We start from the raw sequence: 144,179 nt of genomic DNA, 5'->3' as shown, positions 1-144,179 counted from the left end.
ATATATATATATATATATATATATATATATATATATACATACATATATATATATAATTGAATTATACTAATATACTAGAATAATTCAGTTTTCAGCACCACATATTAAAAACATAAATAAAATAAAAATGTTCATCTACAATTATAAAAAAGATTCTTAAAAAACTGACTTCACTTATTTTTTTGAAGTTTTAAAACTGTAGTTAGCAGAAAATTAAAGTTATATACATTTATCTCATATTTCTATTTGACAGTACTATTCTAGAGTTAACAAGATGAAAACTTTATCTAACTTATTTCTTTCTGACTTAGGTCCAGGCTGATGTTAGATAATAGCCTGTGTACAACTAATAAGTTGCAAGTAATTTCTAGGCATAACTAAAATGCAAACCAACAAGTTTCAATTGTATGGTTCTGTAGGGTATTATATACTTTTGTAGCTAAATTTGTAGATATTATTCATGTTTTAATTTCCTAACAATTTAACTAAATTATCTGATGGTTGTACTAAGCAGAATTTTGTTATATGTCAAAATTTTGATTACTTATTCTCTTCCAGTTTTCTAGCTTATACTGGAAAGAATAATTAGTTCTACCCCAAGCCTGGTGGCTCACACCTGTAATCCCAGCAATTTGGAAGACTGAGACAGGAGAATCACAAATTTGAGGCCATTCTCAGCAATTTAGTGAGGCTCTATCTCAAAACAAAATATAAAAAGTGCTGGGGATGTGGCTTAGTACAAAAAAAAATTAATCCTACTGATCAAATTATACAATTAATATAAACTGAAGTGTTACTCTGTGAACTATTTATGTGTGTATCTGGAAATAAGTTTCATTGAATTGTCTTGCCTTGCTTCCCTAAAATCACAGTTTCAGGAACTGAAAGTACTGATGATGAGTAAAAACTGTTTTCTTTTTACATTATCTGCTCATGTGTTTATGTTAATAAAGGCAAAGGAACTGTAATATTTTTTTAAATTCCATCCCTAAAGAAAACTTTGCAAAGGTCCTCATACCAGTGCTGACCCCAGACTTGCCTTACTGTGGACAATGTGATATATTGTTCTCTCTACCACATTGTCTAAGGAAGAGTCTTGCATGTTTTATTTGTGATATTTTATGAGCTAAAACAAACAAACAAACAAACAAACCTGAAGCCATTTCATAGATGTGTTACGATTTCCAGGTATGCAGAACTCCATATTTGTAGTCTTCTGGAACACTTGCTTTGCTAACTTTCCCTCCCTCTTTTGTACTATACTGGGGATTGAACCTAGGGACCCTCAATAACTAAGTTATATCCCCAGTTCTTTTAATTTTTACTGTGAAACAAGGTCTTGCCAAGTTGCTGAGGCTGGCCTGGCACTTGCAATTCTCCTGTCTCAGCCTCCTGATTTTGTATCTTTTATTAAAATCTAAATTCCATTTCAGCACACAACAATTTTGGCATAGTTGACAAATAGAACATAAAGTAAGTTCAGGCTGTGTGTGTGTGTGCGCGCACGTGCACGCACGCAAGCGCACATGTATGCAGACTGGGATTAAACCCAGGGGCACTCTACAACTGAACAAACCTTTTATTTTATAATGTGAGACAGGGACTTCTTAAGTCACAAAGGCTGAACTCAAACTTGTAGTCCTCCTGCCTCAGTCTCCTAAGTAACTGAATTTAATGCCATGTGCTTCCTGACCAGCTAGGCATCTTTTGTAGGGGTGGGTACTGTTCTTTTCATTTTTGTATTCACTTGTCTAGAGAAATATTTAAGTGAATATTTACTTCATGATACGTTTCCAATTATTCCAGTAATTATCTGAAGCATGGACTAGGCTCAATAGCAAATACTCTCATTTATTTAGAGGAAATGCATAATTCCAAAAATATTTTGGAGATATATTTAACAACAAACATATGTCCTCAAAAGGGACTTGCATACATTTAGCTGCTTCCCTGGGCTCAGCTGGCACCCCATGTCCCCACGGTAGCATCTCACACTCACCTACTAGCACTCGCTTGGGGCTGGTATAGGCCTCCTGGGCATGCATATGCATGGTCCATGGCTGTTACTCTATTTTGGGCCATTGAAGAAGGCAACACATTATGGCTTCTTAAATTTCAACACATTTGACATTGATAAATAAAAACACTATAAAATAGCAAAAAATTGAGATTTAAAATGGAAAATATCAGACCACCTTCTGCAGAATTTATGCAAGATACACAACATTCTCCTGATAGTAAGACTCAAAATGTTACTATAGGTATTTTCTGAGTAAAAGGATATGTGTTGCTAAACTCTTTGATCACCATGTTTTTTTTTCCTTGTGGATGATAGCACCCCAATGGATGCCATTGTAAAATGACTTCTGGGTATGTATGAAAATGTGGAAGGTGCCATTTCCATGCACTGTAAAGTCTGCTTTGATTTAATGTCCACTCAAATTGGCCACATCATAAAGCATTATGGGAGGAGAGCAGCTGAGACTATTTCCTGGGTCCAAATCTGTAGACCCAGCTCAGAGATCAGGCCTCAGCAGAAGGATTTGGTCATGAAACAAACCAGTGTCTGGCTGGATAGGGACCATATTCAGCAAAAGATAGGGAGGCAGAAGAATGGAGCACACTAAGCAGCATCAATCTTCACCAGACTTCTCTTAGGTGGTATTTCAACAAGCAGTGTGGAAAATCAAGACAATCAGAAACCTGAACAAGGTAGTGATGGTGACATAATAAATGGAGTTCCACAAGGTGATAGAATTGGGGCCTTGAAAACTGAATACCATCAAAATCTAACATTCTATCACCCATAGTAATTCTTCATTACACACTTCACAGTTTAAAATATTGAATGTAACTTTATTAAAACAACCAAGTAATCTGCTTTGAGGAAAAGCAGTTTTAGCAGTCCTTCTTTAACAAGGACTAATATTTTTGCATGAAATAAAAAGTTGGGATCAGAACTGAAGAAAGAATCTGGGAATAGAAAACTCTGAAAAGATTTAGAAAATTTTCTTTCAGAACTGCCGCAGTCTGGCTGGACAAGAATAACCGAGCAGCCACAAAGCCTTGTAGGTTCAAACAGCAACTACTTTATTTCAACTCTCACTGGCACTGCACTCACATTTTTTCTGCCAACGCCACCCACGCAGCCCTTCCAGAAACCCCCCACACCAGAAATCCTGCCTCCGGCACTTCCCCAACCAATGGGAACTCTCCTGGAATCCCCAGGAGAACTCCAAAGTAGCCGGTGCCCCAAGGCATCAAGAGCCGCCCCATTGCCCAATGGTAAAGGTCAAATATACAATACAATCAAGCCAGCATCACAGCAATTATATATAGCTTAACTCAAATCATCATCTAAATTGTTCCCTGGCATCACCTTTCAAACATTCCCTCAGGCAAATGCTAGGCGTCATTATGACTGACCTGGCTCTCAACACAGAACAAAACAAAATTTCAGATGCTTTAGTTGCTTTCCCCCTTAGAAATATATCTGAACGAGAAAAGATCCACTACAGTTTCAGTAACTCAGAGTCTGAGGTTTGAGCAGTGACATGAAGGGCCAGATTCACTTTTGTCTGAATTAAACTACAAAAACACTGTTATCAACTTACTTTCAGGTGAAAGTAGCACACATTTCACCATCCGGAGTGTTGCCCAGTCTGTGTGGTGCATTTTGTCCTTCTGCTGATAATTATATTCACTGATGGCCCTCAGAAGTGTATCTAATGAGAGATTTTGATGTTCTTATTTTTTATTTACACTGTGACCCCAGCACATGCTCCTGCCATGGATCTTTCCAAATGGGATACTATTCAATTTAACCATTCTGCCTTTTCTCTTTGAAATATTGTTGTGAATTTCACTATATGAAGTACTCAACTGATTTCCTTTCAAAAAAGCATGATTTACAAGACAGAACCTTTGAAAATGACATTTAAACACTGTTTCATATTGTAGCACCAAGTAGTACATTGCCAGGGAACTTTTATGGATACTTTAGAAAACTTAGGAGGCAGAACTGGTTTCTAAGTTGGAAGATGATTGCTACTGCTTACTCAGGGTTGTTTTCCACTTAGTTTTTGTGCATACTAGTCTCAGTGGCATTCCCAGTGTTCCCATGTAGCCCTATTGTCTGCTTTGGGGGCTTGATGCAGACATGCAGGCCACACAGACTATAAATTTTCTGGAAGCCTTGTGCCAAGGAACTTCCTTTTTGATATTACTTAGGGACCAAAGTATCAGAAGCCTATGCATTACTGGGTATCCCAGTCAGTAAAATTAATATTTTGTTTTCTTCCATGTATGAACAACACACACACACACACACACACACACACACACACACTCACACTTACACACTCACACATACACACTCACTGTTGGGCTTTGCCTCTGCAAAGAGCAATCCCACATTATGGTGGCTTTAAAAAGAAATAATATCAATAGTTTTCATGGTCTTCCTGTACCAATTTGGATTATTATTTCTGTGTAATCACACTGAAAACATTCCAGTGAAAGTCGTTAATTTTGAGCTACAGTTGTTGGCAGTGACAGCACTTAATTGTTGAGTGCCTTCTTCCTTAACCTTCCTGGAACACAGCCAGGTGTGTGATGCACAATTGTCAGAGAAATTATTCATATGCTGCTAAAAAATGGTTTTTGTAATTAAAGAATATTTTGCAACCACATTGGTTACTTCCCTAAGAAGTGAACACTATCCATCCATTGTAACCCTGCTGTCCTCTCCTAGTCTGAATCCTGGACAGAGGTCCTTTTGGAAGGCAACACCAGGCAATGCTTTTCTTTTAATTTTTATTTATTTATTTTTTTATTGTTGGTTGTTCAAAACATAAATAGTTCTTGATAAATCATATTTCACACTTTGATTCAAGTGGGATATGAACTCCCATTTTTACCCCATATACAGATTGCAGAATCACATCAGTTACACATCCATTGATTTACATATTGCCATACTAGTGTCTGTTGTATTCTGCTGCCTTTCCTATCATCTACTATCTAGGGGGTAGAGAGAGAAGAGGGGAGGGGAGGGGGGGAGGGGGGATAGCAGGCAATGCTTTTCTTCAAAGACAAGGTGAATGTGTGAGGAAGACTGAATGCACAGAGCTGCCTTTTTTCAAAGTTGTAGCAAGACAGGATAAATTGTCCTTGGATTGAAACATGACATAAATGGGAACTAAGGCACAAGTCAGATGGCCATATCTTTATGGGCAATTCTTTCTGCAGTAGACTCTGAGCGGGCAGGATCTTGCCAGTTTCTTAAACCTGGGGACTAGATCAAGGAAAGCAGTGTATTCTTGTCCCTGAGGCAAAAAAGGCTAAGAGCTGGGTGGAAGGAGGACCATTCCATGTGCTGTTTTATGCTGAGAAAATGCTAAACACTTGAGCTGTGCCCAGGACTTAACTGCTGTGACTCAGGGTGAAACTTGTAAAGGCCAAGTCCTCCATAACTAATCTCAGTGGATGCCAATCCATATGCCCATCTGCAGCAGATGGTTATGTCCTGCAGCAGAATGAGTAGATGTTCTTTACACCTTGGCTCATGCCATATTCTGGCCCCTCATAGTGCACAGCCATCTGGGGAGTTGGTCAAAATTTTTGGTAACCACAGTGCTTTTCTCTAAGTTGCATTTTTGGGTTGACTTCTCAACTTACCAGAAATGATTACCAAACTTCCACCCCCCCCCAAAAAAAAACAATTAATGAATAGTTCTTGTCAACTAAAATGTTCTAGTGAAGCTCACTGCTGCTCTTCCATTTCTTCTAAATTTGAATGAAAAATATCTCTACGTGCAATTACTATGGGGTGTGTTTAAAACATGGGACAATTTGCCCATACTCTGAAGGAAGTTACCTCCTTATCACATGGAAGAACTGTCATAGAAGAGTAATGCAGTATTATATTAATAATTTGCAGACTTTTATCTAATCTACAATTATGAACAGATTATTAGTTTTAAAAAATAAATGGTTAATCAGTCTTTGATCATTGTTTTGATCTTTTTTTTTGTTGCTGTTGTTTAAATGTTTCTTATCATACTTTTAAAGCTGACAGAACTGATTGAATGTTGATTATCTTGAAAGTATTTTGAAGATAGCTTTACAATGGCCTGTAAATTGTGCATATATATGTAGATTGATACATATTCTTGATTTGAAAATATGGTATATTATTACTGGTTTTATACAAAATACTGAATAGTAAAATTGTATAATTACTTAATTAAAAGTATTACGCCCCAAAATGGGAGTGGCATAAGTTGAGGAGTCTTCTGAAATGTTATTCAAAAACATAACCTGATTTTATTTTAAATAATAATCATTCATTTGTTATAATTATTAAGAAAATTTTTTACCTTTTGTCTCTGCAAAAAATTTCCATTCCTTCTTAAAAAGTAAATTTTCATTTTTATAGTTTTTATACCTTCCGTTATTATTGGGTAGTGATAAATAATTTATTCCCTGCTCCACTGAATATTCTAGGGTTTGATGAGAATACATTCTTGAAAGAAATGAAAATCTCAAGTTATTTCACTTACTACACTGTGATGAATATGCTCCACAAATATATGAAATTTTACCAAGCTGGGGAAAATAGCCATAAGCAGTATGAAACAATTTCTGATAAATTAGAAAAGTGAGGAGAAAAACATATCAAATGTTAGAACATTAATTAAAATAGTCAAGATAAACATTTATATTCAAAATTTTAAAATTCCTCAAGAAAAAAAATGGATATGACCAAGAAAAATAAATGAGTCATTTGTATAGATACTTCTATTTGGTTAAAAGTTAAATTCTTATCAGATGTTTTCCAGAAGAAAATTGGAGGCAAACACACATAATATCACCAAGACCCTGAAACTTGGTTCATCACCTATCAGCAAAATTCATTGTAGTCTAACATTTTTGGAATAGTTAAAGAAATTTACCTACAGTGAAAAATTTTCTAAAATGTAAAATTTGTTTAATGCAACTACAGACTTGTTATTCCCATGTCACTAGTGTTCTCTTTGATTCACGTGCTTACATTAACAAGAAAAAATGAAGTTTTAAAACTCATTTAAAACAGTATATTCTGTCTGGGTATGGTGGTGCATACCTGTAATCCCAACAGCTTGGGAGGCTGAGACAGGAGGATCACAAATTCAAAGCCAGCCTCAGCAAAAGCGAGGTGCTAAGAAACTCAGTGAGACCCTCTCTCTAAAAAAAATACAAAACCAATATATTCCATCTTACTCCATTTTTTTCTCATTATTGAGAAAGTGGATATAGCATTTTAATATAACTCAGGATATTTATGAAAATTACTAGATATTTTACTTGTGTTGTTTCACCCAGTACATTTGTGCAAACTGCAATTTAAGAATAAACATTGAGAGCTGGAGATGTGGCTCAAGCGGTAGCGCGCTTAAGCTTGTGGCCTGGGTTCGATCCTTAGCACCACATACAAATAAAGATGTTATGTCCGCTGAAAAATAAAAAATAAATATTAGAAAATTCTCTCTCTCTCTCTCTCTCTCTCTCTCTCTCTCTCTCTCTCTCTCTGTCTCTCTCTTTAAAAAAAAGAATAAACATTGATGTTCAATTTTCTAAAGCTATCTTAAAACAAAGAGTATTGTGCCGATAGAAGTATGAGAATTTTCTCAGGGTTCATGGAGAGACTTACTAGGCAAGATATATTAGCTTTCTGATCTCCAAAAGACCCCAGGATTCATCAAAATTAATTTCAGACAGCCACACTGGTTCCTGTCTGCAATTGCAATAACTCTGGGGTGAGGCATGACTATTGCAAGTTCAAAGCAATGTTCAGCAACTTATTGAGGCTCTGAGCAACTTAGAAAGACCGTGTATCCAAATAAAAATTAAAAAATGGGCTGAATATGTGGTTCAGTGCCTAAGTGCCCCTGGGTTCAATGCCTGTTACCAAAAAAAATCAGTTTAAAACTACACTTAAGACACAACTATCTTCATCATTTCATCATAATTAGTTTCTTAACAAATAAACCTAACAAGTGATAACTATTTTTATTGTCCCACAGGAAATACTTTGCAGGAATTCTTCGGGAAAGAAAGGTCCTTATAAATGTTGCAAGAAATCCTTTGATACAACATAGTTCCCCTCATAGAAGACAGGTAGAATTGTTTTATGTGTGACCAGAAAGCAATTGTTGAAGTGTTCCTTCCCACAATATACATTATAGAAAGAAAAAAATTTAAATGGTTAAAAACACCCTGTTGAAACTTTCTTTCTGTTATACAGTGCACTTAATGTTTTTCAAGCTTTAAATATGAATAGGAGAAATCTTCTTTTGTGTGTCCTGCATTTTATAAGAAATTCTTTTAATATGATAATTATCTTACTTTATGGAAGGTAAAAATGTAATTGAAGACATCAAACATATCTCTACTTCCTTCACTGAAGTGTATAAACAAAAAAAAAAATAGGGGGTGACAGATTCAATCTGATGTAAGGCATAGTTCACTATGCCTTGCATCTGGCACTTGTAAGTGTTTCTGTTTTACTATTATTGTAATTGTCTCTGGATATCTTTTTTTTATTGTCACCAAAATAAAACAAATAAATAAAAACAAAAGCCCATAATACACTCCCACATACACACACAAAGACAAAAAAAATTACCAAAAGTTCTAATAAATTTAGGAAAGAAGTTGGATAAGAATAAACCAAAAGGTGAATGAAAGGAGAAAACCATAAAATAAGCAGAAGACTGGGGGTAGGACGTGACAGGGTAACATTGGGAAAGAGACATAAATGTGCACTTAAGACACCTAAATGTCAATACCTGCTAAAACTGGGGTTCCAAATATGGGCTCTCTGTGCTTCTGAAAAAACCATGTATTGCTACTTGGTGAAGGAGCAGAGCCTAAAGTTCTCTGTAGAAACTACTCAGTCCTGATTGAGTGGTACAACAGCAGGCAGAAACAATACATGAAATAAGGAGCAGGACTTGTTCCAGAAGAAGTTCATTTCCAAACAGAGGCTTCATTTCCACACTGGCTGGACCTGCAAGCAGCAGCATGGCAACCCAATCCACATTTTTAGTAGTTCTATAATTGTTCACTCTAGAACTCCCTCAGCTTCTCTGTACATTTTAACATTTACATGATAAAAGTTGGAAAAATATGCCTTTGAATTATCCAACAATTTTAACTATTATGCAAAGTTCAAATACTAAAAGGTCATACATTGTAAAAGAAATTCATATTCTTGAATATGGTGAAGACAGATACCTACAGAGAACAGAAACCACGAAGCACTGGCCCATGGCTTCCCAAGTTTCTGAACTCTCTCACTTTCTGTACTCACTTGCCTGGGGATCAACAGTTCAACAGAGTGTGGGCAGTCCATGGACAGTGCTTTGAGCTGTGGTTATACTGTTTTTTTTCCTAATGTCTGTGATATTATGAGATTAATATTTTTTAGAGGATAAAATTATATTTGTAGTGTATGCTATATGTGTATGTCCAAGGCCCTGTGTTAAATCTCTGTCATCAAAAATGTAAAATAAAAACAGAAGAGAGATGGGCATCATGGCACACACCTGTCATACCAGCATCTAAGAGGCTGAGGCAGGAGGATCAGGAGTTCAAGGCCAGCCTCAGGAACTTATCGAGGCCCTAACCAATTCAGTGAGACCCTGTCCTGAGTAAAATATTAAAAATGGCTGTGGATGAATCCTGAAATCTAGAAGTCACAAAGTTAATCTGCAGAAATGCTAAACCCAGGGGCTAAATGTTTGTAGACTATGTAACTCAGGAGGTACCTGAGGACCCAAGGTAGATCTGATAGGGATCCATGCCAGGGCTTAGGACAGGGAGTAGGACACTGTGCTGCTTCCAAGGAGCTTTCAGTTAGTGCAGAGTGCTTCAGCCCTGGCACTATTGATATTCTGGGCTGTCCCAGCTGTAAGGCATGGCGTGTGCATTGCAGGAGGTTTAGCAGTGTCCCTGTTATCTACTCACTTGATGTTAGTAGCACCTCTGCATAATTGTGACAAGCAAAACATTGCCATGTGTCTCCCCACAGACAAATCAACTCTATCATGAATGACTGTCATAAGACAAAATATTGATAATCACTATTAACAAGAACTATAATATGCCAAGTAGTGAGGAACTTTAAAATTCTCATGGAAAGATAACATCCATGGAAATTTCTATATCCTGACAGGCACAGTGGTTTACACCTGTATTCCCAGCAGTTTGGGAGTCTGAGGGAGGAGGATTGAAAGTTTGAAGCCAGCCTCATCAACTTAGTGAGATCCTAAGCAATTTAGCAATACCCTGTCTCTAAATAAAATATATAAAAGGACTGGAGATGTGGATCAGTGGATAAATTGCCCCCTGGGTTCATTTCCTGGTACAAAAAAAATAACTTGTGTTTCTTGCTGGTCACAGTGGCACATACCTATAATCCTAGCATCTTGAGAGGCTGAGGCAATAGGGTGACACATTTCAGGCCAGCCTCAAAAACTTGGGAAGACCCTGTCTCAAAATAATAATAATAAGAAGAAGAAGGAGAATCAGAATAGGCTGGGGATGCATCTCAGTGGTAGAGCACTTGCCTAGCATATGCAAGGCCCTGGGTTCCATCCTCAATACTGAAAAAAAATTACATATCCTAGGTGATACTTATAATCAGAAGGAAAATGATAAGCGATATCTATACTGTTCCATGACTGTGAAACTGCTCCCAATTGTATTGGGATTCAAAGATGACCAAAATCTATCCAGCAAGATATTTTATTGAATGCTCACAATATTCTTCCAAATAGTTATTACAGTATGTACTGAGTGGAAAATAAACCAGAATACCCAGAAACATTATTCCTTTCAATATTAGGATGCTTAATGTCTCCAAGGCTCACGTCACCATCACAACCACCCACATCCACCAAAATAATACTATCTATGCAGGGGACACACATATGTATCAACTACCTACTGTTTTAAGGTCATCAAATTATTTAATGCTCATAAATCCCTATGATATCATTCCATTTTACAGAAGGATAAGAGAAATTGGAGATTTAGCCAAAGCTAAAGTGTTATAAATTGGTAGGTGAGGGATTTTTCACTGCATCACAAAATTGTTTCCTCTTTCCAGCTGCACACACAGGGAGAGAGACATTCAATCCTCATTATTAATAGTTTCTATCTGTGCAAATTTTCCTACACACAAGATTTAATTTGTAACCTCAAAAATCAATGCTCTTGACACTTTCATGGTTCTTTATGAATACACACAGAACCATGAAAACTTTTAGCCACCAAGTGTGCATGTACCCACCTATATCATGCCCCACCTTCTAATTATTTCATGGTCACTATCAACATCAAACAGCATTGATGGTGCAGGACTGAGTTATGCAAAAGACATAAGACAGGCTATAATTGGGGGCATGCGAGATGACCATCAATAGATAAAGCTGCCTGGGCATCACTGATGTGAGGCTAAAATACTGACATGACAGTCACGTTACCCAGAGTGAGAAAGATGTCAAACCCTTTCCAGCAGCTCTTTTTTTTTTTTTTTTTTTTTGAGGGACCAGGGTAACCCGGGATTGAACTCAGGGGCACTTTACCACTGAGTCACATCCTCAGCACTATTTTGTATTTTTTTAGAGACAGGGTCTCACTGGGATGCTTGGCACTTCACTAAGTTTCCAAGGTTGGCTTTGAACTTGTGATCCTCCTGCTTCAGCCTCCTGAGATGCTTGGATGACAGGCATGCACCACTGTGCCTGGTCTACCCTGTACACTTCAGGGTAAGAAACTGTCACAGGTGAATCTGTAGGCAGCTGTGCACCCTTCAGAGGTGCAATAGCTCTACCCTTTGCTCCAGGCCACTATAATGGTCCACCATTAGGTAGAGATAAGCCCTGGACACCACTGCCCTTTTCTTCCTGACCATGTCCATCCTCCATAGTGTATGCCAGATGGATAACACAACCCAGATTGATGTGGCAGAAATATCTACAATGATCCCACTGAGAGAACAAAATATCAACAAAGAATGTGTCCTACATTGCAGCGTCCTGATGGTTCACAGTGAGAAGAAATGCCATTTCTTTGCCTAGAATGACCAAAGGGAAAAATAATCTTCAAATTAAGACATTTTTATTTTAAAGGCACTGATCTACATTATTTGGTGACAAAAGGAGCACTCCTGTGAAGAAGAGGGCCCTAGGGGGTAGCTTGAAAAATAACTCAAAAGTGTACAGTTGGGGTGGAGTCTGAGTGTCTGAGTGATGGAGGGGGCTGGGAATGTGCTAGGGGGGGTGGTGCATACCTGTAATTCCAGCAGCTCAGGGGGCTGAGGGAGGAAGATGTCAACTTCAAGGCTAGTATCAGCAATATAGTGAGGCTTTAGGCAACTCAGCGAGTCCCTATCTCAAAATAAAATACAAGAAAAGGGCTGGGGATGTGGCTCAGTTGTTAAACACCATTGGGTTCAATCCCTGGTACAAGAATAAAATAAAATAAAATGGCTAGTATAGTGTAAACAATGTGATAAAGGCAAGTGTTTGGTTCCTCAGAAGTCCACAGTGGCTGATTCCAGGGAGAAAATTAGCCATAAGGTAACACTTAAATATACTTTTGGAGGCCCTTGTAGACTCCTGTATGAAGAGAGTGATGTATGCTTGGCACAGTCTGGGGAAAGAGGGATGCCTGTGGGAGAGAAGACACAGCCAGGAGGAGTATGTGGCTTTCAAGGGGTAATTCTGGACACTCAAAGGGAGTAAGGAACCTATTTCCTCGACCTACAGCTGCACCTGCTTGCAAATGGGACAGAGCAAGTCGATTTAGTCAAGTTTAGCTCTGATTTAGACTGTACTCTTGTGTGACTTTTTCTAACTTAAGGAAACTTCAGATTAGCAATGTTGAAATTTTGCTGAGAGGTGACAGTATAGTTTTGAGTCCACAGCATGAACCCTGAAGCCAGGCTGTGTGGGTCCCCATGGAAATTCTGTCACTAACAACTCATGTAACCTTGGGCTAGCTTCTTGAACTCTATGAACTTCAGTTTTCTCCTTTCAAAATAGGTTCTATGCCAGGCATGGTGACACACCAGTAATCCCAGCAACTCTGGAGGCTTAGGCAGGAAGACTGCAAGTTCAAACCAGCTCAGCAACTTAGCAAGGCCCTAAGCAACTTACTTATCAAGACCCTGTCTTTAAATAAAATATAAAAAAGAGCTGTGGATGTGGCTCTGGTTATAAAAAAAGAGCTGGGGATGTGGCTCTGTAGTTAAGTTCCCCAGGGTTCAATCCCTGGTACCAAAAAAAAGTTACAGTGATGTTTAAATGAACAAATATACCTAAACCACTTAGCACAGTACCCATCACACAAGGGTTATTAATTAGTTGTGTGAGTTTATAAGTTTGTACTGGCTCCAAAGAGTCATATGCTAACATGTCTACCCAATTCCAAACTGAGTGTTATCAGTCATTACAGCAATAATTTGTTATACGTTTATCAGCATATGGCACATCAAGAATTTTAATATGTAACTAACACAGACTATTTTATGTCAATTCTTTGCTTTTCTATAGATGACATAAACATTTAGAGGTTGTCCCCTAATCCTTAACCCACTAACCAATTCGTGCTCTTCAATCTACAATAAAAGGATGCCCACAGGAAGTTAAAAACATTGTATTAAAATGCATTCAATTCACTTAACCCACCAAATATCAAATCTCAGCCTAGCTTGCCTTAAACAAACTCCAGTGGTGTGAGTCTGCTGCAGAGCAAAATCACTGATGCCATACTTCTTTTTGTTGTGAGGGGGTACTGGGGATTGAACTCAGGGGTGCTCAACCACTGAGGCACATCTCATCCCTATTTTGTATTTTATTTAGAGACAGAGTTGTGCTGAGTTGCTTAGGGCCTCGCCAAATTGGTAAAGCTGAATTAGAACTTGTGATATTCTGGCTTCAGCCTCCCAAACTGCTGGGATTACAGGTGCAGGCCTGCACCCCTGTGGCCAGCACAGAGCTCAATTTATAACACAGTGTTGTAAGGCTCATGGAATTCACTGAATATTGAACTCAAAGTGAAAAAAAAAACAGAGTGGTTGCCAAGATCTGCTCTCACATCACTGTAAAGTTAAAATATTTTAACTCAACCCATCATTAGGTGGGGGCCATCTCTATTTATGGAGTGCTATCAATCTGTCTAGCACAGACTCGCTCATTATGGGGTACAGAAATATCCTGAAGGTCCAAATAACATTCTCCCTAACCTATTTCACAAAGATAAAGCCATGAGGAAGAATCAAACTCACGCCCACTCCCTGCCCATCAGCCTCTGCTCATCTCTTAGCTTAAAGGAAGAGCAAGCAGGAATCTGTCACCAGCTAGCTGGGGAGCATTGCTTTCTCTGGAATCATGCTTAGTACCATCAAACTTTATCAGCTACTGTTTGTTTCCTCCCCCCGGAACCTCAGGTCTTTTCCCAGATAATGTGGATAAATACAGCCTGGCCCTGAGGCTGTATCATCTGCTGTTCTACCTGTACTCCTACTATATACAAACCTAGCAAAACCATCATGGACCATAGGAGGGACACACAGAACCCCATTCACGATCTGAATAAGAATGTATCAGGACTCCAGAGTAAAAATGTATCAGGACTCCAGAATGTTTCAAATTGCTTTTTCTACCACTTTCTACCACTGGGGGATATTCATTTCACCCTTTTTAGCTGTATCTTATGATGTAAGCTACTAGAAATTGTGCATGATACATTAATCACAATATCTAAGTATTATAGAGAATATATTCTTCTAAGCACTTTTTCTAACTCCTCTTTGCAACCCTGTGAAGTATGTTGGTAATACTCCACTTGACAGGAGGAAAATCTGAGCTTTAATACATTAATTTGTGGGCTGGCATTGTGGCTCAGTGGTAGAGTGCTTGCCTAGCACAAGTGAGGCACTGGGGTTCAATCCTCAGCACCGCATAAAAATACATAAACCAGATAATGATATTGAGTTCATCTCTAACTTAAAAACTATTTTAAAAAATGTCTCTAGTAAGACTCTAACTCACACAAATATGCACATCAAATGTCTCTGTGACTTAAAACTGCTTCCTAGCTGGGCATGCCTGTAATCCCAGCAGCTCAGGAGGCTGAGGGAGGAAGTTGGCAAGTTCAAAGCCAGCCTCAATAACTTAGCAAGGCCCTAAGCAAGTCAGGGAAAACCTGTCTCTAAATAAAATTAAAAAGGGACGGGGCTGGGATGTGGCTCAGTAGTTGAGTGCCACTGAGTTCAATCCCAGGTACAAAAAAAAAAAAAAAAGAAAGAAAGAAAGAAAAAGGAAAAAAAAGAAAAAGAAAAAAGCTGTTTTCCAACTTCCTTCCTCTTATGTAGTGAAAAATTTCACATGTATTAGAGATAACTTTTTTTCCACTTGAAAAGTGGCTGCAGCATCCTTCAGAGCAAAAGTACTTCAACTCCCCAAAAATATGCAGGCATAAACTAGATTCACTAGGAATCTGTGCCTCAATGAAACCTGAGGGGGAAGGTGATCACACTTTCCAATTCACAAAATGTTTTTATGTCATCTGCACAGTCAAATGCAAAGAAAAAAACTGAGGATTATCCACACAATGAACAGCAGGCTTTAGTGTGAAAATCCCAGCTCCTATCCCTGCCCCTCCCCCAATAAAAATTTATGGCAAGAACTTACATCAGAAACTGCAAGATTCTTACTGAAACTGTATATGCTAACCATAGACAAACTGTGAAAAGTGATGACATGTCTAACCATTTGCTTAAAAAGTCACCAATCTTGTTTGTGTTTACCAGTGGCTAATCTGCAGGTTACATCAGTTGAGGTCACATTGACTTTATACACCCATGTGTAGAAGTGGAATTAAAAAGTTACATTTAGCTGGGTTCAGTGGTGCACCCCTGTAATCTCAGCAGCTCTGAAGGCTGAGGTAAGTGGATTGCAAGTTCAAAGCCAGCCTCAGCAACTTAGTGAGATCCTGTCTCTAAATAAAATAGAAAAAGGGATGGGGATATAGCTCAGTGGTTAACTGTCCTTGGGTTCAATTTCAGGTATAAAACAAAACAGAAAAAAACTTGTTTAAATATGTGGATTGATAAAATAAAAACAACAATCATTCTTCATCTTTGAAGAGGGGAGAATCCTTGTAAAAATGCTAAGCAGAGTGTTTGTGAGGGGTGAATAAGAGGGGATTTTCTGGCTTATCAGACCACAGTACAATTCTGCTCAGAAATTCATTTTACCAATTAATTAAGAGATGCTCAGATATTGTGAAAACAATTTCCTAGAAATGGATATCAGAGAAAACAAGTTTGTAGCTGTAACTCCACTCCACTTCTTTGAGGCACAAACTTCTGGTACATTTTCTCCAGGACAAGCACTACCTAGCATTCTAGCTTTTAACAAAATGATTCCAATTCTATTTATGACTATGGAATTATAGAAGAAGGGAATCAATAAATCTTAAGTAATATGCCAACAGGTCATGATCAAATATAATAAGTTCCTGTCTTCTATTTCAGTCTCAATTTATGTTAGGTTCTGAAAAAGTGTTTACAAATATTTGTTTCCAAGCCAAAGGGACATGACATAAGCCCCCCACCCCCAGCTCCATCTGTTTGTGGTAGACAGAGTCTTAGTTCTGTGGCAGGCTTGAAAGTTTCTTTCTTTATAGGATTTATGATATTCTGATTGATATATTTCATTCAGGGTACCCTCCCCTTGCATCCCTTCAACTCTCCCTCTGACCCCTTTGTCTATGCTACAGTTATGGTATATGCAGTTTCAAATATACCACAACAAAACCCACTATTCTATATAATTAGCATACTCAACCCCCCCCCCCTTTACAGGGGATTGAACCCAGGGACACTTAACCACTGACCCACATCCCCAGCCCTTTTTCATATTCATGAGGGTCTCACTGAGTTGCTTAGGACCTTGCTTTTGCTGAGGCTGGCTTTGAACTTGCAATCCTCCTGCCTCAGCCTTTAGAGCCACTAGGATTACAGGTATGCACAACCACGCCTGACTCGGAACTATAGTTTTTAGGAGAGGGGTCAAGGTACTAGAGTGCATGTTACAAGAGCAGCCCCTTGTTTTTCTTTTGCTGACATACTTCAGTGTGCTCTCATTTCTAGCAGCCCTTACTTCCATGGCTTTATGGAATCAGCCAGGGTTTGAAGAAGCCATTACCTAAAGTCACCACCAAAAGGGAAAGGAAAACAAATTCCAGTGTGCTCTTTGCATTCCCAGGATTATCCCTTGCTCTGTTCCATGTGTTCTCTGGCATAAAGGCTGCCCACAGAGCAACCTGCTTTATAATTCAGAGACTGGGGAGGCTTCAAGTTGCAAGTCACATATTAAGAAAGAGGATTCATCTCATCACTGCAGCCCAACAGATGCATACAAACTTCATACTTACTGCAGATGCTATAAGTGTGCTCCCAATTTGCTTTTTTGCTATTGGTGCCTAATGGAGAGTAGAAATAATGCCACTAATATTCTAGGGTCACACTACCTAAGGATTCAAGCAGGCTGCTGGGCTCCATCTCCAATGATAAAAGGATGGGAAATAAGGAGGAGAGGAACATTCTGAGCCTGTGCTGTCTGATCTCTGCCACAAAACTTCAACCCTGCCATCAGCTGTAAACACGTATGGGCACTGGAGATCCAGTGAGATACTGTGATATTCATTTACTTATGTGTGGGAAGGGTGGAAGAAAAGCTACACATATTTGGAGTTTCAACAATAATTTAAAAAGTGGCATGACATCCTTGGAAAAAGAACTCCTTGCCTCTAAACTTAAAAGACATGGGAAGACACTTGCTTAGAATAAATCAATTTGGATGGATACAGCCACTCTGGAAAGCAATATGGAGATTCCTCAGAAAGCTTGGAATGCAACCACCATTTGACCCAATTAAACCACATGGTATCTCATCAAATAGTGTGCCCCCAGGCCTTCCCAACCCCCATGAGGATCAGCAAGCTCTCTCTTCCCTTCTATGGCACTTACTGGATTATGCCATGATGAAGTACTATGGGACTCCCCCCAAACATACCCATGTACTTGAGCTTAAACACAGGGACACTCTATGAGCTGCATTCCCAGTCCCTTTTCAAACTTTATTTACATACAAGTTCTTACTACGTTGCAAGGGCTGGCCTTCAATTTGTAATACTTCTGCCTCAGCCTCCTGAGTGACTTGGAAGACAAGTGCCATGACTCCTTGCTGGTGGCTAGGTGCTTCTGTCCTCTACTGAAAGAAGCTTCCGGAGGATGAGGATCAAGATTTCCCACAGGGTATCATCCTTCTCTGCAGCTACTTATGACATTACCATATTCCTTGTCCACTAGATCTTCTGGGAGGCACCAACTGAGAAGAAGATCGAGTGTACTGAGAAAGGGAAGAGCAACCATGTGGATGCTCAGGCACTGCTGGCCTCCTGGGCCTCACAGGGCACTGTTCCCTGGAGTACTGTCATTTGAGGGCAGACCTCTCTTTAGCCTCGGCACTAGTGGCCCTCACCTAGGGGTCTCACTGACTGATCCCTTTATCCCCAAGATGGAGTGTTTCAACTGCATCTGCTTCCTGCAGCCTTACAACACCTCCCATCTGTATGTCTGTGGTACCTACACCTTTCAGCCCAAGTGCACCTACACTGTAAATGCTGCCCCACCCTGGCTGCCTGACACCCTGGCCTCCAGTATGGGGTCCTGCCTTCATGCTCATCCTCCTGACTGGCTCCCTCTGCCTCTAGAACATGCTCACCTTCACTTTGGAGCATGAAGATTTTGATGATGGGAAAGGGAATTGTCCCTATGACCCAGCTATGGGCCACATTGGCCTTCTTGTAGGTGAGTGGCTGTGCCTGTTTTGGGTGAGTTCCTTGGAACTTGACACACTCTGGGGTGTCTACACCTTGTTTATGGCCTGACTATCCTTCCATTTCCCACAGATGGTGAGTTGTACTCAGCCACCCTCAATAACTTCCTGGGCACCCAGCCTGTCATCCTCCAGAACATGGGGCCCTATCACCCCATGAAGGCAGAGTACGAGGCCTTATGGCTCAACAGTGAGCAAGGAGAAGGACTGGGGAAGCCCAGGGTGGGAAACCTGGGAGGTCCTTGTCACCTCATGACTGAACCTCCTTGCCTTGCAGCAGGGCCCCACTTCATTGCCTCTGCCTATGTCCCTGAGTGTGTGGGGAGCATCACAGGGGATGACGACAAGGTGTACTTCTTCAGTGAGAGGGTGGTGGAATACGACTGCTGTACCAAGCAGCTGCTAGCCCAAGTTGCCCGTGTCTGCAAGGTATTGAGCCCCCAGCATGAGCCCTGGGAACCCTGTGGGCTGGGCAGCGGCTGACCCACTGCATCCCCTTGATATCTGCCAGAGTGACATAGCTGGTGCATGCACACTGCAGAAGAAGTGGAGCACATTCCTGAAGTCATGACTGGGGTGCTCAGTGCCCAACCAGCAGCTCTATTTCAACCAGCTGCAGGCTGTGCACACCCTACATGGTGCCTCCTGGAACAAGACCACCTTCTTTGGTGTATTTCATATGTGATGGTGAGTTGGCCAGGAATGCTGGGGTGGGGATGAGCAGGTGTTCAGGTCAAGGGCAGTATGTGGGTGGGAGGGCCTGAACCATGTTGTCCTATAGGGACATCCAAGTGGTCAGTGTCTGGAACACTGAGTACTTGCCCATTTTAAAGGCCCCTGGGGAAAGAAGGCAAGGCCCTGCCTGGTGGCACCTTAGATCTGCCTGCTGGTATATTATTCTGCCCATGAGCATTTTCTGCTGATCCCTACATTCCTGCAATCTCTGGAGCTGGGGTGAGATGTTAAGGTGGGCATCGGACCTGACCCTTGAGATCCCTCTCTCATTGCAACAGGGGTAATGTGGACCTTTCCTCAGTCTGTGAGTACCAGTCGGAAGAGATCCAGTGGGTGTTCCAAGGTCCCTACAAGGAGGGGGACATGGTGGTGAATCAGCAGGTCAGGCCCAGAGCACCACTGGGGACTAGGCAGAAACCAACCCTGGGTTGTTTGAGGAAGTGCAGAAGTGGGGTCAATACACTGACCCAGTACCCAGCCCCCAGCCTGGTTCAGTGAGTCCTTTGGGCAGGAAGTGTTCCCTGTCAGTTCCAGTGGCCTCCCACCAGCTGATAGCTCCCCGGTCCATACCCCTACCCTCACAAGTGCATCAACAAATGGCACCATCACCATGGTCACACCAGTTCTCTGGAGCTGGCTGACAGAACCCTCATCTTCATCAAGAAGCACCCACTGATGGACGAGCAGGTAGAGCCTTCATCGGGCCAGCCCCTGCTCATGAAATCACCAACTTCACCCACCTGGTGGCTGACCAATTTACAAGATTTGACAAAGCCACCTATACACTGCTGTTCATTGGCACAGGTAGGTAAGCTCTTGGGTGTGTCAGGAGCTGGGAGACACCCAAGAGCCTCATTCCCTGTCATTGACACTCCCTTCTCCAGACTTTTCCAGGAGATGGCTGGCTGCTCAAGGCTGTGATCCTGAAGCCTGGGGTCCACCTGATTGAGGAACTGTGAGTGTTTGATAAGGAAACTGTGGAAAGCCTTGTGCTGTCACCAAGCAAGGTAGCTAATTAGACTCCATGCACTGCCATTGCACCCACTCCACTATCCCCAAATCAGGTTGGCATGGTTGGCCAGTTCAGCACACCTAAGTCAGCTCAGGGCAAGCCTGGGAAGTCATGGTGTGTGCTGACAGGATTGGCACTCTACAGGAGCATTATGTATACCCTGGTCCCTGCAGGGCTGCATTCCCAGAATTAGTCCTGGAGAAATCTCATGTTTTTTTTAGACACCTCTATGTGGGTCCAGGACTCTGCTTACAGCCTCCTCTCTGATCCTCTCCATACTCGCCAGACTTCCCCAGCTTTGGCATGTTTATGGTGCCCTCCCAGCATTGGTTTCTGCCTAGACCCCAGTGGTGCTCGGGGCCTGACCCGCTGATTCCCCACCATGTCCCCTGAAGTGTTGTCTTTTTCCTTAACCCTCATACACATTTGCAGCATCCTCTGGATGATGATTTGTTTGCCTTTTGCAGCTATTATCACTTAAAATTGTTCCCCAGCACATGGAGTAATGGCAGAAAGAATATGGGGTTGTGTAAACACTCAGATTGGCAGTTACCATTCAAACAGAGAACACCTTATGCTGTGCTGGTGCCATTGTGAGAGCCAAGAGCACTGGAGGAAAATGTTTCACGCCTTCTGTGTGTATAGCCTCCCTGTTTTCTTGAGACTTACACCTTCCTTTGCAGTGCTGTCTTCTGCCTCTTCTTCATGTGGGCACCTCTCATGCTTGTGCTCCTTGGAGTCTGAGCAGCCCTGGGATGCATGTGGCCCTACCAACCCTCTCACTCCTCTTCTCCCATAGAAGCTTCTCTTTGCTGGCTCCTGCTCTCAGTTGGTCCAGCTGCCCCTGGCAGACTCTGTGAAGTACCACATCTGTGCAGACTGTGTCCTTGCGCGGGACTCCTACTCTGCCTGGTGCATCAACACTAGTCACTGTTTGTCTGTGGCCAGCTACTCTGGGTGAGCTGGGTTCTGCAAGGGCTGGGACCAGGAAGGTGTGTGGATACGGTGGTTAGAACCATGCTTCTGATACCCCTTTCCTCTGCCAGATCTCTACTTGTTCAGAACATGGGGATCTCAGATACCATAGGCTTTTGTGATCTTCATGGTACTAAGAAAGGTGAGCTTTTTTTGTGTTCCCCTCCACTCCAGATGGGCTGTGGTCCTTAGGTGGATTTTCCACATCACACCTCCCTGGCCCTTGGTCTCTTGCACTGACTCTGCTACCTTCTCTCTCTGTTGCTACAGTCAGGTGAATGCTGAAAAACATCACAATGGTAGTGGGCACAGACTTGGTACTTCCCTGTTCCTCTCCTCCAAGTTGGCCTATGCCCGCTGGATCTTTGAGGGCCAGGACCTACCTGCAGATGAGCCAGGCTACATCCACTATGATGCCCATCTCCAAGCCCTGGTGGTGATGACTGCCCAATATCACCATTCTGGGGCCTACAACTGCTTTTCAGAGGAGTAGGGGACATGGCTGGCTGTTGAGGGGTATCTTGTGGCTGTGATAGTGGGCCCCTCAGTGACCTGGAGGTTCAGGCCCCCATGGAATACCCATGGCTTATGTGGCTGGCTGTGCTTGCCCTGGTGTTACTGGTACTTCTGGTTTGGTCGCTTTGCCAGCGGCTTCAGGAAAATCTGGAAAAAGATATCAAGGCAGCAGAGAGGACCCTGTTGTACCCGCTGGAGTTGCTCAAAGAACACATCAGTCCCCTTTCCAGCTCAGAAACAGAAGAGTAATTTTGAGATCCTGTTGGATACTAGTAATTGGAGGTCCCCTCTAGATTGTGCCTGGACATTCTGGGGCCAGATTGGAGGTGGGTCCCTATCTGCACCTCCTGGCATCCCAGGCCAGCCCCTGCCTTCTTGAACACCTCTTTCTAGGGCCCTCAGGATCGGGCCTAAGGGCCTGTGATTTTGTTTAGAGACACTTTTGGTTGTTAAAATGGCAGGTGTTGTCTACATCCTTTCATGCCCAGGTCAGCTCTCACCCTAAGGACTGTTCTGGCTCAGAAGTTCAGTTGTGCTGATGTTGAGAAAGAAAACTTGCCCTGTCCAAAGCAGGGCCCTTCCCCTCCAGGTTGCTCTGACACACCTCTCATCTTGCTGTCCTCAGAACACTGTTGTCACCTGACTCCATTTTGTTTCTTTGTTTATGTATTTTCTAATTCCACAATGATAAAGATCTTTTTCAATTCTATTGTGTGAATTATTCCTCCTTCAAATGATACCTTTTCTCTGGGGTCATTTTGCTTTATTCAGATGTATTATTTTTTGTACTGGGGACTGAATCCAGGGTTGCCACATCCCAAGATCTTTTTTTATATTTTACTTACAGACAGCATCTCCCTGAATTCCTTAAATCCTCACTAAGTTGCTGAGATTGTCCTTGAACTTGCAATCCTCTGCTATCAGCCTCCAGAGCTGCTTGGATTATTGGTGTGCACCAAAATATGTGGTTTAATTGTTTAATAACAGCTTAATAGTTTTTTTTTTCAGGGAGAAAGCTGTCCTTTCCTGCCCCTACTCTAGTTATAGTTTAACTAGTCATAAATATCTAGAATGATAGGTTGTTGTTGTTGTTGTTGTTTAGTCCTTTGGAAATCTCTTTTATCTGCTTGTGTCTGCAGCAGTTGTTAAATCTTCTTTTAATCTGATTATTGATCTTTGATGCATAATGTTCTTTTGGGTTTCTTTTAGATGTTCTCCTTTTTATTTATATTTTAATTATTGTTATTTTATTTTTGGATTTTGGTACTGGGGATTGAACCCAGGGACACTCTAACCCTGAGCTACATTTCCAGAATTTTTATTTTTTATATGGAGTCAGGTTCTCACTAGGTTGGTTAGGGCCTTATTAAGCTGCTGAAGCAGGCTTTGATCTGCAGATCTTCTTGCCTCACTCTGAGTCATTGGGATTACAGGCATTCACCACCACACTCAACTTAGATTATAACTTTTAAAAATTGGTATATTGTAAATATACATTATCATAGGATTCATTATGCCACATCTGTGCATGCCCATAATTTGGTCAATCTTGTATATAATATTCTTAACTTGGGATTTTTTTCTCCCTGGGTTTAATGTAGATTTCAGTCCTATAACTCCAAGTTGATAAGTCAGTGTGTCTTATTTTTTGAGGGAGTTTCTGCTTCTTTTATTGTCTTTGTACATCTATTCAAATGGTCCCTTTTCTCACTTTTATGTTTTGTTCATTTGTTACCTTATCAGGGAGGCCATCCCTGCCCACTGCATTATAGCCCTTCACTGACTTCAGAGCACCTAGCACCACCATAATATATACATACACACACACAGTTTATGCACACAGATATATTTCAGACTAAGCATATATTTATGTATAAGATACACACATATGCATTATTCTTACCTTTCCATAAACTCCATGTAAGCTCCATATAGTATCATGCTGGCCTGTAATCTCAGTGACTCCAGAGTCTCAGTGGGAAGATTGCATGCTCCAAGACAACTTGGACAATTTAGTGAGGCCCTGTCTCACAAAACAAAAAGGGCTGAGGAGTAGTTCAGTAGAAGCACACCCCTGAGTTCATTACATTAAACAAGTTTCTTTAACTTTTCAAATTATTATTTGCCCAAATCTACGAGTTGGAGGTAAATATTGATATTTAGTATTTTATACTCATTTGGGAAGATAATTCTTGACTCTTATTTTATAAGTCAGAAAAAAGAAACCAAGCTTAGCTTTTCAAAAATTGGTTACCCTGACAAAAATAAAATTCTAAACTTGCACTTGCTTCCATTCCCTGAATAATATAAAAGAATTGATTTTACAAGAACTACAAGAAACCTGAAATTCCTTGAAGCACCAGTTTAACAAATTTACCCCCACAATTATTCTGAAAATCTTAATTTAATTAAGGCAAATAATTGTGTCTTGTCAAATGGGAATATTGGACCTCTGTTTGTTTATTGTTTTATATTCCAAGGGGCTTCCCAGAAATGTACCAATTTAAAATCTTGTTAATTAGCCATTATTTAATGAGATTAACTATCATTATTTTGGAATACTAAGTATAGTGAAAATAATAGCTGAAGAATATAACTATGCTAAGCAATCAATAACTTGGTTTATTTATCCTAACAACAATGCAAATTTTATAAAGAGAGACAAGAATTAAAAAAAAAAAACAATGTTTGTCTGTTTGTTTTCCACAGATACATCACCATGTATCTATGAAACACAATGCTGGTTAGTGTTCAAAACATTTATTGAATGATTGACTGATGGATATAAAACCAATCTAATCATATGGAGGACCTATTTCCTCAACATTATTGTTAATTTCCTCCAGGTTCCATTGGGAACATAGGTGCTGCTCGTTATTCCTAAAGAAATTGAGATAGAGAACTGGTTAGAAGAAGATATTCATATCTTCTGAATTTACTGCAAAATAGTTTCACTGATTTACAATAGCTATATAGTGGATGAATAAAGGTATGGAAAGAAATGTTACTTGCTGAGAATGAATAACTCAAGGTGCCTTTCTTTGTTTGGGGCCAAGCTCCAGATAAGACATTTACTTTCCTCAACTAAAAGTACCATGAGGTTTTTTCCAAAAACATAATTTATGAAGTGAATAACTTAAAATTTATCAGAGTTCATATTTATCTTAAATATATATTCAAATTTACTTCAGTCCAATCAGTATGAAACAACTAAAACTTCCACTAATTATGTGCAGATAAAATAGCCAACTAGTTAATATTTTTAATCAATAAACTCCTTGGGGATAGTTACCTATTCTTTGTAAATTTTTATTTCAATGAAAAAATTATTATTTCAAATAATAATTTCAATAAAATAATTTACCAAAAAAGTACATACAGATCCGCAATCACTTATACTAAAAAAACATTGGAAACAAGATATACTCCATAACTTTGTGTCAAAACACAAGTGATACCAAATTGACCTGAAGCAATTTACAGTTCTTATATAACTCATTTTCAACCCCCAGCCCTATGTTGCAGCTCTGCCTACTGGAGTGTGTCTTCCCCACCACACTGGGCAGGAGCTAGTGCTGACAGTTAGGGCACCATCATATTTGCAGAATGCTTTATACCTGATCTGCCTCCACTCATGTGTTTCATGCCTTTTCCCTGTCCCCACAGAAACTTCAGGTCAAGGAAGAGTATAGAGCTACCTTCAGTGAGATCAGTAAATCAGGGTACTGGCTGCTGTCAGAGATGGAACTGCAGGTGTTACTCATCATTACCAAGTGCTTTGAGGACATGAAGGTGGCAGCTTAAACTGTGGATACCAAGAATGTGGGTGCCTGAGTAGGCCAATGAATGGGCACTGTGGGAATCTCCCAAACTAGGTAGGGCCTTGCCCCTGACTGCCCACCCACTGTTCCTTCCCCCAGGACACCCAGATTCTCATAGAGGTGCATAAGTCAGGTTATGCCCACCCTGGTGATGTGGAATTTGAGGACTTCAGCCAGCCTGTGATCTGTGCACACTCAGAAAATGGCCTGGACACCTGCTCAGATAGAGAGCCTAAGTTCCAGGGCCCTGGCCATAGTTGTGCCAAGCGCTGGCCTTTTGGCAAGAAGAGCAAGGTGGGGGCCCAGAATGTTATGTGAGAAGACACTGAGTGGGGACAACTGAGGCCCTAATGAGTTGAGCCCAGCCACAAGAATGCTGAGTCCTGGGCCATACTTTTCCTCTTTGTTACATTCCTGGGCTGGAGGGAAGGAAGGCAAGTCAGCAGCACATTGGCCTGGGAGTCCCCTGAGACTGAGGAGGGCAGGATGTTGTCCTGTGGCATCTGTCTGCTGATGCTCGGGATGCTGAGAGAAGATCTGCTGGTGGAATTCGTGCTGGACTGACAGTTTGTGTTCCTGTCTTTTAGGAGTGCCCCTAACCCCAGATCTCTATTCATCTGATGGATCCTTATGCTCTATAGTTTTGGTATTTTTTGTTTGTTTGTGTGTTTTCAGCATCAGACGTAAACCCTAACACCACCGGTTTATATCTTGGACAGCTCCTGACTCCCTAGTATGCCTTAGACACCTCCCACTGACACCAGCCATTCTGGTCTTTAGCCCTCTCCTCCTAAGCTGTAATCCCCTGACCTTTCCTGCCTTCCACAGCCCTCTATGAGTGGCATGCCACTTTGGCCTGTGTCTGAAGACTTTCTTCATGCAAATGCCTCCTGTACCTCCTTCTAAACTGAGTCCAGAAAGCCCAGTGGACTATAGCATCCCTGTTCCTGCCCCTAGACCTAATAGTCAAGGGATGTAGGAGATGGGGTAGAGAGAGGTGTGACCTCTTTCTCTGAGTCTAATGTCCTCCTTGTTACCTATCAGATTTTGTGTTGCCCTTACATGTATTTTCTGTGTGATTATGCATCTTGATTTGGGATATTATTACTATTTTTATTTCTTTTTTGCTTTTGCTTCTCTGCATCCATACTTATGTTCATCCTTCTGTCAATCTTCATTTTCTGCCCTTGCCTCCTCCTTGCCTGTCCCCTCCTGGACCCAGCTGGTAGTCACGCCCCCGCAACCCTCTTTTCCCTAGAGGGAGTCATGTCCTTGGCCTTGCCTAATGGGTTCCCTTACCAGCTATGTCTATGACCCCTTGGTCTTATTGAGTGAGATCAGTAAGTCAGTCAATCTGTGGCTATCATCCTTCCAGATCCTTCCAGAAGGCCATGGGGGTAAGTGAGGACTGTAGGAAGAGGGATGGCATTGGCCCTCCCATCAGAAAGGTGGTGGACTGTAGGCTTGCTTCCTGCAGCCAGCTGGGTTCCACTCCTTCTTCACTCTGTCTATGACCTTGCTCCCAAGATATTTGGAAGGGGAGGAAGGTGGACTTGAATCTTCAGGAGTGTGCAGCGCCTGGAAACTTCAGCTTCAGAATCCCAGACTCAACCCTCTCTTTCCTTTGCAGACTGTGGCTTCAGAGGATTTTAGCCACTTGCCCCAGGAGCAGCAGAGAAAGCGGCTCCAGTATCAGTTAGAAGAACACAACCAGGAGCTGAAGAAGAGGTAAATCAGAGGTAGGGCCTGGCAGAGGGGCCAGGCAGGGGACTGAAAAGTGCCATTGGGTCATATTTAAAAGAATGGTGTGCTCAGCAGTAGAGTGCTTGCCTAGCACAGACAAAAAGTAACCATAAAATATTTACACTCAAATGCACCCAAAAATGTCACAGAGACACCAGCAGGGAGGTTTTATAGGTGATTCTTCATACGCCTGGAAGAAACTGTTGCTTTCGCTCCCATGCAAGGATTTCTAGCAAACAGAGTGAAAGTTGACAGCTTATTTAGAAGGCTGGGAAACCTGGGTTCCCAAATCAGTGAGTAAGAATTCAAGTCAATGAAATTATGGTCTCATTTTTCCTCACTTCTGGTTTTAGATACAAAATCCTGACAAGAAAATTTAATGATGTACTTCAAAACAATACATGGCATGGTGGTGTTAGTTGGGTGCCACAGAAGTGTATGCTTCATAGTAATCACAAGAGGAAATTTTGTGTTATGTCTCCTTCACCAGAATAGGAAAAGGTTATTTTTTAAAGAAAAAAAATACATAATCAATTGGGCATTATCCCAACAATGCAAACATGGTTCAATATCAAGAAGCCTTACAGTCTAATCCATCACATTAGAGAGCTAAAAGGAAATAAAAGCATATGGCTAACTATTTAATAATTCAAACATTTAAATATTAAAAATAAAAATCTGCCAGGTTAAAAAGAAAATCTATTTTGGATATTGAAAAACTATCTATTTAGATAGAAAAACTATCTATTTTGGATATTGATTATATCAGTATAATTTCAAGGACTATAACACACACACACACTCATAACAAATATTAATATATTATTAGTGGCACAGAATGTTAACTTGAGGCAGCTCTGCTCATGTGGGGCAAGGAGTATATAAAAAGTCTCTGTAACTTCCCTCAATTTTTCTATAAATCTAATTTTTCTCTTAAAATTAAAAAAGAGAGATCCATATATCTCAGGACATAAAATAAATAGTATCTACATCTTGCTCAGAAAATCTTTAAATATATGAATACTCTAAATTTATGTATGCAAAATTAATACTTAAATGAACATTTAGATCATTGAATTATTCTGACTATAAATGAAGTTAAATGTAATATATCTTTTGTTCCAGTTATTTTACTCATAGATTTAAGTTTAGAGCAATTCTTGAAAAAGTTTGGAAAAAACACAGACATGATTGCTTTATTTTGGCATTGTTCACAGAAATGCCAGAATTAGAGATAATCAGGAGAAGTTGGAGACAATGTTAAGATAGTTATACTGGATTTGTACAATTTCAAATGTATAAAATTGAATTATAGCTATATGAATTAAGCACAGAAGACTTATTTAGTGAGACATATTTATATTTATCCAAGTACATACATAAAACTCATTAGAAATCTGCATAAACAGAGAAGTGGGCATTAGGGATGAAGGATAAGAAAAAGGTGAGTTTGGAGAATAGCATGAGACAAAATGCAGAAATTCATGAGATGACCCCTGTGCACCTGAGATGAACACAAAAGAGAAACAACTAAAAATTTATTTACCTAAACAAAAATCATTTCACCATTTATTAATCATTTTATCCTATTAGGAAAATAAAGTATATACATTTATTTGTTTATTATTATTGTTGTACTTAAGCTGGAGAAAGAAAAGAATGAAAAGACTCTTTCTCAAGGTAACTCAGAGAGTGGAAAAGCATAAATAAAGCAATGATCATGGATGACTTCTTGAGTAATGGTTCATCACCATTTTCTCTCATTAGAGTAAATACAAGAGGGAAAATGTTAGGAAATTAAGAAAAGTATAAAATCACCCCAGAGGAATAATACGCAGTGAAAATAATTCTTCTATTTATCTCTAGTGGCAAATGTCAAGGAATTATTTTACAAAAAAGCAAAAAGGAGGAGAAATATCTGAATTTTCTTTGACGGATTTCTTTTTCTATTTTAACTTGATTATGCAGCAGAAATGGATTTCTCATTTTGAAACCAACAAAGGGTGGCATTTTGGCCTTCTCACTCTGACCTTGTGTGGATTTTCTATTTGCATATTCCATCTCAAGTGCAGTATTTCTCAGTATCAAGGACTAGATACACAGCAGAGCTGTGCTGCTTAATGTATCATCTGTTCACAATGGTTTTTCATAATGGCTCTATGTTGCTTGGCGATGTGCACTTAATTGCAGCAATCCATACAATACTCTGTAATGCTCCACAACTTAATTAGCTCTTCCACATATTAAGGGGATGCAAAGAGAGGGAAAATTCATCTAGATGTTAAAGGAGAATTCACATAGTTTTTCCTCAACTGATATGTCATAAAAAATTAAATGACATTTCCTTTACTCTTAAGAACTTTTTGAAGAGTAAAGTATGAATAAATTCTACACATCTTTTGCCACAGTGGGAGGGGAATAGTTTATTTAAAACAAGGGCAAACTGAGGAAAAATTATCCTATCCTAATGTCAAATTTAATGCATGTGCTCTTTACCTTGGCTTTCAAAATCGAAAATTAGCATAGATATCTGGACATACTATCTTAATAAGAACATCATTAATTATAATATTCTTTAAATATCACTGTAGAGCCACAGTTGGTTTTAATTTCATATTTAGAAATATCAATTTTAGCTGTTTAATTTGATAAGGTAAAACATATAGAGAAAAAAACCTATGATGATAACACAGAAATTTTTATTAAAAATTTCAAATTTATTAAAATTTGTCTATGCTCAATCTTTGTCAGTGCTAGATATTTTTCTATTTTATAAAAATAAATTTTAAAACATATTTCTGATAGGATTTAAAATGCAAACAAGTAATATTAAAGATACACCAAGATATTATTGACATATAGTGTTAGCATCTCTTTGAGGCACTATATATTCTAAATAATTTTTTATTTTATCTAAGTCTCAAAACTTTATGATGTAAATATTTTTAAACAAAATTCATAGAAGGAATCTATGGCCTCAAAAAGGTTAAGAAACTTGATAGGGCATAAATACTAAATGGCACAAATACTAAATCTGGCACTGACAAAGACTGAGCAGAGATATTTAGTTTGATTCTGAGTACTGAAAGGAGAATAGCAATATGGATGGTCAGAATCGAGAAGGACATAGATAAGTTTATATAACTTCCTGTTTTAAACTAAAGTGCATACTTCAAGTGAACTTCTCAAGTACATTTAGTTTGAAATATATGTTAGAACTTCATACATGTCCATTGATAAATGAAATTTGCCGCAGTCCGGCTACAGCAGAATAACCGGGGGGTGACAAATAACTTGTGTATGTTGATGCAGCAGGAGTGGAAGCCATTTATTGTAGGATCTGAGCGATATTTATACATTTTACACAGCTTATTTAATTAGCATAAAATAGATACAGCAGTCAACCAATAAGGAATCTCCACACTTAATGGCTCGCTTTTGTTACTTCACAAACCACTCCCTCTGGCATTTGACCAGGCGCCATCCAGACTTGTTTACAGACTTTAACATTTCTCTGGCAAAATAACAGGTGCCAATCTGACTTGTTTACAGACCTTAACATTTCCTCCTTTTGTTTAATTTAAATAACGACCATAGTGTTTTTTACAGAAACACCATAAATAACCTGCTAGAAACAGAAAGGGAGGATACAAAATGCTACAATACCAAGCTAATTGATGGCTCCATGCAAGAAACTCTTGGAAAAATTATACCAGCAATGACACCATTAGCAAAGATATTGAGTTACAATTTGTTGTAGATTACAGTTTGTTATCTCAGTCCAGGTAAAGCAGTGTCTCAATAGATTAACTCACAGTCCAGGTAAGTTCTGCAGGCAGCTAGCTTAAGTTGTAGCAGCAGAAACAGCAACAACTCCGAAGTCTCATCCATTTCTCAGCCGAAGTTTCTTTCAGTTCTCAGCCGAAGTTTCCTCCAGTTCTCAGCAACACTGTAAATTTTTTCACCTTTGTTTTCACCCGCACTGGGACAAAGGCAGGAACTCCGGATGACTAAAGAAAATCCTGTAGCATTTCACTAAGAAAAGAACCTTCTGAACAATTTAGTACATTATCTCAAGGTTTTTTACATTTGAAATAAGCCTTAATAGTACTCATTACTCATCAGCCTCCAGGTGTGGGATACCCATTGTAGTTACTGGTCTTGGAAATGATCAAACTTCAGGGACACCAGTAGCATCTTCTGCCATCTGTAGCATCCCGGGCAGCCCCAGATGGCCCTGGGGAAGAGTTCCAGAATCAAACTGCTTCCAGGAAGAGGGAGCAAAAGCCTGCGAGACTGTGCCTCCAGGTCAGGTCTAGATTTGGACTTACAGTGATGATTTGCTCCCCCGGGCAGGCGGGGTGGGGCGGGGAAGAGCCCGCAACTGCAGCTTGGAAAATTCTTGCTGCGCCATGATCAGCTTGGGCAGGTGGCAGCCGCCTTGTCGTTTCACGCACCCTCCGGTATCGAAAAGTATTCAGTAATAGCTTTTTGCTGCAACTTTTTTCTTGATAATCCTTCTTCTTCTGATCTTTCTTTTTCTTTCTGACTAGGGTTTCTGGGCTTTTATCAACACATGCCCTAACTATTCTTGGTTTCACTGAGGTGCCTTTTTTCCCTTATCAATTTACTTCTCACCCCTTCCATATTTTCATCACAATGACAATACAACATTTCAAGACAAAACAAGACACAAACATACTGCATTAATCTTCTCCATTTTCTCGAAATGGCCATTTTTCCTCTTGCCCTATCTGCCTAGGGACGAGCAGATTGATCCCGTCCTATCTATGGATGGGCAGCTTTTTTCATCACTTACCCCCGAGTGTCCCGGGGCTCCTCATATGGGCCACCATCTGCTGCAGTCCGGCTGCAGCAGAATAATGGGGGGGGCTTCCACTCCTGCTGCATCAACATATACAAGTTATTCATCACCCCCCAGTTATTCTGCTGCAGCCGGACTGCGGCAGAAATTGATAACTGAATTATAACAGAATGAAAGGTTCAGAAAAAATGGAAAAAATAGCAGAAAAGAAGTATTCAGACCATTCTTTTAGTTATTTCCCTGACATCAAATTTCTTTGTATATCATGAAGTTATGATATGATTATGATAAAATTATGATATGATTCAATCTGTTATACTAACCAAGATATAATTGCATGGATTTTATGACCTATATAAAAAAGAATTAAACTTTAATCATTTATTTCATCATGATAACAATCTTTATTATAACTTATAAAAATAGAATAAATATACTTTTGGTTCATAAGTGTGATGATTATTGGGTGTTCATGTGGCTGGTGTGGGAGATGTGCCTTGCTCTACATCTTGTCTCTACATCTGCACATTACTTATCTGTTGTCAAAAAAAGGCTAAGGAAGGTATTTTATTAGGTAAATTTAAACTCCTTCCTTCTCTCTTGAGTTCTTATTTCTTTTTAATAAGTGATATAATTCCACCTTACTCTGATCTCTCCTCCTGGGGCCCATGAGCCACCCTAGAAATTCTCTAAAAAGAACAAAATTACCTTCCAATACATATCACATACTGTCCTGTTCAATTTTCAATTTAACATACTGTCTTGTTCAATTTTCAATTTTTTTATTTTTCATTTTTTTACAATTCTATACCAACTAAAGGATGAAGTCTAACTCTAAATAATGACAGATCTGAACTTTCTTGATCTCTTTACCCTCTTCACATAATTCCAGTATATTATATTTTCACTTCCCTGAACACAGTTGATTCAAAATATATTCAGGCCTCATCTCCTGGATGAAAATTTACAGAATAGCCCTGAAAAACTACCCTAAATTGTTTAATTATTGTATTTTGCACATAAAAGTGAACACAAATTTTTCATTATGTGGATTCCCCATTTTCAGAATGTTAATAGTATTTGTATGAATGTCAATGTTAATTTTTTCTTACAAGCATAAATTCAAAAGAAATTGATAAAAAATTCTTTAAAATTATTAAGGTACCAACTAATTATAACAAAACTAATGTCTCATTTACACTATTTTTATTAAACAGATGGAAGTCTGATGGCTTTGACAAATAGATAACATAGAAATCAAGATTCAGTGAGGGAAGGAGAGAAAGAGAGAAGCACACAGGCAACTTCACATAAAAAGTAGCTTTGAGGGCTGGGATTTGCTCTCCTAGTGTGGGTGGGATCTGGGTTCGATCCTCAGCACCACATAAAAATAAAGGCATTGTGTTCTGTCAATGTACACCTAAAAAGTATATATTAAAAAAAGAGTGGCTTTGAGTACTAAAAAGTTAATTTTTAACCAATAAATCTCTAAGACAACATGGATCTGAAAGTTTTTATAATTCTTCCACTTTTTTAAAAAATTCTAAGTCAAGAACTTTCACACACACAAAAAGAATTCTGAGCTAGAACAACCACAAAAAAAACTTTAAAAAAATGTTTAGGAAAACTGAGAGCTACCAAAGGTTTATATTGCACCAGAGCCACTACAAATGTGTTTAGGACAGCAAATATTTTAGTATATGAGAAGATAAATCTATACACAACATACAGAATGAACTTCAGTTTCACATAATTCACATATTGTTATTGTTTGTTGTGAAGCTTTTAAGAAATTCAAATATCTTAGAAGAAACAACTGAACCTTGCCAATATAGTAAGAATTCTTGCCAAAAATGAACATATGTAGTTCTAAATCTTTAAGTATATTCTTTGCCAAAAAGAAAAGATGTATACTAAATAAGATTTATTTAAGTTTTCTAAAGTTAAATAGCAATAATTCAATTGAATAAGTGATATTCTAAAATTGTTGGCTCTTGTAATATGCATCTTTTTTAACAAATTGAATTAGGAATGATGAGATTTTAGAAAAATCTTATCAATTTTAAGGAAGCTAGCTACTTTAATTTAAGTACCTTTTAACTCAAAACTTGGCAACTCAGAGATGTCACATGACTCAATTATATGCATGTTTAAGAACTGTATCAATTCAACACACACTCATTCAAATGCACATTTTACTGAGCACTATACCAATATCAATGGAGGTCATAAAAACATTAAAATACTGTTGCTATCATGGAGGATTTTATAGTCTAGTTGGAAATTCAAGACCCTAGAAATAACAGCAAACAAAAGGAAGTGCATAAAAATGTAGCTTAAAAGAGAGTCACAATATTGGTGGGTGCTTAAACAACATTTTTGGCTATGAATTAGCTTGAGTATGGCTTCATTATTGCATTAGCATTCTTCAAATATAATACCATGCATAAAAGAGCATAATTTCATTTGGAAAAACAACAACAATAACAAAATAATGGAAAATAACTTTATTCCCAGAGAGTGTTGTTAAAGTCAAAACACTGAATAAATGAATCTATACAAAGTATTCTTTCATGTAAATGCTAAAATTAATTAAAACAAAATAGTCATGTTTAGTATGGGGAAAGACACCAATAAGTTGTAAAAACATTAAAACTAACATGAATAGAGAAAATCATCAAAGAGCAGCATTTGTTTTCATAAAAAAACAGTTTCTCCAATTCATAATTATTTTGAGTTTTGGTGAGTGGGAAAAAGTTCCAAATATCAGAGCTAAGGAGGAACTTTTTGAAAGTGTCATCATTAGAGAGAAATAAGGAAATCACAATATGCTACTCTTTCATTAGAAAGGCCTGGGGACTCATCCAACCTGAAGGCAATGGAGGAGCCTCTGCCCTGCTAAATAAAACTCTCACAGCATTCAGATCTCACAGATCTTCTCTTTTCATTTTCATCCATTTTGCATCTTCTTTTTCTTTCTAATCTCATTTCTACTAGAATTTTAGCTTTTCCAATGAATTGTCTTACTCTTTCCATCTTACATATATGGTTTGGTTTCTTCACTGGAATTTTGGTTTTGCTTTTATTCTAAGATGCATTTCACTCAAATTTGTTTCTTAGCTCTAAATACTACTCTCAGATTTTAAGCCCAGTTGAGCTAATTTTCTTTTTCTTTTTTTGCTTTTGATTTCTATATCTCCTATCAATATATTTCTTCTGAATTTAAGGTCAGAAAAGTTAGGGGGTAGCCTCCATTCTGCTTAGTCTGAAATATTGACATTTCCTCTTGCAAGCTTGTGTTTTGCTAGTGATCAATACAAAAGAGAAAAAAAAAAGCAGAAATAATAAATTGATAACTCATTGCTATAAAATTTAAGTTCAGTCTTAAAACCAGTTCCAAAATAAAAATATAGTGACATAAATATGTACAAAATATTTGATTTTATTATCATATTTTAACTGACTCGTGTTTTCATCTAAAATATTTTTGAGAGGTCTCGAAAAAAATCAATCAAAGTATACATTTATATTAACATCAGAAAACTCTTTCTCTCTATTTAAAAAGATGTCATCCACTCAAACTCATTTCTACCTCTAGTGTGGTGCCTTAAGACCATCATATTCTATAGTCCTAAGAATAAATTTGGGATGCTTTCTTGGGAACTTTTAAATACTAGAGATATATAGAAATAATTTTGTCTTTGAGCAAAGAAGCCTATTCTTTATTTTACTCTTTAGATAGTACAATTAGTCTACATTGCTTTTCCCCTAGGATTCTATAATTTTGGCAACTTTTCCATTCATTGTTCTTGCCCAAGGTACATGTGGGCCACAGACTTTGAAATAGAAACACATGCTCCATTTGAAGGACAAAGGTTTGTCCTAGTCTAGCCTCAGTGAAACTTACAAATGTGGGGGCTGCATCAAGAAAATTGGGCAAAAAACTTGAAAGAAAATAAAAACCATTCTCAGCTCACTAATGGAATGAAGAAATATATTTTTGTGTTTTATTTTTAAAATGGGGACTATCTCATAATCTCTGAAAACCAGCACAATGTCAGAAAAAAAATTATTGCTTAATAAAACCACAGCAACAATCACAGCTTACCAACAATAACTCTGAGGTTTATTTTTGCCCTTCTCTTATCCAAAGAGTCTCTCTTATTTTTGGAGCATAGTGCTATCTCTGGCTAATACAAGTTTCCCTAGCCAGTCTCTCTCACAGGCAGGTAATCTAAGAATGGCAGAAGGCATGAAGACTGTCATTGTAGGTTCTTTGCATGGCTTCCCATTATACAGGAAAGTACCTCTTATCTTCTCTGGGACTCATTTTTTTCTCCTCTTAAATTACAATAATAATTAAACTTACTTTCTAGGGTTTCTTGGGAAATTAAAATAACTAATAGAAAGAGTGATCCATGCACTTGTTAAATTAGTTTTCTTACTTCCCTCTATTCTCTCTGTATTAGTCAAGGTTCATTAGAAAAACAGATTCAATAGATTGTTTGCATGTGTGTGTGTGTGTGTGTGTGTGTGTGTGTGTGTGTGTGTGTGTGTTTGTGTGTGTGTGTGAGAGAGAGAGAGAAGAAGAAGAAGGAGGAGGAGGAGGAGGAGGAGGAGGAGAGGAGGGTAGCTGGAGGAGAGGGGATACAGCTTAATTTTAGGCATTTGCTGAGATTGATAATTCTAAAATCTGCAGAGCACTCCTGTGGGCTAGAAAAGAGATGATGATGTAGTTTCAGTCTAAAGGAAGTCTGGCAGCTGAATCATGCTTCTTTAGAAGAACTCAGTCTTTTCTCATAAAGCCTTCAGATGATTGGATCAAATTATGACAGGTATTTTGTCTTACTAAAAATCTATTTAAATATCAGCCACATCTAAAGAAATCTTCATAGCAACCTCTGTAAGGGAATTTCATCAAAATTTTGAGACTTATTCAAGCCAAGTTGACACATAATGTTAAGCATCACACTTCAATGTAGCAAGCAGTAACCACATTTCAAGGCAAATGCAATCCATATATTCTATACTCTTGTATAGCAGAAAGTCTATTCCATTTTCTCAAAAGTAGGTGGGAAAATTCAAATCATAGGATAATGAAACCACCTTATCTTAATGTAACTAAATTTGATTAAACATTTTTATTGAACATTTTGGTAGATATTCCCCTCCTAAAGTTAATTGGTGCATCCTTTATTACCAGAGAAAAGGAGGAAGTATGTGTTACAAAAGTTTTCCTTATTTCTGTAATAAGCTTTCTTTATTTTAACAGAACCAGATAAAGTTTGGGAAGTCAGGAAATGTCTCACTCAGAAGATCCTATTTAAGATTGGGAATCACAAAGGGCTATATGTTCATTTCACTTTGGAGGTGGGTTGACAGAAACTAATATCCTAGTAAAGGAAAAGCTTATACATAGAATCTGAGGCAATTTTGAGCCAGCAGGAGATGGGGATAAAGAGAAAAAAAAGAGCCTTTCCACCACTCCAATATTAAGAAAAGGAGTCAGAGCAGTGGGAGGTGCTCTGGGAAAAGATACCAAAACCTGGATTTTCATGAGGTTTCCTTCTTTGAAGAACCAAATGTCTTTTAGGACCTGTCTGCTTTGAGCACCACTTCAGTGACTTCAGATCATTACCCCTGCCCCAGGGTTTACAATTGTTACCTGCAGATAATATCATTACTAGAATTACAATGAACAACGTTCCTTTTTTGAGAGAGAGAGAGAGAGAGAGAGAGAGAGAGAGAGAGAGAGAGAAGAGAGAGAGAATTGAGATAATTTTTAATATTTATTTTGAGATTTTGGTGGACATAACATCTTTATTTTATTTTTATGTGGTGCTGAGGATCAAACCCAGCACCCTGTGCATGCCAGGGGAGTGCTCTACCACTTGAGCCACATCCCCAGCCCACCAATATTCTTTTTTACATTTTTAAATATAAAATGTTTAAATAATTGGAAAAGTAGGAATTATATGTTTACAAATACCTGTGTTCCTGCTTCTTGGCATTTAGGATCTTAAAATTTAGGACAACATTGCTTCTAAGCCCTTTCCTTAGGCAGAACAAGGAAATACATTTGAAAAGTCATGAATTCTTAGAATGTCAATTCAAATTTATTTTTTTTTATATTTTTATTTTGTCTCTAACAATGAAATCTGGGTTTCTAATAACAATAACATGTAACATGATATATTCCAACAGGTTTGACTTTGATTCTGTTTCTTTACATTTATTCTCTGTTCCATTATAGGTAATAGTTTATATTTATTTTGTTTTTTATCATTACTTCTTTTTTAATATGAGTATAATATACATGCATTCCTACTTACTTTTCCTTTTTTAAAAAAATGTTAAAATATAGCTGTGACCCCTGCTTGTAAATATAATTATGGATATTTTCAAAATATGGAGATAAAAGTCATCCCTGCACATCATTGAAAATTACTTACTTATTGCTGCTTATACAATTTAGTATTTACCTTTGGTCTAACAATTTAAGACAAAATTACTTGTTAATAATTTGTTTGCTCACTTATATTAAAAGTAGTTATCATGATTGTAAGATTTATAATTTTATGGTTCTACTTTTAAATTATGCATTGTTTATCCGTCTTTTAAAAATTTTACAGATTGTAAATCCAGGTTGCTTCTGGATTATTATTAAATGAAGTGAATTGGACTATCCATAATGAAATACTGCAGTGAAAGACTTTTTTAACAGCATGTGTCTAGATACAGAAATAAAGCCATGCATACTGGAAGAGGGGCAGTTATATTCTATATGTGCTTTATTCACTGTGTCTTGGAACACTACTCACAATGTAGAATACTTTGTCACCTAAGGTGTTAGGATTTTCACACAAGGTAGAAGATACCCATACAAAGACTGGTTGTGTAAGATCAATGTTGGGAAATTGGAAATGGCAAAACATCCAAATCCAGGCATTAGAGTCATAGTCTAAGGTATTGGAATGAGAAAATTATTTTAATTCCTCTGGCGGTGTAGACACTTCAGCAGAGGGCTTGGAGTTCTCAGTCTAGTGCTGACACCTCCCTTTTAGTTGCTTTAGACTTAGGCCCAATGCATGCTTCTGTATTTTGCTTACACCATGTTATGGCCTGCCTCTTTTTGACTTCTTGCAATATCAGTGCCCATTGTTCACTGTGTGATGCCACAACCAGCATAGCCAAACTAGTAGGTTCCAGTGAGGGACAAAGAGGGATGAGAAAAATAAACACACTCACACACACACACACACACACACACACACACACACACACACATGATTTTTAGGCTTTGGATTATCTGTTGAGTATGATGATCCTGTGTTTCAGTCAGGATGTTGAGGAATGTCACTTAAGTGGAAGTGGTTCTCCTTAAGAGAAGCTGCAAGTATTTATTCATTCAGCCCCTTTTCTAGGTTTCATTCCATTGTCAAATGTGGGAATGTTTTGCATAACCATAGGTTCTAAAGATTTCCTCATTTACTTTAGTTTTGTTTTTATAAATGTCATGGTTTGGGTCTAGAATGTCCCCCAAAGCTCAGGTGGCAGTACTGAAGTTTTAAGAGGTGAAAAGTCTGGATTACAAGGGCCCTGACTTCCATCAGTGGGTTAACCATTCTAATAGATTAATAATTTGAATGGAGCAGGCTTGTAGGCTCATAGTAGAACACCTGCACAGCATGTGTGAAGTCTTGGTTTCCAGCTCCAGTACCAACAATAAAACAAATTAATGACTTGAGTGGAAGTAATGGGAGGTGTTGAAAAAGAGAAGCACATCAGGTTGTCTGTAGAAAGTGGGTCCCAGGCTGTGGCCTGGAGGACTGTAAGGTCCCTTATTGTCCGTCTCTCTCTCTCTCTCTCTCTGCCTGATTTCTGGAGGCCAAGAGCTGATCACCTTTCCTCTTTCACGCCCATTCACCAGGAGGTTTCTGCAGTAGAGTTGGCTGACCACACTCTGCCACCATGAGTCAAAATAAAACCTTGCTCCTCAGAGTTGCCCTCCTCAGGTATTTTGGTCACAGTGATGAGGAGCTGACCAACACCCTGTGCATCTCTGTTGTGTTTTCTCTCAGGTCCATGGCCCACTTTAATATTTGTATAGGGATCGTGACTTAGCTCATTTCCTTTTTGCTAGTGAATGATACCTGTTGCCCCTGATACCCATTGTGGACCAAGCTGCCTTTCCTTCACTGAATTGCTCTCTTGGCTTTGTGCAAAGTTGTCTGGCACATTTCTCTGGCTCTCTTGGTGCTCTTTTTCAGTCTATTGACCCTGTGTCTCTATCTCTGTCATTGTTTATAGTTGGTCTTTACGCCTGTGGAGATGGGATGAGTCTGGAAGTCTGGTGGACCAACTCCTCAGCTTATTTTTGGTTTCAAACTATTTTAGTTGTTGTCATTCTTTTGCCTTAACAATACAAAGTTGGTAGTGATGTTGTTTTTGTCCAAAAAGTCTTGATGTGATTTTGATAGGGATTTCTTTGCTCCATGTTTCCTGGTCCTAAGTTTTTTCCTACATCAAATGGTGTTGTGGCTTTTGCCTTAATCATCAAACCAGAGTTATAAGACCTGTTGAGAGGAGTGCCTGTTATGTAAACATACACTTCTGTTTGTTAGGTGCTTTCTTCCTGCTAGTCCCTCCTCTCATCAGTCCTTTCTGGACAGAAACTTCTTCTGACTCTTCCATGGAGCAGGTTTGCTGGTGGCAAGTCATCTGTTTGCCCTCACTGGAAAATGTCTCCCTTATCTCTTCATTCTGAAGAGTATTGTCAATGGATGGGGAATTATGAGAGCTCTTATCTTTTTGAAATTGAAAAATGTTTGCCAGTTTCCTTTGGTATTCATCTTTGTGATGAAAAGTTCATTGTCATTCAAAGGAGTGGTAGTGTAGAAAATAGTTTTCCTGTGAAGAGGACTAGAAAAATTGGGCCATATGTGGAGAGGACCATTCCATCATGTCAAGCCTGTGTTGTTTTATTCTAGGATAGGAGAGGTTTGGTGCCATGAGCAGACTGCAGGTTCCACACTCCCTAGCCTTAACTTAGAGACCCAGGAGAAATATTGAAGCACTTGGCATGGTGGATGGTGACCATGACTGGAATCCCAGCAGTTCAGAAGGCAGGAGGAATACAAACCCCAGGACAGCCTGAGCAACTTATGGAGACCCCATCTCAAAATCAATTTTAGGACAAAAACCTTTGAAGTAATGAGTGAATTTCTTACTTGTTTTTACTCCTTCCTGGTGGGATTCAGGCCTGGAGGAGATGCTGGTTCATCCTGAGGAACAGCCAGGAAAGCAGTGACCCAGCTGTTCTGGAACACTACAAGCATGACCAGTCCAAGAAGCCCTTGTGGATCATCAACCTGGACCTCTGTGAACAGGTGCATGCATATGTGACCTTTCATGAGAAGGGGCTACCAGGTGGCTTTGTGTTCGACATCCAGACCAGGGATCGAACCTTTTACCTTGTGGCACAGACAAATATGGACATGCATAAGTGGGTGCAGAGCATCTGCCAGGTCTGTGGCTTCCAGCGGCTGGTGCAGAGCAAAGGTACAGAGAAATTGAACTTCTCTGGAGGCTGAGATGGCTCTTATGTTCCCAGAAATTGAACTCAGGTCCACTGGGCCACTGAGCCATATGCCCAGCCCTATTTTGTATTTTATTTAGAGACAGAGTTGCACTTAATTCCTTAGGCCTTGCTTTTCCAGAGGCTGGCTTTGAAATTGAAAACCTCCTGCCTCAGCCTTCTGAGCCAATGGGATTACAGGGTGTGCCACCATGCCCATCTTCTCTGTGATTATTATAGTTGAAGAAACCTGGGGTGCTCCACATCCACCTTGGAGAAGACAGGTGAGGGAGGAATGGTAATTTACTTTTGGATTTTGATGACAAGTTTCTTTTTGAAGTGGTCAGCCAGTTTGGACATTGTAGTGACATATAAACAGTTGTATGAATGTACTAAAAATAACATCATTTTATATTTTGAAATAGTGGCATTTATGACATGTGAATTACATATAATTTTTTTAAAGAATTTCTTCAGGCTACTGAACACCAACCTTTTCAGGACTTGGGACCTGCTGGCTGGACTGTGCCCTGAGCAGGAAGATCTTCAACTCTGCAAAAATGCAGAGTTAGGTAGTGAAGAAGTACAAGGGCTGCAGTCACACCAGCCCTTGCTGTAGTACTGAGGTCCTGTGAGTTTTGAAAAGAGGAAACTGTGTTTTCATATTACACCAGGCCTTAGAAAGTGGGTGGGCAGGTGGGCCTGGGGTCAAGTGCTGCTGTGGAGCTCTGATTCTCATCTTCCTTGGGGAAGCATCATGAGCCTATTTCCTCTATCATTTCATGAAGAGTATCTCAGCTTTTCATTCAGTTTTAAATTACCTTGTGTGATCTGTGTGGTGGGAAGCTCCTTGGTTCTCCATGCATGTCTTCCACCACGTTGTATCTGATGCTGCTGCACATCTGCTCAGCTGACTCCAAAGTTAGTTGATTTGGGGACAGCTTGGTGTAGGGACATATGTCAAGCCAAACAGTGTTTGTTAGTTCATTGCCAGGGCAGGGACACTGGCTTGGGTACCAAGGGCTCAGTGAGGTGAGGTTTTACACAATCAGGAAGATTGGTAATGGAACGATTGAGTAGTTGGTCAGTATCATTGTCTTCTACAGAGTGTATTCCCTTGGGCCCTTGGATTCGTGTTCATGAGGGGATGTTCTGTTAGCTAGCTGCAGGTTCAGTTACTACATGGAGGACATTAGTGGCATGTGAGAACTTCAGAATTCTGATGTGTTTCCAGAAGAGAGCAGGTGATATGTCCTCCTTCTCAGAGTAGAGTCTAGAATGTTTCCCTTTAGCAGCTTCTTTTTGTGATGCTGGGGATTGAACCGAGAGCCTTGTGGATGTGAGGCAAGTAATCTATCAACTGAGCTATATCCCCAGCATAGCAACTTTCTTAAAAAGTGAACAGTGGCTACAAAACCCTCCACCTTGTCACCACTCATGTTTCCCAGCTAAGCTGGGAGTTCTGAAGGAGTAAGGAGTCAGCATCTGACCTCTGTTCATGGAAGAGCCTATCTTCTTAATGTTTCTGACACGAGTTTCTGGTTTTCTATTAAGGTAACTGTACTTATTCACTGTCTTACTCTGAACCTTTGCAGAGCTGAAGATTTTTCTATTGGCCTGGGCTGTGTTTTCATAGGTACTCCACTTTCTTTGCCTCAAACTCACTTGAGGAGCCCCCTTGCCTGGCTTGGCCTGTGGAGAGCTTTCCAACATCTTTTCTCTGGATCCACCCCTGTGGTTGGTGAGGAGAAGCCTACACTCACACCATCCCTCCACAGTCACAGAAGGATGTGAGAGCAGCCCTGCCTGGAGCTTCTCCCTGAAACCAGAGACATAATATAAATCCAACTAACAAATTTTAGAGCTAGCCAGGACTGACTCCAGGACATATAGCTGGGCGACAGTGGGGTTCTGGCTCAGCCAGCTATGATTTTAAGTTGTGATACCTGGCCTCTTTGAACCTGACCTCTGCCTGAGTGCATCAGCCCCTTTGTACTGGAAGCTCCCCCTGAAACCTTCCACTAGGTCCTGCCCTGACCCTGGCTCCTCCTCACTGACCCATTTGGCTCAGCATACTGAGGTGAACCTGCTGAAAATCACATCACCTCCCGGAGAATATGAGCAAGTCTTTGACAGAGGTTCTGACTCTTTCTGTAAATTGGATCAAATACTCTCTGCTCTCACCCAGTGCTTCAGACATGCATCATGGGGTCTTTAGAGAGCTAGAGTTGGTATTCCTGAAAGATGGTTCTGTGGAGGAAGAGATCCTGCATCTCTCAATCCCATGAGACACTTCCTGCAAGGTCCCAGCAGACACACCCTGGTATCATTAATTTCTTAAGGGATGCACAAGGACCCACCACAATACTTGTTTCACTGAAAAGATTTTTGTGGCATTTGGGATCTTTTTTGTTCACAAAATTTTGTCTTGGGGCTGGAGTTATAGCTCAGTGGTAGAGCACTTGCCTAGCATGTGTGAGGCCCTGGGTTCAATTCTTAGCACTTCACATAAATAAATGTATAGACTAAAGGCCCATCAACATCTAAAAAAAATTAAATGATTTGTCAATTCTATTTTTGAGATGGTCTCTTCAGGTTTTACCTAGGCTGGCCTGAGCTTCTGGACTTCAGCCTTCCTTCCACCTTAGCCTCTTGAGTGCTAAGACAAGAAGATGTTCCTCCTCACTCAGTCATCTCTTTTTAAGCCTTTGAGCCAACCCTGTATTTTTATTTCCTTTGCCACTTTCCAGTTGCTCACATAACCCACAAAAAACACCCAAGATAAAGCCTGAAGGATCAAGATGAGATTGGGAGGGACACAGTTTGAGTTCAGGTAGCAGGAAACAATTTCCTGACAGCTCTTCCCTTTGTAAAGAGTCTGGGAATGATGCTCACAAAGGAGAAACAGTTACCATAACAAATATGAAGATTCTACATCACATGTGGGGTTTGTTTCTGGGATTGTTTTGGAGAGTGCTTTTCTGTCCCTGGGGTATTACAGGGATAGGCAGGAGGGACCTAGATCACATACACAGCAGGGTACATTCTGTGACCTGGTTGAGGAGGCTTATTAAGCATAGCTGGTATCAATATGGGAGTCCTCCCTGCCTAAGGCTGACCACACACCTTGGGGCTACTTCAGAGCAGAAAGAGATACATGACCAAAGAATTATCATGCTTGCATGGAGGGCAGGAATATGTAAGGTGCAAACGTGTGCCTTGGTGTCACCATGATACTTAATATCTGTCCTTCTGAGGACCCACTTAAGGACATGGCCACCTTTTCAACTGTCCTTATTCTTTTTTTTTTTTGGTACTGGGGATTGAACCCAGGGGCACTCTACCACTGACTCATATCCCCAGTCCTATTTTGTATTTTATTTATATACAGGGTCTCACTGAACTGCTTAGCACCTATAGGTTTCTGAGGTTGACTTTGAAATCTTGCTCCTCCTGTCTCAGACTCCAAAGTCACTGGATTACAGGGGTATGCCACTGTGCTTGGCCCCATCTGTCCTTACTTTTTATCCACAGACTCCCTGACAAATGATTCCTCAGCCTGTCAGCACTCCATTCCATCAAAACCTCAGCTGAACTGCTCATGTCAGCAGCACCTCCAAGAAAATAGACACTCCACCCTGGCACACTGCAGGAAGCCTACGCTGATCACATGCAGCTCCTCTGTGGGGGAGGAAGGACAGCCCAGATGGTCCTCCAGAGCCCCACAGGAGTTCTTCCACCAGTACCTCCACTTGGACCAGTGTATGAGCCATGGCCCATGGAGTGCAAGGTAGGGATGATTGTCTGGGGCTCCTTTGTCCCTGCCTTAAGGCTGTAACATGGGACAAGCATGGTCCTGTGACCACAACACCTTAGAAGCGCCTTGGCCCCTGCTTTATAGCTGTAACATGGGACAAGCATGATCTCATGACTACACCAGCCCAGGGGCTCCTGTGTCCCTGCTTTATAGCTCTAAGATGGGATAAGCATGGTCCTGTGACCATATCAGCCAGGGGCTCCTGTGTGCCTGCTTCATAGCTGCAAGATGGGACAGACATGATCCCATGATCATACCAGTCCAGGGGCTCCTGTGTCCCTGCTTTATAGCAGTAAGACGGGACAAGCATGGTCCTGTGACCATACCACCTTAGGGGATCCTGTGCCCTCGCTGTAGAGGTGTAACAGGACAAGCATGGTTCCAGGACCACACCAGCCCAAGGGCTCCTGCATGCCTTCTTTAGAGCTATAAGATTGGACAAGCATGGTCCTGTGACCACACCAGACCAAGGGCTCCTGTGTCCCTTCTTTAGAGCCATAAGATGCGACAGACTGGGTCCTGTGAACACACCAGGCCAGGGACTCCTGTGCGCCTGCCTTAGAGCTATAAGATATGACATGTTTGGTCCTATGACCACAAAGGCCAAGTTCCCCTGTGCCCCTGCATAATCTGGAACAAACATGTCCAGTGACCACACCAACCCTGGGCTCCTGTGCTCCTGCTTTGCAATTGTAAAGCCCAGAGAGAAGACCTCTCTTCAGGTAAGCATACAACAGAATGTGATCTAATTAACCTTCACAGTTCCTTGGCAGTAGCAAGTGATGATTGGGTCCCTGAAAATGTCCTTTTGTCAAGAATTACAAAGACATCAGGGTATGGAGTTTCAGAACTGAAAACAAAACCTGGCTGCCTTGCCTATGCTGGTAGGAACCAGGCCTACCTTGCTTCTACTTAGAGCTGTGCCATTTCTTGTAGTGACTGCTATCCACAAGTGCTGTTTAGATTGAAAATATTTAAATTTAATGAAATTTAAAGTCCAGAGTCTGTCCAGGCAGAATGGCTTATATCTTTCTTCCCAGAGACTTAGGAGGCTGAGGTAGGAGGATGGTGAGTTTGAAGCTAGACTTAGCAACTTGACAAGGCCTTGAGCAATTTAGTGAAATAATGTCTTAAAACATAAACAAATGGCTGGGGAATTTAAATATATGTTTAAGCACCACTGGGTGCTCTCCCTGGTATCAACAAATAACATAACATAAAATGACATAACATGCTATAAAATAAAATCTTGAGCCTCAATGATAACAGCCGCACTTAGAGCACTTGGTGCCTCAGGTGGCTTGTTTCACCTGCATGGACTCCCCGCCAGGAATAGTCCTCTGTTTTCCAGCCCCAGCTGCCTCTCACAGGCACTGTGCCTATAGCCTGCACACATTTATATTTCATTTTATTCCCATTGTTTGAGCAATAAAATCCACGGAGCTGCTTGGCTCTGTCAAAGCTAGTTCTGGTTTGCTCCCAGAGCCAGCAGATCTCAAGTCATGCTTCTTATTAGTTGACGTAGAAATATTTAATTTATGTTACAAAGATTAAGGCAGATTGAGGTGGCTCACTTCATGTCATCTGTGAGAATGTTTTCATACACAATCTTTCTTGAGCCACCAAACCCTGGGCCTTGATCACATTTCACAGACAGCATTGTCCAGGGCAGGGCAGGTTCCATTGCAGCATGGTCTCAGGTTGGGGATTCTGGCTGCCAGAGTAGGGGCTATACCTTATATTTGTCTTCATTTTACTAATTTGTTTTGAGACAGGGACTCACTGTTGCCAAGCCTGACCTAGGATTTGAAGTCCTCTGTGTCAGAACCTTGAGTAACTGGATTACGCACACACACCACTGATTTCAGCTTAGACCACATCTTATGGTACCTGATCCCCCAGAAGAACCCTGTACCTTTCTTCTAATGGTCCACAGCTCAACCTCCAGCACTCATGGAGAGAAGGGCTAAGTCCAGGACGAGAGGGACAGCAAGTCAGGGCCCCTAAACTAGGCAGCTCCCTGGTCCTGTGTAGAGGGTCACTGGGGCTTCTGCTCAGTCATGGTAAGGTCCAGATTCAGGTTCTGTCATTGTCTGCAATTTTGTTCACTTTGTCAACTCCTTGACCTCATCTTCAGAATGGGAAGAGCTAATGCAAGGCTCTCCCAGGACCATCAAGTAGTCCATGACAGATCAGTCCTGCATCCTGCTGTCCTCAGGCTGTACCCCCTCCCATTAATCACCAAGGGGTGGAGAGTTCCAGGTTTTAAAATCACATTTCGATACAAGCTACTTAACATTTATGCCTTGAAACTAATGTTCATGTCATGCCCCTGAGGATTTGTTGGATGCTCCTTTTGATGCAGGCAGTTGGGGGTCCTGAGACCCACCTTCCTGGGAGTGACAGACATCACTGTTAAGCTTGCTGCAGATTACACCTAGTGCAGAAATGCCAACACAATGTTGGAACTGCACTACTCACTCTTGAGACCCTGCTCATGGGTTATAGGGCAGATGTGCCAGTGTCCCTGCTGGAGCAGAAAGTCAGGGCCCTCTCTGTGTCTGTTTCTTCTGTAAACCTCTGTTAATCTTTCCAGCTGGAATTCACCTCCTCTATGGATTACCCTAGCCAGATTTTTTGAGACAATAGTGAACAAACCCAAGGTCTTGTGCATGCTATGCGAGCATTCTACTGCTGAGCCACACCCCAAGAATTTTTAAATTTTTATTTAGGAGAGAGGGTGTCACACAGTTGCTCAGGCTGGCCTTGAATTTGAGATCTTTCTTCCCAAACTCCTTCAGTAGCATGGAATACTGGTGTGGCCCCTACTCTAGCCAGTTTTGATGATCTTTCAGAGAAATTGAAACTTTCTACCTGGTATTATGGATTTTATGTTACTGTTACAGCTCTGGGTAGATAGGAACTCAGGAGAGATGATAGATGAATGATAGACATATGGTCCAAGCCATAGAAGGAGTGTGGCAGAGGACCTGTACCTACACACAGCTGGGGGCAGCATTGCTGGGCCCAAGGACTCAGTCTTTCAGGGTTATCAGATGCACTAGCAAACTAGATATTAAAAAGAGAGTCTTCTAGGATATAGAGTTAAGATAACATACAAGTAGATGGTTGGTTGGGAAGTTATCTCAGTTTTCAAAACTGTGTGAACAGTAGAGACACCAGGATGCCCAATCTTTAAAGCTGGGCTATGATTCATCCTTCTCCAGAACCTAGTGAGGAATCATCCCTGATGGCAGGGGGCAGATTGCAGATGGCAAGGGACACACCTACATGCATGATAGCCACTAAATACAGTCACCTCCTCTTTGAGTGAAATGACACAACCTGTGGTGAGACTTCAGGTGGTGAACCATGTGTCACAAGGGAAGACCCATGAAGAGTGCAGTGTGACCTAAAACAAGCTACATGTGTAGGAGCAGCAGGAGGCTGTCCCCTACCTGCCATATGGATGTTCCTGTTTGTGCTACCCTGGGCTCTGTCTCCTGTTGCTGCCTTCCTTATGCTCTAGCATAACCATGCAGAGTCTTGTTCTTGACATGATTGCGATTTTTCTCTGATTCTGCTCTTTGAGAGCAAAACAGCCCCCAGGGTCCATTACCAAGCCATACAGCAAAGTCTGGGACAAAGATTAACTAGAAAACCCAGGCAAGACAGATACCAGACACTCTCCTGCAGAAAGAAAAATGTCCATTCTCCAAAGAATTATGACAACCCAGAGTCCACACAGCATGCCAAACACAGGATTCAGGACAGAATGCAGACTTTCCCAAGATACAGAGATGCAGTGATATGAAAATAGTTCTTAAAGGAAGGGTCAGAGGCCAACCAGACTCCAGTTGTCAGATGCTCACTCTAAAGCCCTGTTTAACAGCACTCCACATGAGAAAGGAAAACACTCCTGAGATTAATGGAAAGATGGGGAAACCCCCCAAAGTCTGTTCTGTGAGAGGACCCTTAAGGTATGTAAAAACAAAGATATTCTGAGGAGAAAGAGAGGTGAGAGAGATTCCAGGAGATCTGCCTTGAGGGCATGATCAGGGTACTCTTCAGGCAGAAGCAGGGGACCAGAAGGAAAGGTAGCCCCAGGAGTGTTCATGACATAAGACGGAGAGAGCCAACTTCCTCTAAGTCCTCCAATTCATTTAACCCATTGTTTTGCATACAGGACACCTATGAAAAGTGAGCAACATATGCATCATTGATGGTCACTTTGAAATAAACACTGTATTCTTAGAGTTCTCTTCTATTGATAAAAGTAATAGGAGAATGGTGGCAGCATTTGAATATATATATATATATATATATATATATATATATATATATATATATATATATATATATATATATTCTTTTTCCATGTATTTGGAAAATACATATAAAAGGTATATATCACTAGCATGTGATTGTAATGCACCTGTGTTCATTTCATTGAAATATTCACAAGACTGAAAATCTAGGGGACTTAATGGATTAAAACATGTATGGAAAGCAAAATTTATAAATTATTGAGTGAGGTTTCCTCTGGTTTCCTTTCTTCTTGGCTCCCTCACCTTCTGCAGCCACATGAGGCCCCTGTGACACATTGTCCATTTATTTCATGTAACTTCATGTCATGTTCATTTTTTCAGTTCTGGCAATTGAATCTAAAGGAGCTTGACCACTGAGTTATACCAAGCCCCTCTTTTATCATTTTTTATTTGTTCTTCTTAGTTATACATTATAGTAGAATGTATTTTGAAATATAAATATAAATATATATATATATATATATATATATATATATATATATATATATATATATATATATAAAAGAACTTCTCATTCTTCTGGTTGTATATGATGTATGATTACATTGGTTATATAATCATGTATGCATATAGGACACCCCTTCTGCATAAATTTTGAGACAGTATCACTATATTGCTGAGGCTGCATTGAGCTTGCAATCCTCATGCCTAACCCACCTGAATGCTGGTTTTACAAGTAAGACCACTATGCTTCAGCTTGGGGATCTTCATTTTATGAGAGACTCTATTGGCTTCAAATTTCAAAACTAATTTTCTTTTGGCATGAAAAGAGTTCCATTCTACAGCCTCCTGTCCCCAGTTGATTCTGATGGGCAATCAACATTATTTTTGTTCTTAATTCTTTCTCCTTCTGAATTACTTTAACTTCTTTATAAAAAATAACCTTTGAAGGGCTGCTGTTGTGGCTAAGTGGTTAAATGCTCACCTAGCATGGGTGAAGGATTGGATTCGATCCCCAGCACTACATAAAAATAAGTAAATAAAAGTAATGGTAATGTGTCCACCGACAATTAAAAACAATATTAAAAAGTAAACTGTGAAAAACATAAAATAAGGTTGACTATCGTAATCAGTCACAGATGTTGATGTGTGCCTGGGACATAAGGAATGCAGAGGCCTAGGGAGGCCAGTGAAGCCTGGGAACAGAAGTGGAGCTTCCAACCATCAAGGGCTCATGTTGACAGAAGACAGCACTGGCCTGCATGCCTGCCTGTCTTCTTACACACTGGTGGCTACTTCTCTATGTGACCTGAGAACTGAGGAGTTTCCACTAGGCAGATATTCTGTGGGTAGGCCTGAGAGGCCCTGGCCCTCTAGAAACAGCTGCACCTTGGTATGTTTCTGAGATCTCAGGTGCATCAAGACCCTTGAGGCCTCCAAAAGCTGAGAGATGCTATTGTGAATATTGACTTTCTTTCACACAAACAAAATCCTATTAAGAATCCCAACATAAAGGATGAAAAAAGAGACCTGGAAATCAGAATCTTATGTTCCAGTTCCCCAAACCCATATTGAAACAAAATTCTTGTGAAGTAGAATAAATTATGTAGGGGAAGGAACAAGGTTCCAAGAGGGTGCTGCCCAGGAGAAGGACTGGATAATGTGGAACCTGACAGAGTCTTGTGTATTTGTTCTTCTTTACCACTTGAGTTTAAAAAACAGTGATCCACACCTTTTCTAACCTAAATACAGTTCCCAAATGGGAAACTTTGCTTTAGATTTTTACATTTTATGGAGAGGTATTTATCCCTCTGAATGCCTCTTCATAGACTGTAACTCATGATAGAAAACAGATCTGTGGCTTGGTTCAGACATCTTCTAGTGTACTGAATTCTAGCCTGTGAACTGGATCCTGTGAACACTTAGAGGTGGCAGTGCTTGCTGGATGCTCTCTGACACCATATCAGGTTGCTTTCAACCTCTCAATATTTGCCTTCCAATGTGTCTCCTCCATGTGGTCTAACAGAGCAACCAGGTAGTGTGAGTGGCTAGGGGAAACCTGCTATGGTGGAGGAAAGAGTGATCCACAGTGAGCAATCTTGCAGTGTGAGGGTTGTGTGGACACCCTTCTGGAGTGCAAAGATGTCAGTGTGAGGGGTGTTTCTAAACCTGCTGGGGTGCAGAGAAGGGTGATGCACAGTGAGCAAGAAGACAGTGTGTCTAGACCTACTGGGTCTAGACACATCCCACACACTGCCTGCTTGTGAGAAAGACAGCCACAGTCAGCAATTAGATAGTGTGAGAGTTGTGTCTAAACCTGCTGAGGTGCAGGGAAGACTGATACTCAGTAGCAAGAAGGCAGTTTGAAGGTTGTGTGGACACCCTTCTGGGGTGCAAGGGTGTCAGGAAGTGTGAGGGGTGTGTCTAGAACTGCTGGGGTGCAGGGAAGGCTGATGCACAGTGAGCAAGCAGGCAATGTGAAGGTGTGTCTAGACCTGCTGGGGTGCAGGGAAGACAGCCACAGTGAGCAAGCAGGCAGTGTGAGGGGTGTGTCTAGTCCTGCTGGGGTGCAGGGAACATTGAGCCACAGTGAGCAAGCAGGCAATATGAGGGGGGTGTCCAGACCTGATGGGGTGCAGGGAAGACAGCCACAGTGACCCAGCAGGGTGTGTGGGATGTGTCTAGACCTGCTGGCGTACAGAGAACACTGAGCCACAGTTAGCAAGCAGGCAATTTGAGGGATGTGTCTAGATCTGCTGGGGTTCTGGGAAGACAGCCACATTTACCAAGCAGGCAGTATGAGGGGTGTCTACTCCTGGTGAGGTGCAGGGAATACTGATCCACAGTGAGCAAGCAGGCAATGTGAGGGGTGTTTCTAGACCTGCTAGGGTACAGGGAAGACAAGCACAGTGTGCAAGCAGACAGTGTGAGGGGTGTGTCTAGACTTGATGGGGTGCAGGGAAGACAGCCACAGTGAGCAAGCAAGCAATTTTAGGGATGTGTCTAGACCTGCTGGGGTTCAGGGAAGACAGCCACATTTACCAAGCAGGCAGTGTGAGGGGTGTCTACTCCTGGTGGGGTGCAGGGAATACTGAGCCACTGTGTGCAAGCAGGCAGTGTGACGGGTGTTTCTAGACCTGCTGGAGTGCAGGGAAGACAAGCACAGTGTGAAGGCAGACAATGTGAGTGGTGTGTCTAGACCTGCTGGGGTGCTGGGAAGACAGCCACAGTGAGCAAGCGGGCAGTATGAGGGGTGTGTCTAGACCTGATAGGTGCAGGGAAGAAAGCCACAGTGAGCAATCAGGCGTGTCTAGACCTGATGGGGTGCAGGAAGACTGACACTTAGTGAGCAAACTGGCAGTGTGAGGGGTTTCTAAACCCGTTGGGGTGCAGAGAAGACAGCCACAGTGAGCAAGCAGGCAGTGTGAGTGGTGTGTCTAGACATTCTGAGGTGCAGGAAAGACAGCCACAGTGCACAAGCAGACAGTGTGGAGGTGTGTCTAGACCTTTTGGGGTGCAGGGAAGACAGCCACAGTGACAAAGCAGGAAATGTGTGGGATATGTCTAGACCCGCTGGGGTGCAGGGAACACTGAGCCACAGTGAGAAAGCAGGCAATGTGAGGGGTGTGTCTAAACCTGCTGAGGTGCAGGGAGGACTGAGCCACAGTGACCAAGAAGGCAGTGTGAAGAATGTGTCTAAACATACTGTGGTGATGGGAATACAGTCACAGTGAGCAAGCAGGCGGTGTGAGGGTTGTGTCTAAACCTGCTGAGATGCAGGGAAGACTGACCCACAGTGACCAAGCAGGCAGTGTGTGGGATGTGTCTAGACTTGCTGTGGTGCTGGGAAGACAGCCACAGTGAGCAAGCAGGCAGTGTGAGGGATGTGTCTAGACCTGCTGTGGTGCAGGGAAAACAGCCACAGTGAGCAAGCAGGCAGTATGAGGGGTGTGTCTAGACCTCCTGGGGTGCTGCAAGGAAGACTGACCCTTAGTGAGCAAACAGGCAATGTTAGGGATGTGTCTAGACCTACTGGGTTTCAGGAAGACAGTGACAGTGAGCAAGTATGCAGTGTGTAGGGTGTGTCTAGATCTGCTGGGGTGCATGGGACACTGAGCCACAGTGAGAAAGCAGGCAGTGTGAGGGGTGTGTCTAGGCCTGCTTGGTTGCAGGGAAGACAGACGCAGTGAGCAAGCAGGCAGTTTGATGGGTGTGTCTAAACCTGCTGTGGTGCTGGGAACACTGAGCCACCATGATCAAGCAGGCAGTGTGACTGGAGTGTCGAGACCTGTTGGGGTGCATGGAAGGCAGCCACTTTGAACAAGCAGGCAGTGTGTGGGGTGTGTCTAAACCTGCTGAGGTGCACAGAAGACTGATCCTCATTGACTAAGTAGGCATTGTGAGGGTTGTGTCTAAACCTGCTGGGGTGCAGGGAAGACAGCCACAGTGATGAAGCAGGCAGTGTGAGGGGTCTTTATAGACCTGCTGGGGTGCAGAGAAGACTGTTATGAGCAAGCAGGCAGTGTGAGGGGTGGGTCTAGAACTCATGGGGTGCAGAGAAGACAAACACAGTGACCAAGCAGTCATTGTGAGGTTTGTGTCTAGACTTGCTGGAGTGCAGGGAACACTGAGCCACAGCTACCAAGCAAGCAGTGTGAAGGGGGTGTCTAAACCTGCTGGGATTCAGGGAAGACAGCCACAGTGAGCAATCTGGCAGTGTGAGTGGTGTGTCTAGACCTGCTGGTTTGCAGGGAATACAGCCACAGTGAGCAAGTAGGCAGTATGAGATGAATGTGGACATCCTTTGGGGGTGCAGTGAAGACTGACCCTCTGTCAGCAAACAGGCAGTGTGAGGAGCATAGAGACACCTGCTGGGATGCAGAGTAGGCTGACCCAGCTTAACAAAGGTTCATGGGATGGTGAGGCAAACACTGGCTGAGTGTCCAGCTAGTGGATGCACTGGAGTGCAATTCAGGAGAAACATTCCACATGTTTTGAATCATGGGTTTGCAGTTGTATCCTAGGTTGAGAGAAAGTCACAGATGAGCAATACATGTCCCAGGTAGACTTCAGAGCTGCCAGGCCTCAGCCAGCTTCCTCCAGTCCAACGGGGTAAATGGGGGTTTGACAACCCCTGATTCCTTTTTGGAGTCAGTTCTGACCTTCCTTTCTTCCTCTTTCAGGAGTGACAGCTTCTCTCAAAACTCAAGGACTTCATTCCAAATGAGGAGTGACATGGCCAGCCAGAAGCTTTCCCACGGCATTGGGCACTGTGTTAGCTGGATCTGTGGTTATGTCCAAGACCTCTGTATCCAGTCCAAGCCTCAGAGGCATAGCCTGGACTTCAGATGTCTCAGTGGCAGTTTCTCCCAGTACCTGACCTCCAACAGCCAGACCACAGGCATTCTCACATGTCCTGAGAGACATAGGGAGGATTCATCCTGCTGCACAGCACTCAGAATCACACCACTCTCAGCCTTCCAGATCCTTAAGAAATTCATGATGGATGGACGCCACAGCACCATGGCAGCAGCTGCTTCAGGCAATAATGTCATGGCTACCCCATGCCAATCCCACAACACAAGCCAGGTAGAAACACCTCAGCAGAGCTGTCCTTCGCAGGACCCTGTGGTCAGGAAGGATAGATCATTGTCTTTTGCTGCCACCATACCCAGACACAAAGACTTCCCTGCAGTGGACAGCAGCTTCCTTCCACAAGGTCAGTGTCAACCCTAGCTAGGTCAGGGGAGTGGGAGGAAGGACAGGGTACTCACAGTTTGCTGGCCTTCAGCACCCAGGCCCCAGGCAGACTTTAATCCACCTGTGGTCACTGACATTTGGGATGCAGGCCTTCCATGCCACCCAAGCTGTTTCTAGGAGAAGTTCCTGCTCACTGAAGGAAACAGGCCCTCCTTGTTAACCACAGAGCAGTGTGTCACAGGCTTCATTGTGGCTCAAATCATAGCATTTCATTCACTTATAAATCAAACCAAAGTCTCAAAAGAAAATCTACCTCAGCCCAGATTGCAGCCAAACCTAGAAGTACTCATACAACAACATGAGAAATTAAGGGTAATTTCTGAGACACTTACTTCTCTATGGTTAAGTCTGAATTTCTCTTTGAGGTCCTTCCTTCCACTGCCACTGGTTTTCCCTGTGTGCATTCCAGGTCTGTGCGCTCCTCATCTTCTTGATGCAGGAACAGTATCGGGTCCTCCCATTGGCACTCCGCCTGAGAACCTGCGAACCTGCACAGCCTTCTTTCTTCAAACCTGCTGCTTAGGAGAGTTGGGCAGGACAGAGCTTCATCTCCCCTTCATATGAGGCCTGAGATTAGGACACATATTTAGCATCCTCAGAGGCAGAGATGACTCATCTGGTTTGGAGCTCTGTGCTCATGACCCTGGCCTGGAACTAAGGCAGAGGTTTTTGAAAACAAGCTCCTGCCCCCCCCCCGCCCCAGAATTCACCTCCAGCAGGGAAGATAAAACACACATATATAAACCTGTGCCCATGTTTTTAGTATGGCTTGTGGGGGCTGCACAGGCCTCAAACTGATGTTGCCCACTGTGCTGGTCAAGCTGGTTAAGCAGGATTGTAGAGTAAAAGGGGGAAGTGAATGAGAGAAGGCAGAAATCAAGAGGTCTCTGTAGATTTCAACTGGGGCAATTCCTGTATTTAGGAGGGACTTCCAAACTCTCAATGCTGTGGCAGAATGTGTCAGAGGTGAATCATGTGCTAGAGGATCAGAGCCTGTGTCCTCTGGAGGACTAATAAGACCCAGAGTGACTGAAGGGCATGGAGATGGTCCATGCAGAACCAGCTGGGGCCACGTTGGTCTGGTTTCCTCTGTCACAGATACCTTCCCTAAGGCCTGCAAGCACTTTCTACGGGGCATGGAGAGAGCAAGACCCTCTGCTGAGTCCAGGAGCCTTGGAGCTAGCATTCATTAGGTGAGTGGGTTTTGAATGTCTCTGCAGACTGTTTGGACAGGTGTAAGTCCACACCCCAAGAGCTGTCAGTACATCCCCACTGCTGGGAGCTCCCTCAAAGGATCCTGTCTGGGCTCATACCTCAAGTCAGAGCCCTGGTCAGTGCACAGTCCCTAGTCTGGAAGGACTGAGGCACTGGCACCTTGACTCATCTGATGGTCAGAGCAGGAAAGCCTGGGTGGTGCTACTCCCTGCAACAGCCTCATTCACAGAGTTTCAACTAGAATAGGAATGGTGCAGCAGAGGATGAGTCAGGTAGAAGGCTCAGATGTGTACCAAGGTGACAACAAGCCAATTGGTGGACTGAGTACTGTGAAATGCCTGCTTGTATGGCCAGGGCTGAGAAGGCAGCTGAGCTGTTCACCTCCACTGCAGCTTGTGACCTGTGCTGAAAGCTTCTGGGCATGCACCATGGTCCAGAGCCCACCTTTCAGGGACAGGACTGCCCACATGATAATTCCCCTGATCAGCTCTGGGAGGCTGGCAGGGCGTGGTGAGGCCAGAGGCACATATATCCCATGCAGTCTGCAGCCAGGGCTGTCCATGCCCAATGGACCTCAGGGCTGGGTGGACCCAGCCACTAGGAGCATTTTACAGGAGACTTACCCCAGATACTGGATCCAGGAAAGCTGAAAGAGACTTAGACAATTCCCCTATTCCCATTCCCACTTGTCTTCCTGCCTGGTCTCCACATGCTCCACAACACAGTGGTGGCTATATTGACTTGAATACAGATTTTAACCTCCTCCTTGTTTCTTCTGGTCAGTAAAGGCTGTTTCTTACACTGTCTTCTCTTCAGCCAGCAGGAGTGGATGTGGGTCATCTGAATCATGCTGCATCTGAAGATAACTACCGGCCCAGGAGCACAGAACCGTTCACACTGCAGGCCATGCAGAGAACAGGTGGGAATTCCCATAATGTCCGTAATCCCAGGAACCCAGAGAGCCCTCATTTTGGCTCTTATAGCTGCTCATATGAAGCGCTTCCATCACACAAAGCTCTTGTAAGCTATAGTGAGATCCCACCACCCTATGTTGAGTATATTCTCAAGCTAGGCTGGCAAGGTAAGTCCAGTCTTTCCCTGTTCCATATCTGGAAAATACACAGGCTCTGTTGTTTTATTAGGTACCATATGGATCCTGGACTTGGGGTTTGGACATTGGGTAAATCACTGAACCTCAGTCGTGTTTCTTATCTGTGAAATAGGGAACATGCCTGCCCCTAGATTTGTGGAAGGAGAACCCCATTACAGGAACTGGGGCACTGCAGTCAGATATGGCCACTGCATAAGCCAGGAGGAAGGGATCCAAGCCCCAGGTCTGCAGTTCCTTGTTCTGTAGGCCAAGGACTACTGACATGGGTCCAGGGGAGGAACAGGAGCAAGAGCACCAGCAGAAAGAGCCATGAGTCTGGCCAGCAGCCACTTAGTCCCAATGTGTGAAGCTCAAGCTTCAGGGCCTGTGGAGCCACCTTCCTCCAGAGTTGGTTAGCCAGCCTGCCCAGAAGGGTGGGGAGTGGTATCAGTGACCAGTCCACTTCAGATGCAGCCTCTTGATTAGTTTTATAAAATTATAAGCCTGTGAAGGAAAAAAAAAAAACCTGTGGTTAAACCATGTGTCTCATTTTGGATCTGGACATGTGGGTACCATAGAAAGTAAGAAAAACATATTTGGTGAGAGACAGTGAAGTGGTTTGGACCAAAAAAGATGGCAGTGGTCCTTGCAGAAGGAGTTATCTGGGCAACATCTCTTGCCATAGCTGTTGTCTGGCTGGCAGGGGTTTGTGTGAAGTAAGGCAGGTGTGAACCTGAGCTAGAGCCTGGCCCTGTTTGGCCTTCACACCACGTCATGGTGGGACAGGTCCAGCCTGTGGTTTCCACAATGCCCCTGGATTCTAAGCACTGCATGAGCAGGACCTGAAAACCCCTGTCAATGTCCAATCCCACATGAGATCTAAGCTACAATTTGTACCGTGGGCCTGCAGAAAGGAGCATGGGAACTCAGCCCCTAAACCAAACTCTATGTTATGTCAATTTCCTCCCCTGCCAGGTCCCACTGATGAATGGCTCAAGTAACTGGAACTTGGATCAGGACAGACCTTGGGACCTCATCCCCTTCAGGCAGATCATAGGGTTCCCCTGCCTGGCTCACCACCCCCAACTGTGTTTCTGCCCATCCCATTCTGGACCAACTTAGCCCATTCCACATCTGCTCGTCATACACTACTTCTGGGCTCTGGTCATGTTGGCCTCCAAAATCTAGGAAATACATGCTTCTTGAATGCTGTGCTACAGTGCTTGAGCAGCACTCGGCCTCTTGGAGACTTCTGTCTACGAAGAGACTTCCGTCAAGAGGTGCCCGAAATGGGCCAGGACCAAAAACTTACTGAAGCCTTTGCAGATGTGATTGGTGCCCTCTGGCACCCTAACTCCTGTGAAGCTGTGGATTCTACTGAATTCCAAGCTGTCTTCCAGAAATACATTCTCTTCTTCTCTGGAAACAACCAGCAGGATGCCCAAGAGTTCCTGAGACTCCTCATGGAAAGACTACACCTTGAACTCAACAGACAAGGTTGCCGGACATGGTGGGGCTGTGTCTTACCTGAAGGTCAGGAAGGCTGGACATGAACCACAGCTGCTGTTGGCTGAAGCACCTCCTGAGGCTGGGTAACCTGGTCTGTGAAAGGGACAGTTATGTCCCAGATCAGATCTTGATCTGGGATGGATGTTGTCCTTCCACAACAGCTGCACTAAGGTCTTCATTTCTTCTCAGGACCAGTGCCCCCCCTCCACACACACACACAGAGGATCACCAGTCTGCACCCAAGAGACAGCAAGGGAATGCTCATCCTTGCTGTGAGCCCCGTAGGGCCCAGTCCCGGTGGTTCTGCTCACTGGCCTTAGCCCAGGCTCCCCATCCACTTTGGGGTAGAGTCTGGCTGCAAGTCCTTCCTGAGCACAGAGCACCATCATAAGCTGTGGAGATCTTTATTCTAGGATGCAAATGATTACTCAGAAAGGTATTTATCCTTTTCAGTGTTCTTAGAGAAAGGCTGGCTGGGGATTCTGTCACACAAATCCAGGTCAAAGAGAATGGGGTAATGCTAACATTAATGAGATTTATTTCTTACCCTGAGTGGAAGAACTTTGTGCACTCTATTTAAGGTACAATAAATCATAACTTTTTCCTCCATAATAGGTGAATCAGGGTACAATTACTAAACCTGTGTGAGTGCTGGACACTTTGATCTCTCATCATTCTGATTTTTTTCCCAAATTATTTATACATATCTACTGATCAAATTCAAAATTGAGGGAGACCACCAACATGGTTCCAGTATGTCTCTATGCATAAGTTCCCACACTTCTTAACCTATGTGCTGCAAATTCTAGTCATTTTCTTCCTCTGCAATCTAAGCCCCAGATCCTCAATCCGAGAGTCAACCTGGTCCCTCAATGTTCATTGTACAAATTGATGGCCTGGGAACTTTGAATGAACTGAGTAGATCATAAGGCTTCCTTCTTTTCTGTACCATGTCTTAGGAATTAATCTTTTGTTTCCTGCTACCCATTGACTTGAAAATTATTGTTTCCTTTATCTCTCTATACTCCCATTTTAAGTGACAAGATAAATCTAGTTTGTTACCCTATATTGGACATAATTTGAAGATAGGGTTAGTTTTTCACTGTCTTTATTGAAGATGGATTCAAGATTGTCAATTTTATAGACATCTTTTATAAGGGAACAATATAAAAGATTATCATATTTAACACATATGACTGATGACTGAGATTATGTACAAATTATTTGACATAGACATGCTTCCATCTCTCTTGGGTAAAACTTCATGTGTGATACAAGAACGTAAATACTTCAGAGTAACATAAACTATGTATTTTTCATTTTTGCATGCCACACATGATTTTCCAAAGCACATTGATCATATTCGGTGCCAAAGACTGTGTCAATTTCTCACGTTTCTTTTCATACATGTCATGCATTATAAAATTCTTCCAAACACTTTGAATAAAAAATCAATAACAATATATTCAAACATTTAAAATTAGCTGTCTTTTTTCATAGGTATTTTAAAATTAACAGTTTGAAATTTTAGCAAAAGTGAGGTGCTATGTAACTCAGTGAGATGCTGTCTGAAAAGAAAATATAAAATAGGACTGGGGATGTGGCTCAGTGATTGAGTGCCCTTGAGTTCAAACCCTTTGTATCCCCCCAAAATGTAAAATGCTATTTTCATATAAGTGGACTCTCCTAGTTCCAAAGCTTCTAAAATATTCAGGAGAGAATTTGTTATCTAAATACTAAGTGATTTTCTATAATAAACCTTATTTACTTTTAAAATATTTATTGAATTTCCTAAATAAATATTACTCAACATTAATATAAAGTTAAAAAACGTAAAATCAAACAAATGTTGATGATTTTAGTATTATATTTTCCTTGGATCAATATTTTAAACACGCAGCCCTTTCAACATTGTGTTAATGTGTTTTCTCTCAATATTTTTATGTATATTATGGATGCATGATTTTTTTTCTTTCAAAATTAGCCAGTTGTACAGTGGGATGATAGTATCAACTTCCTCATCATATGATTAGGAGTAAAAATTGAGAGAATTCCTGCCAGGCTACCAAAAAATGATAGTGATGGTGATGATGTTATCATTGTGGTTATTTTGATAACAATTGTGTATTATATTTGTGTGTCTGTGTGTGTGTGTGTGTGTGCATGTGTGTGTGTGTTACTAGGGCCATGAATATGCTAGGTGAGTACTATATTACTGGGCTAAGTCCCCAGTCTTTTTTTTTTAACGTATTTTGAGATGGCCTTGCTAAGTTGCCTAGACTGGCCTCAAACTTGTTATCTTCTTGCCTCAACCTCCTGCAGAGGTGGCATTATAGACCTGCACCATCATGCCTGTTTGGTATTACAGCTTTTAAAAGTTTTCATTTACTATCATGAACACTAAGTCAGAGATCTATATGACCTTGAAAATATGATTTTGGGTTATTATGTCATATCCCATATTATACACTATAATTGAATCTTTTATTTTTTTTCAAGTTAAAAGCAAAAAAGGAATGTTGGGTTTTTCCATCCTCAGATGATTTGTAAATCAGAATAAAACATTGACATTTTTAAGGAACACAATGATCCTTTACTGAACTACCTGCTCTTGTCTCCACACTGTCCTCCAGTTATAGAATACATGATTTCTATAATTTATTCTGAACTTTATTTGAAACTGCTAAGAACTATAAGTGCTTTAAGTGATTAGCCACAAACTGTGAAATGTTTTTAATTTTAAAAGAGCAAGGATCATCACTTAATAGAAGTTATAATGAATAATGATTTAAACTATAAGGAAAATTTTCTTGTTGTCAGCCATCCTAGAATTCCCCTCCTCTCCCTAACTTTTTTAACTCTGAAAAAGTCATGTTAAAGAGAACTTTTAGTTTTTTAAATTGTTAGGATTTTATGTAAATATCAATAACTATTTTAAGCCTGAAAATTTTCATGACCAAACAAGAAATACATTAAAAGTAGAAAAGTCTGAATAAGGTTCATTACTGCATTAATTTAGAAAGTATGTGGAAGACAGGAAAAATGTTGGTATTAAATAATTAAAACTGAATATTGCTTTTCTTTCCTACAGAGGGACACAGTCTTGTGCCACCCTCTTCTCACAGCTGATTCCTTTGTTGGGTTTTCCAAGGGCCTGTGCATCTTTCCAGCTGGCAGGATTCTGCGAAGGGACCTCTCCATTGCAGGACTCAGGTCCTGCAGTACTCAGGTCCTCTAGTGCCCCTAGCCAGGTGAGTCTCCCAGGACCCTGCCGACTGCTGGTATCCAGGTGGGAAAGGAACGGGGTCAGGGGAGGCAACCCTCCAAATCCTCTACCCTCCTCAGTGTGCTTCCACTCCTGGTCTAGCATGCCTGTCTGGAGCTGGAATGGAGGGCCAAGTGAGGGGATGGGGCCTCCTTCAGAGGGGGCAGGGGGTGGAAGGGGCGAGGTGAGCAGGAGTTGAAGGGCGGGGACCTTGGAGGGGGCGGTGTCTCTGGGCGGGGCAGAAGCTTGTCTGCAGGAAGCAGTGCTTGCGCTGAGGACCCACCCACCAACAGACACGTGGAGAGAGACCTTAGGACCCGGTCAGCCTCTGGCTGAGTGGCAGGAGTCCCTGTGGAAGGGACAGCAAGGAGGTTTCTGGAGCCAGACCCAGGGAGGTGGGTAGGCTAGCAGTGGACTCGAGGTGCATCCAGGCTGAGCCACTTCTCCTGGTTGGAGAGCTGCGCTTTCCATGGAGTACCTGGTAGAACATAAAAACTGTGTAACTGTAGGTTTGGCTGCAGCTGAGGCTTGATGAAGTCTATTGCATCTTTTCCTAGAGGCTGGTCTTCTGCATACCCATGGACATTTAAATTTCTTTTTGTTTTAATTAGCTATACATGACAATAGAATGCATTTATGCACTTTGATATATCCCATGGATATTTTTGCAACAAGACTGGCATTAAATTGGGCGTAGATCACATTCAGCCAAAAAAGGTCCTGGATTGCTGTTTATAATTCCATGTGAAATAGTCTAGGAGATTTAGTGTGGCTCCATGTCTTCCGTGTACACATTATTCTTCTGTGGCTCTTGTACACCAATGGTATTGTGAAATTAACCTTCATTTGCAATTTATTTATTATTTAGATACTGAAAGCCTTGCTAAGAGAATTATTTTGTAATTAACAGAGAATCCCAACCAATCACAGCAGAGAGGTTTGTACTGACCAAATGAGGCAAACACCATTTGCAACCTGCAAAACTGACTTTGTAACAAGTTGAGCTCTTCCTGCAGTTTGCATCTCTTTTATGTCTGGAAGTGCTGACTGATTCTGTGCCCTCTTTGTACTATTCTGCTCTTTTTTTTTTTTTAAAGACTGCTTGAATAAACTTTTTTTTATCTTGTGGAAGATTTACCATTTACCAGTGAAATTAGGATCTAATCTAAAAGTTTATTAATTTAAATATAATTGTATCTTTGATGTTTGAAATGAATTTGCATGCTTAAGAAATCTATTAATATTTGAAATAAAGCAAGAAGGGAAAAGTAGAACTGAAATAGTTAAGCTACAGAAAATAATGTTGAAACTTAGTCTTTAGCTTTCAAGACCCTATTACTGACTTTGCCAAGTTTTATTCCTAATGTCATGCTGGTCGCATTCACATTGCATGATTTATCATTTTACATGTTTTTGTGCTTGGGATTGGACCCAGGGCTGTATGCATGCTAAGTAAAGTAACAATGAGCTATACTTCAGCTCCTAATATTAATTTTTAAAAGATTCTGTTCATTTCAGCTATTATTGTTTTATACATCTCTGGTAGTTTCCAGTATCTTATGTTGTCCACAGTGCTTAGCAAGATGATAATATCACTGGGCTCTGAGCCATTGTTGCTGTTGTAAACAAATTGAAAAACAAAAATGAGAATTCATTCTAATTCAAAGCCTACAGGGCTATGGGGTGGAGCCAAAGTCTTAATTAACAGCCTTATGACTCCCTGTAGGGAGGGGGTCAATTCCTGGGACAGGAAAACCGTGGAGGCAGGGCAGGTTCTTGGTAAGATGGAGGGCTCTCTGGCGGGCAGCAGAGCACCTCACACATGCCTTGGTCTGCTGCCTGCGTTAAGTAGGGCCGGGGTACCTCATCTGCCCCCATTCCAGCTGCCTCCACCACTTCCCGTGGCCCTTGTCTATCCCCATGTGCTTTTGTTCTGCTTGGACACCAGACACTCCAGAGGCAGGTGCTCTCACTTCTTGGGGCTCACCAGGGCAGAAGGGGAACTGCCTCCCTGGGGTGAGAGAGCAGAAAACATTCTGGCATCTCTTCCAAGGGTTTTTTTTTTTTTCTACATGGTTCCCTGTCTTCTACCAGAACTCAGTACCACATGGGCTCAGCCTCTTCCCCACAGACCAGTGGGCTCCACTCATGCCCTCTGGATGTGTGAGTATCTGGGCTCCACTTTGTGCTTTGAAAATTGACTTTTTAGTCTTTTGAAGGCCTTCTAAAAGATCAGGGGTGGAAAAAATGCCTTGTGGCTAGTTCCAGGGAGGCTGGATAAATGCTAGCTGGGAATATTTTGGCTCCAGCCTCACAAAGATGCCTCTTACTGACACATTGTATTAAAAGGGTTTGCCAGTAGAATTGCTTGCACTTCCCATCTCTAGAAGATTGGAAAGACCAAGCAGACATTTGTACTAGAGCAAAGAAGTCTTCTCTGAAACATCTATCTATGCAAGCTCTAAGGTCAAGGAGAAGATAGTTCAGGCCAATAAGAGGCCTTACAGTGTCAGGTGACAATTGTGGTTCTTTGTCTTTCTTCTTTGCAGAAACAAATCCTTCCTCAGCCTTTCACCCTTTTGGACATCAATGAGCAATGGGAACAGTAAGTCTGATTGGGCTAAAGGGTTTTAATAGGGATACCTCAGAGCAATCTTCATGGAATAAACTAGATTACTAGTCTGGTGTGAAACATTTCCCTGGAGACTCTTGTTTCCTCCAGGAAGCCATGTCACATCACATGTGTGGATGTCTGGTAGTGAGGGGGGACATTAAAGGCTTCAATCATTGAAGAACAAAAATGACTCACAAGCTTGTTAAAGAACAACTGAGAACTGTAAAACACTTTTCAAAAGCAGTGAGAATACTTAATACAAAATTTCATCTACACTGTGTTATCATCACTAATTTAACTCTCATCTTCTAGAAATGTCATGCCATCCAGTTGGTATAGGCATTTCTTCTTGTCCTACAGAACCACAGAGCTCAGCCAGAAGCTGAAGTCAGAGAAGGCTGCAGCCCTGCAAGCTGAGAAAATCTAAGGGTTTTACATCACCATTGGTTCAGAGAGCTTGGAGAGGAGGAGAAGACTGTCAAAGCCAGTAAGAGCCCTGCTTGTGGGTTGTTGCTAGGGGACTTAGGCCACCCAGTTTGGTCCCCATCCTTGGTGCTAGTGGGGATCCAGCTGGTTCTAAAAAGTGCCTGCATGAACCAGCACCTGTCAGAGACAGTTCACTGCTGCTGTTCCTTAATGGTACTGATCACTCATGGTTATGTTCAAGACAAAATGAGAATTATAAAAGCACTTTAATAAAGGATTGAAAATACAGAATAAAAAATTATATTCTGCACCATTGGGAAGGCCAGTGGGATAGTGGATTTTTGGGTGGAAAACCCTCCTAGGTTCTCCACTAGTGGGAGTCCTGGAAAGACCAAACCTTTTAATGGGAGAGATTTAAAAGCCATAACAGATCTGATGAGCCTTTTAGCTGTGGCAAATAACTAGGGATGCAGGGGTAAACCCCCAAAACCAGGTGGGTCCATGTAGCATATTGTCTGCCCTTCAGAAGTACCCAGAAGCTGCATTTTTACAAATCTTGACTGGGTGGAAAGAAGACCACATTTTCAGAAGTGCTGTTGGAAACACTATAGAAGGCTTCTATCAGACCTGTCTTCTGTGTGGACCTGGGGGCTTTCTCAGGAGTACTGATCTCCACCCTCATTATGGAATGTGCACACTGGTTTTCCCTTCTCCTGTTTTCTCTTCTCCTGACTTAAAGTCTCCCTGAGCTTTCACAGCAGTAGCCATGACTCTCCAGAGCAATGGTTATGTCTCCTGGGCATGGTGTTACCATTTTTTTTTTTTTGCTTACATAAAATACAGTTTCCTAATTTTTTTCACCTTCTTGGATTCTTTAATACAATTTTTGATTTCAAAAGAAAGGCAGGATTCATTATAAACTATACATTATATGATTCAGAAGTATATGAGGCAGCAGGATGAGAAGTTCAAGGCTAGCTTTTTAACATAGTGGGACCATGTTTCAAAATTTTAAAAAGGCTGTAGCTCAGTTTTAGAGCACTTGTGTGGCAACCTTTATAACAGGGGAGGAGGAGTTTAATTGAATTTAGAAAGTTGGAAAATTGCTTTGAAAAGAAAAAGAAAAAAATTCACCCATACTATCTCCATCTATAATTAAGCAAATTATTATTTTACTTATTTTTCTCAGACTGCTTTGAAATATGTTTGAGATCACACTGAAAAAAATTTGTGTGTGTGTGTGTGTGTGTGTATGTGTGTGTGTGTGTGTGTGTGTGTGTGTGTATATATATATATATATATATATATATATATCACTTTAACTTCTTAATTTATAAATGGAAAACAAGTACACTTTGAACTAGAAAAAGCATATACAAGGAATCTGGAAGATTTATTTTTCTCCTCTTCTGCTTCCTTTTGTTCATTGCATGTGTCTATTTGTGGGTCCCCTGTAAAACTTCCTCTCTTATGTATAGGCTCAAATGAGTGTTCACTATTGAAAGCATGAGTACAAACTTATGCATTAAACAGAAATGGTCAAATTTGTTAATATCTGCATAAGGAAATTTTTACTTTACTTTTTCATGCTGGGGATTGAACCCAGAGGTGCTGAGCCACTGAGTCACATCCCCAGCCAATTTTTATATTTTCTTTTGAGAAAGGGTGTCACAAAGTTGCTGAGGCTGGTGATGAACTTGCAATCTTCTGCCTCAGCCACTCGACCTGCTGGAATTACAGGAATGTGCCAATGTGCTTGGCTTGGCTATGCAATTTTTTAAAGTTCTGATAATGGAATTTTAAATATACTTTTTGAAAGAGGCCACATTGAGGAAAATATATTGAAGTATGTGTGGGCAACATGACAGGATTTCAGGATTTTCTTCAAAACAATGCATAAAGGGGAAAACTAATTGAGACAGAGATGAAATAAAATTGGCTACAAGGTGATAATGGACTGAGCTGCATGGTTCAGTATTCCTCCCCTCTATTTATGAGTCTCTTTAAAATATTCCATCAGTATAGAAACAAATAGACATGGAGACAAGTGCCAGGGGGAAAAGAAGATTATGTATTCCTCTCAGTAACATTCTTTTTAGCAAATTAGTAATCATTTTCTTTCTATCTGAGATGGAATCTATAAAATCAACAACTATTTTGTTGCATGTATCATGGTTCAGCGACTTCTCCATTGAAAGCCATTTGAATTCCAGGTATCTTTCCCTGTAGACCCAGGGCTGACTGCCTGACTACCATGCCTTTTTCTTTTCTTATTTCTGCTATGGAGGGTGGGCAGTTGAGGGAAGCTCAGATGGAACCCCCAGGCCTAGAGAATGTTAGGCAAATGTCTCAAGACTGAACTTTGCCACAGTCTGGCTGGGCAAATAACCAGGCGGTGACAAGCAACTTAGTTCAGGTAGTGGGAACCACTTTATTGCCGGGCAGCAGAGGTATATATACCCATCTGATTACACAGAGCTTGTCTCAATTAGCATCATTTAGATACAGTAGTCAGCCAATAAGGAATCTCCACCATCTTACTGGCTTCGTGGTGTTGGCTCACAAACCACTCCTCCTGGCAAACTGCCAGGGGCCATCTTGACTTGTTTGTGGCCCTAAACAGAACTTTATACCCAGCATCCAATGCCCCTACTTGCAAGTGACTTTCAGGGCCATGGTATGGTGTCCTTTGTGAAGGGAGCCCACCAGTGTTGTGCAATGTTTGTGATAGTTGGTAGCAGGGAAGTGAGCCAGTTTTTTCTTTCTGGGGCCATGATGTTTCATGTCACAGGGGAGCAGAGACCCTCAGGATATGGACATAGAGCTTCCATGTTCCTGACAGACATGGCTAATAGATTGCAGTTTTTTTCTATATTGGAAATCAGCCTCTTCTTCCAGAAGCCCCAGGCTGTCAGTAGCAAGAGTTGTTTTTTTTTCTTATTAAAATTTTATTTTTATTTTTATTTTTTTTACATTTGAATCAGATGGGATATAATTTCTCATTTTTCTGAGTATACAGATTGCAGAATCACATTGGTCATGCAGTCATATATATACACCCAGCAATAACAATGTCTATTCTGTCCTTCCTTACCCCCTACCCCTCTCCTTCCCTCCCATCACTTCTCTCTACCCAATATAACGTGACACACTTCTTTTGTTTTTTCCTCACATCATCATACATGTGTTCTGTATAACGATGAGGGTCTCCTCCCATCTTCCATGCAATTCCACTTCTGGTTCCCTTTCCCCTCCCACCTCTCTTTCCTATCTAGAGGTAATCTTCATCTCTTGTTCATCCTCCCTACCCCACTTTGAGTCACCCCCCTTATATCAGAGAAGACATTTGGCATTTGTTTTTCAGGGATTGGCTAACTTCGCATAGCATCATCTGCTCTAATGCCATCCATTTCCCTGCAAATGCCATGACCTTGTTATTTTTTAGTGCTGAATAATATTCCATATGTGTATAAATGCCACATTTTTTATCCATTCATCCATTGAAAGGGCATCTAGGTTGGTTCCACAGTCTAGCTATTGTGAATTGTGCTTCTAAAAACATTGATGTGGCTGTGTCTCTGTAGTATGCTCTTTTTAGGTCTTTTGGGAATGGACTGAGAAGAGGAATAGCTGGGTCAAATGGTGGTTCCATTCCCAGCTTTCCAAGGAATCTCCATACTGCTTTCCAAATTGGCTACATCAATTTGCAGTCCCATCAGCAATGTATGAGTGTACCTTTTTCCCTACTTCCTTGTCAGCACTTTGTTGAGGGCCATGATAAAGTCAAGATGGCACCTGGCACTTTGTCAGGAGGAGTGGTTTGAGAAGTAAAGCCAGCGAACCATTAAGATGATGGAGATTCTTTAATGACTGACTGCTGATGTTAATTAAGTTAAGCTGTATGTAATTATTAAGATGATGATGATTCCTTAATGACCAATTGCTGTATCTAGATGATGATAATTGAAACAAACTATGTATAATGAGTTAGGTATAAATACCTCTGCTGTCCTACCAAAAACGGCTCCCATGGTTTCAACCTTCACAAGTTGCTTGTCACTCACCCCCCCGGGTATTTGCCCAGCCAGACTGTGGCAGCACTTGTTGTTGTTTGACTTCATAATGGCTGCCACTCTTACTGGAGTGAGATGGTATCTTAGAGTAGTTTTAATTTGCGTTTCTCTGATTGCTAGAGATGGTGAGCATTTTTTCATGTATTTGTTGATTGATTGTATATCCTCTTCTAAGAAATGTCTGTTCATGTTCTTGGCCCATTTGTTGATTGAGCTGTTTTTTTTGTTGTTGTTGTTGTTGCTGTTTAACTTTTTGAGTTCTTTGTATACCCTAGAGATTAGAGCTCTATCTAATGTGTGAGGGGTAAAAATCTGTTTCCAGGATGTAGGCTCCCTATTCACCTCATATAACATTTCTCTTGCTGAGAAAAAAACTTCTCAGTTTGAATTCATCCCATTTGTTGATTCTTGGTTTTAATTCTTGTGCTATAGGTGTCTTATTAAGGAACTTGTGGCTTAAACCCATGTGATGGAGATTAGGGCCAACTTTTTCTTCTATTCCTAAATCCTTGATCCATTTTGAGTTAACTTTTGTGCATAGTGAGAGATAGGGATTCAATTTCATTTTGACCATATGGATTTCCAATTCTCCCAGCACCATTTCTTGAAGATGCTATCCTTTCTCCAGTGCATGCTTTTAGCAGCTTTAACTAGTTTTAATTTTGTGGGTTGGTCCCTGTGTCCTCTATTCTGCACCATTGGTCTACCAGCCTGTTTTGGTGCCAGTCCCCTCCTATTTTTGTTACTATTGCTCTGTAGTATAGTTTAAGACCTGGTATAGTGATATCATCTATTTCACTCTTGCTGCTTAGAATTGCTTTAGCTATTCTGGGTCTCTTATTTTTCCAGATGAATTTCATAATTGCTTTTTCTATTTCTGTGAAGAATGCCATTGGGATTTTGTTCGGAATCACATTGAATATGTAAAGTGCTTTTGGTAATATGAACATTTTAATAACATTAATTCTGCCTATCCATGAGCAAGGTATATATTTCCATCTTCTAAGGTCTATTTCTCTCTTTAAGGTTCTGTAGTTTTCATTGTATAGAACTTTCACCTCTTTTGTTAAGTTGATTCCCAAGTATCTAATTTTTTTTGAGGATATTGTGAATGAGATAGTTTTCCTCATTTCCATTTCAGAGGATTTGTAACTGATATACACGTATGCCTTTGATTTATGCGTGTTGATTTTATATCCTGGCATTTTGCTGAATTCATTTACTAGTTCTAGAAGTTTCTTGGTAGAACCTTTTCAGTCTGCTACGTATAGGATCATATCATCAGCAAATAGTGCAATTTAAGTTCTTCTTTTCCTATAGTTATACCTTTAATTTCTTTAATCTGTCTAATTGCTCTGGTTAGTGCTTCCAGAACTATGTTGACTAGAAATGGTGAGAGAGGGCATCCCTTTCTTGCTCCATATTTTAGAGGGAATGCCTTCAATTTTTCTCTGTTTAGAATGATACTGGCCTGAGGTTTAGAGTAAATAACTTATAATGTTAAGGTAAGTTCCTCTTATCCCTAGTTTTTCTAATGTTTTAAACATAAAGGGATGCTGTATTTTGTCGAATGCTTTTTCTGCGTCTATCGAGATGATCATATTGTTCTTATCTTTAAGTATATTGATGTGGTGAATTACATTTATTGATTACTGTATGTTAAACCAGCTTTGCATCCCAGGGATGAATCCCACTTGATCATGTTGCATGATCTTTTTGATATGTTTTTGTAACCAATTTGCCAGAATTTTATTGAGAATTTTTGAATCTATGTAAATTAGAGATATTGGTCTGAAGATTTCTTTCTTTGAATTGTCTTTGTCTGGTTTTGGAATCAGGGTGATGTTAGCCTCACAGAATGAATTTGGAAGTACTCCCTCTTTTTCTATTTCCTGAAATAGATTGTAGAGTATTGGTATTAGTTCTTCTTTAAAGGTCTTGTAAAACTCTGTTGTATATCTATCTGTTCCTGGGATTTTCTTGGTTGGTAATCTTTTGATGGCTTCTTCTGTTTCCTCACTTGATACTGGTCTGTTTAAATTGTGATCTTCCTGACTCAATCTGGGCAGATCATATAACTCAAGGAATTTTTAATGCCTTCACTGTCTTCTATTTTATTGGAGTATAAGGTATCAAAATAATTTCTAATTATCACTGTATTTCTTTAGTGTCTGTTGCGATGCTGCCTTTTTCATCCCATATGCTAGTAATTTGGGTTGTCTCTCTTCTTCTCTTCATTAGCTTGGCTAAGAGTCTGGGAATCTTATTTATTTTTTCAAAGAACCAACTTTTACTTGGGTCAATTTTTTCAATTGTTTCTTTTATTTTGATTTCATTGATTTCAGCTGGGATTTAATTATTTCTTGATTTCTACTGCATTTGCTGCTGATTTGCCCTTCTTTTTCTGGGGCTCTGAGATGTAGTGTGAGATCATTTATTTATTGACTTTTAGTTTTTTTGAGAAATGAACTCCAAGCAATGAATTTTCCTCTTAGAACTGCTTTTAATGTGTCCCATAGATTCCGATATGTTGTGTCTGTGCTTTCATTTATCTCTAAGAATTTTTTAATTTCCTCCTTGATGTCTTCTATAACCCATTGATCATTTAGTAACCAATTGTTCATTCTCCAAGTGATGCATGTTTTTTCCTTCCTTCTTTTATCGTTGATTTTCAGTTTCATTCCATTATGATCAGATAAGATGCATGGTATTATCTCCACTCCTTTATATTGTCTAAGAGTTGCCCTGTGACATAATATATGATCTATTTTTGAGAAGGATCCATGTGCTGCTGAGAAAAAAGTGTAACTGCTTGATGTTGGGTGGTATATTCTATATATATCAATTAAGTCTAGGTTATTAATTGTGTTATTGAGTTCTATAGTTTCCTTATTCAACTTTTGTTTGGAAGATCTGTCTAGTGGTGAGAGAGGTGTGTTGAAGTCTCCCATGATTATTGTATGTTGGTCTATTAGACTCTTAAACTTAAGAAGAGTTTGTTTGATGAACATAGCTGCACCATTGTTTGGGGCATATATATTTATGATAGTTATGTCTTGTTGGTGTATGGTTCCCTTGAGCAGTATGTAGTGTCCCTCTTTATCCCTTTTGATTAACTTTGGCTTGAAATCTATTTTATTTGATATGAGTATGGACACTCCTGCTTGTTTCCTAAGTCCATATGAGTGATATGATTTTTCCCAACCTTTCACCTTCAGTCTATGTATGTCTTTTCCTATCAAATGCGTCTCCTGTAGGCAGCATATTGTTGGGTCTTGTTTTGTGATCCATTCTACTAGTCTGTGTCTCTTGATTGGTGAGTTTAAGCCATTAACATTTAGGGTTATTATTGAGATATGGGTTGTTCTTCCAGCCATAATTGTTTATTTATGTTACTAAACATGGTTTGTTTTCCTTTTTTGATTATTTTCCCCCCCTTTACTGTCCTACCTCCCACTGTTGGTATTCATTGTTATTTTCCATTTCCTCTTCCTGTAATGTTTTGCCGAGGATGTTTTGAAGACATGGTTTTCTAGCTGCAAATTCTTTTAACTTTTGTTTATCGTGGAAGGTTTTAATTTCATCTTCCATCCTGAAGCTTAATTTCGCTGGATACATGATTCTTGGTTGGAACCCATTTTCTTTCAGTTTTTGAAATATGTGACTCCAGGATCTTCTAGCTTTCAGAGTCTGTGTTGAAAGATCAGCTGTTATCCTGATTGGTTTACCCCTAAATGTAATCTGCTTCCTTTCTCTTGTAGCTTTTAAAATTCTCTCCTTATTCTGTATGTTGGGCATCTTCATTATAATGTGTCTAGGTGTGGATCTCTTATGATTTTGCACATTCGGCGTCCTGTATGCTTCTAGGATTTGGGATTCTGTCTCATTCTTCAAGTCTGGGAAGTTTTCTCGTATTATTTCATTGAATAGGTGGTTCATTCCTTTGGTTTGGACCTCTATACCTTCCTGTATCCCAATGACTCTTAAGTTTGGTCTCTTTATATTATCCCATATTTCTTGGATGTTCTGCTCATGGTTTCTTAACAGTTTTGCTGAGCTATCTATGTTCTTTTCAAGTTGAAATACTTTGTCTTCATTGTCTGATGTTCTATCTTCTAAGTGTTCTACTCTGCTGGTAGTATTCTCAATTGAGTTTTTAAGTTGGTTTATTGCTTCCTGCATTTCTAGGATTTCTGTTTGTTTGTTTTTTATTACCTCTATCTCCCTGTATAGTTGATCTTTTGCTTCTTGGATTTGTTTATGTAATACATTGTCGAAGTGGTCGAAATGATCTTTCATTGTCTGATTTTGCTGTCTAATGTCTTCCTTGAGACTCCAGATCATTTGCAGCATGTATATCCTGAATTCTTTATCTGACATTCCATCTGCTGCAGCTATAACCTCTTCTAAAGTTGAGTTGACCTGCATTGCTTGTGGTCCTTTCTTTCCTTGTCTTTTCATATTGCTCGTGTTTCTTTCTGCTTAGTGAAACTATTGTGTTTTTGAAATTTTTCCCCCTATATATTTATATTGCTCTTGTATAGTTGAAAAGTCTCCCTTGCAGGGGCGGGCGGCAGCTCTGCTCCTCCTCCAATTGGGGTGATTTGTCTACCACGCTGGTGGGCCGCTGGGACTGTTCTGCCGGTCGGTCGCAGGTCTGCCTACCTTGGAGGCGCGGGCAGCGGCTCTGCTCTGCCCTTCCTCCTATTGGTGTGACGTGTCTACCACGTCACCACGTCCGTGAACCCCTGGGCCTGTTCCACCAGTTAGTCGCGGATCTGACTACCTTGCAGGCGTGGGCGGCGGCTCTGCTCTGCCCCTTCTACAATTGGGTTGTCGTGACTACCACCCCGGCAGGTCGCTGTGCCTGTTCTGGGCGCGGGCTGCGGCTCTGCTCTGCCCCTACTCCAAATGGAGTGATGTGACTGCCACGCTGGCGGGCCGCTGGGCCTGATCCAGGCTCGGGGAGCGGCTCTGCTCTGCCCCTCCCCCAAGTGGTGTGACGTGTCTACCACGCCGGCAGGCCGCTGGGGCTGTTCTGCCAGACTGTCACAGGCCTGCCTACCTTGCGGACGCGGGTGGAGGATCTGCTTTCCCCCTACTCCAATTGGGGATTCTTGACAACCACGCCGGCGGGTCGCTGGGCCTATTCCGGGCTCTGGCAGCGGTTCTGTTCGGCCCCTGCTCGAGCCGGAGCGATGCGACACCACGCCGGCAGGTCTCTGGACCTGCTCCGGGCGCAGGCGGCGGCTCTGTTCGGCCCCCGCTCTAGCCGGAGCGACGCGACACCACGCCGGCGGGTCGCTGGGCCTGTTCCGGGCACAGGCGGCGGCTCTGATCGGCCCCCGCTCCAGCCGGAGCGACGTGACACCACGCCGGCGGGTCGCTGGGTCTGCTCCGGGCCCCGGCGGCGGCTCTGTTTGGCCCCTGCTCTAGCCAGAGTGACGCGACACCACGCCGGCGGGTCGCTGTGCCTGTTCCAGGCTCTGGCGGCGGCTCTGTTCGGCCCCTGCTCTAGCCGGAGCGACGCGACACCACGCCGGCGGGTCGCTGTGCCTGTTCCGGGCTCTGGCGGCGGCTCTGTTCGGCCCCTGCTCTAGCCGGAGCGACGCGAAACCACGCCGGCGGGTCGCTGTGCCTGTTCCGGGCTCTGGCGGCGGCTCTGTTCGGCCCCTGCTCTAGCCGGGGCGACGCGACACCACGCCGGCGGGTCGCTGTGCCTGTTCCGGGCTCTGGCGGCGGCTCTGTTCGGCCCCTGCTCTAGCCGGGGCGACGCGACACCACGCCGGCGGGTCGCTGTGCCTGTTCCGGGCTCTGGCGGCGGCTCTGTTCGGCCCCTGCTCTAGCCGGGGCGATGCGACACCACGCCGGCAGGTCGCTAGGCCTGTTCCGGGCTCTGGCGGCGGCTCTGCTCCGCCCCTCTGGCCTTCACAGTATTCAGCAGGACCCGGACCGAGAGACAGTTTCCGCGGGTTCTTTATCCCTGGGCCAGAGCAGTTCCGGGAGCCAGAATTCGGCCTCTCCGGACTTGGTGCATGCTCCGACAGGAGCAGGCTCCAAGAAGCAGTTTCCGCGGGTTCTATAGCCCTGGGCCAGAGCAGCTCCGGTAGCCGGAGCTCCGCCGCTCCGGGCTCGGTGCGTGTTCTGATAGGAGCAGGCTCCAAGAAGCAGTTTCCGCGTGTTATTTAGCACTAAGTCTGAGCAATTTGTCTGCGAGACGCAGACAATTGTCAGCCTGAAATTACCTGTTCTATAGCTGAAAGAGCTGCAATCAGTCAAAAACAAGGATGGTGACGTCAGCTCTCCAAGATGGTGGCCGCTGGCTTCCTCCGTGGTCTGACCGGTGTGGAGAACCGAACTGGACCGTTTCCTTCCCCGTCTCCAACCCAGAATTCAGCTCCGAGCTCAGCAAATGCCTAGGTGGCAGGAGCCCGCAGAATCAGCATCGCTGTATCTCTGCGCCACCAGCCCGTCGTTTCCCAGTGCGCTCCGCAGACTCCAGCCGCAGGGCGATCTGCCGAACAATAAGCGCTCCGTACGGACAAATCGCTCGCTTTTGAGCCCCTGAAGCTGATCCTCGTGCGATGAAAATCCTTCCACTAGGTTTTGGAGCACCCCAATTTTGCTGGAAATTCCTAACCAGATAGCTTTTAGCCGTTCTAACTCATCATTTTCCCTCACAGTGACGCAGTACTCGGAGTTACTGCACTCCCTTCACGGCCATCTTCCCTTTGTTTTTGTATTCTTGATAACTGCCATTCTGACTGGCTTGAGATGAAATCTTAGAGTAGTTTTGATTTGCATTTCTCTAATTACTAGAGATGTTGAATATTTTTTCATATATTCATTGACTGATGGTTGGGACTTCAATTGAAATCACATTTGAATCTGTATAGTGCTTTGGGTAGTATGGCCATTTTGACAATATTAATTCCACCTATCCAAGAGCATGGGATATCTTCCTATTTGCCAAGGTCTTCTTCAATTTCCTTATTTAGTGTTCTGTAGCTTTCATTGTAGAGGTCTTTCACCTCTTTTGTTGATTCCAAAGTATTTTACTTTTCTTTTTTGAGGCTATGTTGAATGGGGTAGTTTTCCTAATTTCTCTTTCAGAGAATTCATCACTGGTGTATAGAAACACATTTGATTTATGGGTATTGATTTTATATTCTGCTACTTTGGTGAATTTATTGATTAACTCTAGAAGTTGTCTGGTGGAGGTTTATGAATCCTCTAAGTATAACATCATGTCATCAGCTAATAATGGTAGTTTTAGCTTTTTATTTCCTATTCATATCCCTTTAATTTCTTTCTTCTGTCTAATTGCTCTGGCTAGAATTTCAAGCACTATGTTGAACAGAAATGGTAAAAGAGGACATCCCTGTCTTTTTCCAGTTTTTAGAGGGAATGCTTCCAATTTTTCTCCTTTTAGAATGATGTTAGCCTTGGTTTTAGCATAGATAGCTTTTGCAATATTAAGGTATGATCTTACTATCCCTAGTTTTTATAGTGTTTTGATCATGAAAGGGTGTTGAACTTTGTCAAATGCTTTCTCTGCATCAATTGATATAATCATATGTTCTTATATTTAAGTTTATTAATGTGATGAATTATGTTTATTGATTTTTATATGTTGAACCATCCTTGCATCCCTGGGATGAATCCCACTTGATCATGGTGCACTATGTTTTTAAATGTGATTTTGTATATGATTTGCCAAAATTTTATTAAGAATTTTTGCATCAATGTTCACCAAGGATATTGATCTAAAATTTTCTTTCCTTGATGTGTCTCTGCCTGGTTTTGGTATCAGGATGATATTAGCTTCATAGAATGAGTTTGGAAGTCTTCCCTCCTTTTCTATGTCATAGAATACTTTGAGTATTGGTATTAATTCTTCTTTGTAGGTCTTGTAGAACCCAACTGTGAAGCCATCTGATCCTGGGCTTTTCTTGGTTGGTAGGCTTTTGATGGCATCTTCTATTTCCTTGCTTGAAATTGATCTGTTTAAATTGTGTGTGTCCTCTTGATTCAGTTTGGGTTGATCATATGCCTCTAGTAATTTGTCAGTATCTTTGAGGTTTTCTATTTTAGTAGAGTATATATTTTCAAAATAGTTTCTAATTATCTTCTGAATTCCATTTTTTTCTAACTGTGTGTGTGTGCTTTTGGGAGTTGGTTTACTTATTAAATTCCATTTCTTACAATGTTTTCTCACTATTTTGCTTCTTCAAGAAATTTTGGTTTTTGTGTCAGGGCATAGGCATCAGTGTAGGGAAATAGGTTCTAAAGTTCTCAAGTAACAGCAGAAGAGGGTACATTTGGAAAGAGCTGTGTTTCCTGAAGGTACGAAGAAGCCAGAAGATTTGCTTTAGTGGAGGACTCAGAGATGTGAGGGGCTCCTGAAATCCCTACAGTTATCACAACCTGTACTAAAAACTCAGAATTCCATGTAGGCTAGTCAGACATAGTGAAGGAAAGTACTGTTCATCAGAAGTCTAGATAAACAGGATTTGATGAGTTACACATGCAGAAAGATCTCATATACAGTGTGAGGCTGGGCCCAGAATCTCCATGACAGGAGAAAAAAACTTCATGCTGTGATTTATCTAATCAGCAGAACAGTGAAGATCTACTGTAGTGGCCACCTAGTGGATGAGGGAATGGACTCCCCACAGTGGCTGACTTGAAGCACACAGACAGGGAAAGGAAGGAGGAACTGCATAGAAGGGGACCCAAGGAATGGAAGAGGGAAGTTCTTTTTAAAGTTCATCCAGATGTTTTAGACACATTTCAAGGCAGAGTTGATCTAGTCTAAAAATTTCATCACCAAAATTTCCGTTTTTCATGCCAAAGTTCTAAGTTGATGATGGTCAGTGGTTCATTACTGCCCTCCAGGAGGTATTTTGGAACGTGTGAGAATGAATTTTCTGATTGTCCCTCACCTCCGTCACAAACTACAGTGCTGAGTATTTGTGACAACTCAAGAAAGGACTGCTCACATCCTTCCTGATTTTTGCAGTTCTGCTCACAAGTACCTAAGCCATTTTATTACATTTTTTTACCAACAAGAAGCATTTTGCATCATTTTAATATATATTGAATTTAACAGGAATGTAATTATTGGGACGTTTTAATGTTATATTTTTAAGATATTGACCAAAGTTATTCCTATGTTTAAGAACTAATAGTACATACTTCAGAAAAAAATTCCTGTATCACTTTGTTTTTATAGCATTACATTTATATTGATGCTAATAGAGGTAAGAATCAGAATATTTGGTTAACTCTTTTAAGAATGTTATAACCACATACTTATACAAAGAAAGACCTAATATTTTCTTTAAAATAACTTGGCTTTTATTTTCAATATTGCTGTTAGTATATTATGCCAATATTCAAAATCAGTTAATATCTAAGAATTCATTTTTAAGAAAAGTAGTGTGAACATTATACAATATTTATTATAAATACATACAGTTTAGTTTCAATAGGTAATTGAATGAAATGCCCAAATATTTTTCTTAAGAAAATCAAGAATATATATTATGATCATACTACTGTGGCTCCAGGAAGGAAAACTGGATTCATTGACAAAAATTTGAATCTCATCAATTTTTTCAATAAGGTAGTTTGTAATAATTGTGTTGAATGGTTAATCAAATATGCAACCATCAAAATCACTATACATGCAGAGGAAGAATCTTTAAATCAATGTTGATTTTTTTCAGCCTTACAACTTCAATATCAGCTTCTTCCCTGAGTTCTAAAAATTTCTCTACTTCACCATCTTATTGTGTCATTTTGTTGTAGAGCTTTTGACTGATCTTTTCTCTTTTATCCTCTACTTTCTTGGTTGATTCTTCTGACCAAGCTCAAACCCAGTAATCACTGCTGCCTCTCTCCCCAATATCTGCCCTCCCTTCTGCCTTTCTAACAGGACCTAATTTTTTTTCAGTGTGCTGTGTGACCAGATACAAAGTGATACTTAATTTTAAACTTAAATTCAAATATTGATTCCAAAAGCAATAAAAAAAACCCCAAAGGCTTACTTATATTCAATAAACTGAATCCAATATTTAAACTTCTCTGCAAAGAAATTCAGGCCAAGATGGCTTCAGTAGTGAATTCATCTTTCAAATAATTAGAGAAAAAAAATTTTCTTTCCTTATGCAAATTTTCCAGGGAAAAGAAAAAAGAGGGAGCATTTTTGAAACTTATTGGATGAGGCTACCATAAACTTCACATAAAGATCTAAGAACTTCACAGGAAAGTAAAAATATAAGTTTTATCTCATAATTATAAATGTAAGTTCCTAAAAAATGCCTTCAAATTGAATTAACTAATAAAAAGTATAATACCTCATGACAAGTGTATCTCCAGAAGGCAAGAACATTTTTTAACATTGGAATATGAGCTAACACAATTTATCACATTGACAGAATAAAAGAGAAAAAGCACAATATAATTTCATAAAGTCAGAGAAAAAGGCTTATTGAATTCCAGTACCTATTTAAAATAAAGAAAAAAAATAGTGAATTAGGGGATTAGAAGAAAACTTCCTTAATCTGATAAAGGTTAAGAGAAACATGACCCAGAGCTTTTCCACCAAGATTTGGAAAATAGAATTATTCTACTTATCACCACTTCTGCTCAACAATTTGTTTGTGCTCTGGGGCAGGGGTGGTGTTGCTGGGACTGAACCCAGGAGCACTTTGCAACTGATCTACATCACCAGCCCCTTTGATTTTTTTTTTTAATTTTGAGACAGTCCCACTAAGTTGCTAAAGCTGGCCTCAAACCTGTTCTCCTCCTGTCTCAGACTCCTGAGTCCCTGGGATTACAGGCATGTGCCACTGTGTCCAGTCTGTTCAACATGCTACTGTAAATGTTAGTCAATGGAAGAAAGAACAGTCACAAAAAAAAAAGAAAGTACATTGAGAATAATAATGGCCACCTAAGGATTGCCACATATTGACCGCTGCAACTTGTAAATATGCTTCTAAATGGCAAAATGGGCTTTACCTGTGTGATTGAATTGAAGGAACTGAGATCGATCGGGGAGATTCTCATGGTCTATACAAGTGGACTCAGCATAACTACAAGAGTCCTTGTTAGTGAAAGACGAAGGGTGGAGGGTCAGAGTGAGAAGGAGATTTGCAGATGATGTGCTGTGGACATTGGTGGTAGAGGAAGTGGCCATGAGCCAAGGAGAGAAAGTGGCCTCTGGAGGCTGGAAAGGCAGGACAGTGGATGCTTCCAGGTTATCTCCACAGTGAACGTCTTCCTGCCAACAGCATGATTTTAGGCCAGTGGAAGCTGACCTCCAAAACTGTAAGCTAATGAACACTTGTTACTTGAAGCTCCAGAATTAGTGGTAATTTATTATGGCCGCAAGAGGACACTAATCCAGAGAGCATTGTTCACATACGTAATTAAGAGTGCAAAGATTCAATGTATCATTTTAGCAAGAATAGTGGGTTGAGTGGAGATGAATCAATTGTATTTCTATAAATTTGCAATAAACAATTGAAAAATAAACATATTTCTAAAGTACCCTCGTTTCTTCACTAGTTATATTCTTCTTTATGTATTTGAATTCATTGATTTAATTTTAAAATTGAACTCAAATATTGATTTTGGATTAGAAAGTTCAGTACTGTTTGGGTATCAATTCTCTTCAAATTTATCTATATATTCAGTGAAAAAGCAACAAAAATCCTGGAATTTTAGAAATTGACAGGTTGACTCTCTTATCTTTATGGGAGTAAAAATAATCAAGTCAATCTCGAATTTGAAGAATGAAGTTCCAGTATATTTACAACCAGATACAATATTTACTATAAATGTTTAGTAATTAATATTGTGATGTTTGCACATGGATAGATAAAAGGACAAAGGAATGAGACAGAATTCAGAAAGTCGTATATAGGGGTGATCTCCTAACTCAGGCCAAAGGTATCATGGGTCCTCAGAGAATGATCACAGAGGCAGGATTAGGACCCAGTAAGTGAAGCAACAGTCCTTTGTGAAATTTGAAAAGGGAGACATTTCAAAACCTAGCAGGGAAGGATGCTTTTCCACCTTTGTCACAGATGTTATTGCCCATACAAATTTGAGGGAAAAAGCATACAGATGCCCTTTGACTTAGCGTAGGGTTATGTCCTGATAAATCCACCATAAATTGAAAATAGCATGTTGAAAATACATGTAATGCACCTAAGCTATCAAACATCATGACTTGGCCACCTAGCACAGGTGATGCCCCTCACAGACTTGGAACTGCAGCTCACGGCTGATCCAGCTCATTGCTTCTTCCCAGAGCGGGAGGGAATATTCTTCCCCTGATCTGGGAAAGATCAAAACTCCAACATGGAAGAACAGATTGCTTTATCATTTTTATGCCATCATAAAAGTTTTAAAAAACTCCAAAACTCAAACTGGTAGTGTATGCCGGTAATCCCAGTGACTTGATAGATTGAGGCAGGAAGATTGCAAGTTTAAGACCCTCAGTAACTTAGACCCTGTCTCAAAATAAAAACTAAAAAAAAATTTTACTTTTAAGTTTATTGACCATACATGAAGTATACAATATTTGCAATTCGTAAATAGAAATATATAAAACAAAAATAGAAATATGAAGCATATAATCATAGAGATAAATTATACTTATGGATATTAATCAAAGTGCTTTATGATGCCAATATACCTCTATTAGTTTTGCAAAATCTTCTTCACTTATGATAATCAATTCAGGTTAGAAGGGAGAAATACTGGTGCAATGCTCTTTATCTCTCTATTTCACAGCTGGTTTGTAATACATGTCAACATTCTGAATAGCATCCCAAACTTAGACTACTTTACGGAAAATTATTTTGAAGGACTCATTTTGTTTCTATTAAGGAGAGCATGAGAAAGACAGATCTTTCATTGGTAACTAAGAGCAGTAAAATGGATGTTAATTTGCCATGCCACATAGTCCCAGGTGTCTTTATGATGCCTCTTGCCCCATACTAAATTACCCCAGTTGCTGACATTTAGCTGTCACCAAGCAAGAGCTTATCAATATAGGTTAAGTGGGTGTCTCTGTTTGCAGGCTATACCCACACACACACACACACTCACTCACACATGCACACCATTCCTATCTCCTACAGTAACAGAGGTCTTGTACTAGAAGAGATGGAAAGAGTTTCTTAAGAATTTTCTAGTTTTATTTTTGCAGGACATATTACAAAATATTTTGTAAAACAGACAAATAAGAATGAAAAAATACTAAGATATCATGCTGGGCATGTAAGAAAAGTCAAAGAATTGAATGACGACGTGAAGTCTCAAAGCATGTCAGGAAATGAGTGCAGTTGTCTAAAATTAAGAAAGTGAATTCACTGGAGAGAAATACAATACAAAATTTATCACTTAGTTCAAAATAAGGGCATGAGTAAGTTCAGGTGAGGATTCTGAACTGTGGTCCCACCTACCACAGCTAATCTGGCCACTTCCACTCCTACCCATTCTGTTCAATCTGATCAGGGAGATTTCCCTTTAAACCCTTCAAAGAAAGATTAAATTTCCTAACTATGGCATGCTCCTGCTAATTCTATGCAGAGGTGAACATCAGTGACACCAGTTAATGTAATTCTTCACTTGCCAGGAAAGCTGTTTTCATTCTAATGCTATTGGAAATGAAATTGAAGGCTTTCAGTCTACTGTGCCTCCCAGAAACCTGACTCCATGTAGAACCTCCTTTGCTTTATATTAATTGTTACCCCCTCGCAATTCTGGCTTAAATATAAATTTAAGAAACCCTGAATTATTTCTTTATTGGTTTCAATTTTAATATTAAAATTTCATTTATTTGTGCAAATTACTGAGACTTTTCTTCAGGTTAAAATCTATGTGTCAAATCTATGTTTCATAATTCTCACTCTTTAGATATGATTTACCATTTTTCATTATTAAGCATAAATCACTCCTATTTACCTACATTGTTCAGTATATGAAAGTCTTGAGAAGGCATTGAGTATCAACTTTAATAGATAATTTACAGTAGTTGTTATTTTACATCAAGAATAGTCAACCAAATTGTGTTTAATTCAGTTCACTTTAACTAAAACGTAAGTCCATTCTTTGCTCTAGTTTCCACATATGAGAGAAAATATTCAACCACTGACCTTCTGAGTCTGGTTTATTTCATTTAGCAAGATGTTCTCCAATTCTACCCATTTACCGACAAATGTCACAATTTCATTCTTCTTTATGGCTGAGTAAATCTTCATTTTGCATATATGTCATATTTTCTTCATCCAATCATCTACTGAGAGATATCTAGGGTAGTTCCATAACTTGGCTACTGGTGAATCCTGCTGCTATAAATATTGGTATGAATGTATAACTATAGGATGCTAATTTTAGTTCTTTTGAATAAATATCAAGGAATGGTATAGCTCGGTCATATGGTGGGCACACTCCTAGTCTTTTGAGGGATCTCCATACATTTAAAAATTGGCATTACCAATCTGTAGTCCCACCAATGATGTTCAAGTGTACCTTTCCTCTCATATACTCACCAGCAATCATTTGTATCTGTAATGATTGCCATTCTATCTACAGTGAGATAGTTTTAATTTGTATTTCCCTGATTGCTAAGATGATAACTTTTTTTTCATATATTTGTTGGTTACTTGTATTTCTTCTTTTGAGAATTGTCTGTTCAGATTATTTTCCTGTTTATTGATTGAGTTATTTGCTTTGTTGGTGTTAAGTTTTTTGAGTTCTTTCTAAACTTTGGTTATAAATAATCTGTCAAAAGAATAATGGGCTAAGATTTTCTCCCATTCTGAATATTCTTTCTTCATACACTTAATGACTTACTTTGTTGTGCAAAAGCTTTTTTAATTTGAGGCCATCCCACTTTCTAATTCTTGGTTTTGTTTCCTGAGCTTAATGGATCTTACTAAGAAAGTTGGTGCTTGTGCCAATATATTGGAGTGTTGACTCTGTGTTTTCTTCTAGAAGTTGCAGTGTTTCTGATTTAATTCTTAGATTTTTTGCTTCTTTGTGTTGATTTCTGTGCAGGTTGAGAATAAGATATCTAGTTTCATATTTCTATATATGGATATCTAGTTTTCTAAGTAAAACTTGTTTAAAAGGCTATCTTTTCTTCAAGATTTTTTTTAGCTTTTGTACAAAATTTTATTTATTATATTTTTATTTGTTCTTTTTAAATATACATGAAAGTAGAATTTATTTTGACATATTGTAGCTATATTGAATGCAAATTATTCTAATTAGAATAACATTCTTGTGATTGTATACAATGTGGAGTTTCACGGGTCATGTATTCACATATAAACATAGGAAAGTTATGTCTGATTCATTTGTCTGTATTTCCAAATCCCATCTCCCCTCCCTTCCCTTTATTCCCCTTTGTCTAATCCAGTGAAATTCTACTCTTCTCTTCCCACCCCTTTATTATATGTTAGCATCCATATATCAAAGAGACCATTTTTCCTTCTGTTTTTTGAGACTGGCTTATTTCACTTAACATGATAGTCTCCAGTTCCATCCATTTACCCGCAAATGTCACAATTTCATTCTTCTTTATGGTTGAGTTTTTTTTGTTTTTTTTTAATATATATATATATTACATTTTCTTTATCCACTCATTTGTTGAAGGCACCTAGGTTAGTTCCATAGCTTTGCTATTGTGAATTGAGCTGCCATAAACATTGATTTGACTGTCAATGTATTATGCTGATTTTAAGTCCTTTGTCCAATCTATGTTTTTGTCACTTTTTTTGAGTACTAGATGACTATGTCTTCTATGTGATTCCATTGGTCTCCATTTCTGATCATATGCCAATTCGTGTTGTTTTTGTTACTACAGCTCTAGAATCATTGGAAATCAGGTATTCTGATGCTTCCAACATTGGGCTTATTGCTCCGTATTGTTTTGGTATTCTGGGTCTTTTATTCTTCCATAGAATTTTAGGACTTTTTATTCCCAGTTCAGTAAACAGGATCAACTCAATAGATGCATAAAAAAGCTTTTAGCAAAACCCAGCACTCATTTATGCTAAAAGCACTGAAAAAAATAGGAACATAAGAAATGTTTCTCAACATCATAAATATATTTACAAGACAAACCCAAAGCCAATATCACACGGAATGGAGAAAATCTAAAAGCATTTCTTCTAAAATGTGAAACAAGGAAAAAAATACCCCATCTTATGACTCCTATTCATTATAGTTCTTGAAACTCTAATCAGAGCAATCAAACAAGAAAAAAATTAAAGATTTACAAATAGAAAAACATGAAGTCAAATTATCCTTGTTTGTGGATGACATGAACCTATAATTGGAGATCCTAAAAAACTCTACCAGAAGATGTCCAGAGCTGGAAAACAAATTCAACAAAGTAAGATATAAGACATAAGACCAGCATGTAAAAATCAATTACTTTTCCATACTACAAAAACAATTCTGCTGAGAAAGAAATCAGGAAAACAATCCCATTCACAATAGTTTAATAAAGAATAAAAAAAGACACTTGAGAATAAATCTAACAAAGAACATAAAAGACCTCTACAATGAAAATTATTGAACCCTGAAGGAAGAAATTTAAGAAGACCTTAGAAAATGGAAAGACCTTCCATGTTTTTGGGTCAGTCAAAATTAATATTTTTAAAATGTGCATATTACCAAAAGTAATCTTCAGATTCAATGCAATACTCATCAAAATAATAAAGTGTGCTATTTTCATGAAGTGTTCAGAAGACACATCTCTTAAGTAATTGGCAGATACAGATTTGAATCAGTGGGAGAGAAAGTTTAGGAATATCTAGGAGATGCAAATTCAGGCAGAAGTCACAGTGATGGCAAAAGTGTAGGTGGGACAGTTCTTTGCAAATACAAAGGATGGAAGAAAGCCAACCAGCATCCTACCACATACTTTTCAGCAACTGAAACTCCCCACATAAGTCCTAAATCAGGTCTTACCATGCACCTGAATGAAACTTTCCATGAGCTTCACACCACTCTTAATACAAGGCAGAGGTTTTTCCATGACTCAAGTGCTCAGCATCATCTGGTGCCTGAGTGCTGGTTGGCTTTCTTTCATCCTTTGTATGTGTCTTCTGAACACTTCAAACAAGAATAATTTGACTTCATGTTTTTCTATTTGTAAATAGAAACCAGGGCTTTGTGCATGCAAGGCAAGCACTCTACCAACTGAGCTATATCCCTAGCCCGGCAATGTGTTTCTTAATGTCTTTTAAAAAGTCCTTCACGTTGACACTTGCCAATCCTTGTGTGCCTTTCTATAGCTCAGGGTTTCTGTTATAAGCCCCATGGACTTATTACATTCATGATCCCTGTGTCTTGAAAAGTCCCAGAGTACAACAAACTGCTCACCTTCATTGTTGAGTGAGCAGTAAGGAATGTGTGCACAGCATTGCCCATCAGGAGTGAGGGATGACAATGCGTCAACTAACTAGGCTTGTGCTGAGTAGGCTTTCAACTTTTTGAGAGTAAAACTTAGAAACTTGAACTAGTGTTTTCTTTTGCATGTCTTCCTCCTTTGGACTTGGAAAATGAAATTCTGGATTTGTTATAGTGGAAAAAGCAAAAGTCAGTCTGTGCATTCTCCAAAGACCACTAACTCATGTCATATTCTTTTCTATAAAATTGTTTAATGAATCCTCTTTTTCAATCACAGTCACATCCTGCCCCTATGAACACTTGTTGGGTAAGGTAATACTGCTGTGGAGTAGGATCAGACATTTGCAAGACCAACTGCTCAGAAGTCTACCGTGTAGACACATGGGTTCCATATTTTGTCATGAGAAGGTTGGTTTGAAGGCCACCTCGGGAAGGGAAGCAATTCCTGTGAAGTCTTTGAACGCATCCCTAATATATCCTGTGACTGAGTTTTCTCACATTATTTTGAAGCTAGTTTCCGTGAATGAAAATTGACAAAGCTACTGTTCCTAAGCAAAGGGGAGTATATTGATTACATCCAAATGCAGAGTTGTGCTAATACATGAGGAGGAAGTTGTAAGCCTCTTCTTTATCTTTGTAGAATTATTATTGGGATGCCTGACCTCATGTGTGGATGAAGTTTTTAACATCAGTTCTCTGTAATTTGCAGTATGACTTTTGCGGGTTTCATCAATATGAAATATGAGCACCCTGCCTTGAAAAAGGGTGCATCGTACAGTAAACATCATATGGGTTACCAGGATGATTTAGAGGTACGAAGTCACGTTCCTCTTAAATCATCCTGCAAGTTACATTTTTCTTTTAGTTCACAAAATTTCCCAGTAAATTTGTCAAAACTGATAGTCCTGGATCCCCCAAATTATCTTTTCTTAATTATCATTATATAATTATTAAATTATACATCAATAGAAAAAAGTATATTTGAATACATCTGACAACATATTCATATCAACAACGTGTTAATAAAATCATATTTAAGGGATTTCTTAAATTTTTTCCTTTTCTTCTGGACTCTCACTGTTACAAACCTCCAACTACCGTAATGACCATGGTCAATTACTCCAGGTGGCAGAGTGACTTGGTTTACTATGCTGAATAGTGTTTCTTCATGTTTGTCAGAGTTCTCCAGAGAAACAGAATCTATAGATATATGTTTATACAAATGTTCCTTGACTCACAATAGGGTTATGTTCTAATAAACCCATTGTATGTTGAAAATATCATTAGGTTGAAAATACACTTAACACACCTTACCTTGGCTTGCTGACCTGAAATGTGCCCAGGACACTTTTAGTATCCTATTGTAAGACAAAATTACATAACATAAAGCCCATTTAACCACAAAATGCTGAATATCCCATGTAAATTATTGACTTTTATACTACAAGTGAAAAACACAATGATTATATGGGTATGCTTTCACATCACTGTACAATTGGAAAACCATAAGTCAGAAAATATTTGTGTGTGCATGCATGTGCACAATTGTATAAAACTTAAGATTGATTATAAGGAATTGACTCATGTGATATGGAGGCTGAGAAGTCCCACAGTGTGACAACTGCAAGATGAAGATGCAGGAAAGCTGGTGATGCAATTAAGGCTGAGTCTGAAGACCTGGTAACCAACAGATCTGAGGGTGTAAATCCCAGTCTGAGGGCAGGAGACACCCTCACCCACACACACCACACATGCTATCCTGAAATAGTGTCTCATCTGGGTACACCAAGTACAGTCATGTTGACACAAAATTTCCCTTCACAATCCCTCAAAATTCTCATCCAGTAGCAGCTGCTGAAAGTGACCTTGTTTAGAGATAGGATCTTTGCAAATGTAGGTAAGGAAGTCAAGGTCTGGTCACATGGGATTAAGGTGGGCCTTAAATTCAATGACAGGTTTGTTTATAAGGAGAAGGGGCACAAATACTTACAAGGACAAAGCCCATATGTAAATGGAGCGAGAAACTAGTGGGATGCCTAGGACACTGCAGAGGGTAGAAGCCCTTAGAAGTTAGGAAAGAGAGAGGAAAGAGTCTTTCCTGGAGCCTTTAGCAGGAGCTAGGCTACACCTGGACTTTGATTGACACCAGACTCCAGAGCTGAGGGAGACTAAACTGGCATTGGTTCAAACCACTCAGTTTGTGGCAATTTGTACAGCCTCCTCAGAAAATGAGTTCACTCCTTTGCTTGCTCAAAAGATCCTGGGGACAGTGATGATGTGATGTGTCCCCTGGAGGAAGTGTTCTCCATTTGGGGACCAGGACATTCAGCATCACAGGAAAAGCAAACACACATCAAAAGAGATGGTTGGGCCAGTTTTTACCCTTTGATTCTTGAACTCATGTTCTCTTCTTCCCGGGGACACAAATGTATGTGTCTGTGACAGCATAAATATATATGCCCTTGACTCAGAGTGTATCCAGTCATCTCTTGGCATCCACAGGGGATTGGATCAAGAACACACACCACTGATAAAATCTGCAAACACATAGCTCCTTTATATAAATGGCATAATATTTGCATATAACCTATACCCATCCTTCCTTATGCTTTAAATCATCTCTAGATGACTTACAATACCCCATACAATGTAAATGCTATGTAAATAGTAGTTATACTGTTTTATTTAGAGAATCATGATGAGATAAAAGTCTGAGCATATACACATACACATTTTTAGAAATATTGTCCATCTTCAGTTGGTTGAACCCATGGATAGGAAGCTTATGCAAAAGTCCAGGGGAGATGGCAGTCATCCTAGCATCTCCCCTGGAACCCAGCTCTGCCCCTGTGCTTTGACTGAGCCATTTCATCACCATCTCTGTCCAGACACTTTGGGCCATCTGGAATGTGGTAACACAAGTTGATTCCACTGGATAGGGGCCTTTTCTTTCACCTCCTTTGCTACAAACAAGATGTTCTGGTTGCACCTCAGGTTATATGATATCCCAAAATGCTACAATGGTACTAGCTGAGGCTCAGTAAGAAGGGCAAGAAAAATAGAGCAAATAATCATTTTATTAAGATATTATTTTGTATCAACAATAATGGAAGTAAAACAATAATATTACCACTTTTGTGACCCACTAAAAAAACTATCCACATCTGCCTTAGAATAATCATCATCTAAGAGTTTTATCTGATGATGATGAGTTAAGAACACACTAGCCCATGCTTATAATATGAATTTTGCATTAATTAAATTTCATTTGTTAAGTAGTAATCTTGTAGGAGAAGTACAGTCCATTTTAAATATTCTATCACTTAAGAAAATACTATAACTTGTGTTATTATTCTATAGAGCAAATAGTGACAACATTTTGTGGCTTAAAATAAGTATAGTCAATTATGAGATAATTGCAATAATTTCTGTGAATGAGTTTGAACAGGAAACAGCAAGACAGCCTGTCTCTGCTCCCAGATAAAGATGTGAAGGAAGTCATGAAGTCTGGTGACCAGGCAAATTATGGCCTATTCACCTGTGGGTCTGGGTTTGATTGTGGCTGACAGCTGAATGAAACCTTATGAGTCCCTATCAGGTGGGTTACCATCATCTGATCTCTCCATGTGCACTGGGCTTCCTCGCACTATGAGGGTTTATTCCCTGACAAAGTAAGAATGAGAGCACAAAAGATAGTCAGGAGGATATTGTATTCCAGGAATGACTTCACCTCAGAAGGTAAAGGGCTTCATTTCTAATGTAGCCCCTCCTTACCTGAAAGGGATACTCTCCAAGAACTTCAATGGGTGCCTGAAGTTGAGATCATTCATACTTATGACCAAGGTTAACTTACAAATTATGCACATTAAGAGATTAACAACAATGATATAATCGAACAATTATGATATTATACTATAGTAAAACTTACATCATACAAACTGCTTCTTTCTGGAATTTTCCTTTTCATATGTTCAGACAGTCATTGACATAAGGCAACTTAAATGAAAGAAAGTGAGCCTCTGGATAATAGGGGACTACTGTACCTGTTAGTCTGGAGAGGCACAGGCAGTGTCAGCAGGGAGAAATACAGACTGCCCTGTGTGCAGGACAAGTTCCACTGTAAGACACGTGGGATGGTGTGTCAGTGGGGTTTCAGCACTGAGACCAAAGTAACTGAAAAGAACAACTTTGAGGAGGAAAGTTTATTTTGGCCTATGGCTTCAGAGGTTCAGTCCAGGGCTGCTGCTTCCAAGGAAATGGAGGAAGAACAACATTAAAGAAGTGCCTGTGAGAGGAAGGCTACTCACCTCATGTTAGCCAGGAATCAGGGAGAGAAAGTGTGGGAGGAGCCAGGAACAGAGATATAATCCCTAAGGAATGACCCCAGTGACGTGCTTCCTCCAGTTATGCCCGACCTGCCAACAGGTACCATTTAGTAGAGTAGTCCTTTCATATTATTAATGGATTAATCCACTTGTTAGGTTAAAGGCTCATAAACTAATAATCTCACCCATTGCTACATTGTCTCAGGAGCTTTGGGAGAATACCTCAAATTCAGACATAATAGACATATTATGGTGGCCACTGTTGGAACCTACTTGTGCTGCAGGAATGAACGAACCCACACTCTGTTTTTGTGCCCAATGCTGCACTGTGCAAAACACACTCCTTACTGAATCCTTATAGCACCTTCATGAAGCAAGTGTTGAGAGATTCTTTTCTCCCCTCTGCTTTTAGGCAAAATTTTATGTATAAACATTACCTTCATTTAAAAATATCTGATGTGGCCAAGTATTTTGCTCTTCAAACCTCTTTCTCCAGGCTAATATTTAAGGGAGCCACTAGGGGCCTCACTCCTATGCATTTCCTGTTACACCATAGGGACATAGGGCTTCTAATTAATCATTAGGTTTTAATTTTAGGCTGCCATTTTTATTAAATTTAATATATGTGTATATGGTAATTGGATGTGACTGTTTATGATTTTTTAAGGGAGAAGAAGGAATTTTGAAAATCACATTTCTTTTTTGGTAAGGATGCCACTAAACCAAAGAATTTTTTAGATGAGTCTGATTAAAATGCTTGTTGTCTAAGTGCTGGGGAAGGATATTGGTCAAATTATATTGTTATATTGTGTATTGTGTGCATATGTGAATATGTAACAAAAAATCCCATCAGTATATGCAACGAAAATGCACCAATCAACAATGTGGGAAAAAATGCTTGTTGACTGAAGGAAATTAGTTTTTAATTTCATAGGATTATTATAGAGCCAGGCATGGTGGCACAGCATCCAGAGTCAGGACACTGAGGCAGAAGGATCACAAGTTTGAGACTACTTTCATAAACCTAGCAAAACCCTTAGCAATTCACTGAGACTATCTCCAAAAATATTAAATAATATTTTAAAAAGTATAGAGTCTCTTAATACTCCCTTAGGTTCAATATCCAGTACAAATATATATGTTAGGATTTTATCTAAAAACAATGTTGTAAATCATTTGAGTGAGCGCCTTTATTTTGCCTCTCAAGCATAAAGAAAGTGGATTATTATAAATGCAAATATGCTTAAAATAATTGCTATGTTGACGTACTTCATTTTACTTTGTAGACCTACTATTGGATATTGGGGGAACTTTTGAGTAACATTACCTAGTTAAAAATATTATACAAAATTTTTAAATGTGATGAAAAAGCAGAAGGGTACTATGAAAATGATCATGGAATGCTGTTAATAATTTGGATTTCAGCATGAAATTTGATGCATCCAAATAGTATCAAGGATATCAGTGGAAGCTAATTCAGTGGTCTAAATTTGCTGAAAAATGGCATCACATATGTATACATTTCTGAACACTGGTGGCAACTTCATGAGGGCTAGTTTGTCTAGATAAACAACAATCAATTGAGATGAAATCTTTGTATCAGAAATGTTTTATCTTTGCAAATGAGGTTATGCAGAAGACATAGAAATTGCTAGTGGTCATTTTTATTGTTCAAAGTAAAAAATAATGAAATAAAGAGTGACTACAATTCTGAAAAATGAGCTGCACATAAAGAATGAAATATGTATATATTTTATATATGAGCGTAATTACAGGTAATCAGGGATTTTTTTAATGTTTTTTTAAAGAGAGAGTGAGAGAGGAGAGAGAGAGAGATTTAATATTTATTTTTTAGTTATCAGCGGACACAATATCTTTGTACGTGGTGCTGAGAATCGAACCCGGACCGCACGCATGCAAGGCGAGCATGCTACCACTTGAGCCACATCCACAGCCCCAATCAGGAATATTTTTAACAGTTTTATAAAATAGGAATCTTGAGTAACTGACACATTTTTTGTGTTTTAAAATATCCAAAATTAATATTAGTCAAAGAAAGACCCTCCCAAACCTACTCAAACATATTTGATGTGGAATACAAAGTAGGCAAAAAGATTTTCTTTTTCAAATTCATTAAATAATCTTACGATTCAATTCCAATTTATTTTGTTTTAATTAAACTATGAATAAAATACTGATTTAAAAAATTGAATAAATCATAAGGAAATGCTAATGTTGGTTTATGAATATTAATGTATCAGCATGCATGGAAGTATCACTAATCAGACAACATGGTTAGAATGCGTCTGCCATGTGTAGCTCTGACATTATGTAATCAATAAAGTCAAAACTCACTCCTTGAGTGTTATAGATTGAAATATGCCCACCCCTCAAATATTCCCATCTTGAGGCCTCGATACCCAATATGATAGTATTTGGAAAAAGAACCTCTGGAAAGGAAGTAGGATAAATAAGACAATAATCCAATGGGATGACATCCGTAAAAGAGAGGATAAATTAACAGAAAGCTTCCTCTGTCTCTGTCTTATATGCACAGAAGAAAGGCCATGTGTGGACACTATAAGAATGTATCCAACTGCAAGTCATGAAGAAATCCTCATTAGAAACTGACCCCATTTGATCTTAATCTTGGACTTCCAGTTTCCAGAACTGTGAGAAAATAAATTTCTGGTTATGGCAGTGGCTCAAAGATATTTTGTTAAGGAAGCCTGAGAAGTAACAGGTTTCTTTGGGGGGTAGTCAGGATAACTAAGCAATTGGTGTATTATTCTCTCATGTATAAAAGAAATATGCCAATTTTTGCAAGCATAATACTTTATTCTTAAAATTCATTAATTCCATTAAAATAATATGTAATAATAACTAGAAAGTATGAACTGTGATTGAGACACAGAAACAGAGTTCAAGTGGATAGTGAACAGAGACAGGACTCAGCAGTCCTCAGCAGAAAAAGGAAGATAAATTGAAAACATCAGTGAGAGGGCCATTAGGAAGATGATAGAATACGAAGTCTCAACTCTCCTCCTTCCATAGAAACCTCGTGTAACCATATGGACCAAACATTATTGGTTTAAATACCTTTATAGTGGTCAGAATCCCAGTTAAGAAATCATAGTATCCCAGATGAGCATGAAACTGAGAAAAGGTGCACTGAGACAGGTCATAGCAATTTTACTTTACCACTGTCAGGTCCTCCTCCAGGCCAATATGGCTCAGCACCAGGAGCTGTATTCTTGCCTCATAACTTCTCTCTCATGAGGAAAAAGAATGGATGGTGCCTTGAAATTCCTGGCCTTTTATTTCAGTGCTTAAGGGTCCAGATTCTTTCTCATTTTCCCAATGGCACTGACAGGAGTGGCACAGCTCTGATTCCTGGGGACTGTAGGGACAACAGCAACCAGGAGGGAGGCACCTGTGGCTTGTGGGGCACTGTGAGATTGCTGGAAGGCACACAACCAAGACTTCTCTTTAGGGAGGGATGAAGAAAAGAAGACTGTGCTTCCCTTATCCCTGGGTTTTACTGCTCTTTTCCAAGAGGTGGTTTTTGACTCATAGAACATAGAGCTCTCTGGGAACTGGCATAGTTTGATGGTATCAACCATGTGAAATGGAAAGGGGCAGGTGACTTTCTGTATATAAGAAACTCTGCTGCAAGATAGGGAGAAGGAGGCATCTCCACAGGGAGTAAGGGATAGACATAGAGCATGCTGCATATGTCCCAGTTTGTCCCAGCAGTCAGACAACAGAAGGAGCAAGGGATTAGATGCCCCTGGTGAACAAAAGTGGAACAAACCCTCTCCTCAGTGAAGCTCTCTATTTAGAATTTACACACGCCAACCAAGAGAAGAGAAGGTGCATTGGTAGAAAAGCTCTTACCCAGGCTGGCTGATAAAGGTCTGACCCTGTCAAAACTAGTTTGTAAAGGTAACAATTTCTTCAAATGCACAGTCATTAACAAAAAAGCTACACAAAATGAATAATCAGGAAAAAAATGACACAATCAAAGCAACAAAATTGATCTTCAGCAATTTTAGGGAATAAAAGGTTATTTAGTGGCTAACAGTTTCAGAGGTGTCAGTCCACAGATAGCAGGCTCCATTCCTTGGGATTCCAGTTAAGGCACGACATCACAGCAGAACAGTGTGGAAGAGTGAACCAGCTCACATGATGATAAATCAGCAGAGAGAGAGAGAGAAACTCCACTCTCCAGATACAAAATATAGACCCCACAGCCACGTCCTCAACAAACCACTTTCTCAACCCAAATCCCACCTACCTCCAGCCACCACTCAGAAAATCCCATCAAGGAATAATCCACTGATTAGGTTAAGACTGTAACCCAATTCTGCAGCAACTACTGCCACTGAAGTCCCAAGCAACCAAGATACTTGGCTACAATATACATGCTGACTTTGTCCTTGAAATAAATACTGCCAAGAATACAAGCTATGTGAAAACCTTTCTAGATCAGTTCTTATTGTTTTTAAAAAAATGGTTATGTGGTTTCCAATTTTCCCCTGATATTTTGCCATATCATGTCAACTTAAAGTCTCAGAATCAAATATCTCTTTGAGGACATCCAGTTTTTTATTAGTTCAAGAGATTTATTGATCAGTTCTTATATTAGATAGTGTAATTATTCTAGGGGCTTCTCATAGTTTACATTAATATTACATTACTATTATTCTCCTTCATTCTTTCTTGCAGTTTGTTTGGAATGTTTATACTGATTCCTCACATGACATCTAAACAGTGTTAACCCATTGCATTTATTCACTACCACTACATATTTAGTAGTATATAGAGTATTTTAACTTGGCTACTATAAATTTGCATGAAATAAGCTGACATATATAATATAAATAAAAACAACATATATTTTAAAGTGTAAACATTTTATACTCCAGGAAACATTTGTCAATATATGAAAGTAATATAAAATAATATACATCAAAACTATTATATAAATACTATATTCACATCCATTTTAAGTAATTTTTTTTCATAAAGCTTGTACAAATCATGGCTTTTACATCGATGACATTTAGTCTCTGGGACTCTCTTACTTACCTATCCTCTCAGCCTTAGTGTCCCCATTCCAAGAAAGAAATGATTACTTCTTTCTCTTTATTTTCTCTTTCATCATGATGAAAATGGTTGAATAATTCAGACACAATATATTATTATTGTTATTGTTATTATATCTCTAATTAACGAACCAAAGTATGATTTTTTTTATTCTCTCCCCACTAACCCCTTCAAATTTCATTCACCTTCATCCACATTCCAAAGTATTTCATTTTTGTTTTGAAATCCTTTTGTTAACTTAATTAGGTTGGAGAATGATGTGTTAAAATCAGCCATATATAGGTTAAAATCCATGAAATATTAATTATGTGTTGCACAAATGATATTTATTATTATATAATTTATTAATTGATGGGACATATATGAAATAATTACCTAGTAGATAATACCATACTGTGGTAGGATTGTAGAAAGAAATACAACAAGTCCTTGCTTCAATAGTCTTTATACCTAGTGGACACAACAGGGATGTTAGCAGGATATTGCCACATAGTCCATGTTAAATAAGAGGTTGGTTCAGGAACTTAACATGTTTGTTGAGGTTTTTTTTTAGTGGTGACTACATATGCTGAAATTTCTCCTTCACACATCTGACTAGCTTAATTCCTTTAACATTGTTTTCCCTCTAATTTCAAGTTGGCTTATTTTCAAGTGAATTGTCCTGTTCCTGCCTGCATTTACACACTCTCTCACAAACTGTGTTAGTTAGCTTTCTGTCACGGTTACAAAATACCTGAGAAAAACAACCTAAGGAACAAAAGGTTTATACATTGTTTCTGGATCTGTGTTGAATAAGAGCATAATGGTGAAAGGTGGAGCAAAGCTGCTTACCTCAGGCAGCCAAAAAGAAAGGAAGGAAGGGTGGGGGGAGAAAGAGAGAATGAGCACATAAGAGAACACATAAGAAGGAGGGTCTTGATACAAAATGTATCATTTAAAAGCCTTCCCCAGTGAATTACTTCCTCCAATTAGGCCCCACTAATTGCAAAAATCAATAAATCCTAAAGGTTGTTCCACCTCCTTATAGGACCATAGGTTGGCAAACAAGCCTTTAGCACATGGCCTTTGCACAAACTTTCATATCTAACTCTTAACAGGGCTAATCAAAACTATATCACTTTGTATCCTGTATGAGTGTCCTCCTTTTTATTCATGGCATTATTCAGACTACTGCCTCCATCTCACAGTGTGGGGCAACCTCTAAATTCCCATATCCCTCGCAAACCCAAGCATACTTTTATCTTAACATTTGTAACAAATTGTGAAAAATGAATACAGAAGCACTAACTCATGTACCCAAAGAAAAAACAAGTATTTAACAGTTGAAGGTAGTAAATAAAGCCTGATACCCAGAAGTTTCTCCATTTAAAATGTAGAATTGCTATATCCAAATCATTCTCCTTTGTAGGAATGAGCAATGTGAAACTAAACTCATGGCTGTCAGATATGTTGAGCAATTTATAGATAATACTGACCACAGGTCACATCTGGTTTCTTTCCCTTGGCTTTCTTAACAGCTTAATCTCACTGAAGAATAACTGTGCACATGAGTTTAGTTTCACTATTACTTTGATTCCTGGATTACAACCTCAAGTTAGAGTTCTTTGAGGTAAACATCAACTTTGTTGGTGCTCTAAGGGAGTCATGGTTGGGTTTTGGTGGTGCTCAAGGAAAAAGGCAGAGTTGTTAATCACCCTAAGGAGTAAAAATCTGCTGCTATAATAGAGCTTTCATATGTTTAGTACCTTGTTAACATATTGGCAATATAGAAGAACAGGCTTGCTCCAGAGAGCAGTAGACCACTAACTTTTCCAATTACTTCACAGATGACTTAAGCCATAAATTAAAACCCTTGGGTGAGGCAGAAAGAGAGTTTATTTTGAATTTGAAAAAAAAAAACAGAATGTAAAGAAAGATGTTTTGAATATGATGGAAAAAATCAATGCCTGGGTTTTACACTGCTACATGACTCAGACAGAAGAACTCAAATACTCCAGAGGCCAAGCGTCTCTCAAGGAGTGCTTCCCCATATAGGTGGTTAATGAAGCCTTGCTGAACATCTACCAGGAATTGTGGTGACCTTCCTTTGAGCAAGTGATAAATATTCATGTTTGGAATAAAATTGTTACACTTTACACTGTGAAGGGTAAAGCTACTGGAGAAGTGTTGTGACAGTTCTGCTTGTACTGCTATCCAAGTTTCTGAGGATCATATTGCTGGAAAGGACTTAAGGGATTGGATTCAGCTACTACACAGTTAAGACTTCTCCCTTTCACATTTCCCATGAGTGATTCTTAGAGGAGGTGTTAAAAATGCAGGCTCTGAAGCCAGAATGTCCTGGTTTCATCATTTCTGGGCAAGTAGCTTAGTTTTTCTGTGCTTCAGTTTTCTTAACTATATTATAGATCTGATAAAATGGAAATTCTTGTCGCATATTCTTTGCAGGGTTATTGCAAAAATCAAGTTGACCAGTTACCTCCAAAGCATTTAGAAGACTTCCCAGGATATAATAAGAGGTTTTACATATATTGGGGACTGCCATCATCTATTGTGTGATCCACATTTGTTGAATTTAAAATTAACCCCAGAGATGTTTATTATTTGGATAATCTATTTGCCAGTGCTCTTAAATCTATGACCAATCCCTTCAGTATAGCTAGGAGGTGGCACAAAAATAGTAGTAATAGCAAAATATTTGTAGTCAATTAAACTTGAGTTTGAATGCTTGAATGACATAAACTTATTGACACTGTTTGCTTCTAGTAGAGAACTGATAATCCCTTTACAGAGTTGGTTGTCATTAAAGACAACGTATGCAAATTACGCAGCCCAGCTGTCAATCACTGGTTAGAATTTCTGTAACATGTGGCAAATGGACTCCATCATTTTTCATCTAAAACACAAAGGTTTTTGATCTCATTATCCCTAGTTGAATTTATAAAACAAAGCCAAAATGTCACAATTACTAATTCACTTTACTAAATAGACCAAAGGAAATTGTAGCATCACTTTTATTCACTAACATGTAACTTTGTAGTCCACTGACTGGAAAGGGCTGGGTACATGAGCCATCCAGTTGGCAAGCACAGGTGTTCTTTTGTGTCCAGATAATCCCACAGCTTTATGAATTAGGACTGAATAAAAAAGGCAGGAAGTGAAGTGCAGTTGAACTTAAAAGCTCCATTATGCTGCTACTTAGAACAATAAAGTGTCTGACAAAATAGCCACAATCACACTTAAGATTCTAGATTGCTGTTTAAATAGTAAATACTGCTGCAGAGCTTAAGAAAGGCACATCATTTTTGTTTTTGTATTCCCAAAGCAAACTAAATCTAGCTCCATATCCTCATCCCCAGACTTTTCAGTAAGTGCCATATCACTGTTTACAAATCCACTTTTTTAAATAAAATCTATACAAAGCTTGTAATTGAGGCAATAATTTTGCCATGTGCCTTTTTGTAGTCTGTATTGGAACATTTACAAGATCTCCTGAAAATCTTTGTGCTCCAGGACCTAGATGTCTCCAGTATGGTAGCCACATGTGGGTGTTGAGCCCTCAATATGAGGCTGGAACAGCTGAAGAACTGAATTGAATATATATATATATATATATATATATATATATATATATATATATATATATATATTTGAATTATACTAATATATTTTATATTATATATAATTGAATTATACTTAAATATATTATATAACTGAATTATACTAATATATATATATATATATATATATATATATACATACATATATATATATAATTGAATTATACTAATATACTAGAATAATTCAGTTTTCAGCACCACATATTAAAAACATAAATAAAATAAAAATGTTCATCTACAATTATAAAAAAGATTCTTAAAAAACTGACTTCACTTATTTTTTTGAAGTTTTAAAACTGTAGTTAGCAGAAAATTAAAGTTATATACATTTATCTCATATTTCTATTTGACAGTACTATTCTAGAGTTAACAAGATGAAAACTTTATCTAACTTATTTCTTTCTGACTTAGGTCCAGGCTGATGTTAGATAATAGCCTGTGTACAACTAATAAGTTGCAAGTAATTTCTAGGCATAACTAAAATGCAAACCAACAAGTTTCAATTGTATGGTTCTGTAGGGTATTATATACTTTTGTAGCTAAATTTGTAGATATTATTCATGTTTTAATTTCCTAACAATTTAACTAAATTATCTGATGGTTGTACTAAGCAGAATTTTGTTATATGTCAAAATTTTGATTACTTATTCTCTTCCAGTTTTCTAGCTTATACTGGAAAGAATAATTAGTTCTACCCCAAGCCTGGTGGCTCACACCTGTAATCCCAGCAATTTGGAAGACTGAGACAGGAGAATCACAAATTTGAGGCCATTCTCAGCAATTTAGTGAGGCTCTATCTCAAAACAAAATATAAAAAGTGCTGGGGATGTGGCTTAGTACAAAAAAAAATTAATCCTACTGATCAAATTATACAATTAATATAAACTGAAGTGTTACTCTGTGAACTATTTATGTGTGTATCTGGAAATAAGTTTCATTGAATTGTCTTGCCTTGCTTCCCTAAAATCACAGTTTCAGGAACTGAAAGTACTGATGATGAGTAAAAACTGTTTTCTTTTTACATTATCTGCTCATGTGTTTATGTTAATAAAGGCAAAGGAACTGTAATATTTTTTTAAATTCCATCCCTAAAGAAAACTTTGCAAAGGTCCTCATACCAGTGCTGACCCCAGACTTGCCTTACTGTGGACAATGTGATATATTGTTCTCTCTACCACATTGTCTAAGGAAGAGTCTTGCATGTTTTATTTGTGATATTTTATGAGCTAAAACAAACAAACAAACAAACAAACCTGAAGCCATTTCATAGATGTGTTACGATTTCCAGGTATGCAGAACTCCATATTTGTAGTCTTCTGGAACACTTGCTTTGCTAACTTTCCCTCCCTCTTTTGTACTATACTGGGGATTGAACCTAGGGACCCTCAATAACTAAGTTATATCCCCAGTTCTTTTAATTTTTACTGTGAAACAAGGTCTTGCCAAGTTGCTGAGGCTGGCCTGGCACTTGCAATTCTCCTGTCTCAGCCTCCTGATTTTGTATCTTTTATTAAAATCTAAATTCCATTTCAGCACACAACAATTTTGGCATAGTTGACAAATAGAACATAAAGTAAGTTCAGGCTGTGTGTGTGTGTGCGCGCACGTGCACGCACGCAAGCGCACATGTATGCAGACTGGGATTAAACCCAGGGGCACTCTACAACTGAACAAACCTTTTATTTTATAATGTGAGACAGGGACTTCTTAAGTCACAAAGGCTGAACTCAAACTTGTAGTCCTCCTGCCTCAGTCTCCTAAGTAACTGAATTTAATGCCATGTGCTTCCTGACCAGCTAGGCATCTTTTGTAGGGGTGGGTACTGTTCTTTTCATTTTTGTATTCACTTGTCTAGAGAAATATTTAAGTGAATATTTACTTCATGATACGTTTCCAATTATTCCAGTAATTATCTGAAGCATGGACTAGGCTCAATAGCAAATACTCTCATTTATTTAGAGGAAATGCATAATTCCAAAAATATTTTGGAGATATATTTAACAACAAACATATGTCCTCAAAAGGGACTTGCATACATTTAGCTGCTTCCCTGGGCTCAGCTGGCACCCCATGTCCCCACGGTAGCATCTCACACTCACCTACTAGCACTCGCTTGGGGCTGGTATAGGCCTCCTGGGCATGCATATGCATGGTCCATGGCTGTTACTCTATTTTGGGCCATTGAAGAAGGCAACACATTATGGCTTCTTAAATTTCAACACATTTGACATTGATAAATAAAAACACTATAAAATAGCAAAAAATTGAGATTTAAAATGGAAAATATCAGACCACCTTCTGCAGAATTTATGCAAGATACACAACATTCTCCTGATAGTAAGACTCAAAATGTTACTATAGGTATTTTCTGAGTAAAAGGATATGTGTTGCTAAACTCTTTGATCACCATGTTTTTTTTTCCTTGTGGATGATAGCACCCCAATGGATGCCATTGTAAAATGACTTCTGGGTATGTATGAAAATGTGGAAGGTGCCATTTCCATGCACTGTAAAGTCTGCTTTGATTTAATGTCCACTCAAATTGGCCACATCATAAAGCATTATGGGAGGAGAGCAGCTGAGACTATTTCCTGGGTCCAAATCTGTAGACCCAGCTCAGAGATCAGGCCTCAGCAGAAGGATTTGGTCATGAAACAAACCAGTGTCTGGCTGGATAGGGACCATATTCAGCAAAAGATAGGGAGGCAGAAGAATGGAGCACACTAAGCAGCATCAATCTTCACCAGACTTCTCTTAGGTGGTATTTCAACAAGCAGTGTGGAAAATCAAGACAATCAGAAACCTGAACAAGGTAGTGATGGTGACATAATAAATGGAGTTCCACAAGGTGATAGAATTGGGGCCTTGAAAACTGAATACCATCAAAATCTAACATTCTATCACCCATAGTAATTCTTCATTACACACTTCACAGTTTAAAATATTGAATGTAACTTTATTAAAACAACCAAGTAATCTGCTTTGAGGAAAAGCAGTTTTAGCAGTCCTTCTTTAACAAGGACTAATATTTTTGCATGAAATAAAAAGTTGGGATCAGAACTGAAGAAAGAATCTGGGAATAGAAAACTCTGAAAAGATTTAGAAAATTTTCTTTCAGAACTGCCGCAGTCTGGCTGGACAAGAATAACCGAGCAGCCACAAAGCCTTGTAGGTTCAAACAGCAACTACTTTATTTCAACTCTCACTGGCACTGCACTCACATTTTTTCTGCCAACGCCACCCACGCAGCCCTTCCAGAAACCCCCCACACCAGAAATCCTGCCTCCGGCACTTCCCCAACCAATGGGAACTCTCCTGGAATCCCCAGGAGAACTCCAAAGTAGCCGGTGCCCCAAGGCATCAAGAGCCGCCCCATTGCCCAATGGTAAAGGTCAAATATACAATACAATCAAGCCAGCATCACAGCAATTATATATAGCTTAACTCAAATCATCATCTAAATTGTTCCCTGGCATCACCTTTCAAACATTCCCTCAGGCAAATGCTAGGCGTCATTATGACTGACCTGGCTCTCAACACAGAACAAAACAAAATTTCAGATGCTTTAGTTGCTTTCCCCCTTAGAAATATATCTGAATGAGAAAAGATCCACTACAGTTTCAGTAACTCAGAGTCTGAGGTTTGAGCAGTGACATGAAGGGCCAGATTCACTTTTGTCTGAATTAAACTACAAAAACACTGTTATCAACTTACTTTCAGGTGAAAGTAGCACACATTTCACCATCCGGAGTGTTGCCCAGTCTGTGTGGTGCATTTTGTCCTTCTGCTGATAATTATATTCACTGATGGCCCTCAGAAGTGTATCTAATGAGAGATTTTGATGTTCTTATTTTTTATTTACACTGTGACCCCAGCACATGCTCCTGCCATGGATCTTTCCAAATGGGATACTATTCAATTTAACCATTCTGCCTTTTCTCTTTGAAATATTGTTGTGAATTTCACTATATGAAGTACTCAACTGATTTCCTTTCAAAAAAGCATGATTTACAAGACAGAACCTTTGAAAATGACATTTAAACACTGTTTCATATTGTAGCACCAAGTAGTACATTGCCAGGGAACTTTTATGGATACTTTAGAAAACTTAGGAGGCAGAACTGGTTTCTAAGTTGGAAGATGATTGCTACTGCTTACTCAGGGTTGTTTTCCACTTAGTTTTTGTGCATACTAGTCTCAGTGGCATTCCCAGTGTTCCCATGTAGCCCTATTGTCTGCTTTGGGGGCTTGATGCAGACATGCAGGCCACACAGACTATAAATTTTCTGGAAGCCTTGTGCCAAGGAACTTCCTTTTTGATATTACTTAGGGACCAAAGTATCAGAAGCCTATGCATTACTGGGTATCCCAGTCAGTAAAATTAATATTTTGTTTTCTTCCATGTATGAACAAACACACACACACACACACACACACACACACACACACTCACACTTACACACTCACACATACACACTCACTGTTGGGCTTTGCCTCTGCAAAGAGCAATCCCACATTATGGTGGCTTTAAAAAGAAATAATATCAATAGTTTTCATGGTCTTCCTGTACCAATTTGGATTATTATTTCTGTGTAATCACACTGAAAACATTCCAGTGAAAGTCGTTAATTTTGAGCTACAGTTGTTGGCAGTGACAGCACTTAATTGTTGAGTGCCTTCTTCCTTAACCTTCCTGGAACACAGCCAGGTGTGTGATGCACAATTGTCAGAGAAATTATTCATATGCTGCTAAAAAATGGTTTTTGTAATTAAAGAATATTTTGCAACCACATTGGTTACTTCCCTAAGAAGTGAACACTATCCATCCATTGTAACCCTGCTGTCCTCTCCTAGTCTGAATCCTGGACAGAGGTCCTTTTGGAAGGCAACACCAGGCAATGCTTTTCTTTTAATTTTTATTTATTTATTTTTTTATTGTTGGTTGTTCAAAACATAAATAGTTCTTGATAAATCATATTTCACACTTTGATTCAAGTGGGATATGAACTCCCATTTTTACCCCATATACAGATTGCAGAATCACATCAGTTACACATCCATTGATTTACATATTGCCATACTAGTGTCTGTTGTATTCTGCTGCCTTTCCTATCATCTACTATCTAGGGGGTAGAGAGAGAAGAGGGGAGGGGAGGGGGGGAGGGGGGATAGCAGGCAATGCTTTTCTTCAAAGACAAGGTGAATGTGTGAGGAAGACTGAATGCACAGAGCTGCCTTTTTTCAAAGTTGTAGCAAGACAGGATAAATTGTCCTTGGATTGAAACATGACATAAATGGGAACTAAGGCACAAGTCAGATGGCCATATCTTTATGGGCAATTCTTTCTGCAGTAGACTCTGAGCGGGCAGGATCTTGCCAGTTTCTTAAACCTGGGGACTAGATCAAGGAAAGCAGTGTATTCTTGTCCCTGAGGCAAAAAAGGCTAAGAGCTGGGTGGAAGGAGGACCATTCCATGTGCTGTTTTATGCTGAGAAAATGCTAAACACTTGAGCTGTGCCCAGGACTTAACTGCTGTGACTCAGGGTGAAACTTGTAAAGGCCAAGTCCTCCATAACTAATCTCAGTGGATGCCAATCCATATGCCCATCTGCAGCAGATGGTTATGTCCTGCAGCAGAATGAGTAGATGTTCTTTACACCTTGGCTCATGCCATATTCTGGCCCCTCATAGTGCACAGCCATCTGGGGAGTTGGTCAAAATTTTTGGTAACCACAGTACTTTTCTCTAAGTTGCATTTTTGGGTTGACTTCTCAACTTACCAGAAATGATTACCAAACTTCCACCCCCCCCCAAAAAAAAACAATTAATGAATAGTCTTGTCAACTAAAATGTTCTAGTGAAGCTCACTGCTGCTCTTCCATTTCTTCTAAATTTGAATGAAAAATATCTCTACGTGCAATTACTATGGGGTGTGTTTAAAACATGGGACAATTTGCCCATACTCTGAAGGAAGTTACCTCCTTATCACATGGAAGAACTGTCATAGAAGAGTAATGCAGTATTATATTAATAATTTGCAGACTTTTATCTAATCTACAATTATGAACAGATTATTAGTTTTAAAAAATAAATGGTTAATCAGTCTTTGATCATTGTTTTGATCTTTTTTTTTGTTGCTGTTGTTTAAATGTTTCTTATCATACTTTTAAAGCTGACAGAACTGATTGAATGTTGATTATCTTGAAAGTATTTTGAAGATAGCTTTACAATGGCCTGTAAATTGTGCATATATATGTAGATTGATACATATTCTTGATTTGAAAATATGGTATATTATTACTGGTTTTATACAAAATACTGAATAGTAAAATTGTATAATTACTTAATTAAAAGTATTACGCCCCAAAATGGGAGTGGCATAAGTTGAGGAGTCTTCTGAAATGTTATTCAAAAACATAACCTGATTTTATTTTAAATAATAATCATTCATTTGTTATAATTATTAAGAAAATTTTTTACCTTTTGTCTCTGCAAAAAATTTCCATTCCTTCTTAAAAAGTAAATTTTCATTTTTATAGTTTTTATACCTTCCATTATTATTGGGTAGTGATAAATAATTTATTCCCTGCTCCACTGAATATTCTAGGGTTTGATGAGAATACATTCTTGAAAGAAATGAAAATCTCAAGTTATTTCACTTACTACACTGTGATGAATATGCTCCACAAATATATGAAATTTTACCAAGCTGGGGAAAATAGCCATAAGCAGTATGAAACAATTTCTGATAAATTAGAAAAGTGAGGAGAAAAACATATCAAATGTTAGAACATTAATTAAAATAGTCAAGATAAACATTTATATTCAAAATTTTAAAATTCCTCAAGAAAAAAAATGGATATGACCAAGAAAAATAAATGAGTCATTTGTATAGATACTTCTATTTGGTTAAAAGTTAAATTCTTATCAGATGTTTTCCAGAAGAAAATTGGAGGCAAACACACATAATATCACCAAGACCCTGAAACTTGGTTCATCACCTATCAGCAAAATTCATTGTAGTCTAACATTTTTGGAATAGTTAAAGAAATTTACCTACAGTGAAAAATTTTCTAAAATGTAAAATTTGTTTAATGCAACTACAGACTTGTTATTCCCATGTCACTAGTGTTCTCTTTGATTCACGTGCTTACATTAACAAGAAAAAATGAAGTTTTAAAACTCATTTAAAACAGTATATTCTGTCTGGGTATGGTGGTGCATACCTGTAATCCCAACAGCTTGGGAGGCTGAGACAGGAGGATCACAAATTCAAAGCCAGCCTCAGCAAAAGCGAGGTGCTAAGAAACTCAGTGAGACCCTCTCTCTAAAAAAAATACAAAACCAATATATTCCATCTTACTCCATTTTTTTCTCATTATTGAGAAAGTGGATATAGCATTTTAATATAACTCAGGATATTTATGAAAATTACTAGATATTTTACTTGTGTTGTTTCACCCAGTACATTTGTGCAAACTGCAATTTAAGAATAAACATTGAGAGCTGGAGATGTGGCTCAAGCGGTAGCGCGCTTAAGCTTGTGGCCTGGGTTCGATCCTTAGCACCACATACAAATAAAGATGTTATGTCCGCTGAAAAATAAAAAATAAATATTAGAAAATTCTCTCTCTCTCTCTCTCTCTCTCTCTCTCTCTCTCTCTCTGTCTCTCTCTTTAAAAAAAAGAATAAACATTGATGTTCAATTTTCTAAAGCTATCTTAAAACAAAGAGTATTGTGCCGATAGAAGTATGAGAATTTTCTCAGGGTTCATGGAGAGACTTACTAGGCAAGATATATTAGCTTTCTGATCTCCAAAAGACCCCAGGATTCATCAAAATTAATTTCAGACAGCCACACTGGTTCCTGTCTGCAATTGCAATAACTCTGGGGTGAGGCATGACTATTGCAAGTTCAAAGCAATGTTCAGCAACTTATTGAGGCTCTGAGCAACTTAGAAAGACCGTGTATCCAAATAAAAATTAAAAAATGGGCTGAATATGTGGTTCAGTGCCTAAGTGCCCCTGGGTTCAATGCCTGTTACCAAAAAAAATCAGTTTAAAACTACACTTAAGACACAACTATCTTCATCATTTCATCATAATTAGTTTCTTAACAAATAAACCTAACAAGTGATAACTATTTTTATTGTCCCACAGGAAATACTTTGCAGGAATTCTTCGGGAAAGAAAGGTCCTTATAAATGTTGCAAGAAATCCTTTGATACAACATAGTTCCCCTCATAGAAGACAGGTAGAATTGTTTTATGTGTGACCAGAAAGCAATTGTTGAAGTGTTCCTTCCCACAATATACATTATAGAAAGAAAAAAATTTAAATGGTTAAAAACACCCTGTTGAAACTTTCTTTCTGTTATACAGTGCACTTAATGTTTTTCAAGCTTTAAATATGAATAGGAGAAATCTTCTTTTGTGTGTCCTGCATTTTATAAGAAATTCTTTTAATATGATAATTATCTTACTTTATGGAAGGTAAAAATGTAATTGAAGACATCAAACATATCTCTACTTCCTTCACTGAAGTGTATAAACAAAAAAAAAAATAGGGGGTGACAGATTCAATCTGATGTAAGGCATAGTTCACTATGCCTTGCATCTGGCACTTGTAAGTGTTTCTGTTTTACTATTATTGTAATTGTCTCTGGATATCTTTTTTTTATTGTCACCAAAATAAAACAAATAAATAAAAACAAAAGCCCATAATACACTCCCACATACACACACAAAGACAAAAAAAATTACCAAAAGTTCTAATAAATTTAGGAAAGAAGTTGGATAAGAATAAACCAAAAGGTGAATGAAAGGAGAAAACCATAAAATAAGCAGAAGACTGGGGGTAGGACGTGACAGGGTAACATTGGGAAAGAGACATAAATGTGCACTTAAGACACCTAAATGTCAATACCTGCTAAAACTGGGGTTCCAAATATGGGCTCTCTGTGCTTCTGAAAAAAACATGTATTGCTACTTGGTGAAGGAGCAGAGCCTAAAGTTCTCTGTAGAAACTACTCAGTCCTGATTGAGTGGTACAACAGCAGGCAGAAACAATACATGAAATAAGGAGCAGGACTTGTTCCAGAAGAAGTTCATTTCCAAACAGAGGCTTCATTTCCACACTGGCTGGACCTGCAAGCAGCAGCATGGCAACCCAATCCACATTTTTAGTAGTTCTATAATTGTTCACTCTAGAACTCCCTCAGCTTCTCTGTACATTTTAACATTTACATGATAAAAGTTGGAAAAATATGCCTTTGAATTATCCAACAATTTTAACTATTATGCAAAGTTCAAATACTAAAAGGTCATACATTGTAAAAGAAATTCATATTCTTGAATATGGTGAAGACAGATACCTACAGAGAACAGAAACCACGAAGCACTGGCCCATGGCTTCCCAAGTTTCTGAACTCTCTCACTTTCTGTACTCACTTGCCTGGGGATCAACAGTTCAACAGAGTGTGGGCAGTCCATGGACAGTGCTTTGAGCTGTGGTTATACTGTTTTTTTTCCTAATGTCTGTGATATTATGAGATTAATATTTTTTAGAGGATAAAATTATATTTGTAGTGTATGCTATATGTGTATGTCCAAGGCCCTGTGTTAAATCTCTGTCATCAAAAATGTAAAATAAAAACAGAAGAGAGATGGGCATCATGGCACACACCTGTCATACCAGCATCTAAGAGGCTGAGGCAGGAGGATCAGGAGTTCAAGGCCAGCCTCAGGAACTTATCGAGGCCCTAACCAATTCAGTGAGACCCTGTCCTGAGTAAAATATTAAAAATGGCTGTGGATGAATCCTGAAATCTAGAAGTCACAAAGTTAATCTGCAGAAATGCTAAACCCAGGGGCTAAATGTTTGTAGACTATGTAACTCAGGAGGTACCTGAGGACCCAAGGTAGATCTGATAGGGATCCATGCCAGGGCTTAGGACAGGGAGTAGGACACTGTGCTGCTTCCAAGGAGCTTTCAGTTAGTGCAGAGTGCTTCAGCCCTGGCACTATTGATATTCTGGGCTGTCCCAGCTGTAAGGCATGGCGTGTGCATTGCAGGAGGTTTAGCAGTGTCCCTGTTATCTACTCACTTGATGTTAGTAGCACCTCTGCATAATTGTGACAAGCAAAACATTGCCATGTGTCTCCCCACAGACAAATCAACTCTATCATGAATGACTGTCATAAGACAAAATATTGATAATCACTATTAACAAGAACTATAATATGCCAAGTAGTGAGGAACTTTAAAATTCTCATGGAAAGATAACATCCATGGAAATTTCTATATCCTGACAGGCACAGTGGTTTACACCTGTATTCCCAGCAGTTTGGGAGTCTGAGGGAGGAGGATTGAAAGTTTGAAGCCAGCCTCATCAACTTAGTGAGATCCTAAGCAATTTAGCAATACCCTGTCTCTAAATAAAATATATAAAAGGACTGGAGATGTGGATCAGTGGATAAATTGCCCCCTGGGTTCATTTCCTGGTACAAAAAAAATAACTTGTGTTTCTTGCTGGTCACAGTGGCACATACCTATAATCCTAGCATCTTGAGAGGCTGAGGCAATAGGGTGACACATTTCAGGCCAGCCTCAAAAACTTGGGAAGACCCTGTCTCAAAATAATAATAATAAGAAGAAGAAGGAGAATCAGAATAGGCTGGGGATGCATCTCAGTGGTAGAGCACTTGCCTAGCATATGCAAGGCCCTGGGTTCCATCCTCAATACTGAAAAAAAATTACATATCCTAGGTGATACTTATAATCAGAAGGAAAATGATAAGCGATATCTATACTGTTCCATGACTGTGAAACTGCTCCCAATTGTATTGGGATTCAAAGATGACCAAAATCTATCCAGCAAGATATTTTATTGAATGCTCACAATATTCTTCCAAATAGTTATTACAGTATGTACTGAGTGGAAAATAAACCAGAATACCCAGAAACATTATTCCTTTCAATATTAGGATGCTTAATGTCTCCAAGGCTCACGTCACCATCACAACCACCCACATCCACCAAAATAATACTATCTATGCAGGGGACACACATATGTATCAACTACCTACTGTTTTAAGGTCATCAAATTATTTAATGCTCATAAATCCCTATGATATCATTCCATTTTACAGAAGGATAAGAGAAATTGGAGATTTAGCCAAAGCTAAAGTGTTATAAATTGGTAGGTGAGGGATTTTTCACTGCATCACAAAATTGTTTCCTCTTTCCAGCTGCACACACAGGGAGAGAGACATTCAATCCTCATTATTAATAGTTTCTATCTGTGCAAATTTTCCTACACACAAGATTTAATTTGTAACCTCAAAAATCAATGCTCTTGACACTTTCATGGTTCTTTATGAATACACACAGAACCATGAAAACTTTTAGCCACCAAGTGTGCATGTACCCACCTATATCATGCCCCACCTTCTAATTATTTCATGGTCACTATCAACATCAAACAGCATTGATGGTGCAGGACTGAGTTATGCAAAAGACATAAGACAGGCTATAATTGGGGGCATGCGAGATGACCATCAATAGATAAAGCTGCCTGGGCATCACTGATGTGAGGCTAAAATACTGACATGACAGTCACGTTACCCAGAGTGAGAAAGATGTCAAACCCTTTCCAGCAGCTCTTTTTTTTTTTTTTTTTTTTTGAGGGACCAGGGTAACCCGGGATTGAACTCAGGGGCACTTTACCACTGAGTCACATCCTCAGCACTATTTTGTATTTTTTTAGAGACAGGGTCTCACTGGGATGCTTGGCACTTCACTAAGTTTCCAAGGTTGGCTTTGAACTTGTGATCCTCCTGCTTCAGCCTCCTGAGATGCTTGGATGACAGGCATGCACCACTGTGCCTGGTCTACCCTGTACACTTCAGGGTAAGAAACTGTCACAGGTGAATCTGTAGGCAGCTGTGCACCCTTCAGAGGTGCAATAGCTCTACCCTTTGCTCCAGGCCACTATAATGGTCCACCATTAGGTAGAGATAAGCCCTGGACACCACTGCCCTTTTCTTCCTGACCATGTCCATCCTCCATAGTGTATGCCAGATGGATAACACAACCCAGATTGATGTGGCAGAAATATCTACAATGATCCCACTGAGAGAACAAAATATCAACAAAGAATGTGTCCTACATTGCAGCGTCCTGATGGTTCACAGTGAGAAGAAATGCCATTTCTTTGCCTAGAATGACCAAAGGGAAAAATAATCTTCAAATTAAGACATTTTTATTTTAAAGGCACTGATCTACATTATTTGGTGACAAAAGGAGCACTCCTGTGAAGAAGAGGGCCCTAGGGGGTAGCTTGAAAAATAACTCAAAAGTGTACAGTTGGGGTGGAGTCTGAGTGTCTGAGTGATGGAGGGGGCTGGGAATGTGCTAGGGGGGGTGGTGCATACCTGTAATTCCAGCAGCTCAGGGGGCTGAGGGAGGAAGATGTCAACTTCAAGGCTAGTATCAGCAATATAGTGAGGCTTTAGGCAACTCAGCGAGTCCCTATCTCAAAATAAAATACAAGAAAAGGGCTGGGGATGTGGCTCAGTTGTTAAACACCATTGGGTTCAATCCCTGGTACAAGAATAAAATAAAATAAAATGGCTAGTATAGTGTAAACAATGTGATAAAGGCAAGTGTTTGGTTCCTCAGAAGTCCACAGTGGCTGATTCCAGGGAGAAAATTAGCCATAAGGTAACACTTAAATATACTTTTGGAGGCCCTTGTAGACTCCTGTATGAAGAGAGTGATGTATGCTTGGCACAGTCTGGGGAAAGAGGGATGCCTGTGGGAGAGAAGACACAGCCAGGAGGAGTATGTGGCTTTCAAGGGGTAATTCTGGACACTCAAAGGGAGTAAGGAACCTATTTCCTCGACCTACAGCTGCACCTGCTTGCAAATGGGACAGAGCAAGTCGATTTAGTCAAGTTTAGCTCTGATTTAGACTGTACTCTTGTGTGACTTTTTCTAACTTAAGGAAACTTCAGATTAGCAATGTTGAAATTTTGCTGAGAGGTGACAGTATAGTTTTGAGTCCACAGCATGAACCCTGAAGCCAGGCTGTGTGGGTCCCCATGGAAATTCTGTCACTAACAACTCATGTAACCTTGGGCTAGCTTCTTGAACTCTATGAACTTCAGTTTTCTCCTTTCAAAATAGGTTCTATGCCAGGCATGGTGACACACCAGTAATCCCAGCAACTCTGGAGGCTTAGGCAGGAAGACTGCAAGTTCAAACCAGCTCAGCAACTTAGCAAGGCCCTAAGCAACTTACTTATCAAGACCCTGTCTTTAAATAAAATATAAAAAAGAGCTGTGGATGTGGCTCTGGTTATAAAAAAAGAGCTGGGGATGTGGCTCTGTAGTTAAGTTCCCCAGGGTTCAATCCCTGGTACCAAAAAAAAGTTACAGTGATGTTTAAATGAACAAATATACCTAAACCACTTAGCACAGTACCCATCACACAAGGGTTATTAATTAGTTGTGTGAGTTTATAAGTTTGTACTGGCTCCAAAGAGTCATATGCTAACATGTCTACCCAATTCCAAACTGAGTGTTATCAGTCATTACAGCAATAATTTGTTATACGTTTATCAGCATATGGCACATCAAGAATTTTAATATGTAACTAACACAGACTATTTTATGTCAATTCTTTGCTTTTCTATAGATGACATAAACATTTAGAGGTTGTCCCCTAATCCTTAACCCACTAACCAATTCGTGCTCTTCAATCTACAATAAAAGGATGCCCACAGGAAGTTAAAAACATTGTATTAAAATGCATTCAATTCACTTAACCCACCAAATATCAAATCTCAGCCTAGCTTGCCTTAAACAAACTCCAGTGGTGTGAGTCTGCTGCAGAGCAAAATCACTGATGCCATACTTCTTTTTGTTGTGAGGGGGTACTGGGGATTGAACTCAGGGGTGCTCAACCACTGAGGCACATCTCATCCCTATTTTGTATTTTATTTAGAGACAGAGTTGTGCTGAGTTGCTTAGGGCCTCGCCAAATTGGTAAAGCTGAATTAGAACTTGTGATATTCTGGCTTCAGCCTCCCAAACTGCTGGGATTACAGGTGCAGGCCTGCACCCCTGTGGCCAGCACAGAGCTCAATTTATAACACAGTGTTGTAAGGCTCATGGAATTCACTGAATATTGAACTCAAAGTGAAAAAAAAAACAGAGTGGTTGCCAAGATCTGCTCTCACATCACTGTAAAGTTAAAATATTTTAACTCAACCCATCATTAGGTGGGGGCCATCTCTATTTATGGAGTGCTATCAATCTGTCTAGCACAGACTCGCTCATTATGGGGTACAGAAATATCCTGAAGGTCCAAATAACATTCTCCCTAACCTATTTCACAAAGATAAAGCCATGAGGAAGAATCAAACTCACGCCCACTCCCTGCCCATCAGCCTCTGCTCATCTCTTAGCTTAAAGGAAGAGCAAGCAGGAATCTGTCACCAGCTAGCTGGGGAGCATTGCTTTCTCTGGAATCATGCTTAGTACCATCAAACTTTATCAGCTACTGTTTGTTTCCTCCCCCCGGAACCTCAGGTCTTTTCCCAGATAATGTGGATAAATACAGCCTGGCCCTGAGGCTGTATCATCTGCTGTTCTACCTGTACTCCTACTATATACAAACCTAGCAAAACCATCATGGACCATAGGAGGGACACACAGAACCCCATTCACGATCTGAATAAGAATGTATCAGGACTCCAGAGTAAAAATGTATCAGGACTCCAGAATGTTTCAAATTGCTTTTTCTACCACTTTCTACCACTGGGGGATATTCATTTCACCCTTTTTAGCTGTATCTTATGATGTAAGCTACTAGAAATTGTGCATGATACATTAATCACAATATCTAAGTATTATAGAGAATATATTCTTCTAAGCACTTTTTCTAACTCCTCTTTGCAACCCTGTGAAGTATGTTGGTAATACTCCACTTGACAGGAGGAAAATCTGAGCTTTAATACATTAATTTGTGGGCTGGCATTGTGGCTCAGTGGTAGAGTGCTTGCCTAGCACAAGTGAGGCACTGGGGTTCAATCCTCAGCACCGCATAAAAATACATAAACCAGATAATGATATTGAGTTCATCTCTAACTTAAAAACTATTTTAAAAAATGTCTCTAGTAAGACTCTAACTCACACAAATATGCACATCAAATGTCTCTGTGACTTAAAACTGCTTCCTAGCTGGGCATGCCTGTAATCCCAGCAGCTCAGGAGGCTGAGGGAGGAAGTTGGCAAGTTCAAAGCCAGCCTCAATAACTTAGCAAGGCCCTAAGCAAGTCAGGGAAAACCTGTCTCTAAATAAAATTAAAAAGGGACGGGGCTGGGATGTGGCTCAGTAGTTGAGTGCCACTGAGTTCAATCCCAGGTACAAAAAAAAAAAAAAAAGAAAGAAAGAAAGAAAAAGGAAAAAAAAGAAAAAGAAAAAAGCTGTTTTCCAACTTCCTTCCTCTTATGTAGTGAAAAATTTCACATGTATTAGAGATAACTTTTTTTCCACTTGAAAAGTGGCTGCAGCATCCTTCAGAGCAAAAGTACTTCAACTCCCCAAAAATATGCAGGCATAAACTAGATTCACTAGGAATCTGTGCCTCAATGAAACCTGAGGGGGAAGGTGATCACACTTTCCAATTCACAAAATGTTTTTATGTCATCTGCACAGTCAAATGCAAAGAAAAAAACTGAGGATTATCCACACAATGAACAGCAGGCTTTAGTGTGAAAATCCCAGCTCCTATCCCTGCCCCTCCCCCAATAAAAATTTATGGCAAGAACTTACATCAGAAACTGCAAGATTCTTACTGAAACTGTATATGCTAACCATAGACAAACTGTGAAAAGTGATGACATGTCTAACCATTTGCTTAAAAAGTCACCAATCTTGTTTGTGTTTACCAGTGGCTAATCTGCAGGTTACATCAGTTGAGGTCACATTGACTTTATACACCCATGTGTAGAAGTGGAATTAAAAAGTTACATTTAGCTGGGTTCAGTGGTGCACCCCTGTAATCTCAGCAGCTCTGAAGGCTGAGGTAAGTGGATTGCAAGTTCAAAGCCAGCCTCAGCAACTTAGTGAGATCCTGTCTCTAAATAAAATAGAAAAAGGGATGGGGATATAGCTCAGTGGTTAACTGTCCTTGGGTTCAATTTCAGGTATAAAACAAAACAGAAAAAAACTTGTTTAAATATGTGGATTGATAAAATAAAAACAACAATCATTCTTCATCTTTGAAGAGGGGAGAATCCTTGTAAAAATGCTAAGCAGAGTGTTTGTGAGGGGTGAATAAGAGGGGATTTTCTGGCTTATCAGACCACAGTACAATTCTGCTCAGAAATTCATTTTACCAATTAATTAAGAGATGCTCAGATATTGTGAAAACAATTTCCTAGAAATGGATATCAGAGAAAACAAGTTTGTAGCTGTAACTCCACTCCACTTCTTTGAGGCACAAACTTCTGGTACATTTTCTCCAGGACAAGCACTACCTAGCATTCTAGCTTTTAACAAAATGATTCCAATTCTATTTATGACTATGGAATTATAGAAGAAGGGAATCAATAAATCTTAAGTAATATGCCAACAGGTCATGATCAAATATAATAAGTTCCTGTCTTCTATTTCAGTCTCAATTTATGTTAGGTTCTGAAAAAGTGTTTACAAATATTTGTTTCCAAGCCAAAGGGACATGACATAAGCCCCCCACCCCCAGCTCCATCTGTTTGTGGTAGACAGAGTCTTAGTTCTGTGGCAGGCTTGAAAGTTTCTTTCTTTATAGGATTTATGATATTCTGATTGATATATTTCATTCAGGGTACCCTCCCCTTGCATCCCTTCAACTCTCCCTCTGACCCCTTTGTCTATGCTACAGTTATGGTATATGCAGTTTCAAATATACCACAACAAAACCCACTATTCTATATAATTAGCATACTCAACCCCCCCCCCCTTTACAGGGGATTGAACCCAGGGACACTTAACCACTGACCCACATCCCCAGCCCTTTTTCATATTCATGAGGGTCTCACTGAGTTGCTTAGGACCTTGCTTTTGCTGAGGCTGGCTTTGAACTTGCAATCCTCCTGCCTCAGCCTTTAGAGCCACTAGGATTACAGGTATGCACAACCACGCCTGACTCGGAACTATAGTTTTTAGGAGAGGGGTCAAGGTACTAGAGTGCATGTTACAAGAGCAGCCCCTTGTTTTTCTTTTGCTGACATACTTCAGTGTGCTCTCATTTCTAGCAGCCCTTACTTCCATGGCTTTATGGAATCAGCCAGGGTTTGAAGAAGCCATTACCTAAAGTCACCACCAAAAGGGAAAGGAAAACAAATTCCAGTGTGCTCTTTGCATTCCCAGGATTATCCCTTGCTCTGTTCCATGTGTTCTCTGGCATAAAGGCTGCCCACAGAGCAACCTGCTTTATAATTCAGAGACTGGGGAGGCTTCAAGTTGCAAGTCACATATTAAGAAAGAGGATTCATCTCATCACTGCAGCCCAACAGATGCATACAAACTTCATACTTACTGCAGATGCTATAAGTGTGCTCCCAATTTGCTTTTTTGCTATTGGTGCCTAATGGAGAGTAGAAATAATGCCACTAATATTCTAGGGTCACACTACCTAAGGATTCAAGCAGGCTGCTGGGCTCCATCTCCAATGATAAAAGGATGGGAAATAAGGAGGAGAGGAACATTCTGAGCCTGTGCTGTCTGATCTCTGCCACAAAACTTCAACCCTGCCATCAGCTGTAAACACGTATGGGCACTGGAGATCCAGTGAGATACTGTGATATTCATTTACTTATGTGTGGGAAGGGTGGAAGAAAAGCTACACATATTTGGAGTTTCAACAATAATTTAAAAAGTGGCATGACATCCTTGGAAAAAGAACTCCTTGCCTCTAAACTTAAAAGACATGGGAAGACACTTGCTTAGAATAAATCAATTTGGATGGATACAGCCACTCTGGAAAGCAATATGGAGATTCCTCAGAAAGCTTGGAATGCAACCACCATTTGACCCAATTAAACCACATGGTATCTCATCAAATAGTGTGCCCCCAGGCCTTCCCAACCCCCATGAGGATCAGCAAGCTCTCTCTTCCCTTCTATGGCACTTACTGGATTATGCCATGATGAAGTACTATGGGACTCCCCCCAAACATACCCATGTACTTGAGCTTAAACACAGGGACACTCTATGAGCTGCATTCCCAGTCCCTTTTCAAACTTTATTTACATACAAGTTCTTACTACGTTGCAAGGGCTGGCCTTCAATTTGTAATACTTCTGCCTCAGCCTCCTGAGTGACTTGGAAGACAAGTGCCATGACTCCTTGCTGGTGGCTAGGTGCTTCTGTCCTCTACTGAAAGAAGCTTCCGGAGGATGAGGATCAAGATTTCCCACAGGGTATCATCCTTCTCTGCAGCTACTTATGACATTACCATATTCCTTGTCCACTAGATCTTCTGGGAGGCACCAACTGAGAAGAAGATCGAGTGTACTGAGAAAGGGAAGAGCAACCATGTGGATGCTCAGGCACTGCTGGCCTCCTGGGCCTCACAGGGCACTGTTCCCTGGAGTACTGTCATTTGAGGGCAGACCTCTCTTTAGCCTCGGCACTAGTGGCCCTCACCTAGGGGTCTCACTGACTGATCCCTTTATCCCCAAGATGGAGTGTTTCAACTGCATCTGCTTCCTGCAGCCTTACAACACCTCCCATCTGTATGTCTGTGGTACCTACACCTTTCAGCCCAAGTGCACCTACACTGTAAATGCTGCCCCACCCTGGCTGCCTGACACCCTGGCCTCCAGTATGGGGTCCTGCCTTCATGCTCATCCTCCTGACTGGCTCCCTCTGCCTCTAGAACATGCTCACCTTCACTTTGGAGCATGAAGATTTTGATGATGGGAAAGGGAATTGTCCCTATGACCCAGCTATGGGCCACATTGGCCTTCTTGTAGGTGAGTGGCTGTGCCTGTTTTGGGTGAGTTCCTTGGAACTTGACACACTCTGGGGTGTCTACACCTTGTTTATGGCCTGACTATCCTTCCATTTCCCACAGATGGTGAGTTGTACTCAGCCACCCTCAATAACTTCCTGGGCACCCAGCCTGTCATCCTCCAGAACATGGGGCCCTATCACCCCATGAAGGCAGAGTACGAGGCCTTATGGCTCAACAGTGAGCAAGGAGAAGGACTGGGGAAGCCCAGGGTGGGAAACCTGGGAGGTCCTTGTCACCTCATGACTGAACCTCCTTGCCTTGCAGCAGGGCCCCACTTCATTGCCTCTGCCTATGTCCCTGAGTGTGTGGGGAGCATCACAGGGGATGACGACAAGGTGTACTTCTTCAGTGAGAGGGTGGTGGAATACGACTGCTGTACCAAGCAGCTGCTAGCCCAAGTTGCCCGTGTCTGCAAGGTATTGAGCCCCCAGCATGAGCCCTGGGAACCCTGTGGGCTGGGCAGCGGCTGACCCACTGCATCCCCTTGATATCTGCCAGAGTGACATAGCTGGTGCATGCACACTGCAGAAGAAGTGGAGCACATTCCTGAAGTCATGACTGGGGTGCTCAGTGCCCAACCAGCAGCTCTATTTCAACCAGCTGCAGGCTGTGCACACCCTACATGGTGCCTCCTGGAACAAGACCACCTTCTTTGGTGTATTTCATATGTGATGGTGAGTTGGCCAGGAATGCTGGGGTGGGGATGAGCAGGTGTTCAGGTCAAGGGCAGTATGTGGGTGGGAGGGCCTGAACCATGTTGTCCTATAGGGACATCCAAGTGGTCAGTGTCTGGAACACTGAGTACTTGCCCATTTTAAAGGCCCCTGGGGAAAGAAGGCAAGGCCCTGCCTGGTGGCACCTTAGATCTGCCTGCTGGTATATTATTCTGCCCATGAGCATTTTCTGCTGATCCCTACATTCCTGCAATCTCTGGAGCTGGGGTGAGATGTTAAGGTGGGCATCGGACCTGACCCTTGAGATCCCTCTCTCATTGCAACAGGGGTAATGTGGACCTTTCCTCAGTCTGTGAGTACCAGTCGGAAGAGATCCAGTGGGTGTTCCAAGGTCCCTACAAGGAGGGGGACATGGTGGTGAATCAGCAGGTCAGGCCCAGAGCACCACTGGGGACTAGGCAGAAACCAACCCTGGGTTGTTTGAGGAAGTGCAGAAGTGGGGTCAATACACTGACCCAGTACCCAGCCCCCAGCCTGGTTCAGTGAGTCCTTTGGGCAGGAAGTGTTCCCTGTCAGTTCCAGTGGCCTCCCACCAGCTGATAGCTCCCCGGTCCATACCCCTACCCTCACAAGTGCATCAACAAATGGCACCATCACCATGGTCACACCAGTTCTCTGGAGCTGGCTGACAGAACCCTCATCTTCATCAAGAAGCACCCACTGATGGACGAGCAGGTAGAGCCTTCATCGGGCCAGCCCCTGCTCATGAAATCACCAACTTCACCCACCTGGTGGCTGACCAATTTACAAGATTTGACAAAGCCACCTATACACTGCTGTTCATTGGCACAGGTAGGTAAGCTCTTGGGTGTGTCAGGAGCTGGGAGACACCCAAGAGCCTCATTCCCTGTCATTGACACTCCCTTCTCCAGACTTTTCCAGGAGATGGCTGGCTGCTCAAGGCTGTGATCCTGAAGCCTGGGGTCCACCTGATTGAGGAACTGTGAGTGTTTGATAAGGAAACTGTGGAAAGCCTTGTGCTGTCACCAAGCAAGGTAGCTAATTAGACTCCATGCACTGCCATTGCACCCACTCCACTATCCCCAAATCAGGTTGGCATGGTTGGCCAGTTCAGCACACCTAAGTCAGCTCAGGGCAAGCCTGGGAAGTCATGGTGTGTGCTGACAGGATTGGCACTCTACAGGAGCATTATGTATACCCTGGTCCCTGCAGGGCTGCATTCCCAGAATTAGTCCTGGAGAAATCTCATGTTTTTTTTAGACACCTCTATGTGGGTCCAGGACTCTGCTTACAGCCTCCTCTCTGATCCTCTCCATACTCGCCAGACTTCCCCAGCTTTGGCATGTTTATGGTGCCCTCCCAGCATTGGTTTCTGCCTAGACCCCAGTGGTGCTCGGGGCCTGACCCGCTGATTCCCCACCATGTCCCCTGAAGTGTTGTCTTTTTCCTTAACCCTCATACACATTTGCAGCATCCTCTGGATGATGATTTGTTTGCCTTTTGCAGCTATTATCACTTAAAATTGTTCCCCAGCACATGGAGTAATGGCAGAAAGAATATGGGGTTGTGTAAACACTCAGATTGGCAGTTACCATTCAAACAGAGAACACCTTATGCTGTGCTGGTGCCATTGTGAGAGCCAAGAGCACTGGAGGAAAATGTTTCACGCCTTCTGTGTGTATAGCCTCCCTGTTTTCTTGAGACTTACACCTTCCTTTGCAGTGCTGTCTTCTGCCTCTTCTTCATGTGGGCACCTCTCATGCTTGTGCTCCTTGGAGTCTGAGCAGCCCTGGGATGCATGTGGCCCTACCAACCCTCTCACTCCTCTTCTCCCATAGAAGCTTCTCTTTGCTGGCTCCTGCTCTCAGTTGGTCCAGCTGCCCCTGGCAGACTCTGTGAAGTACCACATCTGTGCAGACTGTGTCCTTGCGCGGGACTCCTACTCTGCCTGGTGCATCAACACTAGTCACTGTTTGTCTGTGGCCAGCTACTCTGGGTGAGCTGGGTTCTGCAAGGGCTGGGACCAGGAAGGTGTGTGGATACGGTGGTTAGAACCATGCTTCTGATACCCCTTTCCTCTGCCAGATCTCTACTTGTTCAGAACATGGGGATCTCAGATACCATAGGCTTTTGTGATCTTCATGGTACTAAGAAAGGTGAGCTTTTTTTGTGTTCCCCTCCACTCCAGATGGGCTGTGGTCCTTAGGTGGATTTTCCACATCACACCTCCCTGGCCCTTGGTCTCTTGCACTGACTCTGCTACCTTCTCTCTCTGTTGCTACAGTCAGGTGAATGCTGAAAAACATCACAATGGTAGTGGGCACAGACTTGGTACTTCCCTGTTCCTCTCCTCCAAGTTGGCCTATGCCCGCTGGATCTTTGAGGGCCAGGACCTACCTGCAGATGAGCCAGGCTACATCCACTATGATGCCCATCTCCAAGCCCTGGTGGTGATGACTGCCCAATATCACCATTCTGGGGCCTACAACTGCTTTTCAGAGGAGTAGGGGACATGGCTGGCTGTTGAGGGGTATCTTGTGGCTGTGATAGTGGGCCCCTCAGTGACCTGGAGGTTCAGGCCCCCATGGAATACCCATGGCTTATGTGGCTGGCTGTGCTTGCCCTGGTGTTACTGGTACTTCTGGTTTGGTCGCTTTGCCAGCGGCTTCAGGAAAATCTGGAAAAAGATATCAAGGCAGCAGAGAGGACCCTGTTGTACCCGCTGGAGTTGCTCAAAGAACACATCAGTCCCCTTTCCAGCTCAGAAACAGAAGAGTAATTTTGAGATCCTGTTGGATACTAGTAATTGGAGGTCCCCTCTAGATTGTGCCTGGACATTCTGGGGCCAGATTGGAGGTGGGTCCCTATCTGCACCTCCTGGCATCCCAGGCCAGCCCCTGCCTTCTTGAACACCTCTTTCTAGGGCCCTCAGGATCGGGCCTAAGGGCCTGTGATTTTGTTTAGAGACACTTTTGGTTGTTAAAATGGCAGGTGTTGTCTACATCCTTTCATGCCCAGGTCAGCTCTCACCCTAAGGACTGTTCTGGCTCAGAAGTTCAGTTGTGCTGATGTTGAGAAAGAAAACTTGCCCTGTCCAAAGCAGGGCCCTTCCCCTCCAGGTTGCTCTGACACACCTCTCATCTTGCTGTCCTCAGAACACTGTTGTCACCTGACTCCATTTTGTTTCTTTGTTTATGTATTTTCTAATTCCACAATGATAAAGATCTTTTTCAATTCTATTGTGTGAATTATTCCTCCTTCAAATGATACCTTTTCTCTGGGGTCATTTTGCTTTATTCAGATGTATTATTTTTTGTACTGGGGACTGAATCCAGGGTTGCCACATCCCAAGATCTTTTTTTATATTTTACTTACAGACAGCATCTCCCTGAATTCCTTAAATCCTCACTAAGTTGCTGAGATTGTCCTTGAACTTGCAATCCTCTGCTATCAGCCTCCAGAGCTGCTTGGATTATTGGTGTGCACCAAAATATGTGGTTTAATTGTTTAATAACAGCTTAATAGTTTTTTTTTTCAGGGAGAAAGCTGTCCTTTCCTGCCCCTACTCTAGTTATAGTTTAACTAGTCATAAATATCTAGAATGATAGGTTGTTGTTGTTGTTGTTGTTTAGTCCTTTGGAAATCTCTTTTATCTGCTTGTGTCTGCAGCAGTTGTTAAATCTTCTTTTAATCTGATTATTGATCTTTGATGCATAATGTTCTTTTGGGTTTCTTTTAGATGTTCTCCTTTTTATTTATATTTTAATTATTGTTATTTTATTTTTGGATTTTGGTACTGGGGATTGAACCCAGGGACACTCTAACCCTGAGCTACATTTCCAGAATTTTTATTTTTTATATGGAGTCAGGTTCTCACTAGGTTGGTTAGGGCCTTATTAAGCTGCTGAAGCAGGCTTTGATCTGCAGATCTTCTTGCCTCACTCTGAGTCATTGGGATTACAGGCATTCACCACCACACTCAACTTAGATTATAACTTTTAAAAATTGGTATATTGTAAATATACATTATCATAGGATTCATTATGCCACATCTGTGCATGCCCATAATTTGGTCAATCTTGTATATAATATTCTTAACTTGGGATTTTTTTCTCCCTGGGTTTAATGTAGATTTCAGTCCTATAACTCCAAGTTGATAAGTCAGTGTGTCTTATTTTTTGAGGGAGTTTCTGCTTCTTTTATTGTCTTTGTACATCTATTCAAATGGTCCCTTTTCTCACTTTTATGTTTTGTTCATTTGTTACCTTATCAGGGAGGCCATCCCTGCCCACTGCATTATAGCCCTTCACTGACTTCAGAGCACCTAGCACCACCATAATATATACATACACACACACAGTTTATGCACACAGATATATTTCAGACTAAGCATATATTTATGTATAAGATACACACATATGCATTATTCTTACCTTTCCATAAACTCCATGTAAGCTCCATATAGTATCATGCTGGCCTGTAATCTCAGTGACTCCAGAGTCTCAGTGGGAAGATTGCATGCTCCAAGACAACTTGGACAATTTAGTGAGGCCCTGTCTCACAAAACAAAAAGGGCTGAGGAGTAGTTCAGTAGAAGCACACCCCTGAGTTCATTACATTAAACAAGTTTCTTTAACTTTTCAAATTATTATTTGCCCAAATCTACGAGTTGGAGGTAAATATTGATATTTAGTATTTTATACTCATTTGGGAAGATAATTCTTGACTCTTATTTTATAAGTCAGAAAAAAGAAACCAAGCTTAGCTTTTCAAAAATTGGTTACCCTGACAAAAATAAAATTCTAAACTTGCACTTGCTTCCATTCCCTGAATAATATAAAAGAATTGATTTTACAAGAACTACAAGAAACCTGAAATTCCTTGAAGCACCAGTTTAACAAATTTACCCCCACAATTATTCTGAAAATCTTAATTTAATTAAGGCAAATAATTGTGTCTTGTCAAATGGGAATATTGGACCTCTGTTTGTTTATTGTTTTATATTCCAAGGGGCTTCCCAGAAATGTACCAATTTAAAATCTTGTTAATTAGCCATTATTTAATGAGATTAACTATCATTATTTTGGAATACTAAGTATAGTGAAAATAATAGCTGAAGAATATAACTATGCTAAGCAATCAATAACTTGGTTTATTTATCCTAACAACAATGCAAATTTTATAAAGAGAGACAAGAATTAAAAAAAAAAAACAATGTTTGTCTGTTTGTTTTCCACAGATACATCACCATGTATCTATGAAACACAATGCTGGTTAGTGTTCAAAACATTTATTGAATGATTGACTGATGGATATAAAACCAATCTAATCATATGGAGGACCTATTTCCTCAACATTATTGTTAATTTCCTCCAGGTTCCATTGGGAACATAGGTGCTGCTCGTTATTCCTAAAGAAATTGAGATAGAGAACTGGTTAGAAGAAGATATTCATATCTTCTGAATTTACTGCAAAATAGTTTCACTGATTTACAATAGCTATATAGTGGATGAATAAAGGTATGGAAAGAAATGTTACTTGCTGAGAATGAATAACTCAAGGTGCCTTTCTTTGTTTGGGGCCAAGCTCCAGATAAGACATTTACTTTCCTCAACTAAAAGTACCATGAGGTTTTTTCCAAAAACATAATTTATGAAGTGAATAACTTAAAATTTATCAGAGTTCATATTTATCTTAAATATATATTCAAATTTACTTCAGTCCAATCAGTATGAAACAACTAAAACTTCCACTAATTATGTGCAGATAAAATAGCCAACTAGTTAATATTTTTAATCAATAAACTCCTTGGGGATAGTTACCTATTCTTTGTAAATTTTTATTTCAATGAAAAAATTATTATTTCAAATAATAATTTCAATAAAATAATTTACCAAAAAAGTACATACAGATCCGCAATCACTTATACTAAAAAAACATTGGAAACAAGATATACTCCATAACTTTGTGTCAAAACACAAGTGATACCAAATTGACCTGAAGCAATTTACAGTTCTTATATAACTCATTTTCAACCCCCAGCCCTATGTTGCAGCTCTGCCTACTGGAGTGTGTCTTCCCCACCACACTGGGCAGGAGCTAGTGCTGACAGTTAGGGCACCATCATATTTGCAGAATGCTTTATACCTGATCTGCCTCCACTCATGTGTTTCATGCCTTTTCCCTGTCCCCACAGAAACTTCAGGTCAAGGAAGAGTATAGAGCTACCTTCAGTGAGATCAGTAAATCAGGGTACTGGCTGCTGTCAGAGATGGAACTGCAGGTGTTACTCATCATTACCAAGTGCTTTGAGGACATGAAGGTGGCAGCTTAAACTGTGGATACCAAGAATGTGGGTGCCTGAGTAGGCCAATGAATGGGCACTGTGGGAATCTCCCAAACTAGGTAGGGCCTTGCCCCTGACTGCCCACCCACTGTTCCTTCCCCCAGGACACCCAGATTCTCATAGAGGTGCATAAGTCAGGTTATGCCCACCCTGGTGATGTGGAATTTGAGGACTTCAGCCAGCCTGTGATCTGTGCACACTCAGAAAATGGCCTGGACACCTGCTCAGATAGAGAGCCTAAGTTCCAGGGCCCTGGCCATAGTTGTGCCAAGCGCTGGCCTTTTGGCAAGAAGAGCAAGGTGGGGGCCCAGAATGTTATGTGAGAAGACACTGAGTGGGGACAACTGAGGCCCTAATGAGTTGAGCCCAGCCACAAGAATGCTGAGTCCTGGGCCATACTTTTCCTCTTTGTTACATTCCTGGGCTGGAGGGAAGGAAGGCAAGTCAGCAGCACATTGGCCTGGGAGTCCCCTGAGACTGAGGAGGGCAGGATGTTGTCCTGTGGCATCTGTCTGCTGATGCTCGGGATGCTGAGAGAAGATCTGCTGGTGGAATTCGTGCTGGACTGACAGTTTGTGTTCCTGTCTTTTAGGAGTGCCCCTAACCCCAGATCTCTATTCATCTGATGGATCCTTATGCTCTATAGTTTTGGTATTTTTTGTTTGTTTGTGTGTTTTCAGCATCAGACGTAAACCCTAACACCACCGGTTTATATCTTGGACAGCTCCTGACTCCCTAGTATGCCTTAGACACCTCCCACTGACACCAGCCATTCTGGTCTTTAGCCCTCTCCTCCTAAGCTGTAATCCCCTGACCTTTCCTGCCTTCCACAGCCCTCTATGAGTGGCATGCCACTTTGGCCTGTGTCTGAAGACTTTCTTCATGCAAATGCCTCCTGTACCTCCTTCTAAACTGAGTCCAGAAAGCCCAGTGGACTATAGCATCCCTGTTCCTGCCCCTAGACCTAATAGTCAAGGGATGTAGGAGATGGGGTAGAGAGAGGTGTGACCTCTTTCTCTGAGTCTAATGTCCTCCTTGTTACCTATCAGATTTTGTGTTGCCCTTACATGTATTTTCTGTGTGATTATGCATCTTGATTTGGGATATTATTACTATTTTTATTTCTTTTTTGCTTTTGCTTCTCTGCATCCATACTTATGTTCATCCTTCTGTCAATCTTCATTTTCTGCCCTTGCCTCCTCCTTGCCTGTCCCCTCCTGGACCCAGCTGGTAGTCACGCCCCCGCAACCCTCTTTTCCCTAGAGGGAGTCATGTCCTTGGCCTTGCCTAATGGGTTCCCTTACCAGCTATGTCTATGACCCCTTGGTCTTATTGAGTGAGATCAGTAAGTCAGTCAATCTGTGGCTATCATCCTTCCAGATCCTTCCAGAAGGCCATGGGGGTAAGTGAGGACTGTAGGAAGAGGGATGGCATTGGCCCTCCCATCAGAAAGGTGGTGGACTGTAGGCTTGCTTCCTGCAGCCAGCTGGGTTCCACTCCTTCTTCACTCTGTCTATGACCTTGCTCCCAAGATATTTGGAAGGGGAGGAAGGTGGACTTGAATCTTCAGGAGTGTGCAGCGCCTGGAAACTTCAGCTTCAGAATCCCAGACTCAACCCTCTCTTTCCTTTGCAGACTGTGGCTTCAGAGGATTTTAGCCACTTGCCCCAGGAGCAGCAGAGAAAGCGGCTCCAGTATCAGTTAGAAGAACACAACCAGGAGCTGAAGAAGAGGTAAATCAGAGGTAGGGCCTGGCAGAGGGGCCAGGCAGGGGACTGAAAAGTGCCATTGGGTCATATTTAAAAGAATGGTGTGCTCAGCAGTAGAGTGCTTGCCTAGCACAGACAAAAAGTAACCATAAAATATTTACACTCAAATGCACCCAAAAATGTCACAGAGACACCAGCAGGGAGGTTTTATAGGTGATTCTTCATACGCCTGGAAGAAACTGTTGCTTTCGCTCCCATGCAAGGATTTCTAGCAAACAGAGTGAAAGTTGACAGCTTATTTAGAAGGCTGGGAAACCTGGGTTCCCAAATCAGTGAGTAAGAATTCAAGTCAATGAAATTATGGTCTCATTTTTCCTCACTTCTGGTTTTAGATACAAAATCCTGACAAGAAAATTTAATGATGTACTTCAAAACAATACATGGCATGGTGGTGTTAGTTGGGTGCCACAGAAGTGTATGCTTCATAGTAATCACAAGAGGAAATTTTGTGTTATGTCTCCTTCACCAGAATAGGAAAAGGTTATTTTTTAAAGAAAAAAAATACATAATCAATTGGGCATTATCCCAACAATGCAAACATGGTTCAATATCAAGAAGCCTTACAGTCTAATCCATCACATTAGAGAGCTAAAAGGAAATAAAAGCATATGGCTAACTATTTAATAATTCAAACATTTAAATATTAAAAATAAAAATCTGCCAGGTTAAAAAGAAAATCTATTTTGGATATTGAAAAACTATCTATTTAGATAGAAAAACTATCTATTTTGGATATTGATTATATCAGTATAATTTCAAGGACTATAACACACACACACACTCATAACAAATATTAATATATTATTAGTGGCACAGAATGTTAACTTGAGGCAGCTCTGCTCATGTGGGGCAAGGAGTATATAAAAAGTCTCTGTAACTTCCCTCAATTTTTCTATAAATCTAATTTTTCTCTTAAAATTAAAAAAGAGAGATCCATATATCTCAGGACATAAAATAAATAGTATCTACATCTTGCTCAGAAAATCTTTAAATATATGAATACTCTAAATTTATGTATGCAAAATTAATACTTAAATGAACATTTAGATCATTGAATTATTCTGACTATAAATGAAGTTAAATGTAATATATCTTTTGTTCCAGTTATTTTACTCATAGATTTAAGTTTAGAGCAATTCTTGAAAAAGTTTGGAAAAAACACAGACATGATTGCTTTATTTTGGCATTGTTCACAGAAATGCCAGAATTAGAGATAATCAGGAGAAGTTGGAGACAATGTTAAGATAGTTATACTGGATTTGTACAATTTCAAATGTATAAAATTGAATTATAGCTATATGAATTAAGCACAGAAGACTTATTTAGTGAGACATATTTATATTTATCCAAGTACATACATAAAACTCATTAGAAATCTGCATAAACAGAGAAGTGGGCATTAGGGATGAAGGATAAGAAAAAGGTGAGTTTGGAGAATAGCATGAGACAAAATGCAGAAATTCATGAGATGACCCCTGTGCACCTGAGATGAACACAAAAGAGAAACAACTAAAAATTTATTTACCTAAACAAAAATCATTTCACCATTTATTAATCATTTTATCCTATTAGGAAAATAAAGTATATACATTTATTTGTTTATTATTATTGTTGTACTTAAGCTGGAGAAAGAAAAGAATGAAAAGACTCTTTCTCAAGGTAACTCAGAGAGTGGAAAAGCATAAATAAAGCAATGATCATGGATGACTTCTTGAGTAATGGTTCATCACCATTTTCTCTCATTAGAGTAAATACAAGAGGGAAAATGTTAGGAAATTAAGAAAAGTATAAAATCACCCCAGAGGAATAATACGCAGTGAAAATAATTCTTCTATTTATCTCTAGTGGCAAATGTCAAGGAATTATTTTACAAAAAAGCAAAAAGGAGGAGAAATATCTGAATTTTCTTTGACGGATTTCTTTTTCTATTTTAACTTGATTATGCAGCAGAAATGGATTTCTCATTTTGAAACCAACAAAGGGTGGCATTTTGGCCTTCTCACTCTGACCTTGTGTGGATTTTCTATTTGCATATTCCATCTCAAGTGCAGTATTTCTCAGTATCAAGGACTAGATACACAGCAGAGCTGTGCTGCTTAATGTATCATCTGTTCACAATGGTTTTTCATAATGGCTCTATGTTGCTTGGCGATGTGCACTTAATTGCAGCAATCCATACAATACTCTGTAATGCTCCACAACTTAATTAGCTCTTCCACATATTAAGGGGATGCAAAGAGAGGGAAAATTCATCTAGATGTTAAAGGAGAATTCACATAGTTTTTCCTCAACTGATATGTCATAAAAAATTAAATGACATTTCCTTTACTCTTAAGAACTTTTTGAAGAGTAAAGTATGAATAAATTCTACACATCTTTTGCCACAGTGGGAGGGGAATAGTTTATTTAAAACAAGGGCAAACTGAGGAAAAATTATCCTATCCTAATGTCAAATTTAATGCATGTGCTCTTTACCTTGGCTTTCAAAATCGAAAATTAGCATAGATATCTGGACATACTATCTTAATAAGAACATCATTAATTATAATATTCTTTAAATATCACTGTAGAGCCACAGTTGGTTTTAATTTCATATTTAGAAATATCAATTTTAGCTGTTTAATTTGATAAGGTAAAACATATAGAGAAAAAAACCTATGATGATAACACAGAAATTTTTATTAAAAATTTCAAATTTATTAAAATTTGTCTATGCTCAATCTTTGTCAGTGCTAGATATTTTTCTATTTTATAAAAATAAATTTTAAAACATATTTCTGATAGGATTTAAAATGCAAACAAGTAATATTAAAGATACACCAAGATATTATTGACATATAGTGTTAGCATCTCTTTGAGGCACTATATATTCTAAATAATTTTTTATTTTATCTAAGTCTCAAAACTTTATGATGTAAATATTTTTAAACAAAATTCATAGAAGGAATCTATGGCCTCAAAAAGGTTAAGAAACTTGATAGGGCATAAATACTAAATGGCACAAATACTAAATCTGGCACTGACAAAGACTGAGCAGAGATATTTAGTTTGATTCTGAGTACTGAAAGGAGAATAGCAATATGGATGGTCAGAATCGAGAAGGACATAGATAAGTTTATATAACTTCCTGTTTTAAACTAAAGTGCATACTTCAAGTGAACTTCTCAAGTACATTTAGTTTGAAATATATGTTAGAACTTCATACATGTCCATTGATAAATGAAATTTGCCGCAGTCCGGCTACAGCAGAATAACCGGGGGGTGACAAATAACTTGTGTATGTTGATGCAGCAGGAGTGGAAGCCATTTATTGTAGGATCTGAGCGATATTTATACATTTTACACAGCTTATTTAATTAGCATAAAATAGATACAGCAGTCAACCAATAAGGAATCTCCACACTTAATGGCTCGCTTTTGTTACTTCACAAACCACTCCCTCTGGCATTTGACCAGGCGCCATCCAGACTTGTTTACAGACTTTAACATTTCTCTGGCAAAATAACAGGTGCCAATCTGACTTGTTTACAGACCTTAACATTTCCTCCTTTTGTTTAATTTAAATAACGACCATAGTGTTTTTTACAGAAACACCATAAATAACCTGCTAGAAACAGAAAGGGAGGATACAAAATGCTACAATACCAAGCTAATTGATGGCTCCATGCAAGAAACTCTTGGAAAAATTATACCAGCAATGACACCATTAGCAAAGATATTGAGTTACAATTTGTTGTAGATTACAGTTTGTTATCTCAGTCCAGGTAAAGCAGTGTCTCAATAGATTAACTCACAGTCCAGGTAAGTTCTGCAGGCAGCTAGCTTAAGTTGTAGCAGCAGAAACAGCAACAACTCCGAAGTCTCATCCATTTCTCAGCCGAAGTTTCTTTCAGTTCTCAGCCGAAGTTTCCTCCAGTTCTCAGCAACACTGTAAATTTTTTCACCTTTGTTTTCACCCGCACTGGGACAAAGGCAGGAACTCCGGATGACTAAAGAAAATCCTGTAGCATTTCACTAAGAAAAGAACCTTCTGAACAATTTAGTACATTATCTCAAGGTTTTTTACATTTGAAATAAGCCTTAATAGTACTCATTACTCATCAGCCTCCAGGTGTGGGATACCCATTGTAGTTACTGGTCTTGGAAATGATCAAACTTCAGGGACACCAGTAGCATCTTCTGCCATCTGTAGCATCCCGGGCAGCCCCAGATGGCCCTGGGGAAGAGTTCCAGAATCAAACTGCTTCCAGGAAGAGGGAGCAAAAGCCTGCGAGACTGTGCCTCCAGGTCAGGTCTAGATTTGGACTCACAGTGATGATTTGCTCCCCCGGGCAGGCGGGGTGGGGCGGGGAAGAGCCCGCAACTGCAGCTTGGAAAATTCTTGCTGCGCCATGATCAGCTTGGGCAGGTGGCAGCCGCCTTGTCGTTTCACGCACCCTCCGGTATCGAAAAGTATTCAGTAATAGCTTTTTGCTGCAACTTTTTTCTTGATAATCCTTCTTCTTCTGATCTTTCTTTTTCTTTCTGACTAGGGTTTCTGGGCTTTTATCAACACATGCCCTAACTATTCTTGGTTTCACTGAGGTGCCTTTTTTCCCTTATCAATTTACTTCTCACCCCTTCCATATTTTCATCACAATGACAATACAACATTTCAAGACAAAACAAGACACAAACATACTGCATTAATCTTCTCCATTTTCTCGAAATGGCCATTTTTCCTCTTGCCCTATCTGCCTAGGGACGAGCAGATTGATCCCGTCCTATCTATGGATGGGCAGCTTTTTTCATCACTTACCCCCGAGTGTCCCGGGGCTCCTCATATGGGCCACCATCTGCTGCAGTCCGGCTGCAGCAGAATAATGGGGGGGGCTTCCACTCCTGCTGCATCAACATATACAAGTTATTCATCACCCCCCAGTTATTCTGCTGCAGCCGGACTGCGGCAGAAATTGATAACTGAATTATAACAGAATGAAAGGTTCAGAAAAAATGGAAAAAATAGCAGAAAAGAAGTATTCAGACCATTCTTTTAGTTATTTCCCTGACATCAAATTTCTTTGTATATCATGAAGTTATGATATGATTATGATAAAATTATGATATGATTCAATCTGTTATACTAACCAAGATATAATTGCATGGATTTTATGACCTATATAAAAAAGAATTAAACTTTAATCATTTATTTCATCATGATAACAATCTTTATTATAACTTATAAAAATAGAATAAATATACTTTTGGTTCATAAGTGTGATGATTATTGGGTGTTCATGTGGCTGGTGTGGGAGATGTGCCTTGCTCTACATCTTGTCTCTACATCTGCACATTACTTATCTGTTGTCAAAAAAAGGCTAAGGAAGGTATTTTATTAGGTAAATTTAAACTCCTTCCTTCTCTCTTGAGTTCTTATTTCTTTTTAATAAGTGATATAATTCCACCTTACTCTGATCTCTCCTCCTGGGGCCCATGAGCCACCCTAGAAATTCTCTAAAAAGAACAAAATTACCTTCCAATACATATCACATACTGTCCTGTTCAATTTTCAATTTAACATACTGTCTTGTTCAATTTTCAATTTTTTTATTTTTCATTTTTTTACAATTCTATACCAACTAAAGGATGAAGTCTAACTCTAAATAATGACAGATCTGAACTTTCTTGATCTCTTTACCCTCTTCACATAATTCCAGTATATTATATTTTCACTTCCCTGAACACAGTTGATTCAAAATATATTCAGGCCTCATCTCCTGGATGAAAATTTACAGAATAGCCCTGAAAAACTACCCTAAATTGTTTAATTATTGTATTTTGCACATAAAAGTGAACACAAATTTTTCATTATGTGGATTCCCCATTTTCAGAATGTTAATAGTATTTGTATGAATGTCAATGTTAATTTTTTCTTACAAGCATAAATTCAAAAGAAATTGATAAAAAATTCTTTAAAATTATTAAGGTACCAACTAATTATAACAAAACTAATGTCTCATTTACACTATTTTTATTAAACAGATGGAAGTCTGATGGCTTTGACAAATAGATAACATAGAAATCAAGATTCAGTGAGGGAAGGAGAGAAAGAGAGAAGCACACAGGCAACTTCACATAAAAAGTAGCTTTGAGGGCTGGGATTTGCTCTCCTAGTGTGGGTGGGATCTGGGTTCGATCCTCAGCACCACATAAAAATAAAGGCATTGTGTTCTGTCAATGTACACCTAAAAAGTATATATTAAAAAAAGAGTGGCTTTGAGTACTAAAAAGTTAATTTTTAACCAATAAATCTCTAAGACAACATGGATCTGAAAGTTTTTATAATTCTTCCACTTTTTTAAAAAATTCTAAGTCAAGAACTTTCACACACACAAAAAGAATTCTGAGCTAGAACAACCACAAAAAAAACTTTAAAAAAATGTTTAGGAAAACTGAGAGCTACCAAAGGTTTATATTGCACCAGAGCCACTACAAATGTGTTTAGGACAGCAAATATTTTAGTATATGAGAAGATAAATCTATACACAACATACAGAATGAACTTCAGTTTCACATAATTCACATATTGTTATTGTTTGTTGTGAAGCTTTTAAGAAATTCAAATATCTTAGAAGAAACAACTGAACCTTGCCAATATAGTAAGAATTCTTGCCAAAAATGAACATATGTAGTTCTAAATCTTTAAGTATATTCTTTGCCAAAAAGAAAAGATGTATACTAAATAAGATTTATTTAAGTTTTCTAAAGTTAAATAGCAATAATTCAATTGAATAAGTGATATTCTAAAATTGTTGGCTCTTGAAATATGCATCTTTTTTAACAAATTGAATTAGGAATGATGAGATTTTAGAAAAATCTTATCAATTTTAAGGAAGCTAGCTACTTTAATTTAAGTACCTTTTAACTCAAAACTTGGCAACTCAGAGATGTCACATGACTCAATTATATGCATGTTTAAGAACTGTATCAATTCAACACACACTCATTCAAATGCACATTTTACTGAGCACTATACCAATATCAATGGAGGTCATAAAAACATTAAAATACTGTTGCTATCATGGAGGATTTTATAGTCTAGTTGGAAATTCAAGACCCTAGAAATAACAGCAAACAAAAGGAAGTGCATAAAAATGTAGCTTAAAAGAGAGTCACAATATTGGTGGGTGCTTAAACAACATTTTTGGCTATGAATTAGCTTGAGTATGGCTTCATTATTGCATTAGCATTCTTCAAATATAATACCATGCATAAAAGAGCATAATTTCATTTGGAAAAACAACAACAATAACAAAATAATGGAAAATAACTTTATTCCCAGAGAGTGTTGTTAAAGTCAAAACACTGAATAAATGAATCTATACAAAGTATTCTTTCATGTAAATGCTAAAATTAATTAAAACAAAATAGTCATGTTTAGTATGGGGAAAGACACCAATAAGTTGTAAAAACATTAAAACTAACATGAATAGAGAAAATCATCAAAGAGCAGCATTTGTTTTCATAAAAAAACAGTTTCTCCAATTCATAATTATTTTGAGTTTTGGTGAGTGGGAAAAAGTTCCAAATATCAGAGCTAAGGAGGAACTTTTTGAAAGTGTCATCATTAGAGAGAAATAAGGAAATCACAATATGCTACTCTTTCATTAGAAAGGCCTGGGGACTCATCCAACCTGAAGGCAATGGAGGAGCCTCTGCCCTGCTAAATAAAACTCTCACAGCATTCAGATCTCACAGATCTTCTCTTTTCATTTTCATCCATTTTGCATCTTCTTTTTCTTTCTAATCTCATTTCTACTAGAATTTTAGCTTTTCCAATGAATTGTCTTACTCTTTCCATCTTACATATATGGTTTGGTTTCTTCACTGGAATTTTGGTTTTGCTTTTATTCTAAGATGCATTTCACTCAAATTTGTTTCTTAGCTCTAAATACTACTCTCAGATTTTAAGCCCAGTTGAGCTAATTTTCTTTTTCTTTTTTTGCTTTTGATTTCTATATCTCCTATCAATATATTTCTTCTGAATTTAAGGTCAGAAAAGTTAGGGGGTAGCCTCCATTCTGCTTAGTCTGAAATATTGACATTTCCTCTTGCAAGCTTGTGTTTTGCTAGTGATCAATACAAAAGAGAAAAAAAAAAGCAGAAATAATAAATTGATAACTCATTGCTATAAAATTTAAGTTCAGTCTTAAAACCAGTTCCAAAATAAAAATATAGTGACATAAATATGTACAAAATATTTGATTTTATTATCATATTTTAACTGACTCGTGTTTTCATCTAAAATATTTTTGAGAGGTCTCGAAAAAAATCAATCAAAGTATACATTTATATTAACATCAGAAAACTCTTTCTCTCTATTTAAAAAGATGTCATCCACTCAAACTCATTTCTACCTCTAGTGTGGTGCCTTAAGACCATCATATTCTATAGTCCTAAGAATAAATTTGGGATGCTTTCTTGGGAACTTTTAAATACTAGAGATATATAGAAATAATTTTGTCTTTGAGCAAAGAAGCCTATTCTTTATTTTACTCTTTAGATAGTACAATTAGTCTACATTGCTTTTCCCCTAGGATTCTATAATTTTGGCAACTTTTCCATTCATTGTTCTTGCCCAAGGTACATGTGGGCCACAGACTTTGAAATAGAAACACATGCTCCATTTGAAGGACAAAGGTTTGTCCTAGTCTAGCCTCAGTGAAACTTACAAATGTGGGGGCTGCATCAAGAAAATTGGGCAAAAAACTTGAAAGAAAATAAAAACCATTCTCAGCTCACTAATGGAATGAAGAAATATATTTTTGTGTTTTATTTTTAAAATGGGGACTATCTCATAATCTCTGAAAACCAGCACAATGTCAGAAAAAAAATTATTGCTTAATAAAACCACAGCAACAATCACAGCTTACCAACAATAACTCTGAGGTTTATTTTTGCCCTTCTCTTATCCAAAGAGTCTCTCTTATTTTTGGAGCATAGTGCTATCTCTGGCTAATACAAGTTTCCCTAGCCAGTCTCTCTCACAGGCAGGTAATCTAAGAATGGCAGAAGGCATGAAGACTGTCATTGTAGGTTCTTTGCATGGCTTCCCATTATACAGGAAAGTACCTCTTATCTTCTCTGGGACTCATTTTTTTCTCCTCTTAAATTACAATAATAATTAAACTTACTTTCTAGGGTTTCTTGGGAAATTAAAATAACTAATAGAAAGAGTGATCCATGCACTTGTTAAATTAGTTTTCTTACTTCCCTCTATTCTCTCTGTATTAGTCAAGGTTCATTAGAAAAACAGATTCAATAGATTGTTTGCATGTGTGTGTGTGTGTGTGTGTGTGTGTGTGTGTGTGTGTGTGTGTGTTTGTGTGTGTGTGTGAGAGAGAGAGAGAAGAAGAAGAAGGAGGAGGAGGAGGAGGAGGAGGAGGAGAGGAGGGTAGCTGGAGGAGAGGGGATACAGCTTAATTTTAGGCATTTGCTGAGATTGATAATTCTAAAATCTGCAGAGCACTCCTGTGGGCTAGAAAAGAGATGATGATGTAGTTTCAGTCTAAAGGAAGTCTGGCAGCTGAATCATGCTTCTTTAGAAGAACTCAGTCTTTTCTCATAAAGCCTTCAGATGATTGGATCAAATTATGACAGGTATTTTGTCTTACTAAAAATCTATTTAAATATCAGCCACATCTAAAGAAATCTTCATAGCAACCTCTGTAAGGGAATTTCATCAAAATTTTGAGACTTATTCAAGCCAAGTTGACACATAATGTTAAGCATCACACTTCAATGTAGCAAGCAGTAACCACATTTCAAGGCAAATGCAATCCATATATTCTATACTCTTGTATAGCAGAAAGTCTATTCCATTTTCTCAAAAGTAGGTGGGAAAATTCAAATCATAGGATAATGAAACCACCTTATCTTAATGTAACTAAATTTGATTAAACATTTTTATTGAACATTTTGGTAGATATTCCCCTCCTAAAGTTAATTGGTGCATCCTTTATTACCAGAGAAAAGGAGGAAGTATGTGTTACAAAAGTTTTCCTTATTTCTGTAATAAGCTTTCTTTATTTTAACAGAACCAGATAAAGTTTGGGAAGTCAGGAAATGTCTCACTCAGAAGATCCTATTTAAGATTGGGAATCACAAAGGGCTATATGTTCATTTCACTTTGGAGGTGGGTTGACAGAAACTAATATCCTAGTAAAGGAAAAGCTTATACATAGAATCTGAGGCAATTTTGAGCCAGCAGGAGATGGGGATAAAGAGAAAAAAAAGAGCCTTTCCACCACTCCAATATTAAGAAAAGGAGTCAGAGCAGTGGGAGGTGCTCTGGGAAAAGATACCAAAACCTGGATTTTCATGAGGTTTCCTTCTTTGAAGAACCAAATGTCTTTTAGGACCTGTCTGCTTTGAGCACCACTTCAGTGACTTCAGATCATTACCCCTGCCCCAGGGTTTACAATTGTTACCTGCAGATAATATCATTACTAGAATTACAATGAACAACGTTCCTTTTTTGAGAGAGAGAGAGAGAGAGAGAGAGAGAGAGAGAGAGAGAGAGAGAGAGAGAGAGAATTGAGATAATTTTTAATATTTATTTTGAGATTTTGGTGGACATAACATCTTTATTTTATTTTTATGTGGTGCTGAGGATCAAACCCAGCACCCTGTGCATGCCAGGGGAGTGCTCTACCACTTGAGCCACATCCCCAGCCCACCAATATTCTTTTTTACATTTTTAAATATAAAATGTTTAAATAATTGGAAAAGTAGGAATTATATGTTTACAAATACCTGTGTTCCTGCTTCTTGGCATTTAGGATCTTAAAATTTAGGACAACATTGCTTCTAAGCCCTTTCCTTAGGCAGAACAAGGAAATACATTTGAAAAGTCATGAATTCTTAGAATGTCAATTCAAATTTATTTTTTTTTATATTTTTATTTTGTCTCTAACAATGAAATCTGGGTTTCTAATAACAATAACATGTAACATGATATATTCCAACAGGTTTGACTTTGATTCTGTTTCTTTACATTTATTCTCTGTTCCATTATAGGTAATAGTTTATATTTATTTTGTTTTTTATCATTACTTCTTTTTTAATATGAGTATAATATACATGCATTCCTACTTACTTTTCCTTTTTTAAAAAAATGTTAAAATATAGCTGTGACCCCTGCTTGTAAATATAATTATGGATATTTTCAAAATATGGAGATAAAAGTCATCCCTGCACATCATTGAAAATTACTTACTTATTGCTGCTTATACAATTTAGTATTTACCTTTGGTCTAACAATTTAAGACAAAATTACTTGTTAATAATTTGTTTGCTCACTTATATTAAAAGTAGTTATCATGATTGTAAGATTTATAATTTTATGGTTCTACTTTTAAATTATGCATTGTTTATCCGTCTTTTAAAAATTTTACAGATTGTAAATCCAGGTTGCTTCTGGATTATTATTAAATGAAGTGAATTGGACTATCCATAATGAAATACTGCAGTGAAAGACTTTTTTAACAGCATGTGTCTAGATACAGAAATAAAGCCATGCATACTGGAAGAGGGGCAGTTATATTCTATATGTGCTTTATTCACTGTGTCTTGGAACACTACTCACAATGTAGAATACTTTGTCACCTAAGGTGTTAGGATTTTCACACAAGGTAGAAGATACCCATACAAAGACTGGTTGTGTAAGATCAATGTTGGGAAATTGGAAATGGCAAAACATCCAAATCCAGGCATTAGAGTCATAGTCTAAGGTATTGGAATGAGAAAATTATTTTAATTCCTCTGGCGGTGTAGACACTTCAGCAGAGGGCTTGGAGTTCTCAGTCTAGTGCTGACACCTCCCTTTTAGTTGCTTTAGACTTAGGCCCAATGCATGCTTCTGTATTTTGCTTACACCATGTTATGGCCTGCCTCTTTTTGACTTCTTGCAATATCAGTGCCCATTGTTCACTGTGTGATGCCACAACCAGCATAGCCAAACTAGTAGGTTCCAGTGAGGGACAAAGAGGGATGAGAAAAATAAACACACTCACACACACACACACACACACACACACACACACACACACATGATTTTTAGGCTTTGGATTATCTGTTGAGTATGATGATCCTGTGTTTCAGTCAGGATGTTGAGGAATGTCACTTAAGTGGAAGTGGTTCTCCTTAAGAGAAGCTGCAAGTATTTATTCATTCAGCCCCTTTTCTAGGTTTCATTCCATTGTCAAATGTGGGAATGTTTTGCATAACCATAGGTTCTAAAGATTTCCTCATTTACTTTAGTTTTGTTTTTATAAATGTCATGGTTTGGGTCTAGAATGTCCCCCAAAGCTCAGGTGGCAGTACTGAAGTTTTAAGAGGTGAAAAGTCTGGATTACAAGGGCCCTGACTTCCATCAGTGGGTTAACCATTCTAATAGATTAATAATTTGAATGGAGCAGGCTTGTAGGCTCATAGTAGAACACCTGCACAGCATGTGTGAAGTCTTGGTTTCCAGCTCCAGTACCAACAATAAAACAAATTAATGACTTGAGTGGAAGTAATGGGAGGTGTTGAAAAAGAGAAGCACATCAGGTTGTCTGTAGAAAGTGGGTCCCAGGCTGTGGCCTGGAGGACTGTAAGGTCCCTTATTGTCCGTCTCTCTCTCTCTCTCTCTCTGCCTGATTTCTGGAGGCCAAGAGCTGATCACCTTTCCTCTTTCACGCCCATTCACCAGGAGGTTTCTGCAGTAGAGTTGGCTGACCACACTCTGCCACCATGAGTCAAAATAAAACCTTGCTCCTCAGAGTTGCCCTCCTCAGGTATTTTGGTCACAGTGATGAGGAGCTGACCAACACCCTGTGCATCTCTGTTGTGTTTTCTCTCAGGTCCATGGCCCACTTTAATATTTGTATAGGGATCGTGACTTAGCTCATTTCCTTTTTGCTAGTGAATGATACCTGTTGCCCCTGATACCCATTGTGGACCAAGCTGCCTTTCCTTCACTGAATTGCTCTCTTGGCTTTGTGCAAAGTTGTCTGGCACATTTCTCTGGCTCTCTTGGTGCTCTTTTTCAGTCTATTGACCCTGTGTCTCTATCTCTGTCATTGTTTATAGTTGGTCTTTACGCCTGTGGAGATGGGATGAGTCTGGAAGTCTGGTGGACCAACTCCTCAGCTTATTTTTGGTTTCAAACTATTTTAGTTGTTGTCATTCTTTTGCCTTAACAATACAAAGTTGGTAGTGATGTTGTTTTTGTCCAAAAAGTCTTGATGTGATTTTGATAGGGATTTCTTTGCTCCATGTTTCCTGGTCCTAAGTTTTTTCCTACATCAAATGGTGTTGTGGCTTTTGCCTTAATCATCAAACCAGAGTTATAAGACCTGTTGAGAGGAGTGCCTGTTATGTAAACATACACTTCTGTTTGTTAGGTGCTTTCTTCCTGCTAGTCCCTCCTCTCATCAGTCCTTTCTGGACAGAAACTTCTTCTGACTCTTCCATGGAGCAGGTTTGCTGGTGGCAAGTCATCTGTTTGCCCTCACTGGAAAATGTCTCCCTTATCTCTTCATTCTGAAGAGTATTGTCAATGGATGGGGAATTATGAGAGCTCTTATCTTTTTGAAATTGAAAAATGTTTGCCAGTTTCCTTTGGTATTCATCTTTGTGATGAAAAGTTCATTGTCATTCAAAGGAGTGGTAGTGTAGAAAATAGTTTTCCTGTGAAGAGGACTAGAAAAATTGGGCCATATGTGGAGAGGACCATTCCATCATGTCAAGCCTGTGTTGTTTTATTCTAGGATAGGAGAGGTTTGGTGCCATGAGCAGACTGCAGGTTCCACACTCCCTAGCCTTAACTTAGAGACCCAGGAGAAATATTGAAGCACTTGGCATGGTGGATGGTGACCATGACTGGAATCCCAGCAGTTCAGAAGGCAGGAGGAATACAAACCCCAGGACAGCCTGAGCAACTTATGGAGACCCCATCTCAAAATCAATTTTAGGACAAAAACCTTTGAAGTAATGAGTGAATTTCTTACTTGTTTTTACTCCTTCCTGGTGGGATTCAGGCCTGGAGGAGATGCTGGTTCATCCTGAGGAACAGCCAGGAAAGCAGTGACCCAGCTGTTCTGGAACACTACAAGCATGACCAGTCCAAGAAGCCCTTGTGGATCATCAACCTGGACCTCTGTGAACAGGTGCATGCATATGTGACCTTTCATGAGAAGGGGCTACCAGGTGGCTTTGTGTTCGACATCCAGACCAGGGATCGAACCTTTTACCTTGTGGCACAGACAAATATGGACATGCATAAGTGGGTGCAGAGCATCTGCCAGGTCTGTGGCTTCCAGCGGCTGGTGCAGAGCAAAGGTACAGAGAAATTGAACTTCTCTGGAGGCTGAGATGGCTCTTATGTTCCCAGAAATTGAACTCAGGTCCACTGGGCCACTGAGCCATATGCCCAGCCCTATTTTGTATTTTATTTAGAGACAGAGTTGCACTTAATTCCTTAGGCCTTGCTTTTCCAGAGGCTGGCTTTGAAATTGAAAACCTCCTGCCTCAGCCTTCTGAGCCAATGGGATTACAGGGTGTGCCACCATGCCCATCTTCTCTGTGATTATTATAGTTGAAGAAACCTGGGGTGCTCCACATCCACCTTGGAGAAGACAGGTGAGGGAGGAATGGTAATTTACTTTTGGATTTTGATGACAAGTTTCTTTTTGAAGTGGTCAGCCAGTTTGGACATTGTAGTGACATATAAACAGTTGTATGAATGTACTAAAAATAACATCATTTTATATTTTGAAATAGTGGCATTTATGACATGTGAATTACATATAATTTTTTTAAAGAATTTCTTCAGGCTACTGAACACCAACCTTTTCAGGACTTGGGACCTGCTGGCTGGACTGTGCCCTGAGCAGGAAGATCTTCAACTCTGCAAAAATGCAGAGTTAGGTAGTGAAGAAGTACAAGGGCTGCAGTCACACCAGCCCTTGCTGTAGTACTGAGGTCCTGTGAGTTTTGAAAAGAGGAAACTGTGTTTTCATATTACACCAGGCCTTAGAAAGTGGGTGGGCAGGTGGGCCTGGGGTCAAGTGCTGCTGTGGAGCTCTGATTCTCATCTTCCTTGGGGAAGCATCATGAGCCTATTTCCTCTATCATTTCATGAAGAGTATCTCAGCTTTTCATTCAGTTTTAAATTACCTTGTGTGATCTGTGTGGTGGGAAGCTCCTTGGTTCTCCATGCATGTCTTCCACCACGTTGTATCTGATGCTGCTGCACATCTGCTCAGCTGACTCCAAAGTTAGTTGATTTGGGGACAGCTTGGTGTAGGGACATATGTCAAGCCAAACAGTGTTTGTTAGTTCATTGCCAGGGCAGGGACACTGGCTTGGGTACCAAGGGCTCAGTGAGGTGAGGTTTTACACAATCAGGAAGATTGGTAATGGAACGATTGAGTAGTTGGTCAGTATCATTGTCTTCTACAGAGTGTATTCCCTTGGGCCCTTGGATTCGTGTTCATGAGGGGATGTTCTGTTAGCTAGCTGCAGGTTCAGTTACTACATGGAGGACATTAGTGGCATGTGAGAACTTCAGAATTCTGATGTGTTT

The 144,179-nt window shown here is 39.9% G+C and overlaps 4 pseudogenes; all 4 read left to right on the top strand.

The window, feature by feature from the left end:
- The first annotated feature begins 17,726 nt into the window (after positions 1–17,726).
- Positions 17,727–22,576, top strand: LOC143390288 (semaphorin-4C-like; annotated as a pseudogene).
- Positions 22,577–33,019: 10,443 nt separating this feature from the next.
- On the top strand, positions 33,020–33,128 carry LOC143390306 (small nucleolar RNA U13; annotated as a pseudogene).
- Positions 33,129–55,483: 22,355 nt separating this feature from the next.
- Positions 55,484–123,363, top strand: LOC143390287 (semaphorin-4C-like; annotated as a pseudogene).
- Positions 123,364–133,806: 10,443 nt separating this feature from the next.
- LOC143390305 (small nucleolar RNA U13) lies at positions 133,807–133,915 on the top strand (annotated as a pseudogene).
- The last annotated feature ends 10,264 nt before the right edge of the window (positions 133,916–144,179 follow it).

This window comes from Callospermophilus lateralis, unplaced genomic scaffold (genome assembly GCF_048772815.1).
Source record: "Callospermophilus lateralis isolate mCalLat2 unplaced genomic scaffold, mCalLat2.hap1 Scaffold_52, whole genome shotgun sequence".
NCBI lineage: Eukaryota > Metazoa > Chordata > Mammalia > Rodentia > Sciuridae > Callospermophilus > Callospermophilus lateralis.
The sequence above is the reverse complement of the archived record's forward strand: the minus strand, read 5'-3'. Positions and strand labels throughout refer to the sequence as shown.